Source organism: Phyllobates terribilis, unplaced genomic scaffold (genome assembly GCF_046119375.1).
Source record: "Phyllobates terribilis strain yellow unplaced genomic scaffold, ASM4611937v1 Scaffold_9__5_contigs__length_417890890, whole genome shotgun sequence".
Taxonomy (NCBI): domain Eukaryota; kingdom Metazoa; phylum Chordata; class Amphibia; order Anura; family Dendrobatidae; genus Phyllobates; species Phyllobates terribilis.
Window position 1 is genome coordinate 358,837,986 of NW_027362769.1, and position 144,179 is coordinate 358,982,164.

The window sequence follows — 144,179 nt, forward strand, 5'->3', positions numbered from 1 at the left end:
GACCTTAATCCAATAGAACACTTGTGGGGTAACATCAAAAATGCCGTTTCTGAGGCAAAGCCAGCAAATGCCCAAAAATTGTGGGATGTGTCAAAGCATCCTGGGCTGGAACAACAGCTGACAGGAGCCAGAAGTTGGTTGACTCTATGCAACATAGATGTGAAGCAGTTCTAAATAACTGTGGGTATACAACTAAATATTAGATTAGTGATTCACAGGAATGCTAAATCCTCAAAAAAAAAAAGAAGAGTACATATTGTGAGTTTGTAAACACAAATGCAGACACTGCTATTTTTTAGAACAGCCCAATGTTCATGTTTTGTTATTTTCTGTAAATGTAAAAATTATATACATTTCTCTTCATGTTTTGAATTAGAAAACAGTGTGCAATGTTCCCAGTGCATGGAAATAAAAACTAGTATAAAGATTTTGTGCTTAACTCATGTTTTTGAAGACACTACTGTATTATTTCTCCTACGGCTAGATAAAAAATGTAGACCCTTTTTAGGCTGTGTGCGTTTTTTAAGCTTTGTGCTGCGGAAATTTCCGCTGCGGATTACCATTGCGGAAAAAAACGCAGCACTACCAATTATTTTGCGGAAGTGCTGCGTTTTCGCCGCCATTGACTTGCATTAGACAGCATGGATTGCGCATCACTGCATATGTAGATGCGCATTCCATGCGTTCTAATGTGCGGATGGTACCCAGGTCTAGAGGAGAGGAGACTCTCCTCCGGACCTGGGTTCCATAGAATACTGTAAAAAAGAGAATAAAATAAAAAATAAATATATACTTACCTTCTGGCGGCCCGCGGTGCGCTCCTTCTTGCTTGCCGGCAGTTCGCGATGGAATGAAGGACCTGCGCTGACGTCAGAGTCATGTGATGGGTCACGCGACACTGACGTTGGCAGATCCTTCAGTCTACCGCTGCCAGCAGCCGGGACGGTGAAGCAAGACAGCGCGGGCCATCGGAGGGTAAGTATATATTTATTTTTTTATTTTTTGACATTCTCTCGGGTCACACTATATAAATCCATGCTGTTTTCTTGGATTTATATAGTGTGACCAAGTTGACAAGCACTTTCCAAATGATGCTAAAATCACTTGGAAAGCGCTTGTCAACCTGCATGCGGAAATGCATGTGAAGAACGCTTCACTTTCGCTTGTCCCTGGCAGGAAAACGCATGTACAATCCGCATGTACAATCAGCATGCGTTTTTTTCAGCCAGGGAGATGCAGAAACGCTCAGGAAAAAATCCAGAGCATTTCTGCATCGTGGGCACATAGCCTTATACAAATGTACAGTGTAAGAATTAATAAGCGCCACTTCTAGGAGATTATATACACTGCTCAAAAAAATAAAGGGAACACTTAAACAATAGAATATAACTCCAAGTAAATCAAACTTCTGTGAAATCAAACTGTCCACTTAGGAAGCAACACTGATTGACAATCAATTTCACATGCTGTTGTGCAAATGGAATAGACAATAGATGGAAATTATTGACAATTATCAAGACACCCTCAATAAAGGAGTGGTTCTGCAGGTGGGGACCACAGACCACATCTCAGTACCAATGCTTTCTGGCTGATGTTTTGGTCACTTTTGAATGTTGGTTGTGCTTTCACACTCGTGGTAGCATGAGACGGACTCTACAACCCACAGAAGTTGCTCAGGTAGTGCAGCTCATCCAGGATGGCACATCAATGCGAGCTGTAGCAAGAAGGTTTGCTGTGTCCGTCAGCGTAGTGTTCAGAGGCTGGAGGCGCTACCAGGAGACAGGCCAGTACACCAGGAGACGTGGAGGGGACCATAGGAGGGCAACAACCCAGCAGCGGGACTGCTACCTCTGCCTTTGTGCAAGAAGGAACAGGAGGAGCACTGCCAGAGCCCTGCAAAATTACCTCCAGCAGGCCACAAATGTGCATGTGTCTGCACAAACGGTTAGAAACCGACTCCATGAGGGTGGTATGAGGGCCCGACATCCACAGATGGGGGTTGTGCTCACAGCCCAACACCGTGCAGGACGCTTGGCATTTGCCACAGAACACCAGGATTGGCAAAGTCGCCACTGGCGCCCTGTGCTCTTCACAGATGAAAACAGGTTCACACTGAGCACATGTGACAGAAGAGGAGGAGATCCCACAGGAGACCATCCGCAACCTCATCAGGAGCATGCCTAGGCGTTGTAGGGAGGTCATACAGGCACGTGGAGGCCACACACAATACTGAGCCTCATTTTGACTTGTTTTAAGAACATTACATCAAAGTTGGATCAGCCTGTAGTGTGTTTTTCTATTTTCATTTTGGGGTGACTCTAAATCCAGGCCTCCATTGGTTAATAAATTTGATCTCCATGGATGATTTTTGTGTGATTTTGCTGTCAGCACATTCAACTTTGTACAGAACAAAGTATTCAATGAGAATATTTCATTCATTCAGATCTAGGATGTGTTATTTGAGTGTTCCCTTTATTTTTTTTGAGCAGTGTATATGACATTGCATCTTATCCCCATTTACTTTTGTTGAGAAGGAAGCATCAAATACAAAAGAGGGAGCAACTCAAGGAATAAATGCCCAGCAGCAGGGGGCAAGGTTTTTATCTAGATTAGTGCAAAGAGGTTTTGCAAACAAACTCGATAAAGCCATTATGAGACCGTCGTGGGCTTTCTCTGTCGGAGCAGTTTCCAGTTTTACCTTTATGACCCTTCATATAAAGTTCAGGCCTCCTATTGCCTTTATTGCAGCTTTATTAGACACATCCACATTTATGCATAGCACGTAGTTGGCCGATTAACCAAGCGTTGCCTTCACCACCCCCCAGACCAGGCTGCCTTAGCATTGTGTGAACTGGTTCTTCGTAGACGGCAGCTACAGTCCGAGTGGATGATCCATTCCTTCCATATAACTGGCGTGAGTCCTCTCTATCAGCACTACATTAAAGGCGGTTTGCCACAATGGATTATTACCAGCCCTGTGAGCTTGGGTATTGCCTGAGTGGGAAGCGGTTCCAGCTTTGTCACAAGTAATTCATGCTTGCAGTTGTTAATCAGATTGGTGTTCATGGGACAGTAATTCCTTTCTCAAGAGATTATCCGTCTGATCGGCTGCAGCTTGCAGGGGGAGGCTCAGAGCGGCTAAGAGATTTGTGGTTTTCTAATTTCTTCTAACGTGTTGTGTTTACAGGGATGAGGATGCTCAAGAAGACAAGACCGACCCCAAGAAATCCTCTCTTTCCAGACTATTCCCCAAAGGATCAAGGAGCTGCTAATATGTATGGCGGCTGGAATAAAACGAACGAGCTTACAAAGAGCATTAGGGAGAGTGACATTTACTTAGCCATCATTTATCACAGGGAAATACAGTTTATCGTCTTCTTTCCTTTCGGGAAGTTCTCGGTGGTATCTTTACCGTGTACAAATATGCCATTCAGTAACCAAAGCAGAAACAGCTTATTGTTTGGGTATAAAAGTTATACATTTTAGAGTAAATATTTACAGATGTTACATTGTGACGCTCCTCTGTTATTCCTCCTTGAAATGTGTAACGAAATTAAAGGGAAACTGTCATCTATTCCACTCTGTCTGCACCAAAGGCAGACAGACTCCTTAATTTATAGAAACCACTGATGGCATAGCTGGTAAAATGAGTCCGGGTGCGGAGAAAAGCCAGTTGGTGGCATCCTTCAGTTCCTCCCCGCCCAGTTTCGCTTGATTGACAGGTCTACCGATAAACAAGTAGGGAAAGGTCCATCATTCAAGTGGAGGCAGCGGGAAGAAGCTTCCATTGATCTCTTCACTCCATGCCAGGACTCATCTTTTGTAAGGAGGAAGTATTTTTGATTTTTATGCAGCCAGTCCGGGTTGTCCTAAGTTGGCAAGTTATCACCTATCTACAGAATTGATAACGTGCTGATGGAAGGGGGATATTAACTACTAGGACCCTTACCAGTCCTGAAAACAGGGCTCTGAAGTGAGCATCCCTTCTCATGAGAGGCGAGACTCCGAACCGGGTAATATCCCTTTACAAACTGGGTATTAACATTCCCCTTGACCCCACTGTTATTTCTGATTAGAGAAATATCTCCATGTGTTTATGCAGGGCTGAACGTGATGGACCTAGGTCTTTATTCAACCTACGTTACTATGTGACAGTACGTCCTGCACTGGGGTCCACCACTGTGGAGGGGGCTCAGGAGGGGAGCTAGCTCCGCACACAGTAGATGCCGACTATATTGCACAGCCTTCATCTGTCTCTAACAGGAGGCTGATAACCTGTTAGATGCCGCATTCTATATCGGAATGTGGCACATAAATCACATCATTGCCAGTGCGCATGCACCGCCGCCCGTCCACTACCCGCAAAGCAATCGTGGGGCACAAATAGATGACCATGAGAGCTGGGGGAAAAAAAATTATATTGTCCGGGGATGGACATTCACTTTACACCAGACTATCCATATTGCTTAATATAACATTTACAGTGGCTTGGGTTGTTGAAAAGTCCATTTTACATAATTGTCTATTAAAGCATACATGTTCTTTTACATAACACCTGTAGAAAAGTATGATCTTGGTGCCCTCATCCCCAAGGTAAATTGCTTTTGGTGCACATACTAGTTTAATATGTGCAGGGACACTCATACTGTGGAACTTTTCAGCTACTCTTTTTGAGTGGTTCTTCATTATCAGCATTTTACCAGCACTCTAGGAGCTGGAACTTCCATTTTTAGACTTACCAAGCTCAGCTACTCCCATTTCCCAATAGCTTGCTTTCCCTTAACTAAAAGGTCACCTCTCTGTTATGCCTGCAGAGAGCCCCTCCCCACTTCTTGAAGACAGATAAAGCCCAGCCCCCACTTCCTGTAGAGAAACAAAGCCCCACCCCCACTTCCTGTAGAGAAACAAAGCCACACCCCCACTTCCTGTAGAGAAACAAAGCCTCACCTCCACTTCCTGTAGAAAAAGAAAGACCCACCTCCACTTCCTGTAGAGACAAAGACCTGCCCCCACTTTCTGTGGAGACAGATCCACGCCCACTTCCTGTGGAGGAACAAAGACCCACTTCCTGTAGAGAAAGACCGGCCCCCACTTCCTGTAGAGAGACAAAGATCCACCTCCACTTCCTGTAATCTGTCTCGGTGTCTCTGCTGCTAGAGGTGGATTACGCTTGACAACAGGCAGTGGACAGAACGTTAGACAGAGATTAGACCCAGTGGCCTTCACTTGAGAGATTTTTTTTATGGATGAGACATTTTTAAACCAAGTGATTTGAAAAGTTCAGAGACCATTCCATGAAATTCTCAGTCAAATTCCATTTGAAAACATACATTTCCTGAATGAACTAACCTTGATTGGGTTCACATATTAATATGCAATCCCACAACCAGTCAGTGATGGGAAATTACCCAAGAATTTTGAGTGCTCAGATTATTGTGCGCATTACTGACAAAACTCATAAAGCTTTAATCTCGACTTTCCTTCATTATAAAACTTCATTTAAATCTATCAGTTAATGCGTTTGAGAAAGAAACATAAATAAAAGAGTGCAGCAGTGGGGCGTAATATTGCTTATCTTTACCCGTACGAACGCGAAAGAAAAAGCCTGTGTTTGATTCGTCTCTGGAGCATTAGATTAGGTTAGAAGCAGCACAAAAGGGTAGAGGAAAAAGGCGCACTGCAGTCTATCATATTTCTGGAATTAGTCTGATAAAAGCTTTCAAAAATAATTTTAGGTTATAAAGCACATTCTAAAAATGGAACCCGCGGTGTCAAGATTGAGGACCTTAATGAAAATCAAATAAACTCCATGAAGCAAGGCAACATCTTAAAGGTACGGAAATTAACACGAGATGTAACAGCGTGGCCACAAGACGCTCGGTGTAATTATTTCTACAACCTAGAATGTTGTACAGGGAGTAATGTCACCGGAAGAACCAAGATACGCAGGTAAGACTGAGCTACAAGGTGGATTTGTTCCCACTGAATGGTCCCGTATGCGCCCTTTATGTACCCAAGGGCTCAAAATCTGTGTAGATTTGTTAATTTTTCACCACGGAGATTGACCTGTGGCAATTTCTAATTCTGCAACATATCAATTTTTGTTGTGAATATCCACCAATTTCTTGAATAAGGTCTATAAAATGCTAGTGATTGCCCTCATCACCTCCCACCTAGACTACTGTAACATTTTGCTCTATGACTTCCCATACAAGTCTTGTGCCCCTCCAACCTCAACTCTGCTGTCCAGGTAATCCACCTTTCCCTACTTTGCTCCTCTTCCTTCTCGTACACAAAATAACCTTTTTTTATGCTACTCGCACAATCATTTCAAGATTCCTTCTCTGCATCCCGCATATTCTGGAACTCACTACCCCAATCAGTTACTCTCCACAGGCAGGATTTACATCTTGTGTATATGTGTGCTGAGTGCTGTTTCATGCATCTTCTCCAGTCGGTACATTCTTGTCTTCTGCACCCAACGACGTCATTGCGCCTGCTCATGCAACCTGGCTCAGGTGGCAGGACATTGCCTGAGTTTTCAGGTAGTTGTCATTCCTTGTTTCTTTGTTCCACTGCAGGTTGGCTGTTCAAACTCAGATACAAGTTGACTCCTCTATAACATGGTTGTTCCGACCATGCTACATACAGACAGGTAGCTCAGCTGTCATATACCCTTTACAGACTGGGACTAAAAGCCTGATTCATTTGTGCAGTTGCATGTTTTTCGCCTGTTTCTTTATCTGTGCCTTATTTTTCATTTACCTTGTGCCTTTTTTTAAAGCCTTTTACATAGGTTCGCCTTATTTTTTTTTTTTTAATTTGCCATTGTGGACAGAGTTTTAGATTTTTAGGTGTTTTGGGCCAAATTCAACAGTGACTTTTTAAAATATTGCAAATTTTTTTTTGCATACTGTAGTCAAATTTTTTGGAGTGAATTTATGTACGTCCAAAATTTCTGCACAAATTTAGTGACGTTTTAGCAGAAAATGCCTTTTTGGGTTAAAAAAGGTCGCAAAATGCATGAGACAAAAGATAAAAAGCATTTTTGATTTTGTGCATAACTCATGAATGGAAGTGCGGCATTTTGAAGAATTTGGTGCAAAAAAAAAAAATAAAAAATCAACGAATACAAAAAAAAATTATTTTAACCCCTCAGATGATGAATTGGGCCCTTAATCCTATCCTGGGGTTCTGCATTTAAAAAAAAGCAAACACTGATATAAAAGAAATATCAAGAGATTAATCAGCGGGAGATGGACATACTTTAGATGACATTCTTTCGACTTGGTCTAGGGAGTTTTGCATAAACAGATTTTTAATATTTTTATATCATAAAAAATGAAATTATTTTGTAAGTTGCGATTGATATAGCGCTCTACACTATGAAAGAAAAGGAAAGCAAATGAGGAGGAAGGTGAACACCAGCTACACACTGTACAACAGTGCGACTCATTACCGCCCTCTAGAGGGAAACTGAAGCAGCGCGCAGAGCTCGAAATAAAGACAACTCTCGAGTTTGGGTTATTTTTGTTTATTTCAATGCTTTTAAATACCGCATTATAATATTCTCAACTACAGGTTATCAAACGCGTCTCTCACAAAGAAGCATTCTTGAACGTAAAAAATATAAATTCTGCATATTAAAAGTGCATACACCTGGCATAATAAAACATAAAAATAAATAAAAAGGCATTGTTACACCGTCATGCACCAGGCCCGACATTATTAGAACCAGTGTTCCCAAAGAGCAGAGTAGGAGAGGTATGGGAAGGCGAGCGATAAGTGTCCATCAATCACCCTCTCCCAACCTCACAGGTAGCAATTTTATCATATGTACAACCCAAAACAAAAGAAACATTAAAAAAACACACAAATTATAACATACTGCATCAATGAGAAGGCAAATTGGTAATGACACAGTGAAACAAAGAAAATATAGAAACAAAGCCGGTCACAGCCATTGACGAATCCAGTGTAACCCAGAAGGGTCGTAGATACAAGATGTCCTCGAAAGAAGGTGGAAAGGCGGAGAGAAGTCCAAGAAACCCATAATTGCTCTCGACAGGAGGTATAAGAACTCACATCCCTCCGAGGCCGGTGGTCCTCACCATGGAAGGGGCAATTATGTAGTGTGTCGTAAAGGTTGCAATCTCCGTTTTGTCCCATTTTCCAGACGGGAAGGCAAGGGGTAAAACCATTGAGGAGCCTTGCTCTGGTCATCACCGACGTGTGCATGACGGTCTATCATGGCGGAGAACTAGACCAAAAGGTTGCACTCTAACCGCCATGAGACCAGACTGTGAATGGCCAGCACAAAGTGGTCAGTGACACGCCAGAGCTTGAACAGGAAGACTAAACGGAGGCAGCAAGCCATTTTGCTCATTGGAAGGGAATGTAGATCCATTTTTTAAGCAGCAAAAAAAAAAAAAAAAACCACAACAAAAAATAAAAAAAAATAAACATACATGATATAAATGTTTCCTAATATTTGGCAGCCAGATAAAAGGGGAATAAAGATGACACTACAGACTGCACCACTTCAAATTCATTCAATTTTCATTATTCTAATTTGAGTTTTTGTTTTTTCTCGTTTGCATGAAACAGCGCCACTCTTGTCCAACAGTGGTGTCTGGTATTGCAGCTCAGATCCATTCAAGAGAACAAGGACTGAGCTGGAGTAACTGCACACGGCTTTGTGGTCAAGGGTGGTACAAGAATAGATCTGGGCTGTATATATCTACTCGTTCTAAGTGTATTAAAGCAGAAAGCAAATATGTGGTCTAGAGGAGATCTGGAAAACAAATGTCCTGTGAACAGGTATTGAATCAAATTTGGCATCATTAAACAGGATATTAGATGGTCGGCCAGCCCCTTCCAAAAACCCATCTAATGTGTATGGCCAGCGTAACTGTGGAAAGGATGCCAAGGCCAATGGCCGCTTACTAGGCCTGGCAGCATTTGCCATGGTGGCCATACCCAAATCACACTGGCATGACCGGTCTAGCGACGAGGCCTTATGTAACATCATCCCATTTCAGGTACGAGTTGGAAATCAATTTGCAGGACTCTGTAGTAATCTGTGGCCCTTGGAGTCCTGAGAACCACCTCCTGCTAGACGGCATCCCCCAGCTCCTCTTTCGGTCAGCGGATATGTCGTGATGTGATCACTGTGGCGTTGTGTCAGACCGGCTAATCAAAAGAAGAGCCATGGATGCGTTCCTCAGGACTCCAGTCCAATGGCCACGTATTATAGAGGAGGCTGATGGACGGCGTTCTGCAAATTTATTCGCACAAACTCTATTCTCAGGGAATAACAAGCACAAGAGGTGCAGAGGTGACGTCAGGCTGCCATGGCAGCCTGGACAAAGTGGGACCAGGACAGGGCAAATCAAATTGCTCATCGCTACCTCTTCTTTGAATGTCACATGTTCATAAAATCGTAGTATTCTGGGCCTTTAAAAACATAAAAAAGGGTTTAAAGATAATTCTATAAAATGCACCTCACCAAATAATTTGCAAGCAGCATTCCCATCTTTGTTACAAGGCCAACATGCTTTAAAAGTATACAAAAACATTAAAAAAAAAACCTTTATAAAAGGTTTTCGGCCTAAAGTGAATGTCCATTTTTCAATACCATCATGTTCAGAGCACCAAATCCCAAGCATAGATGTAAGAGGGGTAGATGAAAGGCTTTAAGCCATTTTTTATGGTGTAGAAAAGTCAAAAAGTATGGTGTACACCATACATGTACCTTTTAGGATAGAAAAAAAAGACCTTAGGCCTTAAAAAACAAACAAAAAATAAATAAATAAAAAAAAAGTTGCATTGATGTAATTCCCTTCCTGCAGAGATAATTAGTGAAATTCTGGCTGCATGTATCTGCCACTAGAGGGAGCTCACTGCATATTGTTTTATTATGTGGCTCTATGTATTAACAGTATGGAGTAAGCTCATAAGCTCCCTCTTGTGGTGGCTACAGGGAGCAAAAATAAATATTTTTCTTTGCAGGGAATTTGGAGCTCTGTATGAGAATAATTAACTATTGGCAGCTGTAAATCTAGATTAAGAAATCAGGACAAGATTTTTGACCTAGAAAAAAAAAACGCAATGATAAAAAGGTGGAGATTCACTTTTAAACACATCATTAAAATAAGGGTCAAGTCTGAGATATTAATCCAATGTGAAGTGCGTGGTATAAAACGGCTGGACAATAAAATGACCCAGGGATACAAGAACCGCTACAACCTAAACAGTGGAGAGAATTTCACACTCTGCTTCCCATCCCAAGTTTCTGCCGCCAGTTATTAGATCGATAAGGTCTTGGAAAACGCGACCTTGTACAGCTGGCACGACACACTGACTTTGAAAGCCTGGGGCAGAGCAATGATCGCAAGCCAGAAAAAAAAGAAAAAAAGTCAGACATTACGCTGCCAAAAGTCAAAGGACAATGAAAATGAGACCGCGCTATGCGAAGGAGACTGCGTAACATTTAGAGGAGCCTATTAAAACGTGAAATTCTCTTTAACCTTTCGGGACCGGTCTATAGTGTGGAGGATTTTCGGATTTTTTTTCTTTGCAGATTTGCATAATATTTGCATTTGGCAGCTCAGAGCTTCTCCAGCCTTCCAACCGGGCTCTAATGTATGCGCTGAAGAAATGTGGAGCAACGTAGAGAAAATGGAAAAGCGCGACAGATATTGAGCGAGACCATAAAGTTTCCGGAAAAAGTTGGTTTTTCATTAAAATTGCTATTTTCTGAGCATCTTTATGTCTCTGCTTGCTTTCAGTGAATAAAAATGGAAGATTCTTGGTTAATATACTGCCACCTGGAGGCTTACACTAAGAATACATCTTAGAAAAAAAGTGGAATCCTCCCCACTGGACTACATCTGGGCAGCAAACACCCAGTTATTCAGTTAGTGTAAAAGCAGGAGGGGTGCAGTGTCCCCCAATGAAGGCTACGAGACAGATTTTACGGTTAGTATCAAAGATCTTCATTGCTTCGTTGGGGACCCCGGAACTATAAAGCTGTCCCTGGGGTGGGAAAACTAATGCCAGTACAGCAAAAATTAAAAAGAAAGAACCCAACCAAGGCTAAGACAGGTCTGAAACTCAGACCCATGTCTGCCTCCAAATGACACTAAGCTAAACTGAATAACTGGGTGTCGGTGGCCCCAGGAACATGTCTGCCTCCAAATGACACTACGCTAAACTGAATAATTGCGTGTCAGCTGCTTTGGTCTACGCTGGTGGGAAAGTCAGCTAGATGTAAGCTTAGGTGTCAGCCTCCCGATGGCAGCATATTAACCCATGGTTCCTGTGTCCCCCAATGAAGCAACCGAGAAACATTCTTATTTCATCTGAAAGACTCGCCTTTTAACTAAAAAGCAGATGCATGGCTCATTATATTGCATCAGAACCCTCCGAGTACAGACGTAAGTATTACCATTCACTGCAAGAAAGCAAAGATCTTAAAATGTAAAAGCAGAGCCACTTGGACATGTAGCTAGTATGGCAGAGCACGGAGGCCATCTGGATTTCCTCCCGTTCTGCCATACGAGCTACGAGGAGCCCTTTGTATAAAGTTCATCTCTGCTGTTGGGGATCCAATCGCAGTGACGCAAACAGAGTGGAATACTCAAACATTTTCCCCCGCGTAGTACAACCGTACAACACAAGAACTTACTGCATGATATGAGTTGAGTACCTAACAGAATCTGAGAGCTCAGTTCCCCTTCGTCCTGAAAGATAGGCCAACTATGACAACAACCATGACAAGCAAAAAGACAGACGTTACTAACCAGCCGGAGTGATCAGAGGCAAATTTTTCCTAAGTGTTTTGCAGCGCTTATGTTATGGAAATATAGCAAATTGTAATGCATGCCATATTTGCACTACAATTTGCTACTTTTTTTGGCACTTTTGATAACTGGTGGCTGTGGCCATAGATATGTTAGAAGCTCAAAAAATATAGAAACTGATGCCTGCTGATAGCAAGAGTAGATTTCATTCTCAGGCTGAAAGACCAGCTCAATTTACAAGTGGCGTGCACCTTTTAATAAACGAGGCCTATTTTACTCCAATGCAAATCGACTTAATATGAGCACAGAGAGTTGTGGAGCAGAAACTCCAAGTTTTTGAGATATGGAGAGTTTCTCCTCAAAAAAAAAAAAAAATACCTCTATGTGTCCATAGTGTAAAAACCGACATAAGAAATCGCCCTGTTACGTCCGTAGGGGGAATATAAACGACCTTAGTAGACTTCAGCCTCAAAAATGGCTGCAATAACATCTGTACATAAAAACAAAAAACCAACAATAACCAGTGATGCCAAGCAATAAAACATAAAAGCTACCACCTTGCGGCCATAACGATCCACACACATAAAAGCTACCACCTTGCGGCCATAACGATCCACACACACGGGAAGAGATGTTGGGACACTTGCGGAGAGGTGAGAGCACCGAGTAAATTGCCACTATTTGTTTGCATAGGTTACAAGTGCGTGCACATTCAAACACTGCCATGCAAAAAAAATAAAAAAAAGTGCCTGAGCAAAAGGGACAGAAGACTAAGGAGAGGCCCGGCCGAGGGGACAGAAGACTAAGGAGAGGCCCGGCCGAAGGGACAGAAGACTAAGGAGAGGCCCGGCCGAGGGGACAGAAGACTAAGGAGAGGCCCGGCCGAAGGGACAGAAGACTAAGGAGAGGCCCGGCCGAAGGGACAGAAGACTAAGGAGAGGCCCGGCCGAAGGGACAGAAGACTAAGGAGAGGCCCGGCCGAAGGGACAGAAGACTAAGGAGAGGCCCGGCCGAAGGGACAGAAGACTAAGGAGAGGCCCGGCCGAAGGGACAGAAGACTAAGGAGAGGCCCGGCCGAAGGGACAGAAGACTAAGGAGAGGCCCGGCCGAAGGGACAGAAGACTAAGGAGAGGCCCGGCCGAAGGGACAGAAGACTAAGGAGAGGCCCGGCCGAAGGGACAGAAGACTAAGGAGAGGCCCGGCCGAAGGGACAGAAGACTAAGGAGAGGCCCGGCCGAAGGGACAAAAGACTAAGGAGAGGCCCGGCCGAAGGGACAAAAGACTAAGGAGAGGCCCGGCCGAAGGGACAGAAGACTAAGGAGAGGCCCGGCCGAAGGGACAGAAGACTAAGGAGAGGCCCGGCCGAAGGGACAGAAGACTAAGGAGAGGCCCGGCCGAAGGGACAGAAGACTAAGGAGAGGCCCGGCTGAAGGGACAGAAGACTAAGGAGAGGCCCGGCCGAAGGGACAGAAGACTAAGGAGAGGCCCGGCCGAGGGGACAGAAGACTAAGGAGAGGCCCGGCCGAAGGGACAGAAGACTAAGGAGAGGCCTGGCCGAAGGGACAGAAGACTAAGGAGAGGTCCGGCCGAAGGGACAGAAGACTAAGGAGAGGCCCGGCCGAGGGGACAGAAGACTAAGGAGAGGCCCGGCCGAAGGGACAGAAGACTAAGGAGAGGCCTGGCCGAAGGGACAGAAGACTAAGGAGAGGCCCGGCCGAAGGGACAGAAGACTAAGGAGAGGCCCGGCCGAGGGGACAGAAGACTAAGGAGAGGCCCGGCCGAAGGGACAGAAGACTAAGGAGAGGCCCGGCCGAAGGGACAGAAGACTAAGGAGAGGTCCGGCCATGCGTCCAGTAGTGTGACAGCCTGTGCTGTAAAAACGGGAAAAAGAAAAAAAAGTACACACGTACTATTTCACTATATTTCTTCTTGCCTGAGCAGCAATGAAAACATACAACAAATGAATAAAAAACAAACATAAAACAAAAAACTATTCATCCTTTGTGTCCACTGGGAATTTTTAGTGTTCTACTATATTGTACTCGTCACGTTCATTGCTAAACTAATGAAAGGGGGGAGCACCATGTGATTGGCAAATCAGAAATGGCAGATATGGTGGTCCGCGCTAAAAAGCCAACCTTTTAGGAATGTCAGTTGCTGTACACGAAATGTATCATAAAATCTTCCTCTTTGACGAATGACTGTGGAATATCCAATACTGCTACAAAAGCTGCCCTGGGATATCACAATTCCTTCCTGAGGTCAAACATGTGGTTAGAAAAACAAAAAACACTGGGGATGGTGCAAGAGAGAAGAAGAAATATGTTGTTAATAGGTTATGATAAACCCTCAGCCAATAAAAAAATAAAATAAAACCGTATGTCATATTACCGTAGGCCCAAAGCGTGTTTTGCAGAGAGAGCACAAGCCGTCAGTCTTGCAGGGCAGCATTTATTAAAGCAGCTTCAGAGCTCGTTAATATCGGGTGTATATGGAGCGTGGAATGGCGGTGAGGATTTACAGTCCGACCCCTCCTGTGCTTACCGACGCTTTATAGTAGTAGTATTATACAGTGCAATGGTACTGCATAGGCTGGAGGCATGACGATAACATGAGGGGGCGCAAAGCGGTACGCTATCACACGGGGCAAAAACCACCGCTACTATGGGGGAAAGGTAACACCCGGGCGGTCTAACAGCTGACCAGGCATTAGTTAGCTTACAGAATTAACCTCTATATCTAGACGTAGAGTAACACCACTAATATGATATTATTAAGAGCGGGATATGAGAAGTCAACATGGCGGCAGATTACCTATATGCAGGTGATATAACGAGATAATGAAGAAGAGCTTGATGGAGAGAAAGTGCTCTGCTGACTTCCAGAAAGGGTAAGCAATGTGGAACTTCAAGGAACGTTACCCTCCGTAGCCAGAGAAGTCGCCCAACCATGGTCCTACTCCTCTCTGTGCCAAGAGTCACAGCCGGGCTTTGGTAAGGAAGATAAGGGAGAGATAAAGAGCAGCATTCTGTTGGCAGAAGAGAAATCAAAGTGTTTCCTCCTCTTCCCTTGAGAATTAGGACAAGCGGGCAAAGTTCAGCAGGACTGGCAGAGTCAAACAGTTCAGCTGCTGGTAAGGGGCATGGCTCACTCCAGCAGGGTCGACGCAACAAAAGTCAACTTCCATGCGCAAGCGATGCTGGGAGAATACAAGGACAAGACCCTTATCCCACAAAAGATTAAAAATAAAAAAAGTGCATACATTCCCATACACCAGCGTAGGCAGGGACAGCTTCTCCTGCAGGTATCTGCAGTCAGGGCTTGTGGTGCGGCTGCCCCTGCACCCTGGGTCACTGGGCTTTAGGCAATGGCTTTGTTGAAGAAGGGAATTTTTTAAGGTACTTATCAGAAGTCTTTTTCCCACCAGGCGATGACTGGGCTTGTCTTTCATCAGGGGAAGACTTGGCTTTGTTTTGAGGTAAGGCAGAATGCTTTTTAGGACTTGGGGTGACCTCAGCAGTTGGCGACAATGGCGCAGTTTCCGGTTTCTCCTGACCTACGCTCTTGGTTCCCAACGTTTTTTTAGATAATAGGCTCGTCTTCCCCAAGTCTGCTGACCGCCTGTTCTCCTTCTGCCTTAGAGCAGACTTAAAGAAACTCAGTCCCTTTTCCTCCGACTTGCTGTCCCGCTTTAGACTAGACCGTGCTGCGGTCTGAGGTGTGCGGAGGCTAGCCATGGAGGAACTTCGTACAGTCCGACTATCTGCTGGAGTATCGTTGCTCTTGGGATTTGTAACACGGGTAGTGTTGTTGAGTTTGGTGGCGCAGGCTTTGTCTGAGCCCAGGCTTACTTTAGATGCCTCCCTGCTGAGAGTCTTTTCGGGTGCTCGATGCTTACTGGAGGAGCTGGATATAGAAGAGGTTCTAGAAGAGGGAGCAGGTTTTTTCGGTGCTGGAGACGAGGTGTTTACATGTGCAGGAGTTGAGGATTTAGGCCTCGGCTGAGACACCGGGGTGGAGGGTTCCTGTGGCTTCCCGGCATCTTTCTTCTGCTGTGTGGATGAACGACGTGTAGGAGTTTTGACCTCACTCCTCTTGGTTTTGGAGACCGGTTTCCCACTGCTGCTAGGTGCAGAGGATGTGGTCTTAGTACTCTCTTTTTCTGGGGTCCGTGTTGTCTTCTCCTGCCCGGTTGACACCTTACTGGTCACTGGTCTCTTCGTCTGCACTTCCTCGCTCTGTGGCGACTCGCGGACGGGGGATGAACTCACAGAATCACTCTGATCAACAAAGGCGATGTGGTTATTGTTATCTATAGGATCCAGCGGGTTACTGCTCACCAGCTCTGCCGCAGTCTTTGCGGGGGTCTCTGCAGGCACAATTTTCTTAACCACTGGATCTTTCTGAGCACCGCACTCAGCTACCGCCAATGGTGCCCGGCATGATGCACGATGCTCACGTCGAACCCCCTCAAGGTGATCATGGAGGCTGCCGGACAGATTTCGAAGGCTTCCGAAACAGGATGTTGACACGTGGTCATCGGCCTCACCGATCTTGCCGAGGGAAGACCCGTGTATGGGCGAGTCTGAAGGGTGACGGCAAGAAGTGGCTGCACGCAGGTGGAGTTTTGCTGCTAGGGACCATGATGGCCTAAAACCATTCTCATTGGAGACCAGGGGACTGGTGACAGAAGCTCGGCCAGAGCTTTGACGTTGGACACTGCGGACAAACGGCCGGGAAGAGAAGCCACCTAAGGAAGGAGGAATAGATTACAAGTCCGTGTATGCAAAGTACAAAATCAGCAAATAAAATGCATTCAATATACAAACACTAAAGAAAACTAAGCTACAAATACAGGGGCGGTCACCAGCTCTCCAGTCTTCTGAATGATAAGCTTAACCGTCCGTCACGAAAAGGTGGAGTAGATTGGTAGCAAAAAAAAAAAAGGATCAACTCTCAGAGGTTTAAACCATTACTGGATTATGGCTGCAATAATTGGATTGTCCCACAGTTTTACTACGTCAGACTAACCATACTAAGGTACAATGGAGACCTAAGTTTAGTTAAAGGGGTTTCATGGTCTTTTTTCAAAGGGTTTGTCTCAACATGATAAATGGCTAAAATTGCAAACTGCTTGTAATAACAAGCCACTTTGCAATTTGTTCAGTTTGTTATTAAAAATCCTCTCAGTTCTCGAAAAAGAAATTCCAAAGTTTACTGCTCATTGCCTTGGTTACTGGTCACCAATGCAGTCTTTCAGAGGTGGCCGGTTGCCTAGGCAGGAAGTACAGTGCTTTCAGGCTCTTTGCTGTAGAACTTGCAAGCGCTGATTTCAAGATCGCTGGATCCGGCCCCTGTGCTCTTCCGATGGGGCAAAGCTGCGTCTGCTAGCAGTGTCGGAAACAGCACAGTTTGGACCAGAGGAGAGACCACGTCATTAGTGTAGACAGGCCTCTGTACACATTTGAAGAAAGCTGGCTGAACACTGATTTCGGCAGGACCGGGACAATCATCTGATGTGCATGTGAGCGTCCCGAGAACATCGGGCAGTCGAAATTTCAATGCCTGATCCGTTTGTGTTTAGGGGAAGTAATCTTACAGGGAGGTGACAGCACTCTGCACCTCCAGCAAGAATACCCACCACTGTGGGTCTTTCATTTTTTATTATTCTTTGTTTTTTCTTTTTTGGACACTAGGCACTTTATGAAAACCGAGACACTTTTTGATGTATGTTTGTTGGAGCAATCTGGGCCTTATTTTGTCTGTGCCTTTTCCACTTGACAAGTACACTTCCCTGATGACTTCTCTTTACTGAGAACGAAACGCGTTGTGTGGGATTTTTCATGGGGTATACATCATGAGAGCTACATTTGGGTACTGCCCTTGTTAGGGTGGGAGAAAACAGAAAGGGCACGACAGGGTAGAAAGGTTGGATAAGCTTTTCCACTGCTGATGGAACCCCTTTAAGTTTTACATCCCTACAGCTCAAATGGGTGAGATCTACACTTCTCTCTATCTTTTATGCACAATGACACTTTATACGTGATATGTCCTACTTTATAGATCATAGTTTCAGTGGGACCTCCTATGGGTCTTAATTGTTGACTATTTATGGTTATGTGATTTTACTATTGTTATTAAAAGTTATATTTTAAAGGGATCCTCCTCGATATATATATTGAAGTAATCTGTCGCCAGCAGCTTTCTCCTCTCTTTCCAGCTCGCATTGTGTGCCCTTGTGTATAGGGAAGTCAAAAGAGATCGCTGTCTGCCGACCTGATAGTTATCTCATTTGTAGGAGCAGATTTACAGACATCTGAAAGCCGCCATCACAATATCTCAAATAACAGCAACAAGTTTTATTTCTCACCATCGTCCTCGCTCCTCTCTCCCGTCAGCTCCACGGACTCCGCCAGTGATGCCAGAGATGTTCGCCTGGAAGAGGCTGCAGATGCAATACTGGGTTGTCGGCTGCCGGGTAGTCTTGAGATCCAATGATCACATAAGGAGGAGCTCGTGGATCCTACGTAGAAGAAGCACAATCCTGAATGCATAGAACTTCTACTTTCCTGCATAACAGAAGAGAAACTCTGCTGGATCGTACCTGCCACAGAACTGTTCGCAGACCAGGACGGCACAGCCGCTCTGCGCTGGTAGAAGAGGATGTAGGCCGTTGGTTTGCACACTTCGTCCTCCGCGAGGGCCTGCACATCGCTGTCGTCGAAGCAGTACCACAAGCCGTCCACAGAGTTCTTACAGTACGCTGAGACACAAACAGCTGGTTACTCCAAGAGTCCGGGACAGTTCTCACACCGGAGAATATGGGGGGGGCGTCATATATTCTCAGACTTTTCTGTGCACTCAGTGCCAATTTATATAACTATCTACACATAACTCAGTAAGTGATGGCACATGGCTAGGGTATGGCACCAATGAGGGGGGTATTCCTGCTCTAATCACGAGCACATTGGGGGTGAGAGCGGGGTAGTAATGTCACATCAACTGATATGTAGCAATGTGCCTTTTTAATGAAATCCTGAAAATTCACAAGGACGCTGCCAAACACCCACTCTATTCAAGTAAATGGGGCTGGCTTCACCTCCCTGCACGGCTCAGTGGCTAAGAGCACCGCTGTGCAGGAAAAAAAAAAGTGAAGAGGTAGCACCAAAGCAGTGTGGCACCTCCTTCATTCTCAGGATCTGTGGGTATCCCAAAGATCCTTACAGGGTTAATCTAATTTTCACACGAGTATTATCAGAGAGTGCTTGTAAATACGAGCAATTATGCCATTTTCTGCTTATTAACATTTTCCCGATTACAACACTTTTCTTTTGTTTACAGTTTATTGCCTTGGAGACCGACCACCGCTGCCAGACAGCAGCACATGCGCAGTGCTGACAATCTATCGAGCTTGTAGGATGTGTTTTGAAGCTGGCTGGGTTCGTTGTTACCTTCAATTCCCAACCAACTTCAGCGCAGCACTTACAAGCTAGACAGCAGCGGTGGTCGGTGTCCTAGGCAACAAGCTGTAAACAAAAGAAAAAAAGTGTTTGCATCTCAAGAACGACTGCAAATTATAATAAGCAGAAAATTACAAAAGTGGTTGTATTTACAAGTCCTATCCGACAATACCCATCTATCAAGAAGGAAATAATCCTTTAAGTGATGACATATCGTAGCACTAGGCCATCACTTACTATTCCTTGGCTTACCCCTTTCAGTCCCTTTTCAACACTGCATTATTTCCTTCCTATTGGGTTTCCATTACCTACTGACAAGCACAGCAGTGCAGTATGCTGCAATGGAGGTTATGACAGGCCATGGTACAACATGGCTCCTGCAAGCTCTAAAGCACCTGCGGCATCACTGCTTCCATACTATATACCTGTATAGTGTCCCCCCTGCATGGTCCCATGGTGGTTGCACACGGCATAAAGGTCATATATGAAGTCTTCAGGGTCACGACCCAGGCCGTAGGGTCGTCTCCATGGTGACCAGTGTGATGGGAGGCTCCAGGAACTCTGACTGCGCTTGACTACGTGGGGCGTCATATCCAACCCTACTAATGGGAAGCGGACCATGTTCTGCAACTTCAGCCTCCGATCTCCATCCTGTGCGGGGAGAAGATGGTTACAGACACCAGCGACCACATCCCCCCCCCCCCCTAAGTAAGTCACACATTTATGGGGTATCCTTCCACCAAGACCACAGACACAAGCTATAATCTGTAAAGGAACCTGCAAGCAAGTCTTCAATTCTCCTGCAGCGCCACCATAGGGGAAAAAAATTCAGTATGAAGTCAACTGCTGTGGGTCCTCCAATTTTCGCCACAGCAGATAACGGGTGGAGGTCCCAAATCTGGAACCCGTTACCCTCAATCAATTCAGAAAAATATGGGTTTTCTGAGCTAGAGGAGCCCTTTACGTGAGCATGAACTAGCCGGTTAGTATTTGTACATCAGATTTTCGGTCAGTAGTTGCACCAGCGGAGGATCGGGAGGTTAGTAAAGCTTTTCCAGAGGAACCACATAGGAGGCAAATGGTCTTATGGTGAGCATTAGATAAGCAGAGCGGACGCCATCTTACCTGCCGGAATCGCTTCAGATGTAGTATGAGCACATCGGGCAGGGTCCACAGGCTGAGTTTTATGCTGCCCTGTTGAAGCTGTTTACAGTGAGGACAGCGCCAGGCATTGCCGGGAGCCAGCTGCAAATAGGCGGCACAAGCGGGTCAGGCAGATGTATTTACAGGCACAAAATACACAGCACGGGTGGCAAAAACTGTACAAATGCGCAATGCCACTTTTCAAATACCACCAGAGAACACAAACTTCTAGCAATCAGGCTCTAATGGTGCCATAAGGACCACTAACCTGCTCCTCTTTGGTATACAGCTGAAAACACTGGGACAGGCTGCAGCACTGCGGCTGATAATGGAGCTCCCGCTGCAGGCGAACGCTCTCCGAATCGGGGACGTATTCCTCTTCTGTGTTCCCAAAAAGGCTGCAAGATCAAGCAGAGAGCGGCGGCTGAGACCATCGTGTAATCGCCAATCAATCATCCTTAAATCCACAATCTCCAAAACAATCAGAAAAAGGAGAATGGAACTGGAGTCTACGGCTCACAGCCTTCATATGTTCAGTGGTGCTATAATCGTGTGATCGGACCAAAGCCGATCACGCTTTTCTGTTGATGACTTCTGTGAAGATTTCAGGTGTGTGTGTGTATATGTATGCATGTATGTATGTATGTATGTATACACACACATACATATACATACACACAGGGTTGTCCAAAAGTAGGTGGACAGAAAATAATAACCTTTATTTTGATTTATATATAAAATTATATTTACTAGCACAAGCATAACATTGACAATTAAATTTTATTCTGAACAATAATACAAAAGCCCTTAAATTTTATCAACGCAGGGGCTCAAACTGTTTTCCATTACAATTTGCACAGCTTTGAAGTCGCCTCTTACGCTTCAACAAACTTTTTTGCACAAGTCTCTTTGGGTATTAATTTCTTGAAATGCATCTCTTATGTAATTTTTCAAATCACTGACACTTTTTGGTTTACGACTATAAACTTTGTCCTTGAGTACTCCCCAAAAGAGAAAATCCATTGGGGTCAAGTCTGGTGACCGTGCCGGCCAATCAAGTGGGCCTCTTTGGCCATTTATTAGGAAATGTTTCATCAAGATACTCGCGGACCACTCTTGAATAATGTGGAGGGGCCCCATCTTGCTGGAAATAAAGGTCATTTGAATTAGGCTGTTGCTGTAACTGGTGAACAACTTGATTCACTAGAATTTCGAGATATTTATCTCCTGTGACTGTTCCATCAAAAAATATTGGTCCTAAAACACCAAAACTTGAAATACCACCCCGAACATTGACACCAGGCTCATTCAGTTGTTGCTCTAATGTTAAATGCATGTTCTGATTATACCAGTAAATACAATTATGTCTGTTAATATGACCGGATAATTTTAAACAAGATTCATCACTCCACATAATGTTATCTAAAATTACTGGATTTTGCTTGATAAATCTCCCCCTTCATAATCTTATTACACTTTCAGTCCACCTACTTTTGGACCACCCTGTATATATATATAAGTTTCTTCAGCATGTTAGGTGGTTAGGATGGGAAGTTAATCAGCCATCATGGGTCTGGTTCTTTGTGAATGACTTTAGTGCGGGAGGGATGTCATTCACCATATCTCCACCTCAAGGGTGTGGCTGGGGAAGTTAAATGCTCAGTCACTTTTTTTTTTTCTCTGGCGTGATGTGGAGAAGGAAGTCTCCAGACTGAGAGGAAGCCACAGAGCTCCACAGAAGGTCTTTGCTGAAATGTTTTGTGTTACTGAGAGCGGGCGAAACCCGCTCATCTATGAACTGTGTTATACTTTACTTTTTTGTTTCCCGTTATCCTGGAGAGGCCGTGTTTATTTTGCGGAACCCTAACGTGGTTTATGCCGTATATTAATAAACCTGCAGGAAGTTAACTCAAGAAGTGTTTCCTGTGTCTGCCTCTGTGAGAGCCGAGCCAGTCGAGAATTCAGGTTTTATTTCTGCATATCAAAAGTGCGAAAACTGTTCGCAAACCCGACAGCAGAAGTGTTAAATCATACGGCGACTCAGTGCTTACGAGTGTGACCCTACAGGATATTCATCTGCACGGCACAAACTGCTATTCGGGGAAAAATACACAGTGCGAAGGAATTGCTGCGGTCTAAGCTTTCCCGCCACAGTCACACGTGACGTCTTAAAAAGCAAATGCCTGCAGATTGTCATTGCTGGGCCTGTGAGCACTAGAATTGGTTCTTAGTGAAGGGGATTAGAGCAGCTGATGAGATGCGATTTCCCGCAAGCATGTCATTACTCCGGGTAATGCTGTAAATGAGGAGGGATAAATAGGAAGCGGTGGGCTGATTCGTGCTGCGAGCTGTCAGGCCGCACTCGCGTGGAGTCTAAATGTTTTCTCCTGACTTCTCCCTGTGTGCCGCCAAATCATTCTGCCGCTTGCAGCAAAGTGTGACGGGAACGTGACACATCGTTCATGTGAATGCTCTGCACTCGCAGCATGGAGCGAGAGTGCGTGCATTTAGAGAGAGCTAACAAATATACTGAAGAACCAGCTGTTTAACAACCAATCAGTATTTATGGCGGCGACTCAGATTCGCAGATAATGCAGTAAAGAAAGCTTCCGGCTGGAAAACTAAGCACCCTGACCGCCACACTCTCCTTAAACAGTAGTTGTGCTTGCCGGGTACCGACAACCCCCACTTTGACGCTGGATTATTGCTTTTCTTATACTTTGGAGCTGAATTCACAATTCTTGAAGCTTCAGAGCTGAACTCAGCCAGCATTCCTTGTTTGATCACTTAAAAAGGGTTGTATGGCGCAGCTCATTTACACATTGGGAGGAGAGCGGCGCAGCTCTAGGCTATAATACAGGCTGTATGATAAGCAGTGCAATAAAGATATTTGCATAAGCTGTAAAATGTCGTCGTTTAAATGTATTGTAATAATGTGGTTTTTTTCCAGCACAGCAACTGTAAGCTCAAAATGCAAGAATGTAAAATAAGGACCAATACTACAGAAAGTAGAACGACGAACGAGGATAAGGCTGCAAATTAAAAGGTTGCACAATTTTCCAGAAGACTCGAAAAATCATAATAAAGCTGCTCCGTAAAAGTATCCACTTAATGACAGAGCAATTTTTCGCTTTTGTTCTTTGGTTCTGATTATTCTTCCATCGGCATAGACGTATTAGAATTTGTTCATTGTGGGACAAGTTGTAGCACTGAATAAAACAATTCATTTACACCATATAATGTAGGGAAAAGAGGGGGTAAAAAAAACCTCCAAGTGTGATGAAATGGTGGGAAAAAAAAAAAAAATACAATTCCGCCATTGCTTTAGGAGTTTAATTTTTACAGTGTTCATTATGCCGAATAAATTACCTAACAGCTTTATTCTCCAGGTCAGTACGATTACGGCGATACCAAACTTACATATTTCTTTTTCTATTTTCTTTCAGTGGTAGAAAAAAATTCACTACTTCATAAAATAAAATAGGTTTGTGTCATCATTTTCTGAGATAAGTAAATTTATTTATTTTTTTTCACTCTTCTGTCTATGGAGTTTTGTAGTTTTTGCGTGGCCATTTTTTTTTTTAAACCATTTTAGGGTACAGATGACATATTGATCACTTTTCATTGCATTTTTGGGTACCGCCAACAGAAAAATGGCAATTCTGGCTTTTCAATTTACATCCTTTCATTTTTGTGTGGTGGATTAATTTTGTATATGCAGAGATTAAAATTTTAGGGATGCTGCAATATCGATTTGCAGATTCAAATCTCTTTTAAAAAATGTTTTTTATATAATCACAAAAATGTAAATGAAAACATGGAGTAAAAAAAAAGTTACAAAAATAAAAAAACAATATAATAAAAAAATATAATATATATATATATATTTTACACACACAGTACAGACTGTATATATGTTTATGTGTGTTATATAAAATATATATATATATTTTATACACAGTACAGACCAAAAGTTTGGACACACCTCATTTAAAGATTTTTCTGTATTTTCATGACTATGAAAATTGTACATTCACACTGAAGGCATCAAAACTATGAATTAACACATGTGGAATTATATACTTAACAAAAAAGTGTGAAACAACTGAAAATATGTCTTATATTCTAGGTTCTTCAAAGTAGCCACCTTTTGCTTTGATGACTGCTTTGCACACTCTTGGCATTCTCTTGATGAGCTTCAAGAGGTAGTCACCGGAAATGGTTTTCACTTCACAGGTGTGCCCTGTCAGGTTTAATAAGTGGGATTTCTTGCCTTATAAATGAGGTTGGGACCATCAGTTGTGTTGTGCAGAAGTCAGGTGGATACACAGCTGATAGTCCTACTGAATAGACTGTTAGACTTGTATTATGGTAAGAAAAAAGCAGCTAAGTAAAGAAAAACGAGTGGCCATCATTACTTTAAGAAATGAAGGTCAGTCAGTCCGAAAAATTGGGCAAACTTTGAAAGTGTCCCCAAGTGCAGTTGCAAAAACCATCAAGCGCAACAAAGAAACTGGCTCACATGAGGACCGCCCCAGGAAAGGAAGACCAAGAGTCACCTCTGCTTCTGAGGATAAGTTTATCCGAGTCACCAGCCTCAGAAATCGCAGGTTAACAGCAGCTCAGATTAGAGACCAGGTCAATGCCACACAGAGTTCTAGCAGCAGACACATCTCTACAACAACTGTTAAGAGGAGACTTTGTGTAGCAGGCCTTCATGGTAAAATAGCTGCTAGGAAACCACTGCTAAGGACAGGCAACAAGCAGAAGAGACTTGTTTGGGCTAAAGAACACAAGGAATGGACATTAGACCAGTGGAAATCTGTGCTTTGGTCTGATGAGTCCAAATTTGAGATTTTTGGCTCCAACCACAGTGTCTTTGTGCGACGCAGAAAAGGTGAACAGATGGACTCTACATGCCTGGTTCCCACCGTGAAGCATGGAGGAGGAGGTGTGATGGTGTGGGGGTGCTTTGCTGGTGACACTGTTGGGGATTTATTCAAAACTGAAGGCATACTGAACCAGCACGGCTACCACAGTATCTTGCAGCTGCATGCTATTCCATCCGGTTTGCGTTTAGTTGGACCATCATTTATTTTTCAACAGGACAATGACCCCAAACACACCTCCAGGCTGTGTAAGGGCTATTTGACCAAGGAGGAGAGTGATGGGGTGCTACGCCAGATGACCTGGCCTCCACAGTCACCAGACCGGAACCCAATCGAGATGGTTTGGGGTGAGCTGGACCGCAGAGTGAAGGCAAAAGGGCCAACAAGTGCTAAGCATCTCTGGGAACTCCTTCAAGATTGTTGGAAGACCATTTCCAGTGACTACCTCTTGAAGCTCATCAAGAGAATGCCAAGAGTGTGCAAAGCAGTCATCAAAGCAAAAGGTGGCTACTTTGAAGAACCTAGAATATAAGACATATTTTCAGTTGTTTCACACTTTTTTGTTAAGTATATAATTCCACATGTGTTAATTCATAGTTTTGATGCCTTCAGTGTGAATGTACAATTTTCAAAGTCATGAAAATACAGAAAAATCTTTAAATGAGAAGGTGTGTCCAAACTTTTGGCCTGTACTGTAATTTATATATATATAAAACACACATATACACATAAACTCACACTGCTCAAAAAATAAAGGGAACACTCAAATAACACATCCTAGATCTGAATTAATGAAATATTCTCATTGAATACTTTGTTCTGTACAAAGTTGAATGTGCTGACAACAAAATCACACAAAAATCATCAATGGAAATCAAATTTATTAACCAATGGGGGCCTGGATTTGGAGTCACCCCCAAAATTAAAGTGGAAAAACACACTACAGGCTGATCCAACTCTGATGTAATGTCGTTAAAACAAGTCAAAATGAGTCTCAGTATTGTGTGGCCTCCACGTGCCTGTATGACCTCCCTACAACGCCTGGGCATGCTCCTGATGAGGTTGTGGATGGTCTCCTGTGGGATCTCCTCCCAGACCTGGACTAAAGCATCAGCCAACTCCTGGACAGTCTGTGGTGCAACGTGACGTTGGTGGATGGAGTGAGACATGATGTCCCAGATGTGCTCAATCGGATTCAGGTCTGGGGAACGGGCCGGCCAGTCCATAGCTTCAATGCCTTCATCTTGCAGGAACTGCTGACACACTACAGCCACATGAGGTCTGGCATTATCCTGCATTAGGAGGAACCCAGGGCAAACCACACCAGCATATGGTCTCACAAGGGGTCTGAGGATCTCATCTCGGTACCTAATGGCAGTCAGGCTACCTGTGACGAGCACATGGAGGGCTGTGCGGACCTCCAAAGAAATGCTACCCCACACCATTACTGACCCACTGCCAAACCGGTCATGCTGAAGGATGTTGCAGGCAGCAGATCGCTCTCCACGTCTCCAGACTCTGTCACGTCTGTCACATGTGCTCAGTGTGAACCTGCTTTCATCTGTGAAGAGCACAGGGCGCCAGTGGCGACTTTGCCAATACTGGTGTTCTGTGGCAAATGCCAAGCGTCCTGCACGGTGCTAGGCTGTGAGCACAACCCCCATCTGTGAACGTCGGGCCCTCATACCACCCTCATGGAGTCGGTTTCTAACCGTTTGTGCAGACACATGCACATTTGTGGCCTGCTGGAGGTCATTAGAGTGTTCCCTTTTAATTTTTTGAGCAGTGTATATACACACACACATATTATATACATATACACATATACATAATACACACACACACACACACACACACACATTATTTCTTAACTTATATTATAAGTCTTTATTTTTTTTATTTCAATTTTTGTGATTTAAAAAAATAATATTTAAGGGATTTGAACCTGCGATCAGTTATATATTTTTTCTATAATAAAGCACTATATAGAAAAAATGACAACCTCCTTTAAAGCCAAGCCTGCGATTGCTCCACTTAAGTGCCGTTGTTGGAGATTGACAGTGGCAATTAAGTGGTTAATCAGAAGTGATCGGGAGCTGGTATAACACACATCTGTCACCTGCCGTGTATGGGGCACCTGAATCCTCTCTATACAGCTTATGCTGGGAAGGGGTTAATTGGGCACAGCTCTAGTGACTGATGACGGAGCGCCTTGGTTTTGACGCGCAGATCGGCGCTGAGTGCTGTCTGTGCTCAAAACATGTCTCATTCCAGACAGCAGCAGCTGAGCGCCTCGTGGTGCCTCATAGGGAAGAGCGGAAAGTCGATCCTGCCTCGACAGTGTTCAGACAAGCTTGTCACGGAGGCAATTACAGAGCGGTGCTGAACATCACAGGTTGGTAGACATCCTTCAGACGCAGCGTGATAAAACCAGACAGGTGTAACCCGCAACAGCTGAGCTATCAAACACGACGAGGCGACGTAAGGATCCTGGGTGCAAACGGTTAATCACGATTCCACTCAATTTTCATCTGTTCCATTAGGTTTTGAGCTTTGTGAAGTTGCAGCCATGCAAAAAGATCTGCGCTCTCCTGTTTTCTGTTATCAGCCGCTTAGAAAGACAAATACACTGTTCCAAATTATTATGCAAATAATATTTTCTCAGATTTTCCCAAATTACCTATATGAATTGCAGTCATTTTAATTTTCCAGTCCGTGACTGTCCAGCTGTCCATGCATGAAAATGATCTTGCTGCGGAATGCACGTTCTTCTTCTTGAACCATGGAAGGAAGTGCTGTTTGAGAAACTCAACATACATTATGGCGTTCATCTTTACCCCTTCAGGGATCCTAAAAGGGCCGACAATCTCTCTCCCCATGATTCCAGCCCAAAACATTACTCCACCTCCTCCTTGTTAGCGCCGTAGCCGTGTTTGCATGGGGTGTCCATCAACCAGCCATCCTCCACTCCATCCATCTGGACCATCGAGATCATTTCATGCATGATAATGCCCCGTCTCATGCTGCACATAACACATCTGCATCTCTGGCTGATATGGGCATAAAAGGGGACAAACTTATGGTGTGACCCCCATGCTTCCCTGACCTCTACCCCATTCAGAACCTCTGGAGCATCATCAAAAGGAGTGTCTATGATGGCGGGAGGCAGTTCACATCTAAGCAACAGCTCTGGGAGGGTATTCTGTCCTCATGCAAAACAATTGCAGCAGAAACCATCCAAAACCTGACAAATTCAATGGACGAGAGAGTTCAGAAGCTCCTTTCAAATAAAGGGTCCTATGTGAAAATGTAACATCACCTAGAATAAAGTTTTGAGTTGAAAACTGTTTAATTTCAGTGTGTAATAACCTGCTACTGCTTATAATTTCAAAAATGACCATTTTTTTGTTCTTTATTAAAATGAAAAGGTTGAAAACTCTGCTGTGCATAATAATTTGGGACATGCATTTTGAGTGCAGTTTGAGTGTTTTATTTATTAAAAAATATACTGTTATCATAGGCAGTTTGTACAAAAACCTTTCAATTGTACTCTAATAGTTATTTGACTGGAAAATTACAATGACTGCAATTCATATAGGTAATTTGGGAAAATCTGAGAAAATATTATTTGTATAATAATTTGGAACACAGTGTAATGTGTTCTAATGGGATAATGCCTGACGGAGATCATAGATCATTCTTTTTCTATTTTTTTTCTCCTTTAGTCAAGCATGCTGGCAGCTGTAGTTAAGCAACAGCTGGACAGTCACGGAGCTGCACCAGTGCATTTACCACCATTCTTTACAGGGAGCAAACTGGACTATATGGGATGTGGAAAGGGAGGTTCTACTATCATGCTGGACGTGATTACTTATATCGTGCCCAGAAAAAGGTTCATTTATGGTCAAAACCATAAAAAAAAAAAAAAAAAAAAAAAAAAAAGGAGTAAGGCTGTGTGCCCACGTAGCGTTTTTCAAGCGTTTTTGATGCGGAATTTCCGCAGCGGAAACGCTTGTAAAACGCTTGGTAACCCGCACCCCATGGTCCCCAATGGGATTCCGCAAGTTCTATGCACATGCTGCGGATTTTTCCGCAGCGTTTATGCTGCGTTCAAAAATCCGCAGCATGTCATTTAATTTTGCGTTTCCGCATGCAGAATTGCCTTTGTCCAATGCATAAAAAACGCAAGGCAATTCCGCATGTGGAAAACGCGTGATAAACGCGCGAAAAATGCACGATAAACGCGTGCGGAATTCCGCATGCGTTTTTCCGGGAGAGGACTTGCAGAAATGAAGCAGAAATTTTCTGCTTCATAAATGCAACGTGGGCACATAGCCTAAATGGGGGAAAGAACAGGAGATGCTATAAACAGCGGAAAGAAAATATTTAGGTCCCAATTCATCAAGATGATTGAGTGGGTGGGGTGCGAGGCGCCTGGTTCCTTAAGAAGCAATCACCTCTTAATGAATCATGCGATACACAAAGTGGCGTGCTCCTCGCAACACTTACTCCAGTCATCAGGGACTGGAGTAAGACTTCTGGCATAAAGTTGCTGTTCCTCATGAATTTGACAAGTGGGGGTCCCACTCCTGTGCCGCCCACTGAAACGACTAAAGTCACAACATTTTTGCTCTGCCTCGCGTAAATATTTTGTGATTTCAAATCTTTTTACACCAAAAATGTTGTTGCAAAAGCTTTGGTGAAACGGGATCCATAACTTATTATATATGCTAATATTCATATTGTCATAATCCTACGATATCAAGAAGCTAAAATATTTACAAAAAAGTAGGAGACCGTGCAAACGTACTGTCAATCATGGCGGGGCCAAGCGAGCCAGATATAAACCTTTGTTAGCGGATCTCCACTTTGGATCATATTTAAAGAAAAGCGGTCACCACATCTGACCTATTAACCCCTTTACCCCCGAGGGTGGTTTGCGCGTTAATGACCAGGCCAATTTTTACAATTCTGACCACTGTCACTTTATGAGGTAATTACTCTGAAAAGCTTTTACGTATTCCCCTGTTTCTGAGATTGTTTTTTTCGTGACATATTGTACTTCATGATTGTGGTAACATTTCTTCGATATCTCTTGCGTTTATTTGTGAAAAAAATGGAAATTTGGCGAAAATTTTGAATATTTTGCAATTTTCAAAATTGGAATTTTTATGCCCTTAAATCAGAGCGATATGTCACACAAAAGAGTTAATAAATAACATTTCCCACATGTCTACTTTACATCAGCACAATTTTGGAACCAAAACTTTTTTTTTTTATTGGGGAGCTATAAGGGTTAAAAGTTGACCAGCGATTTCTCATTTTTCCAACAAAATTTACAAAACCATTTTTTTAGGGACCACATCACATTTGAAGTGACTTTGAGGGGTCTTTATGACAGAAAATAGCCAAAAGTGACACCATTCTAAAAACTGCACCCCTCAAGGTGCTCAAAACCACATTCAAGAACTTTATTAACCCTTCAGGTGCTTCACAGGAATTTTTGGAATGTAGAAGAAAAAAATGAACATTTAACTTTTTTGACAAAAATGTTACTTTAGACCCAATTTTTTTTATTTTCGCAGGGGTAACAGGAAAAAATGGACCCCAAAATTTGTTGTGCAATTTCCCCTGGGCACGTAGATACCCAATATTTGGGGAAAAACCACTGTTTGGGCGCACGGAAGGGTTCGGAAAGGAAAGAGCGCCATTTGACTTTTTGATTGTAAAATTTGCTTGAATAATTAGCGGACGCCATGTTGCATTTGGGGAGCCCCGGATGTGCCTAAACAGTGGAAACCCCCCACAAGTGACACCATTTTGGAAACTAGACCCCTCAGGGAACTTCTCTAAATGTGTGGTGAGCACCTTGAACCCCCAGGTGCTTCACAGAAGTTTATAACATTGAGCCGTAAAAATAAAATTTTCACATTTTTCCCACAAAAATGTTTTTTTCAGCCCCCACTTTTGCATTTTCATAAGGGTAACAGGAGAAATTGCACCATGCAATTTGTTGTGCAATTTCTCCTGAGTAAGCAGATACCCCATATGTGGGGGAAAACCACTGTTTGGGCGCACGGCAGGGTTCGAAAGGGAAGGAGCGCCATTTGACTTTTTGATTGTAAAATTTGCTTGAATAATTAGCAGATGTGCCCCTGATGTGCCTAAACAGTGGAAGCCCCCTACAAGTGACACCATTTTGGAAACTAGACTTATCTAGATGTATGTTGAGCACCTTGAACCCCCAAGTCCTTTACAGAAGTTTATAACATGGAGCCGTGAAAATAAAAAAAAATCAAACTTTTCCACAAAAATGATTTTTTAGCCCCAATTTTTTTTTATTTTCACAAGGGTAAGAGGAGAAAATAGACCCCAAAAAATTTTGTGCAATTTCTCCTGAGTACGCCAATACCCCATATGTGGGGAAAATACAGTGTTTGGGCGCATAGCAGAGTTCAGAAGGGAAGGAGCACTGTGTGACTTTTTGAACGCAAAATCGGCTGGAATCTAGAGCGGATGCCATGTCGCGTTTGGAGAGCCCCTGATGTGCCTAAATAGTGGAAACCCCCCCACAAGTGAACCCATTTTGGAAACTGCACCCCTCAAGGATTTTATCAAGGGGTATAGTGAACAGAGGTACGACACAGAATTTGATAACATTAGGTCATCATATTGAATAAGTTCTCATTAGTCTTGAGTGCAAGTGCTCGCTACTTGAGTTTGCATCGGGTACTCAGGTATGCACCATGTATCGCGGGTGCTCGAGTGACATGCTCGAGTCCCCGCTCGCATGTTTCATGGTTATTAGACACCCAAAAAAAAACATGCGGGGATCGCTCGTGCATGGCAGGCAATCCCCGCAAGGTTTTTTTGGCCACGAAGCATATGGGGCGGAGACTCGAGCATGTCACTCGAGCACCCGCGATACTAGTGCATACCTGAGCACCCGATGCAAACTCAAATAACGATCACTTGCGCTCAACACTAGTTGCCATATAGTCATCTTTTTTTTTATTATTATTTTTTTACTTTTGAAAAAAAAAAAAAACAACCCTAACCCTAGCACAACCCTAACCCCAACCTCAGCATTTATTTTTTACGCTGTTCCTAGTGCAGTATAAGTGATTAGACGACTTTATTCTTCGGGTCGGTGCGATTACAGAGATACCAGAATCATATCTGGTTTTTATGACTGACAGCTGTCACACACTAAAAGACGCATTTTTTTGTAAAATCTAGTTTTTGCATCGCCATATTTTGAGAGCTATAAGTTTTCCATATTTTGGCCTACAGAGTCATGTGATGGCTTGTTTTTTGCGGGATGAGTTGACGTTGTTATTGGTGCCATTTTCAGGCACGTGACATTTTTTGATCGCTTTCTATTCCGATTTTTGGGAGGCAGAATAAACAAAAACCAACAATTCAGGAATTGTCTTTTTTTACATTTTTTATTCTGCTCCGCGTGTGATAAAATTGATAAGGCAGCTTTATTCTTCGGGTCAGTACGTTTACAGCGGTACTGCATTTATATTGCTTTTCTATGTTTTGGCGCTTTTACACAATAATAGCCATTTTATAGAAAAAATTATTTTTTTGCATCGCTTTATTCTGAGCTATAACTTTTTGATTTTTCGGATGATAGAGCTGTATGGCGGCTTGTTTTTTTGTGGGACGAGATGACGTTTTCAGCGGTACCATTTTTATTTACTTTCGTCTTTTTGATCGCGTGTTATTCCATTTTTTGTTTGGCGGTATGATGAGAAAGCATTGTTTTTTGCTTCGTTTTTTTTTTTTTTTTACCGTGTTCACTGAAGGGGTTAACTAGTGGGACAATTTTATAGGTCAGGTCGTTCCGGACGCGGCGATACCAAATATGTGTACTTCTATTGTTTGTTTGATTTTTTGCATAATAATATTTATTGATGGGTACATTATATTTTTATTTTGGTGGATTACTATTTTTTTTTTTTATATATATTTTTACAATTTTTTTTTTCTCCACTTTCTGACAGTTTTTTTATTTTTATACTTTGTCCCACTATGGGACTTTCACTTTTTTTATTCTGATCGCCTGCATAGCATAGGGATGGAGCACCATCCCTGTGCCATGCAGGCTGTCAGCGCTGCACAGTGAGAAGATAGTTTGGTCATGCACTGCGCATGACCAAAAAATCCTCCTGTTGTCTGGTGACCCGGATGTTGTCATGACGACATCGGGTCATCATGGCAACATCCGGGAAGCCGCGGCAGACAGCGCTGGAGGCCGGAAGAGGAGGTAAGTATTGCGATCACCTCCCCTTAGCCACCGCAATAATGCGATCGACTTCGATGGCAGCATTGCGGGGGTTAACGTGCTGGGAGCGGTGCGGGACCGCTCCCTGCACGTACACTGTGTTCCAAATTATTATGCAAATAATATTTTCTCAGATTTTCCCAAATTACCTATATGAATTGCAGTCATTGTCATTTTCCAGTCAAATAACTATTAGAGTACAATTGAAAGGTTGTTGTACAAACTGCCTATGATAACAGTATATTTTTAAAAAAAATAAAAAACTCAAACTGCACTCTAAATGCATGTTCCAAATTATTATGCACAGCAGAATTTTCAACCTTTTCATTTTAATAAAGAACAAAAAAATGGTCATTTTTGAAATTATAAGCATTAGCAGGTTATTAGAAACTGAAATCAAACAGTTTTCAACTCAAAACTTTATTCTAGGTGATGTTACATTTGCACATAGGACCGCTTGTTCGAAAGGAGCTTCTGAACTATCTCGTCCATTGAATTTGTCTGGTTTTGGAAGGTTTCTGCTTTAATTGTTTTGCATGAGGACAGAATACCCTCCCAGAGCTGTTGCTTAGATGTGAACTGTCTCCCGCCATCATAGACACTCCTTTTGATGATGCTCCAGAGGTTCTGAATGGGGTTGAGGTCAGGGGAGCATGGGTGCCACACCATAAGTTTGTCCCCTTTTATGCCCATAGCAGCCAGAGATGCAGATGTGTTATGTGCAGCATGAAACGGGGCATTATCATGCATGAAATGATCTCGATGGTCCAGATGGATGGAGTGGAGGATGGCTGGTTGATGGACACCCCATGCAAACACGGCTACAGCGCCAACAAGGAGGAGGTGGAGAAATGTTTTGGGCTGAAATCATGGGGAGAGAGATTGTTGGCCCTTTTAGGATCCCTGAAGGGGTAAAGATGAACGCCATAATGTATGTTGAGTTTCTCAAACAGCACTTCCTTCCATGGTTCAAGAAGAAGAACGTGCATTCCGCAGCAAGATCATTTTCATGCATGGACAGCTGGACAGTCACGGACTGGAAAATTAAAATGACTGCAATTCATATAGGTAATTTGGGAAAATCTGAGAAAATATTATTTGCATAATAATTTGGAACACAGAGTAGTACCGGGTGTCAGCTGTGACAATCAGCTGACACCTGGCGGCGATCACGCCCGCACAGCCTGTGTGGGCGTGCGACCGCCATGACGTATTAATATGGGTCAGGCTCTTAAAGCCCAGTGCACAGACGCGTATTAATACGTCATGGGCATACATGGTATAGACTGCTGAGGAGCGTGATCCCTGTATGCCTCATATCAGATGCCTTGTTGTGGATAAATCACCTTTTATATAAAATAAGCCCATGGATGGGGTGTTATCTTCCAGCAATGCCCGTCCCATAGAAGAGGTCATTTACATACAAGAAAAGCGTGGATTTCTATGGAATAAGACATCAGATCACAGATATAAGGTACCATATTACTCCGCTTCCTATGACCTGCATGCCCATACAAGCAGCTTAGACAAATTCCCTTTAAGTGCAAGGAAGAGTGACCCTCAACCTCTGTGAGGACTGTCCATACAGCCCAGATACAGTTTATGGAAAGTGGCTGTCTTTTTATGGTTATTCCGAATATTTAACCCCTTAAGCCCCGCGGGTGGTTTGCACGTTAATGACCGGGCCAATTTTTACAATTCTGACCACTGTCACTTTATGAGGTAATTACTCTGGAACGCTTCAACGGATCCCCCTGATTCTGAGATTGTTTTTTCGTGACATATTGTACTTCATGATTGTGGAAAAATTTCTTCGATATCACTTGCGTTTATTTGTGAAAAAAAACGGAAATTTGGCGAAAATTTTGCAATTTTCAAAATTTGAATTTTTAAGCCCTGAAATCAGAGCGATATGTCACACAAAAGAGTTAATAAATAACATTTCCCACATGTCTACTTTACATCAGCACAATTTTGGAACCAAAATTTTTTTTTGTTAGGGAGCTATAAGGGTTAAAAGTTGACCAGCGATTTCTCATTTTTCCAACAAAATTTACAAAACCATTTTTTTAGGGACCACATCACATTTGAAGTCACTTTGAGGGGTCTTTATGACAGAAAATACCCAAAAGTAACACCATTCTAAAAACTGCACCCCTCAAGGTGCTCAAAACCACATTCAAGAACTTTATTAACCCTTCAGGTGCTTCACAGGAATTTTTTGAATGTGGAAGAAAAAAATGAACATTTAACTTTTTTCACAAAAATGTTACTTTAGACCCAATTTTTTTTATTTTCACAGGGGTAACAAGAAAAAATGGACGCCAAAATGTGTTGTGCAATTTCCCCTGGGCACGCAGATACCCAATATTTGGGGAAAAAATACTGTTTGGGCGCACGGCAGGGCTCGGAAGGGAAGGAGCGCCATTTGACTTTTTGATTGTAAAATTTGCTTGAATAATTAGCGGATGCCATGTTGTGTTTGGAGAGCCCCTGTGTGCCCAAACTTTGGAGCTCCCCCACAAGTGACCCCATTTTGGAAACTAGACCCCCCAAGGCACCTTTCTAGATGCATAGTGAGCACTTGGAACCCCCAGGTGCTTCACAAATTGATTCGTAAAAATGAAAAAGTGAAAAAAAAAAACACTTTTTCATTTTTACGAATCAATTTGTGAAGCACCTAGGGGTTCCAAGTGCTCACTATGCATCTAGATAGGTGCCTTGGGGGGTCTAGTTTCCAAAATGGGGTCACTTGTGGGGGAGCTCCAATGTTTGGGCACACAGGGACTCTCTAAATGCAACATGGTATCCGCTAACAAATTGAATGGAAAATCGGCTCAAATTGTTAGCGGACACCACATTGCGTTTGGAGAGCCCATCTGTGCCCAAACTTTGGAGCTCCCCCACAAGTGACCCCATTTTGGAAACTAGACCCCCCAAGGCACCTTTCTAGATGCATAGTGAGCACTTGGAACCCCCACGTGCTTCACAAATTGATTCGTAAAAATGAAAAAGTGAAAAAAAAAAAACACTTTTTCATTTTTATGAATCAATTTGAGAAGCACCTGGGGTTCCAAGTGCTCACTATGAATCTAGATAGGTGCCTTGGGGGGTGTAGTTTCCAAAATGGGGTCACTTGTGGGGGAGTTCCAAAGTTTGGGCACAGAGGGGCTCTCCAAACGCAACGTGGTGTCCGCTAACAATTTGAGCCGATTTTCCATTCAATTTGTTAGCGGACACCACATTGCGTTTGGAGAGCCCCTCTGTGCCCAAACTTTGGAGCTCCCCCACAAGTGACCCCATTTTGGAAATTAGACCCCCCAAGGCACCTTTATAGATGCATAGTGAGCACTTGGAACCCCCAGGTGCTTCACAAATTGATTCGTAAAAATGAAAAAGTGAAAAAAAAAAACACTTTTTCATTTTTACGAATCAATTTGTGAAGCACCTAGGGGTTCCAAGTGCTCACTATGCATCTAGATAGGTGCCTTGGGGGGTCTAGTTTCCAAAATGGGGTCACTTGTGGGGGAGCTCCAATGTTTGGGCACACAGGGACTCTCTAAATGCAACATGGTATCCGCTAACAAATTGAATGGAAAATCGGCTCAAATTGTTAGCGGACACCACATTGCGTTTGGAGAGCCCCTCTGTGCCCAAACTTTGGAGCTCCCCCACAAGTGACCCCATTTTGGAAACTAGACCCCCCAAGGCACCTTTATAGATGCATAGTGAGCACTTGGAACCCCCAGGTGCTTCACAAATTGATTCGTAAAAATGAAAAAGTTAAAAAAAAAACACTTTTTCATTTTTACGAATCAATTTGTGAAGCACCTAGGGGTTCCAAGTGCTCACTATGCATCTAGATAGTTGCCTTGGGAGGTCTAGTTTCCAAAATGGGGTCACTTGTGGGGGAGCTCCAATGTTTGGGCACACAGGGGCTCTCCAAACGCAACATGGCGTCCGCTAACAATTTGAGCCGAGTTTCCATTCAATTTGTTAGCGGACACCATGTCGCGTTTGGAGAGCCCGTGATGTGCCTAAACAGTGGAGCTCCCCCACAAGTGTCCCCATTTTGGAAACTATACCCCTCAAGGATTTTATTAAGGTGTATAGTGAACATTTTGAACCCAGAGGTACGGCACAGAATTTGTTTACATTAGGTCATCATATTGAATAAGTTGTCATTATTCTTGAGCGCAAGTGCTCGCTACTTGAGTTTGCATCGGGTACTCAGGTATGCACCATGTACAGCGTGTGCTCGAGTGACATGCTCGAGTCCCTGCTCCGCATGTTTCACGGTTATTAGACACCCAAAAAAAAACATGCGGGGATCGCTCGTGCATGGCAGGCAATCCCCGTAAAGTTTTTTGGCCGCGAAGCATATGGGGCAGAGACTCGAGCATGTCACTCAAATACCCACGATACTCAATGCATACCAGAGCACCCGATGCAAACTCAAGTAGCGAGCACTTGCTCTCAACACTAGTCGCCATATCGTCATCTTTTTTTCTTACTTTTGAAAAAAATCCCAACCCCAGCCCAGCCCTAGCCCCAGCCCAGCCCTAGCCCCAGCCCAGCCCTAGCCCCAGCCCAGCCCTAGCCCCAGCACAGCCCTAGCCCCAGCACAGCCCTAGCCCCAAACCCAGCCCTAACCCCAAACCCAGCCCTAACCCAAGAGTTTATTTTTGACGCTGTTCCTTGTGCGGTATAAGTGATTAGACGACTTTATTCTTCGGGTCGGTGTGATTACAGCAATGCCAGAATCATATGGGGTTTTTATGACTGACAGCTGTCACACACTAAAAGACGCATTTTTTGTAAAATCTAGTTTTTGCATCGCCATATTTTGAGAGCTATAATTTTTCCAGATTTTGGCAGACAGTCATGTGACGGCTCGTTTTTTGCGGGATGACTTGACGTTGTTATTGGTGCCATTTTCAGGCACGTGACATTTTTTGATCGCTTTCTATTCCGATTTTTGGGAGGCAGAATAAACAAAAACCAACAATTCAGGAATTGTTTTTTTTTTTTTTTTTTTTTTTAATTCTGTTCCGCGTGTGGTAAAATTGATGAGGTAGCTTTATTCTTCGGGTCAGTACGTTTACAGCGGTACCACATTTTTATCATTTTTCTATGTTTTGGCGCTTATACACAATAAAAGCTATTTTATAGAAAAAAATATTTTTTAGCATCGCTTTATTCTGAGAGCTATAACTTTTTTATTTTTCGGCTGATAGAGCTGTATGGCGGCTTGTTTTTTGCGGGACGAGATGATGTTTTCAGCGGTATCATTTTTATTTATATGCGTCTTTTTGATCGCGTGTTATTCCACTTTTTGTTTGGCGGTATGGTGATAAAGCATTGTTTTTTGCTTCGTTTTTTTTTTTTTTACCGTGTTCACTGAAGGGGTTAACTAGTGGGACAGTTTTATAGGTCAGGTTGTTCCGGACGCGGCGATACCAAATATGTGTACTTTTATTGTTTTGTTTTTTTTTTTTATAATAATATTTATTGATGGGTACATTATATTTTTATTTTTGGTGGATTATTTTTTTTATTTTTGCAAATTTTTTTTTTTATTTTTTTTCCCACTTTCACACAGTTTATACACTTTATTACTTTGTCCCACTCTGGGACTTTCACTTTTTTTTCTCTGATCGCCTGCATGGCACAGGAATGCAGCACCATCCCTGTGCTATGCAAGCGGTCAGAAATGTGAAGATTGCTTGGAGATGCACTGCGCATGTCCAAGCAATCTTCCTGCTGTCTGGTGACCCGGATGTTGTCATGACGACATCGGGTCGTCATGGCAACACCCGGGAAGCCTTTGCAGACTGCGCTGGAAGCCGGAAGAGGAGGTGAGTATCGGCTATCACCTCCCCTTGCCCCCGCAATGCCGTGATCGACTTCGATCGCAGCATCGCAGGGGTTAATGTGCTGGGAGCGGTGCAGGACCGCTCCCTGCACATAGTACCGGGTGTCAGCTGTAACAATCAACTGACAACCGGCGGCGATCGCGCCCGCACAGCCTGTGTGCGCGCGCGATCGCCATGACGTACTAATACGGGTCTGGCTCTTAAGTCCCAGGGCACAGACGCGTATTAGTACGGCAAATGTTGTTAAGGGGTTAAAGGGGTTTTCCCACAAACAAAAGTTCATTTTACTGAACAGTTCTTGGAATAATAATAAGTTCCACAATTGAATATATTTAAATAAAATGTTCCTGTGCTGAGATAATCTTATAAATGTGTCCCTGTGTAATGTCTGTGTCTGACCGTGCAGGAACATGGTCTGATCATACCACATCTCCTGGGCAGGGGAGGACGCAAAAGAGTATACAGACATTCCAGCTGGTGATTGCAGATTGAAGATAGATGGATTCAGAGGATAGATAACGTGTGGATCGGCGAGCGTCTCATCACTGTGACAACCCCTCCCCCACCTCACACCTATGCCAGGAATAGGTCTCAGAAATGCCCCATCAGAATGGAGTGATGAGCACATCTTCCGCACCACTACTCCCAGCATTCTCAGAGAAAGAATGGTACAGTGGTGCACATGTGAGGACATCGCTCCATCTAGTGGGTATCTAAGAATACTATTCTCTGAATCTGTCACATACCCACTGATGCGAAAGTTTAAGGAAATCCGTCTCCAGGCTTTTGCCATGTAATTTGACAGCAGCCTAATGTAGGGGCAGAGACCCTGATTCCAGGGATGTGTCACTTGCTGGTCTGTGTGCAGTCATTTTCATACAACCACAGTTTTCTCTGATGTAGATCTAGCAGAGCTCGGGAATGCTGAGCTTCATAAAACCCCGCCCACACCACGGATTGGCTGCTTTATGTGTACACTGTGCATAGGCAGAAAGCTGCTTAACAGTTGTGGGAGCGGAGTTTGACCAGGAGGCACGAGACACCTACTTTTGCAGTGATGATCTCCTGCTGATAAAACACTCATTTTATTGAAACAACAGCACACAATCTGGTAAGTTACACATAGCTGGAGTCAGGGTCTCTTTCCCTATATCAGGCGTCTCTCAGATTATATAACAAAACTTGTTGACAGATTCTCTTTAGTGCCTATCCTTTGGATATGAGAAAACAACAAATGTTGGGAATAATGCTTTAATTTACCTAAAAAACATAAAAACAAAGCTCAAATGTGAATCTGTGAACTCACTATTCTTTAGTTTCTCGGTCCCATTCCACCACAAGCTTTACATGAGCTGCCCCACCAATGCCACACGATTTGAGAGCCCTAAAAAACATAAATGAAAAAATTACAATGTATATAGAAACAGAACATCTTTGACAGCAGCATTTAACATCGCCACGCTGGAAGCGCGGAATTAGCCACGCCCATCGGTGACCCCGTCACATGACTGCGGGTCACCGATGCATGGGCATGACAACCCGGGGTCTACAGCAGACCCCTGTGGTTGTCATGTAAAGATTGCTATGAGCGCCACCTAGTGGTCGGCGCTCATAGCACAGGCAGTAAGCAGATCGCCTGTATGCAGTAGAAGCAATCAGACAAGTGTTGCTTCTAGTCCCCTATGGAGACTATTGAAGCATGCAGAAAGTGTAAAAAAAATGTTTTTAAAAATAAAAAAAATATAAAAGTTTAAATCACCCCCCTTTCGCCCTATTCAAAATAAAATAATAAAAAACACCCCCACATACACATATTTGGTATCACCGCGTTCAGAAACGCCTGATCTATCAGTATAAAAAAATAATTAATCCGATCGGTAAATGGAGTAACGAGAAAAAAAAATCTAAACGCCAGAATTATGGTTTTTTTTTGGTCACTGAAACAGTGCAATAAAATGCAATAACGGGCGATCAAAACATCGGATCTACCCCAAAATGGTATCAATAAAAACATCAGCCCGGCACGCAAAAAATAAGCCCTCACCTGGCCCCAGATCCCAAAAAATGGAGACGCTAAGGGTCTCAGAATAAGGCTTTTTTTTTTTTTTTTTTAGCAAACTTTGGATTTTTTTTTCACCACTTAAAAAAGAACCTATACATGACATGTTTGGTGTCCACAAACTCGTAATGACCTGGAGAATAATAATGGCAGGTCAGTTTTAGCATCCAGTGAACGTGGTAAAAAAACAAAAAACAACTGTGGAATTGTACTTTTTTTTTTGCAATTTCACCGCACTTGGAATTTTTTTCCCCGTTTTCCAGTACACAATATGGTAAAACCAGTGATGGCATTTAAAAGTACAACTTGTCCTGCAAAAAATAAGCCCTCAAATGGCCATGTTACTCCCCCCCCCCCCAAAAAAAAACGCTACTCAAATCTTGGTCTGCCATTGAGTTGCTCAGACATTGTTCAATCTCACACCTTGGTTGGCCACAGGCATTGTTCAATCTAACACCTACAGTACAGACCAAAAGTTTGGACACACCTTCTCATTTAAAGAATTTTCTGTATTTTCATGACTATGAAAATTGTACATTCACACTGAAGGCATCAAAACTATGAATTAACACATGTGGAATTATATACTTAACAAAAAAGTGTGAAACAACTGAAAATATGTCTTATATTCTAGGTTCTTCAGAGTAGCCACCTTTTGCTTTGATGACTGCTTTGCACACTCTTGGCATTCTCTTGATGAGCTTCAAGAGGTAGTCACCGGAAATGGTTTTCACTTCACAGGTGTGCCCTATCAGGTTTAATAAGTGGCATTTCTTGCCTTATAAATGGGATTGGGACCATCAGTTGTGTTTTGCGGAAGTCTGGTGGATACACAGCTGATAGTCCTACTGAATAGACTGTTAGAATTTGTATTATGGAAAGAAAAAAGCAGCTAAGTAAAGAAAAACGAGTGGCCATCATTACTTTAAAAAATGAAGGTCAGTCAGTGCAAAAAATTGGGAAAACTTTGAAAGTGTCCCCAAGTGCAGTGGCAAAAACCATCAAGCGCTACAAAGAAACTGGCTCACATGAGGACCGCCCCAGGAAAGGAAGACCAAGAGCCTCCTCTGCTTCTGAGGATAAGTTTATCCGAGTCACCAGCCTCAGAAATCGCAGGTTAACAGCAGCTCAGATTAGAGACCAGGTCAATGCCACACAGAGTTCTAGCAGCAGACACATCTCTACAACAACTGTTAAGAGGAGACTTTGTGCTGCAGGCCTTCATGGTAAAATAGCTGCTAGGAAACCACTGCTAAGGACAGGCAACAAGCAGAAGAGACTTGTTTGGGCTAAAGAACACAAGGAATGGACATTAGACCAGTGGAAATCTGTGCTTTGGTCTGATGAGTCCCAATTTGAGATTTTTGGTTCCAACCACCGTGTCTTTGTGCGACGCAGAAAAGGTGAACGGATGGACTCTACATGCCTGGTTCCCACCGTGAAGCATGGAGGAGGAGGTGTGATGGTGTGGGGGTGCTTTGCTGGTGACACTGTTGGGGATTTATTCAAAATTGAAGGCATACTGAACCAGCATGGCTACCACAGCATCTTGCAGCAGCATGCTATTCCATCCGGTTTGTGTTTAGTTGGACCATCATTTATTTTTCAACAGGACAATGACCCCAAACACACCTCCAGGCTGTGTAAGGGCTATTTGACCAAGAAGGAGAGTGATGGGGTGCTACGCCAGATGACCTGGCCTCCACAGTCACCAGGCCTGAACCCAATCGAGATGGTTTGGGGTGAGCTGGACCGCAGAGTGAAGGCAAAAGGGCCAACAAGTGCTAAGCATCTCTGGGAACTCCTTCAAGATTGTTGGAAGACCATTTCCTCTTGAAGCTCATTAAGAGAATGCCAAGAGTGTGCAAAGCAGTCATCAAAGCAAAAGGTGGCTACTTTGAAGAACCTAGAATATAAGACATATTTTCAGTTGTTTCACACTTTTTTGTTAAGTATATAATTCCACATGTGTTAATTCATAGTTTTGATGCCTTCAGTGTGAATGTACAATTTTCATAGTCATGAAAATACAGAAAAATCTTTAAATGAGAAGGTGTGTCCAAACTTTTGGTCTGTACTGTATGTCAGCCAATGTTTACACTGTACACATCACTAATATAATTAAACTGTACTAATCCTAACTGCCATCTCAGATGACAAAGACGGTAAACTTGGGAAAATCACAAAAATAAATGGGTTTCACATACTGCTGTACTTGCTATTTTCACTAAAAATGCAGCAACACGTTCACACTAGGTGACTAGCTGAAAAAACGCTGAAAGAAGTGACATGCTCTATTGTGCAAAAAAAAACATGCAAAGCACAAAATACTGAGGACAAAAAACAAACAAAAAAAAAACAAAAAACTGTGTGCATGTGATTTCTGGAATCTCATAGACTTTGCTGGTACTGTAAAATGCAGCTGAAAATTTGCATAAAAAAAGCATAAAAAAAAAGCCTTGTGTGAACATAGCCTTAATATATAGTAAGCACTAGACATGTTGAGTCCTCAGAGAAGTGGGGATAACCAATGAGAAGGTCATCGTGATATACTTATGTAACTAATCAAAAGGGGCCAATTTTAATTTTTGCCCTTTATTTTTTTCCTTCTTAGTCGGAGAGCAATGGTATATATGTATGTGCGAGTCTTGCAGACACTCGCTCCCATGTTTTCCAGGCTGCTATAACACACAGTGCTTCTCTATCTTGGGGGTTGGGGAAGTGTCAGGATTTACCTTTCGACTGTGGGGTGGCACAGAGGTTTTTCTTCCTGAGGTAAGAGGTAAGTTATTCCGACAGCCGTAACCACCCGAAGGCTGAATGGACACACCTAGCATTGAAAGCAGACATAAAACATCAGCCGGGCGTGAACGCCGGGTATAACAAGCCCATCAGACATTTTATATGACACTATGTATATATTTAAAACTGCACCCCTCATAAAGGTCTGTAATGGCCTGTAATGTAGTGTGGTGTGTCTCCCTACACTTAAAGAGGTATTCCTATCTCCAAGATCCTATCCCAATATGTAGTAGGTGTAATAATAATATTAGCGAATACCTCCAATAAGAAATGTAGTATAGTTCTTCAGATTAGCCACATCTGCAGGGCATTAAAGTAGCTTAGGTATCCATGGTTACAACTACTCATATAGTGACAGATAGTTCTTAGTGGTCGTAACCATGGATACCTAAGCTACTGTAATGCCCTGCATGTGGGGTAAGAGACATAGCCAATCAGAATAACTATATAACATTTCTAATTGGAGGTATTTGCTAATATTATTACACCTACCACATATTGGGATAGGATCTTGGAGATGGGAATATCCCTTTAAGGCTCTAAAAAGTAATTTATGGGAACCCAAAACCAATTTCCCTAATGAGAGACCACTACCTGCTAAACTGGGATGGGTGCTATCTGAATAGCCCATAATACCATGTGGCATAAAGACCAGTTGGCATTTTCAAAAATTAGAAATAAAAAAAAAAGATATGCTCCACTCCTGTCCACAGGCCATGTTTGGTACTGCGGCTCAGACGCATTTCAATAAAATAGGTCTCAGCTGCAGTATGGCAGATAGACTGACTCCATTTCTGGGGCAAAAAGTTGACTCTTTTTTTTTTAAAATAATCTACCCCCTTTTATAAGGTACTGCTCACCTGAACACAGACTGAGGGCCGCAAGGAATACTGCATTTTCTCCAAGATCTCTTTTTGCAGAATATCCCAGGTGATGTTTCTCTCTAACTGCAGAACAAATGGCTGACCGAACCTATGGGGATGACAAAATAAATGGTAAGGATGTTGTCCTACAGAAGTAGTGGTAATGGGTCCGGCCTGCCCGGCGTGCTTACCTCTTGCCATGCTGCCCGCTGTAGGACCTGTTACACACCAGGATTACAATGCGATCTCCTATTCCCAACCTGTTCATGGTAAGCCGCGTGGAGCTAGAAGAGTAGTGGGACGACCGATGCTGATCAATCCCATTCCTTATATAATTCTGGTTATTGTTCACACAGACTCCTGTAACAGAGGAAAAAGGACTGACTAGCTGCTCCCAGACAGAGAATTTTTTTGTCGAAATGTCTGCAGCCACCATTAGAGGTAGCTCAAGAGCTTAATGCTTACTGTTATCCACTGAGCACAATACAAATGCATACAGAAAGCTCCCTCTAGTGGTGGCTGCAAGCACCAGAATGCTGTCATATATCACTATGTACATGCAGTGGATTTGGAGTTCTGTATCACAAAAACAAAGATCCAAGTAACATAAAAATATATTACCTGACAAGGCGATTGTTGATTTTTTCACTGTTTTTAGCTCTCATATTCAAAGAGTCATAACCTTATTTATTATTGCACGATACCACATTTGTTTATTTTATTACTAATTGGGAAAAGAAGGGCGATTCAAAAATTTCTGGATATTTTTTCCAGATTTTTATAAAAACTTATTTTTTATTACAATTTACTTTTTATTTTCTTTTTTTTAAAGTTCCCTAAGGGACTGTATTTTGGGTTTTATTTTAATGGCATCAATTGTATAATGAAAATGACCAGACAAAGCTATTCTTCAGGTCAGTTTGATTATGGGGATATCCAACACGTTTATTTATTTTTATATATTTTAGTGGCTTAAAAATTGTTGAACGTTGTTAAAAAATAATTGCTTGTTTCATCATTTTCCAAGAACCATAACATTTTTATTTTCCCATCAATGGAGCTGTGAGGGGTCTTTTTTTGTGTGACCACCAGATGTTTTTAGTAATACCCCAATGGGTTAGATTTTTTTTTATTGCTTCTTACTGTATTTGTTTTTAGTTGTGGCAACGACCGGAAAAGAAAAAAAATCAATTCTGGAGTTTAGATTTTTTTTAAATATTTTTATTTACAGCATTTATTAAATCGGTTTCATTTTACATTTTGATAGATCAGTGATGGCAAATAGATAGATCACAATAATCATGGACTCCCATGGCACCCAACTTATGGCTGGAAGTCACACGAGAATTAGTGAATAGAGGCCTATAGAAACATTTGATGTATGCTAGGCGCTTTCTAAACACGTGCGGCCATAGGATGCTGCAAAATGAAGTGTGAATTCGGCCTAAATCATCAAAAAAAAATAAACCCAGGGCACACATCTACACCCAGAACAGAGCAGTCATGATTTACAGTGCTGTGCAAAACTTTTAGGCAGGTGTAGAAAAAAATACTGCAAAGTAAGAATCATTTCAAAGATAGAAATGTTATTAGTTTATTTGTAAAGCTAAAGCCCCAAACTTGCAGGACCCTCCACTGTGCTTCACTGTTCCTGCAAACTCATTATGGGATTGCCCTTCAGCCTGTTGGTGACCAATCTGCCTTCCGTTACAGCCAAATATTTCACATTTTGTCTCATCAGTCGAGATGCTGCAATTTTTCTGCACCCGTTCCTATATTGTCATGCATTATTGAGTTACTTGCTCTTGTTTTCATGTGAAAAGTATGTCTTTTGGCTGCAATTCTTCCATGAAGAACATTTCTGGCCTGACGTCTCCGAACAGTATATGGGTGTAGCTGGGTCCCACTGGGTCCTCCAGTCCTGAGCTGATGTCACTGCTGGAGGTAAACATGACGTGTCTTTCATCTGCTGCCCGCTGTGTCTATGCTCTTCAACATTGTTCAAAAGAGCTTGAACAGCCCATCTCAAAACCCCAGTCTGCTGTGAAATCTTTGCTTGGGAAAGACCTTGCTGATGCAGTATAACTACCTTGTGTATTGTTGCTGTGCTCAGTCTTGCCATAGTGTATAACCTGTGACATGTCTTCCACAACCTCACCTTTGTAGCAGAGTATGGCTATTTCTCACCCAGTTTTAAGCCTCCGTCACAGCTGTTTCTCTTTCAGTTACTGTGTTTCAATCTATATATGAAAATGATGATCATTATCACCTGTTTGATATAATTGGTTTCTCATACACCTGATTATAACCCTACAAAATCTCTGACTTTGTGTAGGTGCCTAGAAGAATTGATGCAGTTTTGAACATAGCAACCCAAATAATTTTGATTTTGTCCCATTCACTTTGCATTTTGTTAATAAATAAAAATATGAAACATTACTATTTTTGAAAGAATTCTTACTTTGCAACAATTTTCCTTAATTGCGAAAATAGTTTACGCAGTACTGTGGGATGTCCTGCCCGAGTCTACACAACCGTTACCTCTCTGGCCTATGATTCCATCAGACGTGAAGATCTCTGGGGTCTCGAATGCAAATATACAGTCGCTCTCCTGGATAGTATCCAAATCATCTGTGTCGGAGAAGGAGCGATGGAAGCCATCAAAATACATTTCAGTTATTACTATCTGGAGTAAGAGACAAAAAAAAAAAAGAAAAGAAACAAAAATGTAAGATGGAGACCGGTAACAACACACAGTAAAGAGACTCAGTGCCCCTTCCCAGCTCCAGTCATTACTGCAGCACATTACATAAGAAAATAGAATCACTTCTATGTTTTTAGCTTTCAAAGTTCTGACATTTGCTTTTGCGAGCTCATTACTTCCTTCCTCCAAGAGCCATAACCTATGAGATTTTTTTTTTTGCAGGCGGAGTTGTAGTTGTGAGATGACACCATTGATTTTACCATGTGGTAGACTGAAAAAAGGGGAGAGAAAAAAGTTTAAAAAAAAAAAAAAATCATAACTTCGTAGACCTTTTTTATTGAGAGTTTTGGGTATATATGTTTTTACTGGATTTTTTGGTGGCTATGTGGTGATGGAAAAACAGCATTGTCGACAATTTCTTTATTTTTTCTTTAGATTGACCGATGGGACTTCGTTATAATACCAAATACATACATAAATATATTACCGGCATATATTATTTATATGCATGTTTAAAATATCTATATCTATCTATCTATATATACAGTACAGACCAAAAGTTTGGACACACATTCTCATTTAAAGATTTCTCTGTATTTTCATGGCTATGAAAATTGTACATTCACACTGAAGGCATCAAAACTATGAATTAACACATGTGGAATTATATACTTAACAAAAAAGTGTGAAACAACTGAAAATATGTCTTATATTCTAGGTTCTTCAAAGTAGCCACCTTTTGCTTTGATGACTGCTTTGCACACTCTTGGCATTCTCTTGATGAGCTTCAAGAGGTAGTCACCGGAAATGGTTTTCACTTCACAGGTGTGCCCTGACAGGTTTAATAAGTGGGATTTCTTGCCTTATAAATGGGGTTGGGACCATCAGTTCTGTTGTGCAGAAGTCAGGTGGATACACAGCTGATAGTCCTACTGAATAGACTGTTAGAATTTGTATTATGGCAAGAAAAAAACAGCTAAGAAAAGAAAAACGAGTGGCCATCATTATTTTAAGAAATGAAGGTCAGTCAGTCCGAAAAATTGGGCAAACTTTCAATGTGTCTCCAAGTACAGTTGCAAAAACCATCAAGCGCTACAAAGAAACTGGCTCACATGAGGACCACCCCAGGAAAGGAAGACCAAGAGTCACCTCTGCTTCTGAGGATAAGTTTATCCGAGTCACCAGCCTCAGAAATCGCAGGTTAACAGCAGCTCAGATTAGAGACCAGGTCAATGCCACACAGAGTTCTAGCAGCAGACACATCTCTACAACAACTGTTAAGAGGAGACTTTGTGCAGCAGGCCTTCATGGTAAAATAGCTGCTAGGAAACCACTCCTAAGGACAAGCAACAGGCAGAAGAGACTTGTTTGGGCTAAAGAACACAAGGAATGGACATTAGACCAGTGGAAATCTGTGCTTTGGTCTGCTGAATCCAAATTTGAGATCTTTGGTTCCAACCACCGTGTCTTTGTGCGACGCAGAAAAGGTGAACGGATGGACTCTACATGCCTGGTTCCCACCGTGAAGCATGGAGGAGGAGGTGTGATGGTGTGGGGGTGCTTTGCTGGTGACACTGTTGGGGATTTATTAAAAATTGAAGGCATACTGAACCAGCATGGCTACCACAGCATCTTGCAGCGGCATGCTATTCCATCCGGTTTGCGTTTAGTTGGACCATCATTTAGTTTTCAACAGGACAATGACCCCCAAACACACCTCCAGGCTGTGTAAGGGCTATTTACCAAGAAGGAGAGTGATGGGGTGCTACGCCAGATGACCTGGCGTCCACAATCACCAGACCTGAACCCAATCGAGATGGTTTGGGGTGAGCTGGACCACAGAGTGAAGGCAAAAGGGCCAACAAGTGCTAAGCATCTCTGGGAACTCCTTCAAGATTGTTGGAAGACCATTTCCAGTGACTACCTCTTGAAGCTCATCAAGAGAATGCCAAGAGTGTGCAAAGCAGTCATCAAAGCAAAAGGTGGCTACTTTGAAGAACCTAGAATATAAGACATATTTTCAGTTGTTTCACACTTTTTTGTTAAGTATATAATTCCACATGTGTTAATTCATAGTTTTGATGCAGTCAGTGTGAATGTACAATTTTCATAGTCATGAAAATACAGAAAAATCTTTAAATGAGAGAAGGTGTGTCCAAACTTTTGGTCTGTACTGTATATATTTCGATAAAAAAAATGAAACAGCACAAAAAATATTTTTGGTGCAAAAGCCCCCCAGGTACATACCAGTCCTTTAGATATCCATGCAAAAATGGAGGCAGCACACAGAATAGAAAAAAGTGATAAGATTTAATAGCCCATATGGCGTGCTGCCTCCATTTTTGCATGGATAGATAGATAGATATCGAAAAAATAGTAGAGACAGCACTCCAAAAATAGAGGATTTATTTTCTCAGCAGGAGCTGTGGCAACGTTTCTGCTGAACATGTCAATATAATATATATACACACATTTATTAAGTATATAGTAAAATATATATATATATATATAATATATTCAATATAATCTATTTAAAATATTATATATTTATAAATTGGAAAAAGATGGCAATTCAAATTTTCATGTGTTTTTTTTTTTTCCACATTGGACACACAGACAGTACTAAACTATTTAAATGCTGCTGTCAGTGACTGACAGTGACATCTAAATGGTGAAACAGCAGCGATCAGAGCCCCTTCCGGTTGCTGCTGTTAGAGGCGTATAATACAGCCCACACCTGCCCAATATGGAGTGGGCTTCGTTTTTTGAGCCTGCTCCATACACTGCTCAAAGAAGTAATGTATTAGTATGGGGGTCATGTATTGACATGTAAAAGTACAAATAATAAAAGAAGGGTACCTGAAATACGACGTAGTAGTACGACATATGTTGGGAAAGGGTTGATCAGGCCATAAACCATTTACCTGATCTGTTGGAATCTTTGTCTCCATCGATATGGCTTCCCGTAAACGTGCCACATTTCCGGACAAGGGAACGGCGACACCAATGCGCATGCAGTGCGAGCACTTCCCCTGATAGACCACAGTCACGTAGAGAGGCCTATGAATGAGCAGAGGGGGGAAAGGCAAAATTTACTAACACATTATGGAAAGATAATACCAACAGAATGGCATCTCTAAGTTGTATGCTTTTGCAGGAGGAGCAACAGCACAATGCAAAGAAAAGGTGTGAGCATTTAGTAAAACAGGATCTGCACATTCGGTTTGATCACACTCACACACATTCAGTACTGAGTGGCTGACCCACAAGTGCAAACTGTCTGCAAAAGAATCAGCCGGGGAAAATAAAAGCCTGCTGCTGAATCAGATGACATATCCCTGCCTGATGTGGGGCAGCCGGCCGTATGGTGCTTCCATCCTATACGGTGCGGAGCTCAATACTAGAGACATGGGGGCGGCACAGAGGAGAGCGCGGCTGCTAGATCCATACCAGGTGGAAGCAGGAAGAATAGATGTAATCGGCTTAAATCAGCGATATAGCAAGAAAATACAATGTCTCGACCTCAGCCATTAGGTTAATACCAGAATTACAGACGTCTTTAACGCTGATCTAATCTTTGAAACTGAGCTCCAAAATATCGAGTGATTCCGGGAATTATTCCAGGACTGATCCAACGACGACTCCAGGGGAGTTTACACTTGTACGCACGTTTACAGAATATGGCGAGGGGCAGAATATATGGGGTTTTATTAGTTACGTGTCCTCCAATAGTTAAGGGGAACTCGTCAGGTCTCCCCAAGCATCCAACACTACAACTATCGCACCGTAGCCCTCCTTCTGCATACTAGTGATGTCCTTTTTACCACCGGCCAACCATTTATACATATGCCAAAACCACTTTTTCCTTGCCAATCACCTAGGACCAGTCTAGCTTCAGTGGTTGTAATGATGTCCCCTGGTGTGATTGACCTCCTTCCCAGCTGTCCAAGTCATTCCATGTGGGGCTATAAATAGGGGAGCTGAGAGGAGTGATATACTGCAAGATGGAGCTATAAATAGGGGAGCTGAGAGGAGTGATATACTGCAGGATGGGTCTATATATAGGGGAGTTGAGAGGAGTGATATACTGCAAAATGGGGTTATAAATAGGGAAGCTGAGAGGAGTGATATACTGCACTATGGGGCTGTATATTGAGAGGCTGAGAGGAGTGATATTCTGCAGGATGGGAAAGCATATAGGGGGCTGAGAGGAGTGATATACTGCAGGATGGGGCTATATATAGGGGAGTTGAGAGGAGTGATATACTGCACGATGGGGCTGTATATTGAGAGGCTAAGAGGGCTGATATACTGCAGGATGGGAAAGTATATAGGGGGCTGAGAGGAGTGATCTACTGTAGGATGTGTCTATAGAGGAGTTGAGAGGAGAGATATACAGCAGAATGGGGCTACATATAGAAGGACTGAAAGTAATGATACATTGCAGAATGGGGCTGTATATAGAGGGGCTGAGAGGCGTGATATACTGCAGGATGGGAATGTATATAGGGGCCTGAGAGGAGTGATACTGCAGGATGGGGCTGTATAGGGGGACTGAAAGGAATGATACACTGTAGGATGGGGCTGGATATAAAGGGGCTGTGAGGAGTGATATGCTGCAGGATGGGTCTATTTATGGTGGGGCTGAAGGAAGGAATATACTGTAAGATGGGGCTGTATAAAGAGGGGCTGAGCAAAGTCGCACTGTTTGATGACTGCCAATGAGAGAACAGTGATGTGAAACTGCAATGCCGCATTAGGCAGATTATTTTCCATCATATCCATCAACAGAGCGGCATTTGCAGTGTCACAAATCAGATCTGTCAGCAGCGGACAGCAAGCAAAGCTCTGCATTGCCTAACAGTTAGATGCTCCATTGTGAAGGAGCACCAGAGATGACCTCTGCTACAACCACCTAATGATATAAAGCCCCCTGCTGCTGCACTAATGTAGATGGCAGAGGAGCAGACCATGCACATGAGCAGAAGGTGAATGCTACACTTGGATTAGCTTATAGATTACTCAGAGAATGGGGCTAGTCAGGGGCATTGAGGAGAAACAAGGGCTGCTGGGAAATATAGTATTGGCAGATAAGAATAGGATGGCCTGTTCAATAATGTTTAATTTATTTTACTCACTTATATAGCGCCATTAATTCCACAGCATCTTACAGACACAGTCCCCATTGGGGATCACACTCTACATTCCCTATCAGTATGTCTTTGAAGTGTGGGAGGAAAACGGAGAACCCGGAGGAAACCCACGCAAACACGGGGAGAACATACAAACTCCTTGCAGATGTTGTCCTTAGTGGAACCCAAGGACTCCAGTGCTGCAGGGTTACAGTGCTAACCACTGAGCCACAGCGCTGCTAATGTAAAGCTGGATGGAGCAGAGGCATAATAAAAAAAAACAAAAAAAAAAAACACTTTATTCTTGGCTTAGTCTGTATATCACCAGTAAGTATGCATTTATTTTGTAAAACCTATTGCAACCCTTTAAAGTTGGATTAGTCTGGGGATAAGCTGAGCCCAACTGACGTCATCCTAGGTCATTTGCACATGGCAATTTACGAGATAAAAGTGGTTTAGGCAAGAATATTAAGGTTGCATTGGGACAATAAAGAGGGATCCTAAAGTGATAATTAGGATGGAGATTATGGAGGCTTGAGGGACCTCTTTAAACTGCAGAGAGGCAAACAAGAAGCCTATACAGTGTATATGCCCATAAAGCAATACCTCTGTAATTTACTATGATGTGATGTGATGAAGACACAAAGTGGCACAGAATGGTTCCCTACGGCCCACCCTACAGATATATATGCCGGCAATATAGGATAACAACAATACAAGGAGGGCAAGTGGGGACCAGTCCTGCCCCTAGTGATGTAGTGCCAGCACCCGGGCATACATTATAAGCTTATTCTTACCGTGTATGAGGCAAGGGGATGGGTAGAGAGATGCAGAGGAAAGGGTCAAAAGTGTTACTCTGTTTCTGACAATGTGGGCACGTCAAGGAGGACCTACAAGGAAAGAGTTAACAGTGAAAGCAATAGACGATGCATTAAAAGGAGGAGATAGGAGTATAACATATTACACACATAGGAGGTTATAACATATAGAAACACTTGTTATAGGGAGGAAACTGGAGAGACTCTGCGCTGTCCAATACCTATACTGCGCCTGGAAGAGCTCCTGGACAAAGGTCCCGCTGGTTGGGAAAGGAGGCCCCTCTCCGGTCAGATCTTCTTCCAGGGGTGGCTGCAAAAAAATAAATGCATTTAAATCAGCATGAAGATTTACTTTAATCATTCTAATCGGGTGTCATCCCAATCTCTAACATTGTACAATCCCATGCACACACAGGAGCAGTGTGTATGGAGACTATACGGCCTGTATGGTAGCAGTTGCAATGACACTACATGCACTCCTTGTGATGTTGCATGGCATCTCCATGTGATTTTATATTACAGCATCGTTTTTTCCTCTCCCAGAAGCAGTATTTCTATAGAATCTACACGTAGCGTAAATGGGATAGAAAATCTGCTTCAAAATGCAGTTCAGAAATTGCAGGGAAATCCACAGGAATATCTTTATTAACCCCTTCATGACCTTGGGATTTTCCATGTTTGCTTTTTTTTTTTTTGCTTCTCTTCTTCCCAGAGCCATAACTATTTTATTTTTCGGTCAATATGGCTGTGTGAGGGTTTATTATTTGCAGGACAAGTTGTACTTTTAAATGCCATCACTGGTCTTACCATATCGTGTACTGGAAAACGGGGAAAAAATTCAAAGTGGGGTGAAATTGCAAAGAAAGTGCAATTCCACAATTTTTTTTTACCATGTTCACTAAATGTTAAAAATGACCTGCCATTATGATTCCCCAGGTCATTACGAGTTCATCGGTACCAAACATGTATAGGTTCTTTTTTATTTGAGTGGTGAAAAAAAATCCAAAGATTGTTAAAAGAAAAAAAAATAGCACCATTTTCTGAGACCCGTAGAGTCTCCATTTTTCAGGAACAGGAGCCGGGTGATGGCTTATTTTTTACGCACCAAGCTGACATTTTTATTGATACCATTTTGGGATAGATACATTGTTTTGATCACTCGTTATTGCATTTTATTGACAGGTTGTGGCGACCAAGAAAACGTAATTCTGCTGTTTTGATTTTTTTTCTCGTTATGCAGTTTACCGACCAGAATAATTCTTTTTATATTTTAACAGATTGAGGGATTCTGAAAGCAGCGATACCAAATATGTGTATTTTTGACTTATTTTAAAATTGCTTTGATTGGTTCAAATAGGTGGAGATTTGAACACACACACACATATATATATATATATATATATATATATATATATATATATATATATATATATATATATATATATATATATATATATATATATATATATATATATATATATATATATATATATATATACATATATATACATATATATACACACACACACACACACACATATGCAAGTCTCCTATGGAGACTATTAAAGCAAGTAGAATTAAATATATATATATATATATATATATATATATATATATATATATATATCTATAATTCTACTTTCTACTTGCTTTAATAGTCTCCATAGGAGACTTGCAGCTGCAATCATCTGATCGCCTGTGCTACACATAGCAGGGCTGCAGCCTGCTACGTGTAGCAGAAATGCTCATATGCTATGAGTGCTGGCCACTGGGTGGCGCTCAAAGCAGATCGGCTATGACAACCACAGGGGTCTCCTGTAGACCCCGGGTTGTCATGCCAACAAATTGGCGCCCTGCGATCATGTGACGGGTGCGCTGATGAGTGGGTCTTATGACACGTTTCCGGCGTGGCCATGTTAAATGCGGCTGTCGGAGATGGACAGGAGCATTTAACATGTTAACAGCCGGGGATGGATCATGATTCTACCAGCGGCTGTTAAGGGCACATGATCAGATCAGCAGTCATGTGCACAAAACATGTGGACTCATCATCGGAGGCCGCATGTGGGATGCACGGATTTGGCATATGTAGGTACAGGACAGTCTCACAGATGTCAATCATTGGAATTTTGTACTTATGGTAAAATTCCTTTCTCGTTGAGTTCATTGGGGGACAGAGGACTGTGGTATATGTCCTGCCACTGAGCAGATAAAAAAATTAAATGAAAACAAAAAAAAGAGGGATTTTTGGTACTCACCGTACAATCTCTTTCTGGGAGCCTTCATTGGGGGACACAGGACCATGGGTGTATGCTGCTGTCGCTAGGAGGTTGACACTATGCAAAAAAAAGGAAAAATAGCTCCTCCTCCACAGTATGCACCCGCCTACAGGCACCAAGCTCACCAGTTAGTGGCTAGAGCAGTAGGAGAAGCACAAAATAACCAACTATGTAATGCCCAACGGGGCACAACCGTGAAAAACTAAATGAGATGCCCAACAGGGCCAACAGGACATAGGTCCAAACACAGGGAGGGTGCTGTGTCCCCCCAATGAAGGATCCAAGAAAGATTTTACGGTGAGTACCCAAAAATCCCTCTTTCTTTATCGCTTCATTGGGGGACACAGGACCATGGGACGTCCCAAAGCAGTCCCTTGAGTGGGAGAACAGAAGATACTCACAGACTAGGTCAGACTTCGGCAACTGCCGCCTGCAGGACCTTCAGTCCAAGACTGGCATCAGCCGAAGAATAAGTGTGGACCTTGTAAAACCTTGAAAAGGTGTGAAGAGAAGACCACGCTGCGGCTTTGCAGATTTGAGAGGCCGAAGCCTGATGGCGAACTGCCCAAGAGGCCCCCACGGCCCTGGTGGAGTGAGCCCTTACTCCAGGAGGGGGAGGTTTGCCCGAGATGCGATGTGGCTCCAAGATGGTCGAATGTATCAAACGGGCGATGGTTGACTTGGAAGCAGGGAGACCCTTGCGATGCCCCTCAGGGATCACAAAAAGGCATCCGAGCGCCGAAGGGTGGCCGTTCTGGAAAGGTACACACGTAGAGCTCTGACCAGGTCCAGTTTGTGCAGAGAACTCTCCCGTGGATGCACTGGAGCAGGGCAAAAGGAAGGCAAGACGATGTCCTCAATGTGAAAAGCGGAAACCACTTTTGGCAAAAAAGAAGGCACCGGCCTGAGCACTACCTTGTCTTGATGGAATACTAGAAAAGGCGACCGACAAGAGAGGGCTGAGAGTTCTGCGACCCTTCTAATAGAGGTAACAGCCACCAGAAAAGCCACCTTCCAGGAAAGAAGAGAGGCTGGAATGTCCTGAATGGGTTCAAAAAGAGGCTGTTGTAGGACGCATAGGACCATATTAAGGTCCCATGGTTCCACTGGAGGGCGATAGGGGGGCGCCAGGTGGGCCACCCATTGTAGAAAGGTCCTGATGTGAGGACGGCTAGATAAGCTACGTTGGAATAGAATGGACAAGGCCGAAACTTGGCCCTTGAGAGTGCTGAGAGATAGTCCCGCCTCTAGGCCAGACTGAAGAAAAGCCAAAATGACTGGCAAAGAAAAGGACATAGGAGTCAGTTGATCTTGTTGCCAGTGACGAAAAAAGGCTCTCCAAGTTCTGTGGTATATGCGCGAGGTAGCGGGTTTTCTGGCGTTAATTAGGGTCTGTATGACATTGTCAGTAAAGCCCGCCGTCTTCAACACCGCGGCCTCAACGGCCATACCATTAAATTCAGAGAACGAGAACTCTGATGAAGAATAGGACCCTGAGAGAGGAGGTCCGGACGGTCTGGTAGTCTCCAGGGGGAGTCGACAAGCAGATTTACCAGATCTGCATACCAGAAGCGTCTGGGCCAATCTGGGGCTACTAGGAGAACCGGTACTCCCTCTATCTTGACCTTTTTGATGACTCGAGGGATCAAAGGTAGAGGGGGAAAGAGATAGGGCAGTTGGAACTGTGACCATGATATGACTAGCGCGTCCTGAGCGATTGCTAGTGGATCGCGGGACCGAGCTACAAAGGACGGGACCTTGTGGTTTAACCGTGATGCCATGAGGTCGACGTCCGGCAAGCCCCACCGCAAGCAGATTTGGTGAAACACCTCGGGATGGAGAGACCATTCTCCTGAGGCGAGGCCCTGCCGACTGAGGAAGTCGGCCGCCCAATTGTCGACCCCTGGAATGTGGACTGCTGAGATTGCCGGGACCATTTTCTCGGCCCAAAGTAGCACTCTTGCCACGCGTTCCTCCCTGATGGTTTATGTATGCCACGGCTGTGGCATTGTCCGATTGTACCCGGACTGGGGACCCTGCCAGGATCTTCTGCCAGTGACGCAACGCAAGGTAAATCGCCCTTATCTCCAGAATGTTGATTGGAAGGGAGACTTCGTGGGGACTCCACCGGCCCTGGACCGTGTGTTGTAGGAAAACTGCCCCCCAACCGATGAGGCTGGCATCGGTCGTGACCACCTGCCAGCGAAGCGGAAGAAATGATCTCCCGGGTCTGAAGGAAGAAGGGCGGGACCACCAGGTTAGAGACCGTCTTACTTGAGGAGGTAACTTGATGCGTCGATCTAGAGATGACGGATTCTTGTCCCAAGCTGAGAGAAGGGCTAGTTGAAGGGACCGGGTATGGAACTGGGCAAAAGGAACTGCCTCCATGGCCGCTACCATCTTTCCCAGGACACTCATGCATAGGCGAAGGGAGTGTGGACCTGGGTCGGAGAGGATGTGGATTGCTTATCGTAGGGAGTTTATCTTTTCCCTCGGAAGGAGGACCCGAGCACGGGTCGTGTCGAACTGCATCCCTAGGAAGGTTAGGCGTTGGCATGGGACCAGGGAGGATTTGTCCGAGTTGATCAGCCAGCCTAACTGGGAGAGTGTTCAAGGTGATCTGTAGGCTGTGGAGACAGTCCTTGAACGTGGGGCCTTTGATTAACAGGTCGTCGAGGTAGTGGATGATTACAATTCCCCTTGTTCGAAGAATGGCCATAACGGTCGCCATCACCTTCGTGAAAACCCTCGGGGCTGTGGCGAGGCCGAAGGGGAGGGCAGTGAACTGGTAATGCGCGTTCTTGAAGGAAAAGGAAAGGGAACTTCTGATGTGACGCGCAGATTGGGATGTGAAGGTATGCATCCTGAATGTCCACTGAACATAGATATTCCCCGGCCTCCATCGAGGCGATTACCGACCTGAGGGACTCCATCCTGAACTGTCGGATGCTTACATGTCGGTTTAGCTGTTTGAGGTCCAGAATCGGACGTAGTGAGCCGTCCTTTTTTGGGACGACGAAGAGATTTGAGTAAAAACCAGAAAACCTTTCCTGAACGGGAACCGGGACTATGACTCCTGAGCGCAGAAGAGAGGTGATGGCTTGGAGGAAACCGGGAAGCAGAGATGGTTGTGGGGGGCGGGACCTGAGAAAGCGTGATCGTGGGCGGGAATCGAACTCTATTTTGTAGCCGGAAGTCACAATTTCTTTTACTCAGGCATCTTCTATTGCCGGGAGCCAAGAATCTGTGAACAGAAGGAGACGGCCGCTCACCCTGAGAGAAGTCCCAGGTGGGAGTGACCCGTCATGTTGAGGAAAACCTGTTGGATCGTGATCGTGATCCAGAGGACTTTGAGGAGCGACTCTTTGGGCGCCAGTTAGGCGTGGGCCTAAAGGAAGGTCTACGACTGTCCCGCTGTGCTGGAGTACGGTCCTGTTGAGAGGAGGGGTTCGGTTGAGCGAACTGACGAAAGGACCGGAATTGAAGGGGGCGTCTCCTAGGAAAAGGGCATTTGGGTCTGGGCCGGGGGAGAGAGGTGCTCTCACCCCCAGTAGCATCGGAGATGATCTGATCTAGCTTGGAACCAAACAGCCTGGAACCTTGAAAAGGAAGATTAGTTCGAGATCTTTTGGAAGCCGGGTCGGCGTTCCAGGCTTTAAGCCAAAGAATTTTACGTAAGGAAACGAGATTACTGGAAACCCGGGCTGAGCATGCAGCGGAGTCGAGGGACGCCGTAAGTAGATATTTTCCGGCATGGCCGATCTGATCAGCTAAGTCAGCCAGATCGTCCGGGGAGGCGCCTGCTAGGATGCCCTGTCTGAGCTGTTTGGCCCAGGCGGACACCGCTTTTTATACCCAGGTTGAGGCGAAGGAAGGGCAGAGGGAGGTGCCCGCAGCCTCAAAGGCTGACTTAGTGAGGGCCTCAACCTGTCTATCCGTGGTATCCTTAAGGGAGGAACCATCCAGAAGAGACAGTACCGTCTTGGCGGAAAGGCGAGAGACGGGAGGATCCACAGATGGGGACTCCGTCCATTTGCTGACAAGGTCATGGTTAAAGGGGTATAGGATGTTTAACTGCTTCTTTCCTGTAAAGCGCTTTCCTGGATGCTCCCACTGCTTTTGTAAAACGTTGTCAAATTCTGCATTGTTAGAAAAAGTGCGTGCAAGACACTTAATCTTTTTGAAGGAAACTGAGTAGTCCTGGGAAGGGCTCTCGTCTTCTGTAACAAGCAGAGTCTGATTGACAGCGGTTATAAGGCTGTCTATCATGTCCTGAACCTTGGAATACTGGTCTGAGTCAGAACCAGAGTCTGAATCTGAAGCAGAGTTAGATCCCTGGGCAACCTCTGGGGAAGAGGTGTGAGACGCAGGGAGCATCTTGGAGTCCGGAGAGCTGGAGGATGAGCTTGCGTGGGTCCGTTTCTGAGAACGTGCCGTCAGTCTGCCCCTGTGAGGAGGGGGCAGGGGTGCCTGCGAATCGTCTGTGGGGACGTTCGGAGCGCTGGTGGCCGTGGATAACATAGGCAAACGTTCTGGCAAGCGTTCTAAGACCTGCACCAGAGATTGAGAAACCTTGGTGAGGTCAGAGACAGACTATGACACAGCAACAGCCCACTCCGGAGGGGAGGGGGTTACCACGTCCTGAGCGGCGGGGGGATCTTGGGGTGCCAGCATGGCGGGAGGTTTGCAGGTCGAGTAGAAGGCTGTAGCGAGACCCGCGGGCCACTTAGTACCGCAAAGAGTACAGGTGTAGTATGTGACGATGTGAGAGAGACGGACTGAGGGCTCCCTGGGTTTGGGCATATGTGCCTGACCAGGGATACTGCAGAGGGGACCGCTGTGAGCGGGGGGGGGGGGGGTCGGTGTCAGGGCAGAGCCTACGCGATCCTGTAGAGAAGCGGTCCCGTGTCCCCCTGAAGGCTCCGAAGGTGAGGCTGTAGCGGGTCGATAGGTACCGACGGAGCGGGGAGCTGCGTGCGGCAGAGAGATGGCGTCGGTGCAGAGGACGCAGAGTTGATGACGGAGCGCGACGAGGCTCTGATAGGTAGATGGGAAGGGGGGCGGGCTTGAGAGGCCCGCCGTGATAGGTCCGCAGAAGGCACGGGGGCGTGACGGAAGCGTCACTATGCTCCTCGGCCCTGGTTGGTCAAAAAGGAGGGGGAATATAGCCATCGGAGCGGGACCGCCCCCCCCCCCCCCCCCGACAGAGAAAGCGCGGCAGATTTGTCGCGCATTATTAGGGAGAAGGAGGAAGTGGCCCAGGGAAGCGCTATTGTTTGGTGAGAGGGGGAGGGAGGCGGGTAACGCCGGGGGAGTGGGACCTGCAGCTAGAAGGCAGGGAAGTACCTGTCTTAGCGGCTCCGGGAACCGTCCCTTCCTTTCTCCTTCTGAGTATGGTCTCAGGATGCCTTCTTGGATAGGGGGGGATCCTGGCTTTTCCTCCTTCCCGCACGGTCCGGTCCTGGACAGTGTAGGAGATGGTGTCAACCCCAGAAAACTGGGGGAAGGTCCCCCGCAGGGACCACCGTCTCCCTCCCAGGCCGCTCCGAGGAGAGGAACAGGCTAGGACTGGCCACCGATATCACCCTGAGACACCCTAAGGTGACAGGGGATAAGTCCTGCCCAGCGGGTCCGAGAGTGGGCGATGTGGGGGTAGCCACATTGCTCTCTCGGTCGCTAGTGGGTTAACAGGGGACGAAATGTGCCCTGTTAGCCTGTAAGAGCAGTATCTGAAAAAGAAAAAAGAAAGGTTAATAAACACAACAGGGTTGGATCTGTAAAGATCCAGGTCTACCTCCTACAGACACTAAGCTTAAACTGGTGAGCTTGGTGCCTGTAGGCGGGTGCATACTGCGGAGGAGGAGCTATTTTCCCTTTTTTTTGCATAGTGTCAACCTCCTAGCGACTGCAGCATGCACCCATGGTCCTGTGTCCCCCAATGAAGCGATAAAGAAAAACGCTGAGCTTCCTACTGGTAGGGGCAATATCCCACAGTGTTGTGTCCCCCTAAGCTATTAACGAGAAAAGTGCTTTAGGATATCTGCAGCCTCTCGTACAGTACATGTAATCGGCCATTACACATCTCCTGGGGATCTAGACCTTCAAAGCTGATGATTTTCTATATCTTGTAGCAGATATAATTATTATATACAGCACATTTGCTAAAGATGGCAGAAATTACACACCCGAGGCTTGTGCTTCACGAGGATGTTCAGGTCTTCATGCACCCTATCCAGAAGCCACAGCAGAAACTCCTGGGCATCGTGCTGGGAGGTGCCCCGATACTGCAGGGCGTTCCTGGATACCACCGTCTGAGGGCAAAGGAAAACAGTCAATGAATGAAGCATTGGAGGTTGAGAGGGCGCGGGGGGTCAAGACGGCGCAGGGGAGGGTCAAGAGGGCGCACGAGAAAGAGCAAGAAAAAGGAAATAAGCATAAGAGCAAGCAAGCAACAAAGAGGTCTGCTACATAAAGCGGTGATCTCTAACCTGTTATTATTATTATTTATTATTATAGCACCATTTATTCCATGGCGCTTTCCATGTGAAAAAGGGGTATACAAACAAGAACAATTACAATAATCTTGTTACACGCCATATCTTAATGTAACTAACTGTAGCCGGAAAGCATCTGGTTATTCATTAATATTCTGGGCACTCCTTCCCATTTAATAGCAGACTAATAGCGCACCTCGGTCTGATGGGGAGAGCACTTTACACTTGATGATGTGGATACAGAAGGCTTCGCCCCTATTCGCACACACAGCCCGGCCTGGCACAAGCAAAGTAGCAAAACCACATTAAATAAACATAAATAAATGACAAACATACAAAGTGGCTGCATCGCTCTCCAAGAGCTTGAGAATGGGAATGATTAGCTGGAGATAGAAGTGTAGAGGACCCATGAGAATCTTAAATGAGTCTTATCCCCGTTTCCATGGCAACGAAGCTCTGCCCGGCAGTGTTCACACTGGCATCAGAAAGGAAGGGCCCTTCTGAGACGGTAATTGTGGGTTGTCAGTGTGGTGTCCGACTGCCATGTCCTTTGCAGCCAAATGCTTTTAACAGCAAACATCCCACGGCCTGCGTTGCCGGCGGCACTTAACGGCTCAATTGCTGCGCGATCACAGATTCCCGCGTCAGGGGCAATCGCCGTGGTCAAGTTTTACATTTCCCCTGATCCAATACAGCAAAGGACTCCACATGACCCGCAAGGGACAACTGAAGGTAGCGATTGACTGCAACAGTCCCGAAAAAGCCATATAATGACCTCCACATATATGATTGTCACTGCTATATGTGCAAAGATCTCCATCCTTGGATATGTTCGCACGTGGAGTATTTGCAATGGAAGCTTCTGCACTAATAATGTGTAACTTGGCAGAAAAACGGCAGCTTACAACATGCGCTTTTTTTTTCCTTTCAATAGATGTAAATGCCCTTCGTGTTGTAAGAAGTGGTAGTGGGTGCGGGGGGGGGGCTCGCGTTCCCGTAGACATTGCTGCTGGGTCCTGTGGATCTCTTTCTCCTCGGAGGTCGCGGCTTTAATTAGAGCAATCAGAGGTGATTACTGGACAATCAGTTTCTGAACAAAGTAATCAGGGAAAGTCAAGAGATCGACCTCTACCGTAGGAATGTTCTCAAGACGTCCAGGAACGTCATAAAAGGCAGCGTCACATGAAGCGTAGAGATGAGGGGGTCTATCCCCAGAGACATGGTAATAGCACTGAAGTAGAGAATATAGGAAAGACCTTCTCTAAGCAGTTTTAATAAATAGCAATTCCGGAGAATCTTTACTTATAAATCTATTTAGTTATATACCCTTCCTAGATATGTCATGAATGAGTTGACAATTGGGCACTTCCATTAGCGGTGTGTCCCCTACCATCCAATTCGTTCTAACGGTATCAGCCTATGCAAGGGCAAGCCCCTTTATCAAGAACGGGCGAAGCCCAGTTGTGGGTTTATTCACACAATCCTACAACAGAGTTTTTTGAATCGTTAAGATTACTGGGATTGTGCACATTTACTAAAACAGACACGTCAGGATCAGTGACAGCTGCAAGCAGCGGATTGTCCTGAGCAGGGAGGTACCGCAGCCAGACTTCCCATATCCAGATGAATATTCAGGGGACTGTCTTACAGGGGCAACTCTTCCCATAGGAGTCGTCAGAGCTAGCCAGATATTCCGCTGGTACATAAAATAATGGACATCCTTTGTTAAATCACATTCCCCGTAGTCAGAGCGACTGCTAATTAAAGGGAATCTGTCAGCAAGTTTTTGCAGCATGCTGCAGGGGTTAAAACACAGATTTCAGCAATGCCTCTTCTATCAAGCTCTGTGCTGTGGTTTACTTGCAATGGAGGAGCTCATCATTGCGCCTGGCAGTCCAACTCCGCCCCTCCTGTGATAAGCAGCTCGCTGTCTATAGAAATTGTATACAGGTGCTTCTCACTAAATTAGAATATCATCAAAAAGTTAATTTATTTCAGTTCTTCAATACAAAAAGTGAAACTCATTATATAGAGTCATTACAAGCAGAGTGATCTATTTCAAGTGTCTATTTCTGTTAATGTTGATGATTATGGCTTACAGCCAATGAAAACACAAGACTCATTATCTCAGTAAATTAGAATACTTTATAACAACAGCTTGAGCAATGTTTTTAAAATCCAAAATGTTGTCCTACTGAAATGCATGCTCAGTAAATGCCCTCAATTCTTGGTCCGGCTCCTTTTTCATCAATTACTGCATCAATGCGGCAATGTGGCATGGAGGCGATCAGCCTGTGGCACTGCTGAGGTGTTATGGAAGCCCAGGTGGCTTTGATAGCAGCCTCCAGCTCGTCTGCATTGTTGGGTCTGGGGTCTCTCATCTTCCTCTTGACAATACTCCATAGATTCTCTATGGGGTTAAGGTCAGGCGAGTTTGCTGCCAATCAAGCACAGTGACACCGTTGTTTTTAAACCAGGTATTGGTACTTTTGGCAGTGTGGACAGGGGCCAAGTCCTGCTGGAGAATGACATTTCCATCTCCAAAAAGCTTGTCGGCAGAGGGAAGCATGAAGTGCTCTAAAATTTCCTGGTAGACGGCTGCGTTGACTTTGGTCTTGATAAAACACAGTGGACCTACACCAGCAGATGACATGGCTCCCCAAACCATCACCGATTGTGGAAACTTCACACTAGACCTCCAGCAGCTTGGATTGTGGCCTCTCCACTCTTCCTCCAGACTCTGGGACCTTGATTTCCAAATGAAATGCAAAATTTACTTTCATCTGAAAACAACACCTTGGACCACTGAGCAACAGTCCAGGTCTTTTTCTCCTTGGCCCAGGTAAGACGCTTCTGGCGTTGTCTATTGGTCATGAGTGGCTTGACACAAGGAATGTGACACTTGTAGCCCATGTCCTGGATACGTCTGTGTGTGGTGGCTCTTGAAGCAATGACTCCAGCAGCAGTCCACTCCTTGTGAATCTCCCCCAAATTTTTGAATGGCCTTTTCTTAACAATCCTTTCAAGGCTGCGGTTATCCCGGTTGCTTGTGCACCTTTTCCTATCACACTTTTTCCTTCCACTCAACTTTCCATTAATATGCTGGGATACAGCACTCTGTGAACAGCCAGCTTCTTTAGCAATCAAGAAAGAAGGAATTGTGCGGTGTTAGTGAAGAGCTAGAACAGCTAGACAGGGGATTAGGTTATAACACACAAACCTTTTATTGTTTAGTACGCTCTCTAACGCCACGACGCGTTTCGATAGCAGACGCTATCTTCCTCAGGTAGATTCTACCTGAGGAAATTCCTTCTTTCTTGATTGCTAATCTCCCCTGTGGAGAGCGGTGGAAGCTGCTCTGTTTACAACTAGCCTACTACAGGACCTGCCGTGATGTCATTGTGGAAAGCCCACTTCGGTCACACGGTCCTGGTCATGTGACCGCTGAAGCAGACAGAAGCTCCCTACAGCAGTTCCTGCTAAGTTGTGGTCATCTTACAGACTCCCACCTGGAAGCGTTTTCCCTTGTTGTGCGGGGCTCCTTTGCACAACAGGACCAGGTGAGTGGTCACAACATCCTCCCCCTTCATTCCCCCCCCCCCCCCCAAACCTCAGGCTCTTCACCATTGGCGCTCCTACTGTTTTTGTTTTCCAGCTTCTTTAGCAATGACCTTTTCTGGCTTACCCTCCTTGTGGAGTGTGTCAATGACTGCCTTCTGGACATCTGTCAAGTCAGCAGTCATTCCCATGATTGTGAAGACTACTGAAACAGACTATGAGACCTTTATAAACGCTTAGGAAGCCATTGTAGGTGTTTTTTGGTAATTATTTTAATTTACTGAGATAATGACTTTTGTGTTTTCATTGGCTGTAAGCCATAATCATCAACATTAACAGAAATAAACACTTGAAATAGATCACTCTATTTGTAATGACTCTATATAATATAGGAGTTTCACTTCTTGTATTGAAGAACTGAAATAAATTAACTTTTTGATGATATTCTAATTTAGTGAGAAGCACTTGTCTATAGAGCCTGGTGTGGGTGGGATTAGCTTTCTCAGCTCTGCTTTAAGCTAAACCTAAAAACTCTGTCAGAACTGCTGCACTCAATAATCTAAGTGATACATCGCTGGATGCAGGGTCACTTTTCCTACATTATGATGCTCTCAGACGAGCTAGCAAAAGCCTGCTGACAAATTCCCTTTAACCTCATACTTTACAAGTCCAGTCCGGAGGAGGGATGCCCTCTCCATGGTCACCTTCTCCATTACGACATGGATTGGGTCAGTCTTTGTAAAGATAGGAAGATTCAGATATGGACCGCTCTAAGTAGCCATAATGGTTCTTATTCAAAGAAAACAAACCACCATGTCTTCTATTATGCGTTCGCAATAACTCTATGCCGCAAACTTCTACCAAGATGTTGCGGTTTAACGAGTCCGTCAGCCATCCCTTAAAGGGGTCGTCCAGTCCGAACCGATAAGTCTGCAGTCATAGTGTGCGACTGCAGACTTATGAATCCCCCCAGCGCACGCACTGTGGGTATTTGCCGGTTTCAGACCCGGGAACGGAGGGTACGTACGAGTTATACATACTCACAGCCAGTGCATGTGGCCTCACTCCATACACTGGCCGAGAGTATGTATAACTCATACATACCCTCCGTTCCCGGTCTGAAACCGGCAAATACCCACAGTGCGTGCGCTGGGGGGTGGGGGGGGTTCATAAGTCTGCAGACTTACACACAGTGACTGTAAACTTATCGGTTCGGACCGGACGAACCATTTAATAGCAACCCTCATGATGTATCCATTAAACAAATACCTGCAACTTATGTTTGGTTTTGAACTTTTTTCTTTTACATTTTTCAGAGTGGAATCTACTGCGTTATTTCATACTTCTTTTTTTTATGGTATACAAATATATCCCGGGCAGACAGACTAAAAGACCTCCATCTACTATATAATCGTCTTATCCCGTCCGCCCGTCTTGGAAATCCCGCATCGCTCATTGGTCCGGCAGCGGCCAATCAGCGCCGCGGGATTTCTGAAAAAAGATGGCGGCCGTTAGCGGCTCATCTGCAGGACGGAGCTCAGCGGCGATGCAGCCGGGAGATGAGCGCCACGAGTTGCTCATCTCCCAGCCGGTAACAGCAGAAGGACCTCGACCGCCGGACCCATCTGCGGGACGGAGATGCAGTCGGGAGATGACCGGCGCGAGGCTTCTCATCTCCCGGCCAGTAGCAGCGGAAGGACCGCCGGCGTCGCTGACCTCCATGCGGAAGGGAGGACCGGCGCTGCGGGTCGGGATACTTCTGCTGCGAGAACCGCTCATGTCCCGGGTTCTCGCTGCGGAAGTACCCGCACAGGCAGCGCCGCTCCCCGGTCCTCACCAAGACAATTCGATGATTGGTCGGGTCCGAAGACCGCGACCAATCACTGATCTTACCGCAAAAGTTAAACACTACTGTGCTGATTGGTCGCGGACGCTGCCCGCGACCAATCACCGATTTGGGCGCCAAATTTAAATATCGGCCGCGACCAATCACCGATTTTGTCGCCACATTTAAATAGCGTCCGCGACCAATCAGCACAGCGGTGTTTAAATGTGGAGCCAAGATCGGCGATTGGTCGCGGCCGATATTTAAATTTGGCGCCCAAATCGGTGATTGGTCGCGGGCAGCGTCCGCGACCAATCAGCACAGTAGTGTTTAACTTTTGCGGCAAGATCAGTGATTGGTTGCGGGCCAAGACCGCGACCAATCACCGATTTGTGCGGCACATTTAAATAGCGGCCGCGACCAATTGGATGTCAGCGCCGCTCCCCGGTCTTCCCTTCACACCCTAGGCGCATGGATGTCAGCGGCGCTGCCTGTGCGGATACTTCCGCTGCGAGAACCCGGGACATGAGCTGGCGCTCTTAGCAGAAGTATCCCGACCCGCAGAGCCGCTCCCCGGTCCTCCCTTGACACCCTAGCCGCTGATGTCCCCACAGTATCCGCATGGGGTTACAAAGGTCTGGACATTTGTGTTAAAAATCGCTGATTGGTCGCCGACGCTATTTAAATGTGCCGCACAAATCGGTGATTGGTCGCGGTCTTGGCCCGCGACCAATCACTGATCTTGCCGCAAAAGTTAAACACTACTGTGCTGATTGGTCGCGGGCAGCGTCCGCGACCAATCACCGATTTGGGCGCCAAATTTAAATAGCGGCCGCGACCAGTCACCGATCTTGCCGCCACATTTAAACACTGCTGTGCTGATTGGATGCGTCTGGCGTCCGCGACCAATCAGCGAGATTGGCGCCAAATTTAAACACCGCTCTGCTGATTGGTCGAGGCCGGCGATTGCGACCAATCAGCATTATTGGCGCCAAATTGCCGGCCGCGACTAATCAGCATTATTGGCGCAAAATTTAAACACAGCTCTGCTGAATGGTCACGGCCGCTGGCCGTGACCAATCAGCGATATAGTCGCCAAATTTCAACACAGCTCTGCTGATTGCGCCCGGTCGGCCGCATACATATTCTAGAATACCCGATGCGTTAGAATCGGGCCACCATCTAGTCTAACATAAGAGCCCTATGGAAATGTTAAGCGTGTACATAAGGAGCTTCCCCGACGTATATGCTAAATGCAAGCCCTGATCATGGCACATTTTGCAGAGAAAGACTCCTGAAATACGCGCTGAGCGTGTCCATTTCGGACGTATGCTAGAAATGACCTTTAGCTTCGCTCTCTCACCAGTCTCATCGTGGGCTTCTCAATAGGTTTTTTATGTTACCATTAAAAGGATGTGACTATAAGCTGTGGGTGCCTGATAGTGGCAATAAAATATATGTCATATAGGTAACTTAATCCGATGGGACGAGGAAGAAGAACCGGATTGTGACAGACACGCACCTACATTTTCAGGTGTATCGTGTGGATAATACAAATGTCTAGTGTCACACCCGGCACCGCAGGACCTCACATGCAACCCTCACCCAGGGGATTATTAATGGTGCCTGTACCGTGAGATGACAGCAGAACGATGCAAATAAATTGTTCGCTCAGCACCTGTCCAATGTATTACAGCAGGGAAAGTCTGACAGCCAAGACGTCACAATCGTTGCTTCGTCATCTGTTATGACTTTTCAGGAATGAACTAGATGCATTACAAGAAGGTTTCACCATAGTAACTCACTGGAGTAGTAGTCTCCAACCTGTGCTCTCCAGCTGTCGCTAAATTACAACCCCCAGCATCCTCTTACCATCCTGAGGATTTCTATAAAACTGATCTAATAATGAATAGATCCTCTCCATCCCACCAAAACAGCTCTGACCCACTGAGGCCCGGACTCCACAAGACCCGGGAAGGAGTCCTCTGGCATCAGGACTATAAGTTCCAGGATGAAGTCTCCGTGGATTGGCTCGCCCAAGGGCCACCTGAAGCCGGGAATGGCGCGCCCAAGGGCCGCCGGGAACGGTGCGCCCAAGGGCCGCCGGATGGCGGGATCGGTGCGCCCAAGTGCCGCCGGATGGCAGGAACGGCGCGCCCAAGTGCCGCCGGATGGCAGGAACGGCGCGCCCAAGTGCTGCCGGATGGCAGGAACGGCGCGCCCAAGTGCTGCCGGATGGCAGGAACGGCGCGCCCAAGTGCTGCCGGATGGCAGGAACGGCGCGCCGAAGAGCCACCAGATGCTGGAAATGGCGCGCCCAAGAGCCTCAAGATGCTGGGAATGGCGCACAATAGCTGCAAGTTTCCGGGAACCACGCCTAAGGGACGTATGCCTGGAAACGCACACAAGAACTGCTCAGTGGTTAAGGCTATGTTCACACACATTGTGCTTTTTTCTGCTGCAAATCCGCTACTAATTTTTCTCTGGCAGGAAAACAGCTACGTAAAAAATGTGCCTATTTGCTGTGTATTTGTTGTGTTTTTTGCTGTGTATTTTTGACCACCATTACTTCTTAGAAGTGAAAAAACGCAGAAAATACGAAGCAAAGACGCAGGTGCGTTTTCTGCTGCAGAAACGCTAAAAGAAGTGACATGCTCTATTTTCCAAATACAAAAGCAAAGCAGAAGACACGCAGCAAATAAAAAGCAACATGTGTGAACAGAGAATTCTGGTTTCTCGGACTTTGCAGGTACTGCTAGACGCAGCTGAAAATTTGCATAAAAATCTGCTGCAAAATAAGCAGCAAAACACAATGTGTGTGAACATAGCCTTGCACTGTTGCTTTGCAGCGCTGGGGTCCTGAGTTCAAATCCCATCAAGGACAACATCTGCAAGGGGTTTGTGTGGGTTTCTTCCAGATTCTCCGGTTCCCTCCCCCACTCTAAACACATACTGATAGGGAGCTTAGATTGTAATGATAAAGTCAGTAAACCTCTGTGGGATATGTTGGCGCTATATAAGCATGATAAATAAAAATAGACGCTCTGGTCCAATCATCACAATTTTGTCCTTGTCAGTCACTCAAATCCTTATGCTTGCTCCAACGCAAGATCTTGACTGTTCATGTGCTTTTAATACATCCCCACCTATTTACATCACATCCCCACCTATTTACATGTGCAATTTTCACTACAAAATAATAATTACTTCAACCGTCAGCGTTTGTAAAGTTACAGCAGATCAACATCTGTTAAACCCTTGCTGCAGGGAAGCCGTGACCGGCAACAATTGCAGGAGCGAGTTCTTTACAGAAAATAATATCCAGTGTCATACTATAATCCCTCTGTGCAGAGCCTGGATGGACATTGCTCCACTCAGCTGATGCTCTGCACACAATGCACAGAATCACCGTCTATGAATACGTATGCGGTGATATGTATGCGATCTGTATCAGGCCACATTCCTGCTGCCTCCATCACTAGAACTTCTCGGTAATAATCACATGCTAGGTTACACCCAGTATACAAGTAGCCCGAGGCGACAGTCAGCAAGCTGGAGCATGAGCCCCGCTGGCTCCCAGACTCACTACACTGTACGATTATGGTTTCTGCAGGAAGCGGCAGCAGGCAGGGCGCAGGTTTTGTTTCTTCCTCCGCACAGAGCACATTCCTCATTAATTCACAGGAACCGACATCAGGTCAGGACAAATCCCCCGAGCAGGATGGGCACAGCGCAGTGCCAGCTGTATAAAGGGGATGAGCCACACGCATTTCGGGAGTAGCGTTAGCTGATACTGCATCTGCAGGATTCTGGGATATTTCTACACCTTGTGCCGCTCAGTGCAGTACCTGTTAGTCTTGCCCTGAATATTCCATCAGTAATCTGTCAAACTTTTCACTGATATTTTTCTTAACTTTGCTCCCAAAATACCCTTGTTTAGGACATGAGCAAGCCCAAGGTGTCATGACGCTCAATAAATGTTAAATATAATAAACATATACAAAGCAATGTCAAAACAACTTGTGCATACGGTATGTTCAGTCTTTTCAAGCTGCCTGAAGAATAAATGTTACTTCTTTTAACCACTTCACGATTTTCGAACCCTTAAAAGACACAAGCAAACAATGAACATGTGCGCAGCAATGTCGTTTTGTACACTGCTGTGCATTATGTTCATTTTTAGCGGCACTTTGTCAGACAGAATAAGTGTGCACATATCCCAAGGGTCACTGTAAGTGCTGCACCAACATAGATCCGACAGATCACGGCTCAGGGTTTTGACTGCTCGCTCTTCTCCCCCCTTTCTCAGTGTCAGACTATATTCATGCAAGAGTTTAAAGCATTAAAAAAGGACACATTTTTCAAACAAAAAACACTTTAAGAAATTCATATTTCGGAAAGTTTTTGGAGGAGTTTTTCTTTTCTGACTGGACAGTACCTAGTTTGGAGTGGATTCCATCTGGATCCGCTTCAAACAAATAATATACACTCTATATTTTCTTGCACTAGGTATTTATCTTCAGGAAAAAAAATACACTAGAAAAAAAACTCCTAAGAACAGCAAAGTGGATTTCTCAAAGAAGTTAAAAGGAAGTTCTCCAATCAGTTTTGTAAATTCATTTCAAAAGATTTTGGTGCAGATCCACTCCAAAAAAACATCCCAAAAAAACCTCTTGAGTGCCCATAACCTCAGAGATACCAGAAGGGAGCGGGACAGGTTGTACATGGCCGATCGGAGTGGGAGAAACATTCAAGTGTTCAGAGAAGGCTGTAGAGGGGAAGAATGGATCACACAGGGTGTATATCAGTGAGCAGACAGAGGGGCGAACCCATCGAAGACTTCAGGGTGAGGAAACACACACACACCGCACCATCACTGTGTCAGCACAAGGGAGAGGAGATCTCTCAACGGCTGTAGAGGTGGGGAAATCCGTGCAGACATGAAGCTGTGCTGACAGATGTGAGCTAGTGAAGGCAACAGCATCCAGGACACACATACCTCATATCCAGCACGTATTACTGAATGGGACATGGAGCAAGTTACATATCAGGGGGGGCTGAAAACGAATGAAGGAATTCAGATTGTTGTAAGATTACTAACATTATTTACACATCATTACTCCCATTTATAAGGCATCCATAGCCTGTAACAGGCTGAAGTAACACAGGGCATTCCTGCTTCACAGAGAGATCACTAGAAAGTGCCATCACTTTAGGTCTGAAATTGAAGCGGCCGTATCACACATTCAGCACTTTATCCACTTCATAGCTCTGCCCTGACCACCCCGAGGACAGACGGCAGAGGCCGCACCACTAACTTTTAAACCTCAGAGGTTTATGATGTTGGGGCTTGCAGTGGTGACGTTGGGTGGCGACGACTGGTTGCGACGACATATGGGCTCGCAGTGGCAATGATGGGGTTTGTAGTGACATTGGTTGGAAATGATGGGGATCGCAGTGGTGGTGATGGTGATGAGGTCGGTGATCGCAGTGGTGCTGGCGGTGATCGCAGTGGCGCTGGCGGGGATGGCGGGGATCGCAGTGGCGCTGGCGGGGATGTCGGGGATCGCAGTGGCGCTGGCGGGGATGTCGGGGATCGCAGTGGCGCTGGCGGGGATGTCGGGGATCGCAGTGGCGCTGGCGGGGATGTCGGGGATCGCAGTGGCGCTGGCGGTGATGTCGGGGATCGCAGTGGCGCTGGCGGTGATGTCGGGGATCGCAGTGGCGCTGGCGGTGATCGCCATGGTACTGATGCTGGGCTTGCACTCAGTGTCTGCAGCAGCAGGAGTGGCCATGCTAGGAGCAGTAGTGGCCATGCTGGGAGCAGTAGTCCCCGCAGCAGCAGGGGTGGCCATGCTGGGAGCAGTAGTCCCCGCAGCAGCAGGGGTGGCCATGCTGGGAGCAGTAGTCCCCGCAGCAGCAGGGGTGGCCATGCTGGGAGCAGTAGTCCCCGCAACAGCAGGGGTGGCCATGCTGGGAGCAGTAGTCCCCGCAACAGCAGGGGTGGCCATGCTGGGAGCAGTAGTCCCCGCAACAGCAGGGGTGGCCATGCTGGGAGCAGTAGTCCCCGCAACAGCAGGGGTGGCCATGCTGGGAACAATAGTCCCCGCAACAGCAGGGGTGGCCATGCTGGGAGCAATAGTCCCCGCAACAGCAGGGGTGGCCATGCTGGGAACAATAGTCCCCGCAACAGCAGGGGTGGCCATGCTGGGAGCAATAGTCCCCGCAACAGCAGGGGTGGCCATGCTGGGAGCAATAGTCCCCGCAACAGCAGGGGTGGCCATGCTGGGAGCAGTAGTCCCCGCAACAGCAGGGGCGGCCATGCTGGGAGCAGTAGTCCCCGCAGCACCTGTAGCCTCTTACCTTGAACTCCCGGCTGTGCTGCGGGGTGTACTCCATGGTCCACAGGGAGCGCAGCAGTTTGGCCAGCTGCTCAGTCACCTCCCCGCGGTCCGGGGTCCCCGGGCTGGGCAGGGGGCTCCCCGAGGCCTCGCTCTCCTTGTACTGCTCCAGCCCCAGGAACTCGGCGAACAGGTCGGTGTTGCTGAGACACTGCAGCACGGCGTTCATGAAGCAGGTGTTCCCGTGGTTCTTGAGGCCGGACAGGCCGGGCATGCGGCTGGGGCTCGGGCAGGGGAGCGGCGGCGGAGGCTGCAGGTGCGGGGACTCGGGGGTCTGCGGCTGGGGGCGGGCGGGGGAGCCGCTCTTGTCCCGGGCGGCGGTGGCTGTGGTGGCGGCGGCGGCATCCTCTTGTTCATTGCTGAGGTGGGACAAGGCGCTGAGCGTCCGCAGGAAGCGGCTCACTAACCCGCCGCGCCGCCAGAACAGCTTCTTCCCCAAGGAGACCTTCTTCTCCTTCCCGCCACCGGCCGCCGCCGGGGCTGCACCCGCCACCTGCGACATGGGAGCATTCCCCTCCGGGCCCCGGGGCTGCCAGTCACAGGGAGGTGCAGCGCTCACTTCCGGTCGGGGGGCACCCTGCAAAACTGTCCCCCCAGAGCGGCCGGGACCAGATCTCAGATGCTCCTGGAAAGGCTGATGACGTAGGTGTCACATGGGCACAGACCGGTCACATGACCTGTGTGTTGTCTTCCTCTTCAGTGGAACGCATGTGTGTTGTGTGCTCCTCCGTGTGTGTGGCAGCGGGGGCTCGTGTGTGTGTGAGTCTGAAGGGGTTTCTCCATATGTGTCTATCTATCCGCAGGGGCTCCTCCGTGTGTGTGTGTGTGTGTGTGTGTGGCTGCGGGGGCCCCTCCGTGTGCGTGCTTGGCTGCGGGGGCCCCTCCGTGTGCGTGCTTGGCTGCGGGGGCCCCTCCGTGTGCGTGCTTGGCTGCGGGGGCCCCTCCGTGTGCGTGCGTGGCTGCAGGGGCCCCTCCGTGTGCGTGCGTGGCTGCAGGGGCTCCTCCGTGTGCGTGCGTGGCTGCAGGGGCTCCTCCGTGTGCGTGCGTGGCTGCAGGGGCTCCTCCGTGTGCGTGCGTGGCTGCAGGGGCTCCTCCGTGTGCGTGCGTGGCTGCAGGGGCTCCTTCGTGTGCGTGCTTGGCTGCAGGGGCCCCTCCGTGTGCGTGCTTGGCTGCAGGGGCTCCTCCGTGTGTGTGCGTGGCTGCAGGGGCTCCTCCGTATGTGTGCGTGGCGGCAGGGGCTCCTCCGTTTGTGTGCGTGGCTGCAGGGGCTCGTGTGTGTGTGTGTGTGTGTGTGTGTGTGTGTGTGGCGCTGCAGGGGCTCCTCCGTGCGTGCGTGCGTGCGTGCGTGGCTGCAGGGGATCCTTCGTGAGTGCGTGTGTGGCTGCAGGGGCTCCTCCGTGCGTGCGTGTGTGGCTGCAGGGGCTCCTCCGTGCGTGCGTGTGTGGCTGCAGGGGATCCTTCGTGAGTGCGTGTGTGGCTGCAGGGGATCCTCCGTGTGTGCGTAAGTGTGGCTGCAGGGGCTCCTCAGTGCGTGTGCGTAAGTGTGGCTGCAGGGGCTCCTCAGTGCGTGTGCGTAAGTGGCTGCAAGGGCTTTACAGGATTTGGGGAGCGGGCCCTTATCTACAGGATTTGGGGGCGTGGCTTTACAGGAAGTGTGGAATATGTCTCTATCTACATTAATTGGGGGCAGTGCTTTATCTACAGGAATTGGGGAGCTGGGCTTTAGCTGCAGGAAGTGGGGAGCAGGGCTTTATCTACAGGAAGTGGGGTCGGGTCTTTATCTACAGGAAGTGGGGTCGGGTCTTTATCTACAGGAAGTGGGGTTGGGTCTTTATCTACAGGAAGTGGGTGCGGGACTTTATCTGCAGGAAGTAAGGAGTGGGTCTTTATCTACAAGAAGTGGGGGAGGGTCTTTATCTACAAGAAGTGGGGGAGGGTCTTTATCTACAAGAAGTGGGGGAGGGTCTTTATCTACAGGAAGTGGGGGAGGGTCTTTATCTACAGGAAGTGGGGAGCGGGCTTAATCTACAGGAAGTGGGAGTGGGTCTTTATCTACAGGAATTGGGGGCGTGGCTTTACAGGTAGTGGGGAATGGGGCTTTATCTAAAGGAATTAGGAGTGGGTCTTTACAGGAAGTGGGGAGCTGGTCTTTATCTACAGGAAGTGAAGGCAGGTCTTTACAGAAATTGGTGAGTGGGGCTTTATCTGCAGGAAGTGGGGAGTGGGTCTTTATCTACCGGAAGTGGGGGCGGGTTTTTACAAGAATAGGGGAGCGGGTCTTTATCTGCAAGAAGTGGGGGCTGGTCTTTATCTGCAGGAATTGGGGAGCGGGGCTTTATCTACAGGAAATAGGGAGTGGGGCTTTACAGGAATTGGGGGCGGGGCTTTATCCCAGGATTGGGGAACGGAGATTTACAGGAATTGGGGTTGGGTCTTTACAGGAAGTGGAGATCGGGGCACTACAAGAATTGGGGCGGGTCTTTATCTAGAGGAATTTGGGGTGGTTCTTTATATGCAGGAAGTGGGGAGCGGGGCTTTATCTACATGAAGTGGGGATGGGTCTTTTTATACAGGAAATGGAAGAAGTGGGGAGCTGGGCTTTAGCTACAGGAATTTGGGAGCGGGTCTCTACAGGAAGTGTGGGGGAGGTCCTTATCTACAGGAAGTGGGGCTGGGTCTTTACAGGAAGTGGGGGAGGGTCTTTATCTACAAGACGTGGGGGAGGGTCTTTATCTACAGGAAGTGGGGGAGGGTCTTTATCTACAGGAAGTGGGGAGCGGGGCTTAATCTACAGGAAGTGGGGAGCTGGGCTGTAGCTACAGAAATTAGAGGCGTGGCTTTAAAAAAAATGGGAAATGGGGCTTTATCTAAAGGAATTGAGGGTGAGTCTATCTACAGGAATTGGGGCGGGTCTTTATCTGCAGAAAGTGGGGGCTGGGCTTTATCTACAGGAAGTGTGGGCGAGTTTACGGGAATTGGGAAGCGGGGCTTTATCTACAGGATTTGTGGGCATGGCTTTACAGGAAGTGAGGCGCGGGGCTTTAGATACAGGAATTTGGGAGCGGGGCTTTACAGGAATTGGGGGCAGTGCTTTAGCTACAGGAATTGGGGAGCGGGGCTTTAGCTGCCGGAATTGGGGAGCAGGGCTTTATCTACAGGAATTGGGGGTGGGACTTTGTCTAAATGAATTGAGGGCGGGTCTTTATCTACAGGAAGTAGGGGCAGGTTTAAACAGGAAGTGGGTCGGGTCTTTAGCTACAGGAAGTGGAGGCGGGGCTTTATCTGCAGGAAGTAGGGAGTAGGTCTTTATCTACAGGAAGTGGGTCTTTATCTACAGGAAGTGGGGAGCAGGGCTTTATCTACAGGAATTGAGGAGCGGTGCTTTACATGAATTGGGGGTGGGTCTTTATCTGCTGGAATTGGGGGCGGGTCTTTACAGGAATAGGGGAGTGAGGCTTTATCTACAGGAATTGGGAAGCCGGGCTTTATCTACAGGAAGTGGAGAGTAGGTCTTTATCTACAGGAAGTGGGGGCAGTTCTTTATCTACAGGAAGTGGGGGCAGTTCTTTATCTACAGGAAGTGGGGGCAGTTCTTTATCTACAGGAAGTGGGGGCAGTTCTTTATCTACAGGAATTGGGGGCGGGTCTTTACAGAAAGTGGGGAGCGGGGCTTTATCTGCAGGAATTGGGAAGCGGAGCTTTACAGGAAGTGGGGGCAGGGCTTTATCTACAGGAAGTGAAGAAATTGGTGAGCTGAGATTTATCTACAGGAATTGGGGGCGTGACTTTACAGATAGTGGGGAATGGGGCTTTATCTAAAGTAATTAGGAGTGGGTCTTTACAGGAATTGGGGGCGGGTCTTTACAGGAAATGGGGAGCGAGTCTTTATCTACAGGAAGTGGAGGCAGGTCTTTACAGAAATTGGGGGGTGGGTCTTTATCTGCAGAAAACAGGGAGCAGGTCTTTATCTACAGGAAGTGGGGATGGGTCTTTATCTACAGGAAGTGGAAGATGTAGCATCGGCATCTCTGCCTCCAGCCGGGCAAAGATGCCGTTCCCCTCACCGCCGCGGTCCTGGTCCTGCGTCCTCCCGCTCCCTTGCTGCTGTGGCATGCTCTACGCGCAGCTTCCCGGGCTCTTTGCTTAGGGCGCGCGTGCTCCCTCCCTCTTAAAGGGGCTGCGCGCGCCGCCCTATAGAGTCCCCGGCGTATGGCCGGAGGACTTCCCCTATATTAGGCACCTCCAATATGGAGGTGCCTGTGCAAGGTTGTTCTTCCGTGTGCTAAACATTTGCTCCAGCCCTCAGGTCCCGCTGCCTGTCAGTCAAGCCCGCCAGCCTGTCTAACAGTTCTGTTCTCCAGTCTGTCTACAGTTGTGCCCGCTAGCCTGCTTACCTGGAGCACCTGTCTGTAACCTGCCATGCCCGCCAGTCTGCCTACCTGGAGCATCTGCCTGTTACCTGTCGTGCCCGCCAGCCAGTCTACCCGAAGCACCTGCCGTGCCCACCTGCTCGCCTACCCGGAGCACCCATCTGGCTATCTGCCGAACCAGCCTGCTTGTCTACCCGGTCCACCGTCAGCCTTCCTGCCATGCTTATCCGCTGTACTGGTCTGTTCCTGCCATCTGACTCGTGGGAATAGTAGAGTTAATACATCGCACTCTCGTATAGATGCAAATTGTGGTTTATTAAAACAGCATAAGTAGAAATACCGGCGACAATACAAAGAATATAGCGAACGGTGAAGACGTTTCGGCCCACTCGGGCTTATTCAATTCAATTCAGCTGATCCACAGAGCAAGGTGCTGGCAGCACCGCTATCCAGCATTACCTGACAGCCTATAACCGGATGTTTTACCAGTCCCTACATGCTTACCTGGACTAAGAGTCTAGCTTCTAAAGAACCCTACCTACCTGAATACACAGCTATCATTTCTATACATATACTAACCAGTAGAAATAGCGACTGAATTGAATAAGGCCGAGTGGGCCGAAACATCTTCACTGTTCGCTATATTCTTTGTATTGTCGCCTTCTACCACTGGTCTGGTTTAAGTATTTCTACTTATGCTGTTTTAATAAACCACACTTTGCATCTATACGAGAGTGCGATGTATTAACTCTACTATACTCAACTTGGGCTTACTGGCCCATTACATCTGCACCTCAACCTGTGACAGAGTGCACGCCAATGTTACCCCCCTATCTGACCCGTGGGAGTCACCTGTTCTCACACAAGGTCGGTCCCAGAGTGGCACCTTGTCCACCTGCCCGGTTCCTCCCTGGTTCACGGAGTCGACTAAGCCGCCGTGTGACCTTGGTCTTGCCGTGTAGGCACTTAGTCATGCCCCTCTGGTCCCTCCTTGCACCTAAGCACAGAGGTTCCACCACCCGGACCCGTAACAGAAGAAGTGGGGGACTGGGCTTTATCTACAGGAATTGGGGAGCGGGGCTCTACAGGAAGTGGGGGAGGGTCTTTATCTACAAGAAGTGGGGGAGGGTCTTTATCTACAAGAAGTGGGGGAGGGTCTTTATCTACAGGAAGTGGGGGAGGGTCTTTATCTACAGGAAGTGGGGAGCGGGGCTTAATCTACAGGATTTGCGGAGCTGGGCTTTATCTACAGGAATTGGGGGCATGGCTTTAAAAAAAAGTGGGGAATGGGGCTTTATCTAAAGGAATTGTGGGTGAGCATATCTACAGGAATTGGAGGCGGGTCTTTATCTACAGAAAGTGAGGAGCGGGGCTTTATCTGTGGGGAGCGGGTCTTTATCTTCAGGAAGTGGGGGCAGGTCTTTGCAGGAAGTGGGGAGCGGGGCTTTATGTACAAGAATGGGACGAGTCTTTAGAGGAATTGGGGGTGGGTCTTTATCTACAGGAAGTTGGGAGCCGGCAACCGCGACCAATCAGCAAAGCGGTGTTAAAATTTGGCGCCTATATCGCAGATTGGTCACGGCCGAAGGTCGCGACTAATCAGAGCTGGGTTTAAATTTGGCGCCAATAATGCTGATTGGTCGCGGCCAGCGAACGCGACCCATCAGCAGAACGGGGTTTAAATTTGGCAGCAATAATGCTGATTGTTTGCGGCTGGCGGTCGCGACCAATCAGCAGAGCGGTATTTAAATTTGTCGCCAATAATGCTGGTTATTCGTGACCGATCAGCAGAGCGGTGTTTAAATTTGGCACCAAAATTGCTGATTGGTCGCGGCCGGCGACCGCGACCAATCAGCAGAGCGTTGTTTAAATTTTGCGCCAAAATCGCTGATTGGTCGCGGCTGGCGGTAGCGACCAATCAGCAGAGCGGTGTTTCAATTTGCCACCAAAATCGCTGATTGGTCGGGGCCGGCCACCGCGACCAATCAGCAGAGCGGGGTTTAAATTTGCCGCCCATATCGATGATTGTTCGGGGCCGGCGGCCGCAACCAATCAGCGTCGTATTAGTGAGGACCGGGGAGCAGTGCTGCCTGTGCGGGTACTTCCGCTGCGAGCAGCTGGGAGATGAGCGGCTGCTCGCAGCAGAAGCATCCCGACCGGCGGCGCCGCTCCTCGGTCCTCCGTTCACACTTGCCGTCGGGAGATCATAGCGCTGTTTAAATTAGGCGCGAATCTCGCTGATTGGTCGCGGTTTGCTGGCGGCCGCGACCAATCAATAGAGCGTTGTTTAAATTTTGCGCTAATCTTGCTGATTGGTCGCGGTCGGCTGCCATCTGCGACCAATCAGCAGAGTGTTGTTTAAATTGGCGCCAATCTCGCTGATTGGTCGCGTCTGGCGTCCGCGACCAATCAGCAGAGCGTTGTTTAAATTTGGCGCCAATCTCGCTGATTGGTCGCGTCTGGCGTCCGCGACCAATCAGCACAGCAGTGTTTAAATGTGGCGGCAAGATCGGTGATTGGTCGCGGCCGCTATTTAAATGTGGCGCCCAAATCGGTGATTGGTCGCAGGCAGCGGCCGCGACCAATCAGCAGAGCGGTGTTTAACTTTAGCGCCAAGATCACTGATTGGTCGTGGGCGGAGAGCGCAACCACTCAGCTAATCGTATTGGTGAGGACTGGGGAGCGGAATCGTATTGGTGAGGATCGGGGAGTGCCACTGCCTGTGCGGATACTTCCGCTGCGAGAAGCCGGGACATGAGCGACTGCTCGCAGCAGAAGTATCCCGACCCGCAGCGCCACTCCCCGGTCCTCCCTTGACACGCTAGCCACTGATGTCCCCACAGTACCCGCATGGTGTTACAAAGGTCCGGACATTTGTGTTAAAAATCAGCACAGCGGTGTTTAACTTTTGCGGTAAGATCAGTGATTGGTCGGGTCCGAAGACCGCGACCAATCATCGAATCGTCTTGGTGAGGACCGGGGAGCGGCGCTGCCTGTGCGGGTACTTCCGCTGCGAGAACCCGGGACATGAGCGGGCGCTCGCAGCAGAAGTATCCCGACCCTCAGCGCCGCTCCTCGGTCCTCCCTTCCGCATGGAGGTCAGCGGCGCCGGCGGTCCTTCCGCTGCTACCGGCCGGGAGATGAGCGCCTCGTTCCGCTCATCTCCTGGCTGCATCTCCGTCCCGCAGATGGGTCCGGCGGTCGAGGTCCTTCTGCTGGTACCGGCCGGGAGATGAGCGCCTTGCGCCGGTCATCTCCCGGCTGCATCGCCGCTGAGCTCCGTCCCGCAGATGAGCCGCTAACGGCCGCCATCTTTTTTCAGAAATCCCGCGGCGCTGATTGGCCGCTGCAGGACCAATGAGCGACTTGGGATTTCCAGGACAGACAGAAAGACAGACGGGGTAAGACGATTATATATGTAGATTATTCATGGTCATACAATACAAAAAGGAATAAAAAGAGAACAAAATGCCATATGGATCTCAAAATGGTACCCGTAAAAACAAAACGAGCCCTGATACAACTACATTGACCGAAAAATTAAAAGGTTCTGATTCTTAATATTTGGCAATTGAAGCCAAATTGTTGTTTTTTTGTTGTTTTTTTTAAGTGGTAAAAAAAAATCTAGTTATGTTTGATACCACCATAGTTGTACTGTCCCATGGAACAAAGAGTTACCAGACCGTTTTTACAACAACGTGAAGATTGTAAAAAGCACCCCAATAAAACAATGGCAGAATTGCTGTTTTCTCCAATAACCCCCCATGACAACACCACAGGAGGATGTCACCCCACCCTAATAGGAACAGGAAACACAAAGAGGTCAAATAGCCCCTCCCTCCAGTGTTTTTTTTTCTGTCCCTATTAGGATGAAGAGGTCATTCTGTGGTGCTCTGTGTCGGCGGCAGACACTACACAATACCTCAAAGCCGGGCAACTGGGACCGATTGCATGCCTCTCCTCCCTGATGCTGCTCCTGTCTCCTCCGGGACTCAGGACTCCCCATCTAGTCCGCGCCCGCGGGTAAGGTCTGGTGGGTATTAGGCTGGAGGCCTCCTAGAGCTCTACAGCCTGACTCCTTCCCCTCCTCATGCGGACAACGGAAGCTGCGGTATCCTCGCTTCCGGGTCCTCTCAGCATGGGAGACGCGCTCCCCGGGCACCGGAAGTGACGTCTGACGCCGGAACGCAGACCGGTGACCTCATTTCCGGTCTGCGTTCCACCCTGGAACGCAAGATCAATTCAAAGGCCGAGAGATAACGTGGGACGCCAAGGACAGGTCCTTTACGTCACTTCCGGCCTGCATTCCACACTGGAGCACATAATAAAGAAAAAAGGCCGGGAAATGAAAAATGGTGGGGATATGACCGCCAGTGACCGCAGATTTACCCTGCCTCACACCTGGACAAAGGGGGAGGAGTTTCCTCCAGAAAGAGGAAGGCGCTGGGTCCAGCCGCCAATATAAAGGCCGTAGACAGAAGACGCCCTAAGGTAAGACCAAACCTTTTTTGTGATTTGCACATGGAGGGTTTAGATTCTTCCCGCTCCACTTCTGCAGAGCCCAGACCTGTTCCAGTCCCAGTAAGTATCTGGCATTGGGGGTCCTTTCCTAGGTGCAGGTAGATTATATACTATTAGTTTTCCTTCTCCCTCTCTTTCAGGGGGGCAAGGAGCAAAATTTGCCACAAGTGCGCAAAAAAGCTATCATCATCAAGCAAAAAATATGTGCCAGAAATGTACTGAGAGAATCATCAGAGAAGAACAACCATCTCTAATAGATGAAATGAAGGTAATAGTCCGCCAGGAAGTTCAATCCTCCATGGCCTCCTTTTCCCTATCCACCTCCAGTTCACCTCTAAGGGCTAAGAAAAGGGTAATTTCCCATGAAGAAGGGAAAGAATCAGATTCTCAGGTTGAGATGTGCCTTCAAGAAAACTTCCTAGAGGAAGGTGAAGAAGGCCAAGAAAATAAAAATACTATTTCTCTTCTGAGTTTATGGAGGAACTCCTCACGGCTGTAAGGAGGACGATGGAGGTGGAGGAAGAAAAAAACACTAAAGCAGTCCAAGAAGAAATGTTTGGTGGTATCTGGTCGAAGAAAAAGATTGTCTTCCCTATACATAAGAATATTCAAGATTTGATCTTGGACGAATGGGAAACCCCGGAGAGACTGCTGTAATGCACACGCCCGGGCTGAGTGGCGTGTGCGTGTATATGTAGTGATTCCACTGGACCGTGCCGGAGAGTGAATGCCTGGAGGGGCGTAACTAAGTATCCTCCCGATCCGACCAGGGTCGCACGACGGCATACGACGCCAGTGCACCAAGGAGGAACCGAGCAGAGGGACCAGGTGCTACTCCAGGACAGACCCCGGACACGGCTGTTGACCCACACAGGGGAATACAGGAACAGGCAGGTTAGGCTGGCACACAGACTGCTGGGTATAGGCAGACACGGCTGGTATGCAGACTGGCGGATGCTGGTAAGCACGACTGGTATGCAGGCAGGGAGGTACTGGCAGGTACGACAGGTTGGAGCACCGAGTGGATAGGACCCAGTACTGGGACTCAGGAACAGAACTGCAGATGCGGTGGACAAACAGCAGAGTGAGGCCGCCCAGAGCGGCGAGCAAGAGCAGAACAAGACGAGACCACCTGGAGCGGTGAGCGAGAGAAGAGCAGGACAAGGCCGCCTGGAGCGGTGAGCGAGAGAGGAGCAGGACGAGACTGCCGAAGCAGCAAGCAAAGGGTGAGAGCAGAGCGAGACTGCCGGAGCAGTGAGCAAAGGATCAGAGCAGAGCGAGACTGCCGGGGCAGCGAGCAAAGGGTCAGGGCAGAGCGAGACTGCCAGAGCAGCGAGCAAAGGGTCAGAGCAGAGCGAGACTGCCGGAGCAGCGAGCAAAGGGTCAGAGCAGAGCGAGACTGCCGGAGCAGCGAGCAAAGGGTCAGAGCAGAGCGAGACTGCCGGAGCAGCGAACAAAGGGTCAGAGCAGAGCAAGACTGCCGGAGCAGCGAGCAAAGGGTCAGAGCAGAGCGAGACTGCCGGAGCAGCGAGCAAAGGGTCAGAGCAGAGCGAGACTGCCGGAGCAGCGAGCAAAGGGTCAGAGCAGAGCGAGACTGCCGGAGCAGCGAGCAAAAGGTCAGAGCAGAGCGAGACTGCCGGAGCAGCGAGCAAGGCAGAGCAGGCAAGAACCGCCGGAGCGGTGAGCAAGGCAGAGTAGAGGGGACAGGGCTCTGTTCACACGGAACAGACTGGAAGGGAAAGGCAGAACCAGGTACACACAGGATACTTGCAATGAAGTAGCGAGTGGACTCTAAACTCACAAACTGGAGTACAGGGACAACGAGTAGGAGTTAGGTACGGGATCAGATTCTGCAGGAAAAGGGAAGGTACGGACATAGAGAAAAACAGGTAACAGGCTAGGAGAGTATTCAGACAGGAACAGGAAAGATACAGGAACGGGTCTAGGTATGCGGCCCCTAGAAGGCGGAAAGAACAAGCTAGGAGCGTGTTCACACTGGCCTGGAAATACAGCCTCCAGGATAGGCAGAAGACAACAGGCTAGAAGATAGTTCAGACAGGACACAGTTCAGACACGGGAACTGATACCGCAAGGCAGGAAGCATAGACAAGACCTGGCACATCAGTGACTGGAAGCCAACTGACAGAACACAATGCTCAGGCATGGATTCCAGGGAGGAGCTGGGTTAAATACCAGGTGACAGACAGCAATAGGCTGAGGACGCACAAGGGGTGTGCCTGCAGCAGCTACAAGCAGCAGGAAGTGATCGGGCGCCGCCCTTAAGCAGCAGAAACAGGCAAGCAGACAGCATGGAGGGAAGCCAGGCTAGCAGACTGGACTGGAGATCAAGTGCGCACTCTTGCACAGTGGGAGATGGACCACTATGCAAGGACGCCGCCAGGTATGTTACAACTGCTAAATATACCTGCAGAACAGGTTCCTGGTGGAAGAGGAGACTTCATAATGTTGGACCGAAGTACCCAAGGTTGACATCCAGGTAGCAAGAGTTGCCAAGAAAACAAAGTGACCTTTTGAAGACTCCTCACAGCTGAAAAAACCCCTGGACCGTAAAATGGACAGTCTTCTAAAAAAAATCCTTGGAAACGTCAGCGGCTCTACTGAAAACAAATGTGGTTTCAACATGCGTGGCACTCTCTATGTCCAGATGGCTTAACCAACTTGAAGAACATCTTAGCATGGGCACTCCTAGAGAAGATATACTGGCATCCTTGCTCATACTCCAGAAAGCCACAGACTTTCTGTGGGACGCATCAGCAGAATCCGTGAGGGTAGCAGCTAGATCATCAATCCTGTCCAATTCTACCAGAATTGCACTTTGGCTGAAATCCTGGAGTGGTGATGTAGCCTCAAAGATAAAACTCTGCTCTATTCCCTTCCAGGGAGAATATATGTTTGGTCCAGCCCATGATGATGATGATGATCTTCTGGAGAAAGTTGCAGACCAAAAGAAATCTGCCGGAACTCAAAAACTACAGAAAAAGGCCTTTTCGTCCCCCTGAGGAACAAAACCCTCAGTACAAAGGGAAAAGGAAGTCCGGTCGGTGGAGTTACCCCAAAGGGGGAAGAGGCAGAAATATTTTTTTCTCCCAAAGCCAGCAACGGCACAAGCCATGACGCAAAGACAGTAGGGGGACACATCGTAAAGTACCTCCCCCAGTGGCAAAAGATTTGCTCCAACCAATGGATCCTAAAATCGGTCCAGGAAAGCATAAGAATCGAATTCTCGTCCTATCCTCCTCGACAAGTAAGACTTACACACCTATCCTCACTAAGACTAAGAACCGCTCTGATGTCTGGTCTAAGGGACTTATGATCCGCGGGAATAATCTCACCAGTTCCGGACACGGAAAAAAACAGAGGCCACTATTCCCATCTTTTTCTAATAAAAAAAACTAACGGCGTCCACTGGATTATAATAAATCGGAAGCCTCTAAATCAATATATTGTCTACAGGAAATTCAAAATGGAGTCCATCAAATCAACGGTCCCCTTGATAGGGCAAGGATTTGTGATGGCGACCATCGACTTACAGGACCACGTCCCTATTCATCCGAAATACCAGAAATTCTTGAGATTCGCTGTAATCCAAGGAAGACAAACACTACATTATCAGTTCAATGTCTTACCGTTCGGAATATCTTCAGCGCCACAAATCTCCACAAAGATTATGACGCATATCATAGCCTCCATCAGGAAGGAAAATATTTGCGTTATCCCTTACCTCGATGACTTCCTACTAGTGGGTCCCTCGATATCATCTCTTCTGGAAGACCTACAAAAAACAATCCAGATCCTGACATCACTGGGATGGTTGGTGAATCATCAAAAATCAGACCTGATTCTCTCTACAGAAAAGACGTTCCTAGGCGTCCTGTTAAACTCCCAGTAACAAACCTCTTTTTTGCCAGAAGACAAACGGATACTATTAAGATCCAAGATAGCTATCCTAAGGTCTCAGAACAAAGTGTCCCTAAGATTCGCAATGTCTGTCTTCGGCTCCATGACAGCATGCATACAATCGGTAGCTTGGGCCCAAGCACACACCAGAGTGCTGCAGACCTATAACCTCACACAGTGGGACGGATCCCCAAACTCCTTAAACAATAAGATTCTAATTCCCCCTCAGGTAAAGACATGGTTAACCTGGTGGCTCAATCCAAAAAAAAATAAAGACCGCAGTTCCTTGGATCCAAAATCCTTTAATAACAGTAACCGTGGATGCCAGCAAAAGAGGATGGGGAGCCATAGTCGCCCAGACTTCATTCTAAGGACTCTAGACGGAAAAAATCAGCAAACAATCCTCCAACTTCAGGGAACTAAAAGCAGTGGAGGAGGCACTCAGGGCATCAACAGAATCAGGGACAGACATGTAAAAGTCTACTCAGACAACATGACTACAATTGCCCACCTCTGCCGTCAAGGAAGCACAAGGTGCGAGAACCTAAAAGACATCTCGGCGAGAATATTCTCCTGGGCCGAAAAACGTCTTCTCTCTCTATCAGGTCTACGTATAAAAGGCTCAGCCAACATCCAGGCCGATTTCCTGACCAGGAGAAACATTCATTCAGGCTAATGGGAACTAAACTCAGACATTTTTCAGATGCTAGTCAGTGTATGGGGTCATCCAGAAATAGACCTTTTTACAAAATGCCAAGGTGAATCAATACTTCTCCCTAAATCGAGAAGATACCTGCTTAGGCGTAGATGCATTCGCCCATCCGTGGAGATTCAAACTAGCATATGCTTTTTCCCCCCATTCCGGTGCTATCCAAAACGCTACAAAAGATAAGAACCGAGAATATCAAAATAATTCTGGTTGTTCCATTATGGCCAAAGAAGAGCTGGTTTGGCGCACTAAACAGCCTAGGCATAGGGGACCCCCTGATTCTGCCAACAATCAGAAACCTTCTCTACCAAGGTCCAATACTCCATCCAGATCCGGAGAGTCTAGCGGCCTGACTTCTGAATTCACGATTTTAAAAGCCAAAGGACTCTCAGACCGAGTCATTCATACCCTACAAAAAAGTAGGAAACAAGTGACAAATTCCATATACTGCAAAATATGGAAAACTTTCCTGACATGTTGTAAGCCAGGGTCACCAGACCTTCATCATCCTCATGTGGCTCAAATTTTGGACTTTTTGCAAGAAGGGCTGCAAAAAGGCCTTAAACCCTGCACCCTCAAAGTTCAGATTGCAGCCTTAAGTTCATACTTTGACCAGATCCTGGCCAAGCATCACTGGATAAAAAGGTTCATGACAGCAGCTACCCGCCTTCGTCCCAGCCTAATCAACCACGTTTCCACCTGGGACCTTGATATCGTCCTTAAAGGCCTGACATTACCACCATTCGAACCTTTGTCTTCAATATATCTGGCTAAATTATCCTGGTAGACAGACTTCCTAATAGCAATCACTACGGCCAGGAGAGTGGGAGAAATCCAGGCCTTTCAATAAACGAACCATATTTGAGAGTTCTGGATGACAAAATTGTTCTTCAACTGGACCCATCTTTTCTACCAAAGGTTGTACCAGACTTCCATAGATCGCAAGAAATAATCCTACCTTCCTTCTGCCAAAATCCAACAAATAAAAAAGAGGAAGAGTTCCATTCTTTGGATGTAAGACAAGTTGTCCTTCACTACCTCCAGAAAACAGAACCATGGAGGATGGATCAAAATCTGTTTATTCAACTGTACAGTCAAAATAAAGGCAAGAAGATCTCAAAAGGTACTATTGCCAGTTGGATCAGAAAAGCAATTATAAAAACATATCAGATCCAGAATCTCTCATCTCCGGAAAAACTTGAGGTGAGAGGTGAGGTGAGAGCCATATCCATCTACTGGGCAGAGAAAGCCAGCGCTTCCATCAAGCAGATCTGCAAAGCAGCCCCCTGGTCTTCGTCCATACCTTCACCAAACATTATAAGCTGAATTTGATGGCCATTAAAGACTTAGCATTTGGGGGAAAAGTTCTCCAGGCAATTGTCCCTCCCTAACATTATTCTCTGGTACTCCTCCTGTGGTGCTGTCGTGGAGGGTTATTGGAGAAAATGAAATTAGACTTACCGGTAGATCAGTTTCTAATAACCCACCACGACAGCACGGGTAATTCCCTCCCTGGTTTCTCTAGCCAAAAATCACTTTAATTTGAATAAGAATAAATATAATTTGAAGCATCCATACTTGTGTGGTCCTTTACAAAACACTGGTGGGAGGATGAGGGAGGGGCTATTTGACCTCTTTGTGTTTCCTGTCCCCATTAGGGTGGGGTGACATCCTCCTGTGGTGCTGTCCTGGAGGGTTATTAGAAACCGAATTACCGGGAAGTCTAATTCTATTTTTTGTTTTCAATATACCTGGAATTTTTTTAACACCTTTTTCAGTAGATTAAATGGTTAAATGAATGTTGCTCATTAAAAACCACGATTTGTCCAGCCAAAAAATAAATCTACAGTGAAAAAATAAGTTATTGCGTTTAGTATGCAAGGAGGAAAAGTTAAAGGGAAAAAAAACAAAAAATGGATGAGTCTCCAAGGGGATAATTGAAAAAAACATATATTTAGTATTTCCCGAATATGTATATAATAGTTATTGTGTCAGTGACGGTAATAGTTCTACTTTTTATAATTCTGGATTATCCCTTTAAGTAACTCATGGATGGCCAGGGCGGATGGGGGGGCCCTAAAATAGGGGAGACCTCAGGGCAATTGCTCTATATTATGGTGCCAATTCTGGAACTAATTCTTCTTTGTTGAAGCTATTGTCTCGTATATCTCTGGGTGTCCTTAGTTTTGTGATAAAGCAGATTTTCCACCACTAAAAGAAGAAAAATGTCAATTCCATAGTTCAGCCATTAGGAGGAGCTGCAGGGCTGACATCAGCACAGCACCCTGCTTCTGAGTGATGTTGGAGATCCTGTACTGAGGGATACCAGAGGCAGGCAGTGAACCCAGGGATGGAGTCAGCAGGTAGACAGTGCTAGCACCTGGAGCTGCCGGGGAAGAAGCCAGTGATGCCCAGCCTGCGCCTGCACATGGAAAATCCCCAGCACTGAAGGAGTAAATAATCCCAGCAGCGACCTCCCTGTACAACTCCAGATCACCAGTGTCCTCCACTAGTACTGGGACCCCGGACTAGACAGGTGAGATCCAGATCATCTATATACTATATACCACTGATACCAAGACCCTGGATTATACAGATCATGTATATACTATATACCACTAATACTGAGACCCCGGACTATACAGATCATGTATATACTATAGACCACTAGTACTGAGACCCCAGATTATACAGATCATGTATATACCACTAATACTGAGACCCTGGACTATACAGATCATGTATATACTATAGACCACTAGTACTGAGACCCCGGATTATACAGATCATGTATATACTATAGACCACTAGTACTGAGACCCCAGATTATACAGATCATGTATATACTATATACCACTGATGCTGAGACCCCGGACTATACAGATCATGTACATACTATATACCACTAATACTGAGACCCCGGATTATACAGATCATGTATATACTATATACCATTAATACCGAGACCCCGGATTATACAGATCATGTATATACTATAGACCACTAGTACTGAGACACCGGATTATACAGATCATGTATATACTATATACCACTGATGCTGAGACCCCGGATTATACAGATCATGTATATACTGTATACCACTAATACTAAGACCCCGTTCTATACAGATCATGTATATACTATATACCACTAATACTGAGACCCCGGATTATACAGATCATGTATATACTATATACCACTAATACTGAGACACCGGATTATACAGATCATGTATATACTATATACCACTAATACTGAGACCCCGTTCTATACAGATCATGTATATACTATATACCACTAATACTGAGACCCCGGTCTATACAGATCATGTATATACTATATACCACTGATGCTGAGACCCCGGATTATACAGATCATGTATGTACTATATACCACTAATACCGAGACCCCGGTCTATACAGATCATGTATATACTATATACCACTAATACTGAGACACCGGATTATACAGATTATGTATCTACTATATACCACTGATGCTGAGACCCCGGATTATACAGATCATGTATATACTATATACCTCTAATACTGAGACCCCATTCTATACAGATCATGTATATACTATATACCACTAATACCGAGACCCCGGATTATACAGATCATGTATATACTATATACCACTGATGCTGAGACCCCGGATTATACAGATCATGTATATACTATATACCACTAATACTGAGACCCCATTCTATACAGATCATGTATATACTATATACCACTAATACCGAGACCCCGGATTATACAGATCATGTATATACTATAGACCACTAGTACTGAGACACAGGATTATACAGATCATGTATATACTATATACCACTGATGCTGAGACCCTGGATTATACAGATCATGTATATACTATATACCACTAATACTGAGACCCCGTTCTATACAGATCTTGTATATACTATATACCACTAATACCGAGACCCCAGATTATACAGATCATGTACAGTACAGACCAAAAGTTTGGAAACACCTTCTCATTTAAAGATTTTTATGTACTTTCATAACTATGAAAATTGTCCATTCACACTGAAGGCATCAAAACGATGAATTAACACATGTGGAATTATATACTTAACAAAAAAGTGTGAAACAACTGAAAATATGTCTTATATTCCAGGTTCTTCAAAGTAGCCACCTTTTGCTTTGATGACTGCTTTGCACACTCTGGGCATTCTCTTGATGAGCTTCAAGAGATAGTCACCGGAAATGGTTTTCACTTCACAGGTGTGCCCTGTCAGGTTTAATAAGTGGGATTTCTTGCCTTATGATTGTGGTTGGGACCATCAGTTATGTTGTGCAGAAGTCAGGTGGATACACAGCTGATAGTCCTACTGAATAGACTGTTAGAATTTGTATTATGGCAAGAAAAAAGCACCTAAGTAAAGAAAAACGAGTGGCCATCATTACTTTAAGAAATAAAGGTCAGTCAGTGCGAAAAATTGGGAAAACTTTGAAAATGTCCCCAAGTGCAGTTGCAAAAACCATCAAGCGCTACAAAGAAACTGGCTCACATGAGGACCGCCCCAGGAAAGGAAGACCAAGAGTCACCTCTGCTTTTGAGGATAAGTTTATCCGAGTCACCAGCCTCAGAAATCGCAGGTTAACAGCAGCTCAGATTAGAGACCAGGTCAATGTCACACAGAGTTCTAGCAGCAGACACATCTCTACAACAACTGTTAAGAGGAGACTTTGTGCTGCAGGCCTTCATGGTAAAATAGCTGCTAGGAAACCACTGCTAAGGACAAGCAACAAGCAGAAGAGACTTGTTTAGGCTAAAGAACACAAGGAATGGACATTAGATCAGTGGAAATCTGTGCTTTGCTCTGATGAGTCCAAATTTGAGATCTTTGGTTCCAACCACCGTGTCTTTGTGAGACGCAGAAAAGGTGAACGGATGGACTCTACATGCCTGGTTCCCACCGTGAAGCATGGAGGAAGATGTGTGATGGTGTGGGGGTGCTTTGCTGATGACACTGTTGGGGATTTATTCAAAATTGAAAGCATGCTGAACCAGCATGGCTACCACAGCATCTTGCAGCGGCATGCTATTCCATCCGGTTTGCGTTTAGTTGGACCATCACTTATTTTTCAACAGGACAATGACCCCAAACACACCTCCAGGCAGTGTAACGGCTATTTGACCAAGATGGAGAGTGATGGGGTGCTACGCCAGATGATCTAGCCGCCACAGTCACCAGACCTGAACCCAATCGAGATGGTTTGGGGTGAGCTGGACCGCAGAGTGAAGGCAAAAGGACCAACAAGTGCTAAGCATCTCTGGGAACTACTTCAAGATTGTTGGAAGACCATTTCCAGTGTCTACCTCTTGAAGCTCATCAAGAGAATGCCAAGAGTGTGCAAAGCAGTCATCAAAGCAAAAGGTGGCTACTTTGAAGAACCTAGAATATAAGACATATTTTCAGTTGTTTCACACTTTTTTGTTAAGTATATAATTCCATATCTGTTAATTCATAGTTTTGATGCCTTCAGTGTGAATGTACAATTTTCATAGTCATGAAAATACAGAAAAATCTTTAAATGAGAAGGTGTGTCCAAACTTTTGGTCTGTACTGTATATACTATATACCACTAATACTGAGACCCCAGTCTATACAGATCATGTATGTATACTATATACCACTAATACGAGACCCCGGATTATACAGATCATGTATATACTATACCACTAATACTGAGACCCCAGATTATACAGATCATGTACAGTGGGTAAGAAGTATTCAGACCCCTTTAAGTTTTTCACTCTTTGTTTAATTGCAGACATTTGGTAAATTCTAAAAAAAAGTTCATTTTTTTCTCATAAAAGTACACTCTGCACCCCATCTTGACTGGAAAAAAAAATAGAAATGTAGAAATTTTTGCAAATTTATTAAAAAAGAAAAACTGAAATATCACATGGCCATAAGTATTCAGACCCTTTGCTCAGTATTGAGTAGAAGCCCCCTTTTGAGCTAGTACAGCCATGAGTCTTCTTGGGAATGATGCAACAAGTTTTTCACACCTGGATTTGGGGATCCTCTGCCATTCTTCCTTGCAGATCCTCTCCAGTTCCGTCAGGTTGGATGGTGAACGTTGGTGGACAGCCATTCTCAGGTCTCTTCAGAGATGCTCAATAGGGTTTAGGTCAGGGCTCTGGCTGGGCCAGTCAAGAATGGTCACAGAGTTGTTCTGAAGCCACTCCTTTGTTATTTTAGCTGTGTGCTTAGGGTCATTGTCTTGTTGGAAGGTGAACCTTCGGCCAAGTCTGAGGTCCAGAGCACTCTGGAAGAGGTTTTCATCCAGTATATCTCTGTACTTAGCTGCATTCATGTTTCCTTCAGTTGCAACCAGTCGTCCTGTCCCTGCAGCTGAAAAATACCCCCATAGCATGATGCTGCCACCACCATGTTTCACTGTTGGGATTGTATTGGGCAGGTGACGAGCAGTGCCTGGTTTTCTCCACACATACCACTTAGAATTATCACCAAAAAGTTCTATCTTCGTCTCATCAGACCAGAGAATCTTATTTTTCATAGTCTGGGAGTCCTTCATGTGTTTTTGAGCAAACTCTATGCGGGCTTTCATATGTCTTGCAGTCTTGCACTGAGGAGAGGCTTCCGTCGGGCCACTCTGCCATAAAGGCCCGACTGGTGGAGGGCTGCAGTGATAGTTGACTTTGTGGAACTTTCTCCCATCTCCCTACTGCATCTCTGGAGCTCAGCCACAGTGATCTAGGGGTTCTTCTTTACCTCTCTCATCAAAGCTCTTCTCCCACGATTGCTCAGTTTGGCTGGACGGCCAGGTCTAGGAAGACTTATGGTGTTCCCAAACTTCTTCCAATTAAGGATTATGGAGGTCACTGTGCTCTTAGGAACCAGGAGTAATGCAGAAATTCTTTTGTAACCTTTGCCAGATCTGTGCCTTGCCACAATTCTGTCTCTGAGCTTCTTGGGCAGTTCCTTTGAGCTCATGATTCTCATTTGGTCTGACGTGCACTGTGAGCTGTGATGTCTTATATAGACAGCTGTGTACCTTTCCAAATCAAGTCCTATCAGTTTAATTAAACACAGCTGGACTCCAATGAAGGAGTAGAACCATCTCAAGGAGGATCACAAGGAAATGGACAGCATGTGACTTAAATATGAGTGTCTGAGCAAAGGGTCTGAATACTTATGACCATGTGATATTTCAGTTTTTCTTTTTTAATAAATTTGCAAAAATTTCTACATTTGTTTTTTTTCAGTCAAGATGGGGTGCAGAGTGTACTTTAATGAGAAAAAAAAAGAACTTTTTAGAATTTACCAAATGGCTGGAATGAAACAAAGAGTGAAAAATTTAAAGGGGTCTGAATACTTTCCATACCCACTGTATATACTATATACCACTGAAACTGAGACCCCGGATTATACCGATCATGTATACAGCATATACCACTAATACCGAGACCCCGGACTATACAGATCATGTATATACTATAGACCACTGATACCGAGACCCCGGATTATACAGATCATGTATATACCACTGATATCGAGACCCTGGATTATACAGATTATGTATATACTATAGACCCCTAGTACTGAGACCCCGGATTATACAGATCCACAGTAGAGTATGTTCCAATCCACAGATATGGTGCCAACCACCAGACCACAACCAAGGAAATGAGGCCACACTCCAAAATAATGTAAAAATCTAGAGGTTTATTCACTTCATGTACAGTAATGTTTTAGTCCCTGGCAGTGAGAAGGTCCTAATGCCTGGAACTCCAACATAACTTTTCATATTTGTGCACATAATATGATATGCTCCAAAAGTGTTGCTTCATATCCTGAGCTATCTATCTATTATCTATCTATTATCCTTTTATATATTATCTATCTATTATCCTTTTATATATTATCTATCTATACCATATCTATCTATCTATCCTTCTATCTATCTATCCTTCTATCTATCTATCTATCTATCCTTCTATCTATCTATCCTTCTATCTATTTATCCCTCTATCTATCCTTCTATCTATCTATCCTTCTATCTATCTATCCTTCTATCTATTTATCCCTCTATCTATCTATCCTTCTATCTATTTATCCCTCTATCTATCCTTCTATCTATCTATCCTTCTATCTATCTATCCTTCTATCTATTTATCCCTCTATCTATCCTTCTATCTATCTATCCTTCTATCTATTTATCCCTCTATCTATCCTTCTATCATCTATCTATCTATCTATCTATCTATCTATCTATCTATCTATCTGTCCATCCATCCATTCATCCAGTATACGGAATACTTTGTGGATATAATGGCTGTACTGGTTTTCTTGGGTAGATGTATATTCCTGGGGTCAGTGGTGGACTCAGACAGGGGAGGACCCCTTTGCAATGGGCTTTGTATGTGGGCCCCTCTTATAGCTGTATTATTTCTCTCTAACAACCCCCCAGTTAGTAGGAACCTGCTTTTGGGATGACAGTGGCCCCCTTCCCTCTCGGACCCCTGAGCAGTGGCAGCGGTGCTTGTGGTGTAATGGACCGTGGATAGCTGTGTACACTGCTCATGTGCCGCACACGCTGCTCCTATACTGATCTTCCACCAGGAGAACAGTGGGGACATCCCAGGTCCTCCCTAATGTTCCCTCCTGCCCCATCCCATCACCGCCCTGGAATCTGGAGCCTCATGCTGCCGGGATATGAATAGCTCAGGTGACTTTATGGAGTTCACATCTGGATGACTCCCATCGGCCAGACTGGCTCTACCTGTCAGGGGATCTAGTCTTTTCTGCTTCAGACCAGACCCGGCCAGGAGCATAGACAAGAACATTCAGTTCAGAGCTGCAGAATCTTTATGAGATCAGAGGGTGAGATAGAGATCCTGCTCACACTCCGCACCAGATCCCTCCAGGTGAGGACTAGCTAGTGGCTTGGTGGTCGCATCATATCCCCCTCCTTTGTACCCTAATATTGCAAGTCTAAATGATTGCATATTACAGAATAGATGATTTATTGATGTGTCACATATTTTCTGTAGATGTATTCTTTATGTCTCTTATGCACTTATTTAATTTAGTTTTCTATGTTGCAATTTTGCATGTGCTGAGATATGTGCTGCTATACTGCAAGGCTTCCAGGCTGGTGGCCACATGTGCTTCATGGTCCGCAAACATCTAGCGTCAATTTATTCTCTACTTTTACTCATCAATGTCGAGATCTTCATTGTGAGGTCAGCAAACCTTATAGGAGCTTATAGGACCCATGTTTAGGGAGATTGGGGGTTTTCTACTGCAAGTTGCTTTTTTAATGTGCAACTAGTTTTCTGATGGATAGATAGATAGAGGGATAGATATAGATATGGGATAGATATATATAGATAATTTAGAAGGATATAGATAGATGATAGATGGATTAATAGATAGATGGATAGATAATATAGATAGATGAATGGATGGATGGATAGATATAGATAGATGAATGGATGGATAGATAATATAGATAGATGAATGGATGGATGGATAGATATAGATAGATGAATGGATGGATAGATAATATAGATAGATGAATGGATGGATAGATAGATAATAGTCTAGATAGATAATAGATAATATAGATAGATAATAGCAGGTAAATCAGACTTTAATCCCAGATATAGACCGGAGCTCCTGACTGCTAGGACTGAGCCTCGTGCTCCTGCTTTCAGCTTGACTTGAATGATTTTCTGTTCTTATTATTAAGTTTTGTACATTTTTTACCTTTCTATTAGGAATCAATACAACCCTGTGCCCAATACTAGGTTGTTCTATAATTTTATTGTGATAGTTCCTCGCCCTTTCCATCATATTATCCGGCAGGTCCTTCTGTACTGCACAATACAGAACGTTCCTCGAACACATGGAACTATCTAATATCAGATCTGGTTACAATTAGATGGTTGTTTGTATTGAGCAAGAATATAGGACAATAATGTTCTGTGTGAGACGTCCTAAACGCTGGTTCATCCTGTTGTTGCCTGCAGTCCTATGTAAGATAACATCCCACTGTTAGGAATTGACCCACTGGCAAATTTCGCTCTGCTTCATCAGCCATCGTTGCTGCCAGGCTTGATGATTGAAGAAAGGGAACTATGTGTGTCTACTAGGTGTGCGCTTAGAAAAGCGAAAATGGCTAAAGATCTGCCAGGTCTCACATATTAGGAGTCCTGGCTGCCAAGAAGGGTTATCTCTGTACAGCACTATACTGAAGTATCTTGTATCTCTCATGTTCCAGATTCATCATGTCTAACGGTCCTAAGAAGAAACTTACCCAGAAGCTGAAGAAGACCCTGCCCGTGACGGGTCCTCAAGCTCCAACTCTGTATGAGCTGATGCAATGGTATTGCCTGACCACCAACACTCACGGCTGCCGGAGGATAGTGGTGTCCAAGGGTCGTCTACGGAGATGGATCTGGATTGTCCTCACTTTGATAGCGGTGGCTCTGATTTTTTGGCAGTGCTCCTTATTGCTTATGTCCTATTACTCCGTTAGTGTGTCCATCACTGTGAACTTCCAGAAATTGACATTTCCAGCCGTCACTGTCTGCAACATGAACCCCTACAAGTAAGAAAATTGGGGTCAATTTCATTGTGGGGGTGGGTAGATTTTAGTACCCACTACTTTTTTATCTTATTATTATTATTATTATTATTATTATTATTATTATTATTATTATTATATTCTCTTCCAGGTATTGCAAAGTAATGAATATTTATAATACACATCATTACCTTATTTTTATTTTGTCTCTCCTATGCTGCAGTGTTGTTTCGTTGCTCAGTTCATGCTCCTTTAGAAGCTTCTTTTAACTGCTGCTCAGAAAAGATCTGTCCACTATATTCCAACCATCAGAGTACAGGAATGACTCTGTTTCATCATCTCTGCTCCTAACCCAAGTATTAAGAGGCAAATTCCCATACGCAAACTGGCTATAGTATATAGATCTTTGTTGAGCAGCAGTTGAAAGCAGCTTCTAAAGGAGAGAAGCAAATAAAACAAGGTAATAAAATGTGTTACAGAAATGTATAACTTTACAATGTCTTGAGAATAATTAAATAAAAAAATAGTTTCTACTAGTATCAATAAGCTTGAAAATGTAGTGGTGACCATCATTGATGGCCCAATCAGTGGCATACATAGAAATGAGGATCCCATGAAAAAAAAGCAGTTCTTCTTAAAAGGGGAGTCCTTCAGGGTTTGTTGCAAAGATCTGCACCCCCTCTTTACAAGGGACACATGAGCACTACATGGTTTGCGTCTATGATAAGTGCACCCTTTGTTTCACCCTTACAATAGTCCAGGAAGCTAAGATATGAGGAGCTGTTTGATGGAGCCCTCACAGATTTGGCTCTCCCTCTGGCATTTTCCATAGAACAAAGTGTTTAGTGATGATCGGACTTCTTTGAAAACCTTCAAGGGGTTAATCCTTCTTATCTGTTATCCAGAATCGAGAGTGACTACCAGAGTCATTTCCCACTCTGGAGGACATGGCGTGTCAGTGTATTACACAAATAATCCATAGAGTCCAAGTAGAAATCTGTAGTACTGCATACCCCCTGCGGGGGCGCTGCAGTAGAAGATAACGCTTACTAATAGTTTCTTTAGCTGATTACAGGTAATCACTGGTGGGGTCTCCGCAGTATGACACCACGTGATTAGCTTCTATTCAGGCAATCGTCCTAGAAAGAACGGATCGTCCCCTTTTAAATGACTACTTTTGCCTTTTAATATATATATGCGCTATGCTATATTTTATATTTTTTTAGAATTGTTATATCTTGTAGCAAGCAGTGATTTTATGCTGAATGTACAGCTTTATATGTAGGGCGGTGGCTCAGGATAATACGCTATTTATTCCCTACGTGGATTTGGGATTTTTTTCGGATCGTCTGGAACATAAATTCATGATGTATCCTCTGTACTGCCGAGTGTACAACAGTGACAGGAACAGAAGGAGACGATTTCAGACGAGTAAGGTCACAAGGATGTGAGTTTGGACGGGATCCCAGACTTTAGCAGGGTCCTGAATGTCAGCACCCGATATAGTGGGATTATCATTGTTCTTTATAGGGTTTTTTTTTGTCCCTATAACAATTTACTTTTAATAAAAATCCTCATTGTTCTCAAGAACAGAAGGATTTGTAACTCTATAGTTTCCTGCTGATTGCCACTGCTGCAGTCTACCAGAGGTGGCCGGTCTCCTAAGTAAGGAGCGACCTTGCGAGCACAGCTCTGAAGCTGCCTGGTCTGCTGGATCCGGCCACCTTTAATCCCCCTGTGCTCCTCCAATCCTGCAGAAGAAATCCCACCAGCAGATCAAGCATGCCAAGCTGTCAATCATCAGGAGCGCACCGCCCCCTGGCAAGCAGAAAGCCAGAAGGCTGAGGAGCGATGTGCTCTTGAAGATTGATCTTAAGAAACCCTATTAGGATTTCTGCACGTTGAGTATTTGCAGCATATTTTTTTCCAACATTTTCCCTCATTTTACATACAGTTTTAATGAGTTTTTAATTGCATTTTTCCCCCATTCATGTGAATGGGTGAAAAACGCTGCAAAAATACTGAAGGAATTGACACTGATCTGAAAAAAACGCGTTGAAGATTCAAATTTCCGAGGAAAAATTAATCGGTGTATGTTTGGGATGTCAGAAAGCTCATTCATTTTTCTAGGAAAAAAAAAAACGCTGTGTGTGAATAGGCCCTTAATGTCACGATTTTGCTCCCCTTTTCTTATGGAGCCCTTGTAGAGAGCCCAGCTTGGCCATATAACACTTCCACATTTGGAGGGTGAACTTGTCTTGGCCGTTTTCTCCTAAGTAGCCGCAGGATACTGGTGTGATGGTGTGAATAAGCCCCATAGGGGAACCTCTCCGCTATAGATCTGGAATCAGGGGTGTGACTATGGTGGGTGCAGAGGTTGCAGTCGCACTCGGACCGTAGGGACTAGGATAACCCTAAAGATCTCCTTGACTTATATGGGAAAAGTCCATGATAATTGGTGGCTTTTTTGTAGATTTTGCATTGGGGGCTTCGAGTTACGCCACCATCTAGAATTCTATCTTCTTTTTTTCCTTCCCTTTTGCTCAAAGGATCTGAGAGCCCACCAGTCCGGGCCTCTGGAGTGAAATATGTGTTTATCCTTTCCACACAATGTAATGCATTCTTCTACCGAACACTTAAAGAAATACAAGAGAGCAGGTTTTATAGTATGTTACGTCAATATGTGCACATAGAAGGCCAGCGCTCGTAGCCAGAGGACAACCGATCGGCCATGACTGCATCACAAATGCCAACCTGGTGCCATACTAGAGTAGTGGGTAGGTGCAAAACAGGAGTCACGATTAAGGGGTAGATTTATTTTGACCCCAATTATTATCAGCTACCAGACTAAACCCCAGATGTATTCACACCCAAGATCCCTCATACTAATATTTTTTTTATATTTTTCTGGCAACAATTAAAGGGGTTGTCACAAATTTAAAATTGCAAAGTGTTTGTAAAAAAATAAGTAACTTTGCAATTTTACCTCTTATTAAATATTATCTCTGATCTCAAGATGGGATGGATTTTTAATTCTATTCTGCTCGTTGTCTAGGTTACCGGCCACCGCTGCAGTTTCAGAGTGGCCGGTTACCTAGGTGAGGAGTGCTGCAAGCGCCGCTTTGAAGCCGGCTGGATTGCACAGCTCGGACTTGCAGTGGTCAAAACTATCAGTCTTCACGAGCGTACTGTCAGCATCCAGGATGCCGGGAGGGAGAGGAGCAGTGCGCTCCCGAATAACGATCATGAGCACCATCCTTTAATCATCAAGGCTAAAAATGGGACAACTCCTGGTAAAATCATTTAATTTGACATGTCTACAGCACAGTAAGAAGAGGGGAGGAGAAACCTTTAGAAAGAGCTATAGAAATGTTTGGGTGACCCTGTGACAAGCTAGTATGGCTGAGAGGAAGTAGAAAGCTACTTCCTGTTTCAGGAACTGAAGGCTGCAGACAGTGACTACTTTTTTGGCTGGTCTCAGTTTTGGCTGCTGATGTGCTTAGACGATTCTTATAGTATAAATATAGATATAGAAGAAAGAAAAGAAAAAATAATTTTCTGCTTTAAATAAATAATTGTTATCTTATGCAGTGATTATGACTTCGGAGCATAATTGTTCGCTTGTGAAAGCGATGAATCACCACCACATTGTGATTCCACGTGGTATCCAGACATGTTTGCTGATCTCACTTTTCCAGAAGCAACTTCAGTAATTAAAGAGACGTCATACACCTGGTTAGTTATCTGCCCAAAAACTGAAATTAGCAGCATAGTAATTAAAAGTGTCGATGTGAACAAGGGCGTAAATACTATGGAGACAGATGATACTGCTGAGCTGGGCCTTATCAGAGCAGGGGACTTAATGCTAGACTCCCATCACATCAGGGAAGAGTCTCAAGCAGCAGAATAGTGAGTGCATCTCTGCAGTATAATACAGGATGTAACTCAGGATCAATAATGTAATGTATGTACACAGTGACTGCACCAGCAGAATAGTGAGTGCAGCTCTGGAGTATAATACAGGATGTGACTCAGGATCAGTAATGTAATGTATGTACACAGTGACACCACCAGCAGAATAGTGAGTACAGCTCTGGAGTATAATACTGGATGTAACTCAGGATCAGTACAGGATCAGTAATGTAATGTATGTACACAGTGACTGCACCAGCAGAATAGTGAGTGCAGCTCTGGAGTATAATACAGGATATAACTCAGAATCAGTACAGGATCAGTAATGTAATGTATGTACACAGTGACTGCACCAGCAGAATAGTGAGTGCAGCTCTGGAGTATAATACAGGATGTAACTTAGGATCAGTACAGGATCAGTAATGTAATGTATGTACACAGTGACTCCACCAGCAGAATAGTGAGTGCAGCTCTGGAGTATAATACAGGATGTAACTCAGGATCAGTACAGGATCAGTAATGTAATGTATGTACACAGTGACTGCACCTGCAGAATAGTGAGTACAGCTCTGGAGTATAATACAGGATGTAACTTAGGATCAGTACAGGATCAGTAATGTAATGTATGTACACAGTGACTCCGCCAGCAGAATAGTGAGTGCAGCTCTGGAGTATAATACAGGATGTAACTCAGGATCAGTACAGGATCAGTAATGTAATGTATGTACACAGTGACTGCACCTGCAGAATAGTGAGTACAGCTCTGGAGTATAATACAGGATGTAACTTAGGATCAGTACAGGATCAGTAATGTAATGTATGTACACAGTGACTACACCAGCAGAATAGTGAGTGCAGCTCTGGAGTATAATACAGGATGTAACTCAGGATCAGTACAGGATCAGTAATGTAATGTATGTACACAGTGACTGCACCAGCAGAATAGTGAGTGCAGCTCTGGAGTATAATACAGGATGTATTCAGGATCAGTACAGGATCAGTAATGTAATGTATGTACACAGTGACCGCACCAGCAGAATAGTGAGTGCAGCTCTGGAGTATAATACAGGATGTGACTCAGAATCAGTACAGGATCAGTAATGTAATGTATGTACACAGTGACTGCACCAGCAGAATAGTGAGTGCAGCTCTGGTGTAAATGTAATATCAGTAGATGAACTATAGAGATGGATATACCCTTTAAAAGTTAGGAGGTACACGGATGTTATGGACCTGTGTGACCATGAGTACGAGCACATTGAGTTTCATACTTATTACCCCTAATCTGGTATTGATTTGTTTCTCTCTTCCTACTTTCTACATCCCAGATATAACATGAGCACACACTGGATATTACAGAACTATAACATGAGCACACACTGGACATTACAGAACTGTAACATGAGCACACACTGGACATTACAGAACTATAACATGAGCACACACTGGACATTACAGAACTATAACATGAGCGCACACTGGACATTACAGAACTATAACATGAGCGCACACTGGACATTACAGAACTATAACATGAGCACACACTGGACATTACAGAACTATAAAAATGAGCACACACTGGACATTACAGAACTATAACATGAGCACACACTGGACATTACAGAACTATAACATGAGCACACACTGGACATTACAGAACTATAACATGAGCACACACTGGACATTACAGAACTATAACATGAGCACACACTGGACATTACAGAACTATAACATGAGCACACACTGGACATTACAGAACTATAACATGAGCACACACTTGACATTACAGAACTATAACATGAGCGCACACTGGACATTACAGAACTATAACATGAGCGCACACTGGACATTACAGAACTATAACATGAGCGCACACTGGACATTACAGAACTATAACATGAGCACACACTGGACATTACAGAACTATAACATGAGCACACACTGGACATTACAGAACTATAACATGAGCACACACTGGACATTACAGAACTATAACATGAGCACACACTGGACATTACAGAACTATAACATGAGCACACACTGGACATTACAGAACTATAACATGAGCGCACACTGGACATTACAGAACTATAACATGAGCACACACTGGACATTACAGAACTATAACATGAGCACACACTGGACATTACAGAACTATAACATGAGCACACACTGGACATTACAGAACTATAACATGAGCACACACTGGACATTACAGAACTATAACATGAGCACACACTGGACATTACAGAACTATAACATGAGCACACACTGGACATTACAGAACTATAACATGAGCACACACTGGACATTACAGAACTATTGCTGGCTCTATGCTTTGCTTCCAGCACAGCTCACATAAGAATCTGCATTGTATCATCTGTTGTTGATGTCTCTTCCTCGCAGATACATTAGAATCACATCAGATTATTGTAACTGTTGTATGTAATCCACAGTTATAGAGGAGAAGAAGTGCATTGTTCATGTTTCTACAGCCTCAGGCTATTGTATAACATAATACACTGAACAACTTCTTCTGTCCTTCAGCCTGTGATGTGTTTTACCCAATGATCATATGAAGTTAGAGAGGTAAATCCTACACAATGTCTATTTTTTTCAATTTTAATTTTAAGGGGATCTCTGTGAAATTGCCTGCTCTTGGCCTGTTCATTGACATTAATAGTGCAACGTCATCCACAGGCTGCATGGAATCTAGAGCTTGAAAAGTAGAGATGAAAAACGGCGCTTGTGAAAAGTGTTAGCCATTGTGTAGGGAAAGTAAGCCATTTTGGTCTGTGTATATACTGGACCTGAAGACCTGGAAGTGATCTGGAGTCTGTATGACATGTTTCAGGTCACCATCAGTCAGCCCACCCAGGTGATGGCATGTCGTGTACAGGACAATATATGCTGCGTTCATCACTTGCCAACAGTGCAAACAACAACATCCCCAGGCAGCGCAAAATCCAGTGCTTGCATGATAGATCTGAAAACTGGCGCATGCGCCAAGTGTCTGACTGTGTGGGTAGGTAAGACAATCAATATTCATCTGCGGATGCGCCTGTTCCGGAAGTTAGCTGAGGATCAGCAAATGCGGGCCGACACTTTTTGTATGTGTCAGTTTTCAGCTCTGTGACAAAGGGAGGGGCGTATCATGTCTGGGTCAATTAATGCCACATCCGCCACTAGACTGTAATTTGACATGAATGGTGCAAACAGCATCATCCATGCGCTACACCCAATCAAGCAATTGTGTGGGAGAGCTGAAGCCGGCGCGTGGGAGAGCGGAAGCTGGCGCGTGGGAGAATGGAAACCGGCACGTGGGAGAGCGGAAACCGGTGCATGCGCAATGTGTTTGCAAACAAATTAATTCTCTGTCCGTGCATGCGTCGCTCCCGATAAGTTTAGGATTAGGACATGCATACTAACACTTTGCATAGATGATGGTTTTCAACTCCTTGTCAATCAACAGACCAGAGAAGGACATATCGTGTCCATTTCAATTAATGTAACGTAAGTCCACCACTGGCCTGTAGATTGATATGAATGGTGCACACAGTGTCACCCATGGGCTGCACCAAATCAAGCACTTGCGTGGGAGAGCTGAAAGATGGCGCATGCGCAATGTGTTTGCAGAAAAATCCATTTTTGGTCTGCCCATGCGCCAACGCCGATAAGTTCTGGATTAGGACATATGTAATAAGACTGTCTAGATGATGCAAAAAAGAAGACTGAGAGGAGACTTAATAGCTGTCTACAAATATGTCAAGGGCTGTCACATTGTAGAAGGATCATCTTTATTCTCATTTGCACAAGGAAAGACTAGAAGCAATGGGATGAAACTAAATGGGAGGAGACACAGATTAGATATTAGAAAAAACTTTTTGACAGTTAGGGTGATTAATGAGTGGAACAGGCTGCCACGAGAGGTGGTGAGTTCCCCTTCAATGGACGTCTTCAAACAGAGGCTGGACAGACATCTGTCGGAGATGATCTAGTGAATCCTGCTTTGAGCAGGGGGTTGGACCAGATGACCCAGGAGGTCCCTTCCAACTCTACCATTCTATGATTCTATGGTTTTTAGCTACTTGTCAATCAACAGACCAGAGGATAACATATTGTGACTGGGTCAATTAATGTCAAGTCCACCACTGGCCTGTAGATTGACATGAATGATGCAAACAGTGTAATCCATGGGCTACACCAAATCAAGGACCAGTGCATGCGCAATGTGTCTGCAGAGAGATCAATCCTTGGTCTGCGCATGTGCCGCTCCCGATAAATTCAAGATTTGGATATGTGTACTAACATTTTGCCTAGATGATGGTTTTCAGCTCCTTGTCGATCAACAGACCAGAGAAGGACACATGTTCAGGTCAATTAACCAGTCCACCATTGGCCTGTAGATTGGCATGAATGGTGCAAACAGTGTAATCCATTGGCTACACCAAATCAAGCATCAGCGCATGTGCAATGCGTTTGCAGAGAGATCAGTTCTTGGTCTGCACATGCGCCAACCCTGGTAGGTTCTTGATTAGGATATGTGTACTAACACTCTGCCTAGATGATGGTTTTCAGCGCTCAGTCAATCAATGGACTAATAGTGGTAGGGCAGCACGGTGGTTCAGTGGTTAGCACTGCAGCCTTGCATCGCAGGGGTCCTGGGTTCAAATCACACCAAGGACAACATCGGCCAAGAGTTTGTATGTTCTCTCTGTGTTTGTGTGGGTTTCCTCCGGGTTCTCCGGTTTCCTCCCACACTCCAAAGACATACTGATAGGGAATTTAGATTGTGAGCCCCAATGGGGACAGTGATGATAATGTCTGTAAAGCGCTGTAGAATTAATGGCGCTATATAAGTGAGTAAAATAAATAGTGGTCTACATGTAGATTAATGAGGACACTTAGATGATCTGGATACACCCAGTGGACATTTTAGCATTTGTTTATGGCGCCGGATTGGGTATCACACAGCTGTAGATTTAAGAATTCTGCAGCTGTCAAGTCTTGCTGGGAGTTGTACATGAACAACATTGCCGAAGACTGATTGCACTAGACTTGAACGCAATACATGCCTTATTTTGCAGGTATAGTACGATCAAACCTTATGTGGCCGGTTTGGAAGCGGACACTATCAAAGCGCTCAAGGACATCTATGGATACACAGAACCCACAAGTCGCCGGCGCAGAGATGTAGAAACTCAACAAGAAGTCCCTGAAGTGGAGAATGATTATCTCAAAAAGATCCAGTTGTTTGAGGTGAAAAGCGTAAATGGCAACGAGATCGATGCTGAGGAGATTCCCACACGGAAAAGGAGCAGAATGGCCGCCAGAATGGTGGAAAGGAACACGGATACCGCTATTGAAAACATTGTGGGCTACAAGTTGGTGAGTAACACAGACCCTTTTGGCTTATTCTTAGGCTATATGCACACAGAGTTTTTCACTAAGGTTTTGGACTAGAAACTGAGGTTTGTGTTTTGAGGAGGATTTGGAGAGTTTCAGCTGAGTTCCTTCTCCTAAAAAAACTCAGTGGGCAAGAACCAATTTCACACATATGAAATTTTTGGCCTGAAGATGGACTCGTATATGTCTACGAGGCTGCTGAGATTGGGTCCAGTGACCCATAGCCGGTCCATACTCCAACGGTGAATGGCATATGAGTGACACCAGCCTAAGGCTATGTGCACACTAAGCTTTTTCAACTGACTTTTTCCCCTCCAAAATCCTCCTCAAAAACTGTTTCAACACCTATTGGAAAACCCTTCCATTTCATTTCTAACCATTTTGCTGTCCACATGAGGAATTTTTTAATCTATTGTTTTTTACTATTGTTTTTGGAGCAGAAACTGAGTGGAAACTCTCCAAATCTAAAAACTCCTCAAAAACGGTGAGTTTCTGCTCAGTTTCTGATCTGAAAACTCAGTAAAAAAACTTTGAGTGCACATAGCCTTTGGAAACTCTTTAAGAAAAGAGAAATTCCTCCAAAAACTTCCCCCTTTTCCCAAAAGGAGAGTTTCCTAAAGAAGTTCTCCATGAAACTGAACATGAACTTCTCAAAAAACTCCACGCGTCCACAGCCTTTGAAGTCTGACTAATGGCCCAAATGTATGGCTGAATCATGGACTATACTGATCTATAATAATACACTCATATAATTGACTGATCAATGGATATCTTTAATGATCTGATATTGAGGATTTATAATAAGTAGGGCCATCAATAGTAAAGTCTCAGGAAATCTATTCAATGCCGTACCCAAGTCCTTATGGTACAATAGTAGGTGTAAAACCTACAAATCGGAAAAGTAGGCTACAAATGTGAGCTCACAGCTAAGTCATAGTTTTTGCATGAAGATCATCACCCAGAATAATTGATAACGTAGATATAGGTAATAAATATAGTTAATGATACAATGGTTCTCAGAGATGATGGTTTCACCTTACTCCAATCTTTGATCGTTCTTTATATTTTCGGTTCTTGATTTCCAATATATTACTATCTGACATTTTCACTTTCTTTTCTTCTAACAGTGCGACCCAAACAACAACACAGACTGCACCATATTTACTTTTAGTTCTGCCATCAGCGCCATCCAGGAGTGGTACCGGCTACACTATATGAACATCCTGGCAACAATACCCATGGACGAGAAGATTAAGATGAGTTACTCCGCCAATGAGCTACTCATCAACTGCTTTTTTGATGGCAAACCATGTGACGCTCAGTAAGTTCTGGTTTATTATACTATATTACATTCCTAACTTCCTTAGGACATATGGGCTGTCATAGGAACATTCCCATCCCGAGCTTGATCACGTTATTTCATTATGCATTACTCCATGTATGCAAAGAAGCCATAGCTTGGAAGTTGGAAATGGTGGAATGTCCTATATTAACCTTGACATAGATGCTGGTCCTCCAGAGGGTGAGATGCTCTTTGTATAGCCAATCTTCAATTTGATTGATCGAGGATTGAAATTGAGGAGGCTTCATCCCACTAATGATATTTACTGCTGGCGTTTCTAAACAGGAAAGCCCCTTTAAGAACATATGGTCCAACCACGTACCGTAGAGCAACCGTGATGAAAGGGAAAATAATCTTTTTTGCTGTCTGCCCAGACATTAGTCATTCACCAGCTCAGCATTAAGATATTTCATATAACAGCATTATGTAAATTTCCAGATAATTCCGTGTATTGTCATGTAAGCAATGCCGGATATGATTTATCTGTAGGCACGAGCCACTTATTCTAACCCTACTCGTGGACAGAAGTGAAATGTCAATATGTTATACAATGAGTCCACAATGATGACAGCCATCTCCTAGTGTCCATGAAGGCCTAAGGCTACATTCTGTTCACAGCTTCAGGAAATGCTCTTTCTTGGGGGGAGTTTTTGGAGGAGTTTTTTTTTTTTCCCAGTTTTGGAATAGTTTTTTTTTTTTCCTGGAGCTTTGTTTGTCGGCTTTTGATTGGACAGTGACTAATTTGGAGAGTTTTCCACCAGACTTTTTTCAAAGTCTCTTCAAGAGGTTCTAGTAGAGGAACACTGTGTGATTTGCTTATTGTAAAGCCAATCTCTACATTCTAATATGTAGGGATTTCCAAAGTAGACAAGACCCTTACCCTTCCATGTATTCTCAGGGAGACCGATCATGCATGTATTTTCGAAAGTGAGAGGGGAGGAAGCTTCTGCCAGGCTCTTCTTAATTCTACTTTATTAAAAAAAAATGGTCGGTATTGAAATTCAGCAAGTCTGTTCCTCCTTTCCTCCAACATCATCTGTTGGGGAAGAGTCCTGGAGGCCCCCATACAGATCAGATAAGGTTTGGTCAATATATCTTCAATGTGTCCATAAGACCATATTCTTTCCCATTGCAGGAACTTCACCCTATTCCACCATTCTCTATACGGCAACTGCTACACCTTCAATGATGCCAAACAGGAGCCGTTGCTGGAGTCCTCCATGGGTGGTGCCGAGGCTGGTAAGATGTCTTTAGTTGTTGCATGTTTTCTACTCTACAGTTGTGACCAAAAGTTTCAAGACTGACCCAAATTTTGGGTTTCGCCAAAGTTTATAAGCATTTAATAAATTTTAAACTTTTACAAATTAATCACGTTTATGTAAAGACTCAATGTTCTTAGTTTTGACCTTTGTTTTTCAAGACTTCTGTCCTCCCCCCTGGCAGCTTGATGTCAGCTTCTGGTGCCCAATCTGGACTGATGACAAAACATTTTTGCCTAATATGGTTAAAAGATTGAAAAACAGAGACAGAAAACATAGTGGAAATCAAAATGTATGCCAGTCTCCAAACTTTTGGCCATGATTTTATCTACAGCTTATTATATATTTGTGTATAATAAAACTTTTGGCGCTTTTTGTCCTTAGGACTGAAGTTGGTCATCTACATTGATGAAGAAGAGTACAACCCATTCTTGGTCACCGCAGCCGGTGCTAAGATTCTAGTGCATGATCAAAATGACTTTCCTTTTATCGAAGAATCGGGGACGGAACTCGAGACGGCGATGGAAGCTTCTATTGGGATGCAACTGGTAAGTGATAAAAGACTGTTTTTAGTAATCATGGAATTCAAGAAAGGAGTGATGAAATGGAGGTGAAGGACAAAATGTCAAAATACTACGTCCTCTGCCATACTTCTCAACAGTCCCAGATTTGTCAGAATATCTCAGACAAATTTAGTATTGTCTCAGGCAAAAAGGGATAATTTCTCACAAACCGTTAGTTCCGGGTGGTGTTGGAGGTAGAGTTGATTCACAGGACCCAGTCCATCAGCCATATTAGTAATTTGTCGCCATTGGATGGGAGCCCTGAGAACCACCCCTTGTAGTTAATGAGACTGGTGAGGTGACTTCACGCCGGTCCGGCTAATCAAAGGAGGAGCCGCGGATGCTGTCAGGTTCTCGAGGCTCTCATACAATGGCCACAAATTAGTGATGTGTCCGATGGACCTGGTCCTGTGAATCGATTCACAACATCTCTAGCTGGAGGTTTTCATGGCCAAGGTGGGGGTAAAAATTCCTGACATTACCAACATAAATGTTGGAAATGATCCCTTTACTTTTGCCCACAGTACAGAAAGTTACTTGGTCTACCCTCAGTGGCATTGGTGACCACTGGAAAAAAGCTGCTTTGGGGAGTTGACATGGCAGAAAGATATGGAAATATTCCAAGGCTTCTAGGCACAGGCAGAGCATACGAGATATTTCTCCCCATGGAAATTCCTTTTCCCAAGATATGCTCTGTTTAAAGGGGTCGTCTCACCCCACTTGTTCTGGTCTCCTCAATTTCATGGTACAACAAGTTCCGCTAGCTCTGGGGGGCAGTAAACATTCACCCAAGAAACAGATACGACCAGCATCTATTTCTAACCCATGACTGGATTATATAGACAAGAAAATTATAAATGATTTGGAGAAAATATCGTCGAGTAATAAATTAATGTAATTTGATATAATTTTATTGTTATCCCAGACGGAATCTTCAAAGTTATCCAGTCCGTACAGCGACTGCACCATCGATGGAAGCGACGTGCCTGTGGACAACCTGTACAACAAGAAATATACCTTTCAGGTAAAAGAGAGATAGACATAGTTTATATAACTGTATTAAAATATAGATCACTGTCCGTGTCCAAGACTTAACATTGCCTTTGTCCTTCCTTTTTGCAGATCTGCCTGTATTCGTGTTTCCAAAAAGAGATGGTGAAGACCTGTGGATGCGCCCACTATGACCAGCCATTGCCCGAAGGAGCAAAATACTGCAATTATGATGAATTCCCAAGTTGGAGTAAGTTCCAATATTAACATTTAAAGTAATTTTTATTATTTCGGATATTTTTGTAAATCATGATGCTCGTTTTCTAAAACTGACTGATTTATTTATTTTTTGTATTCTTTTCCTGTTTTTTTCCCAGTTTATTGTTACTTCAAGCTGCATAGACAATTTGTCCAGGAAGATCTGGGCTGTCAGAAAATTTGTCGTGAGTCTTGCAGGTGAGATTAAAGGAAAAGTTAACCACGTATCAGTTCTATCTACATCAGTGCCATCTCCGACTGCCATTCCCATAGAGGTGGCTGACGAGCTTTCTTAAGTTTCTGTTTTTTTTAAAGGAACACGTTAAGAAAAACTGGTGCACTATGTTTTAAATATATTGGAACCTAGAGGGCGGAACATGGAACAGAGATTCACCAATGAGAGAGTCTTTGTGTTATGCTCCACCCCTCAGGATCTTTATGAGGCATAACATGGTGTTTTAGGTGTTTCCACAGGGCTCTTTTAATCAGCCATAAGTTTAAATTGGTATGAGGAACTACATCTTGACTTTGAGATGTCTTAACTCTTGGCAATTATCAAGAACAATCGCAAGGCTCCATCTGACCTTGCCAGTTTCCTTCTTGATCTCTTTCAGCTCCCCCAGGACTTCTCTAGTTACTGTTCCTCTTTTGTTCTTCTCAAGCCACATCTTGCATGGGACTTTAGTAAATTGTTTTTTAGATACTCTTATAAGCAACACATATATATATATTTTTTTTTTCTAGTTTTAAAGAATGGACATTTACAAGAAGTGTGGCTAGGTGGCCCTCATTAAGTGCTGAGGTAAGACGATCATGGCTCCTTGAGAATCGATGACGTTCTTCTGAGAGCTAAACATACTGTAGATACTTACCATTATTATTCCTTAAAGAACCGGTCAACTCTTCTAAAATATTTATTTTAGTATTCAAGTATTTACTAGAACAGCCAAATTACAGTGATAACCAACCCCCTTTCAGTAAACCACCGGATCCTAGAGACCATTATTATGTGTACAGCCCTTGTGTGGCACATGGCGTCACTACGTTCTTTTTTTATGGCCCCATAGGCATTTTATGTGCTGCCATATGGTAACTCTTTGAAGCATTATTTCTAAAGGGATGATATCTCCATAATGCAACAGTATATTCTGTAGGCTTTTGTGTAATATCCATGGCACACGGAGGTACTGTATGGGCCTTATATACAGTTACACAGATCTATAATACAAAATAAGTAAGGAAGTCGATATTTACAGAAAAAGTAGTCTTAATGTAGAAAAATCACCCTTACTATTCTCACTTCTTTATTTTTGTCTTTTCCATCAGGAGTGGACACTGCGAGTTTTGTCTTGGGAACTGGGGAACAAAATAAATAAAAACCTGACTAAGTAAGTTGTTCCAGAAACCTGAGGAACCAGAAAATGAAATCTAAGTTCAATAGATCTTACTAGGGTTAGAACGATCATTTCTTATTTTGGAGGACCTCAACCTGCAGAGCTTCATTTCTCCTGTGGAGGCGCTGCAGAGAAATTAAACATTTGCTGTCACATTGTTGGCTTCATATATAATAACTGTTCTAATGTTGTGGTTGCAATAATTACTCATTAATTGCCCAGAAATAAAATTATTGGATTAATAATCCATCTTTATTCAGAAGGCTAGAATAAAAACTATTGACATAAACAGGGAAGTACCTGGTATATGTGTGATCTAGGTGCATGTATGTGGTAGGGTAGATATGTGGAACCTTAAGATGATTTCCTTCTTAGTTTTCCTTGGACACACTGGCCCCCAATGATCAGCTGCAATCTCTGCTAATATCAAGATATGAGAGTTCAATTTTCCTGCAGCACCTCCCCGGGGAAGATGAAGTATTACACAGTGGACATTCAAGTCAATAAGCTGAAGGACAAGGCTGGTCCTCCAGAGTGATTCCTTAAACCCAGAATTCCCATTTGTATTTATATACAATAGATAGCAACTGAGCAAAAACATTTGCAGGACCCTAGTCCAACGGCCACATCGGTAGTCCACAGTCACCAGGCCAGAACCTTGTAAAAGTCCTTCTACCTGCCAGCATCCCTGGCATCTCTTTTGATTAATAGGCTAATCTAATTACTGGACCAAGATCCTGCAAAACTTTTTGCTCAACTCTAGGACCAGTATTAAATAATATTAGGTTGATAGTTCCTGGTTATAAATGTTCAAATACTAAACATTCCTCTTCTGTCTAGGAACGATCTAGCACTTCTGGACATTTTCTACCAAGACTTAAACCTCAGAACTATTGCTGAAAGTCCTGCCTCCAGTGTAAGTTTTCTCTGTTCTTTTATCTTTGACCAAAGATGTAACTTGAAGCTCTTAGGTCCCAATGCAAAATTGATAACAGGTCCCTCAGGCACCTTGTGTCATTCTTAACAGTTGAGTATTCTAAAGTGGCGGAGGAACTTTTGGGCCTCTTAAGCACCAGTTGTTGCTTCTCAAGCTCTGTTACTTTTGAAATATGACATATAACTAGAAATCACAAGATCTCCAGTTTTAAAAGGGAATGTACTAACTGTCCTTCTTTTTTTATGTATAGATTCCAAATCTTCTTGCAAACTTCGGAGGTCAACTGGGCCTTTGGATGAGCTGTTCTATGGTCTGCGTTCTTGAGATCGTAGAGATATTCCTTATTGACTCTTTTTGGGTGGTCTTACGTCTGAAGGGACAGAAGTTTGTGAAATGGTGGAAAAATCGTAAAGAAGAAGAAGACATGGAACAGCAACCTGACACCATGGTTGGCCATGACAATCCTTGCCTATCGGATGAAGATCCACCAACATTTAATACTGCTCTACAGCTACCTCACGCGGACCACTGCCAAGTGCCAAGAACACCGCCTCCCTTGTACAAGACTCTTCACATACAATCCGATTTCACAGAGCATCCTACAGACTTATGCGATGAAATAGAAGAAGAACAAATGTGAAGCCAACTTTCTCCTTGTAGACTCCTCCAGACTTTTGTTGAGAAGCCATTGTTCAAAAGAGAAAAAAAACATTTAAAAAGTTGACCAAGCTAGAGACATTTAACGCCTTGGAAGACTCCAGACCTGTTTAAAGAAAATTCCCAGTAGCTAAAGTTTTATATATGGTGCTAGATTGGTATTTACTATGTTCTCTTAGAAGGTCTTCTATCCCTCACAATGTGCCAGCACTGTGTTGACGAGAAAGTCAACATTTGTTATTGTAGCTTGGTCGACTGACCACATGTTCTCAAATGATTGTACATTACTATGATTATCTTTGCACATCTTGGTCCTTGGAAGGGATTTCCAATCAGCAGTCGTTGCCTTTAAGGTATAAAGTAAGCTATTACTAAGTCCCGCCGTGGCCAACTAGAGCTAATATCTAAATTCTGAAAATAGTCATAGAATTGTAAAAAAAACATATATATAAACCTGTATGGTAGGAGTTAGTATTGGACATACTGGAATTTTTCAAGCATTGTCTATTTTGTAAATTGAAGTGTTTTCTATTCTAGCATCACTTTCATCCTGATAGAAGCTTTTTTCCAAAGGTCCATCAAGGTCTTAGGAATGGCATTTACGATCTTCCAATTTGAATTAATCTGACTTTTCCCAGGGTCTCATGGCGGCTTAATGCTTTTTGTACAGTCAAGATCACCCCGGTATAGATGATGGAAAAAAACAAACAAAAGTCTACTGCCAATTTGAGAAGGAAAACCATGTTGATTTCATGAATGTATGAAGCTTCTTCAGGCTTAGAATGAGAATCAAAAGTCAACACCTCCTCGCCCTGTTTTCATGTTGAGCCACCTACCTGTAGGATGGACTGGTATTGCCACAACATGTACCAATGAAAAAAAAACTTAATTTTGGATGGTAACCGAAGATCATCTTACACCTCTTTCACCATTTTCTATCTACCTGCCTCTAGAGTTTCAAATAACCCTGACAACTTTGAGCGACCACCGAATAATTCTTGTTTTATATTTTACGGTTGTCGATATTCTATAGGACAATTGTGCTGTGCACAAAATGCTGCTATGTACTAAAATTATTGGCCTGTTCTATGGCCACAGAAGAAGGGGTCAATCAATATGTTGTGTAATAATGTACTATGTACCTTTCAGGTTAACGAAAAATGAATGTATTCCATGTTTCAATCAATGCGTGGTTCAACTTGGGCATAAGAGTTGGTATACGCACAGAGTTATGGTGGAGCTCATACACATGTATGGGATATATATGTTTATGATGCTGTATTTAACATAGATTGATGTGAATATTTTTTTAAATAAAATGTTGTGAACAAATGTGAGTGCTTTATTAAGAATTAACCATTTCGGAAACTGGACAATTGGCAAACTGTCTTGGTTGACTTGGGTGGAAACATGGTAGCCAATGACAAATTAATTGAATGTGTCCTGTGTTAATGATGTCTATGCTTTTGGCATTGAACCTGGTTAAAGACCATATTTGAGGCCATCAAAACATGGCAAGTTGATCTCCAAAAACAAAGGCTTTGGGTACATCAAAATCATCATCAAAACATAACCAGTTGGGGTTTCCGTCGGACTGGAAGAGACTGATGTAAGACAATAGAGGAGGATTTTACCTTATATCACTCACTTCCAATTCTAAGGTAATCCCAGCTGGTCATATTTTGATGATGCCCTCACATTGTATGTCTAGGTTGTCAACTTACCACTTCTTGAAGGCATTGAGTGTGGTCCTTAACTCTGAATTCCACACATAATGTTCAGTCAGGCCAGAGCAATGGCTAAACATTGACCGTTGTGGAGCTAATATACATCTTTTGCCAATATATGAAGACGAAAAAAAGGATTCTACATTTTTTTAGGTGCCATATAGCCTTTGTAAGTTACTTCCAAAGTGACACTTTTGCTTTACAGCTATGGATATCTAAGCTACTGCAATGCCCTGCACATGGAGTAAGCGACATAGCGAATCAGAAGAACTATACTACATTTCTAATTGGAGATATTTGCTAATATTATTATTATTATTATTACACCTACTGCACACTGGGATAGGATCTTGGAGATGGGAATAGCTCTTTAAGTGTGATCATCTACTGTGAAGAGATTTGTGGCTGATACAGAGCACAGCCAAGTTTATGCAGATAAAGGCATAATGAGGAAGGTTTCTACCAGACAAATTCATCGGATTAAGATAGCAGCTGCTAAAATACCATTACAAAACAGCAAACAGGTATTTGAAGTCTTGCGAACCTCAAGGTATAGGATCCTTCAAGGCTTGCATTTGTGCTTAAATCTACTGTACAGAAACCCCTAAACAGTGCTCACAAGCAGAAATGGTTGCAGTAAGCCCAGACATACATTAAGACTAATTTTAAAACAGTCTTGATGCGTGCCGTGCAGCCATGGATGGTCCAGATGGATGGAGTAGTGGATGGCCACCATGTCTCAATAAGGTCAGGGCTTCATCAGCAAGAGGGAGCCCTGACCTGTGTCCCATTTAGTATGGTTGTCACTTGTAGGAAGTTATTGGAGAAGCGTCTACACATCGGCATGGTTGTCTCGGCCCATTATGGAAGGAGTCAAGCAAGGGCCTATTAGACATTTATGGATATGCCTTTAATGTCTAGGGGGAAATGACTAATCAGCCCTTCTCCCCAGGTACACCCCTAACCTATGAATGAGGTGTAGGTGACCCAACCACGCTGCTGTAGTAGTGATCCTGGAGCTCAGCATTTAGGAGGTTCCCATCTAACAACAAGAGATGACGCATCTAAGTAATAAGATATCCTTTTGGCATATGATAGGCATGAGTCTGTGCACCTTTTTATTTGCTATAAGAAAGAATAATCTCCAGTATTTTCCTATACAAAAGGATACAGAAGAAAAGCTTTATCTTCACAATTGCCCCCTGTAGGTCACAGCCTTCATTCGGATGGAAAATCTTATGCGTGCTTCCAATAAAAAGAATAAATGACATGAGAACAAAGTTATTTATATATATATATATATATATATATATATATAAATATCACATAGCTGGGACAGATTATCCTACATCTGAGTCCTGTATAGAACCTGCTCTAAAAATACCACAAATAACTGGAGACGTAATGGGGCCAGTGAGAAGTGCTGGGGGATTTAAGTGTGGCTAGGTGGCCCTCATTAAGTGCTGAGGTAAGACGATCATGGCTCCTTGAGAATCGATGACGTTCTTCTGAGAGCTAAACATACTGTAGATACTTACCATTATTATACCTTAAAGAACCGGTCAACTCTTCTAAAATATTTATTTTAGTATTCAAGTATTTACTAGAACAGCCAAATTTACAGTGATAACCAACCCCCTTTCAGTAAACCACCGGATCCTAGAGACCATTATTATGTGTACAGCCCTTGTGTGGCACATGGCGTCACTACGTTCTTTTTTTATGGCCCCATAGGCATTTTATGTGCTGCCATATGGTAACTCTTTGAAGCATTATTTCTAAAGGGATGATATCTCCATAATGCAACAGTATATTCTGTAGGCTTTCGTGTAATATCCATGGCACACGGAGGTACTGTATGGGCCTTATATACAGTTACACAGATCTATAATACAAAATAAGTAAGGAAGTCGATATTTACAGAAAAAGTAGTCTTAATGTAGAAAAATCACCCTTACTATTCTCACTTCTTTATTTTTGTCTTTTCCATCAGGAGTGGACACTGCGAGTTTTGTCTTGGGAACTGGGGAACAAAATAAATAAAAACCTGACTAAGTAAATTGTTCCAGAAACCTGAGGAACCAGAAAATGAAATCTAAGTTCAATAGATCTTACTAGGGTTAGAACGATCATTTCTTATTTTGGAGGACCTCAACCTGCAGAGCTTCATTTCTCCTGTGGAGGCGCTGCAGAGAAATTAAACATTTGCTGTCACATTGTTGGCTTCATATATAATAACTGTTCTAATGTTGTGGTTGCAATAATTGCTCATTAATTGCCCAGAAATAAAATTATTGGATTAATAATCCATCTTTATTCAGAAGGCTAGAATAAAAACTATTGACATAAACAGGGAAGTACCTGGTATATGTGTGATCTAGGTGCATGTATGTGGTAGGGTAGATATGTGGAACCTTAAGATGATTTCCTTCTTAGTTTTCCTTGGACACACTGGCCCCCAATGATCAGCTGCAATCTCTGCTAATATCAAGATATGAGAGTTCAATTTTCCTGCAGCACCTCCCCGGGGAAGATGAAGTATTACACAGTGGACATTCAAGTCAATAAGCTGAAGGACAAGGCTGGTCCTCCAGAGTGATTCCTTAAACCCAGAATTCCCATTTGTATTTATATACAATAGATAGCAACTGAGCAAAAACATTTGCAGGACCCTAGTCCAACGGCCACATCGGTAGTCCACAGTCACCAGGCCAGAACCTTGTAAAAGTCCTTCTACCTGCCAGCATCCCTGGCATCTCTTCTGATTAATAGGCTAATCTAATTACTGGACCAAGATCCTGCAAAACTTTTTGCTCAACTCTAGGACCAGTATTAAATAATATTAGGTTGATAGTTCCTGGTTATAAATGTTCAAATACTAAACATTCCTCTTCTGTCTAGGAACGATCTAGCACTTCTGGACATTTTCTACCAAGACTTAAACCTCAGAACTATTGCTGAAAGTCCTGCCTCCAGTGTAAGTTTTCTCTGTTCTTTTATCTTTGACCAAAGATGTAACTTGAAGCTCTTAGGTCCCAATGCAAAATTGATAACAGGTCCCTCAGGCACCTTGTGTCATTCTTAACAGTTGAGTATTCTAAAGTGGCGGAGGAACTTTTGGGCCTCTTAAGCACCAGTTGTTGCTTCTCAAGCTCTGTTACTTTTGAAATATGACATATAACTAGAAATCACAAGATCTCCAGTTTTAAAAGGGAATGTACTAACTGTCCTTCTTTTTTTATGTATAGATTCCAAATCTTCTTGCAAACTTCGGAGGTCAACTGGGCCTTTGGATGAGCTGTTCTATGGTCTGCGTTCTTGAGATCGTAGAGATATTCCTTATTGACTCTTTTTGGGTGGTCTTACGTCTGAAGGGACAGAAGTTTGTGAAATGGTGGAAAAATCGTAAAGAAGAAGAAGACATGGAACAGCAACCTGACACCATGGTTGGCCATGACAATCCTTGCCTATCGGATGAAGATCCACCAACATTTAATACTGCTCTACAGCTACCTCACGCGGACCACTGCCAAGTGCCAAGAACACCGCCTCCCTTGTACAAGACTCTTCACATACAATCCGATTTCACAGAGCATCCTACAGACTTATGCGATGAAATAGAAGAAGAACAAATGTGAAGCCAACTTTCTCCTTGTAGACTCCTCCAGACTTTTGTTGAGAAGCCATTGTTCAAAAGAGAAAAAAAACATTTAAAAAGTTGACCAAGCTAGAGACATTTAACGCCTTGGAAGACTCCAGACCTGTTTAAAGAAAATTCCCAGTAGCTAAAGTTTTATATATGGTGCTAGATTGGTATTTACTATGTTCTCTTAGAAGGTCTTCTATCCCTCACAATGTGCCAGCACTGTGTTGACGAGAAAGTCAACATTTGTTATTGTAGCTTGGTCGACTGACCACATGTTCTCAAATGATTGTACATTACTATGATTATCTTTGCACATCTTGGTCCTTGGAAGGGATTTCCAATCAGCAGTCGTTGCCTTTAAGGTATAAAGTAAGCTATTACTAAGTCCCGCCGTGGCCAACTAGAGCTAATATCTAAATTCTGAAAATAGTCATAGAATTGTAAAAAAAACATATATATAAACCTGTATGGTAGGAGTTAGTATTGGACATACTGGAATTTTTCAAGCATTGTCTATTTTGTAAATTGAAGTGTTTTCTATTCTAGCATCACTTTCATCCTGATAGAAGCTTTTTTCCAAAGGTCCATCAAGGTCTTAGGAATGGCATTTACGATCTTCCAATTTGAATTAATCTGACTTTTCCCAGGGTCTCATGGCGGCTTAATGCTTTTTGTACAGTCAAGATCACCCCGGTATAGATGATGGAAAAAAACAAACAAAAGTCTACTGCCAATTTGAGAAGGAAAACCATGTTGATTTCATGAATGTATGAAGCTTCTTCAGGCTTAGAATGAGAATCAAAAGTCAACACCTCCTCGCCCTGTTTTCATGTTGAGCCACCTCTTTCACCATTTTCTATCTACCTGCCTCTAGAGTTTCAAATAACCCTGACAACTTTGAGCGACCACCGAATAATTCTTGTTTTATATTTTACGGTTGTCGATATTCTATAGGACAATTGTGCTGTGCACAAAATGCTGCTATGTACTAAAATTATTGGCCTGTTCTATGGCCACAGAAGAAGGGGTCAATCAATATGTTGTGTAATAATGTACTATGTACCTTTCAGGTTAACGAAAAATGAATGTATTCCATGTTTCAATCAATGCGTGGTTCAACTTGGGCATAAGAGTTGGTATACGCACAGAGTTATGGTGGAGCTCATACACATGTATGGGATATATATGTTTATGATGCTGTATTTAACATAGATTGATGTGAATATTTTTTAAATAAAATGTTGTGAACAAATGTGAGTGCTTTATTAAGAATTAACCATTTCGGAAACTGGACAATTGGCAAACTGTCTTGGTTGACTTGGGTGGAAACATGGTAGCCAATGACAAATTAATTGAATGTGTCCTGTGTTAATGATGTCTATGCTTTTGGCATTGAACCTGGTTAAAGACCATATTTGAGGCCATCAAAACATGGCAAGTTGATCTCCAAAAACAAAGGCTTTGGGTACATCAAAATCATCATCAAAACATAACCAGTTGGGGTTTCCGTCGGACTGGAAGAGACTGATGTAAGACAATAGAGGAGGATTTTACCTTATATCACTCACTTCCAATTCTAAGGTAATCCCAGCTGGTCATATTTTGATGATGCCCTCACATTGTATGTCTAAGTTGTCAACTTACCACCTCTTGAAGGCATTGAGTGTGGTCCTTAACTCTGAATTCCACACATAATGTTCAGCCAGGCCAGAGCAATGGCTAAACATTGACCGTTGTGGAGCTAATATACATCTTTTGCCAATATATGAAGACGAAAAAAAGGATTCCACATTTTTTTAGGTGCCATATAGCCTTTGTAAGTTACTTCCAAAGTGACACTTTTGCTTTACAGCTATGGATATCTAAGCTACTGCAATGCCCTGCACATGGAGTAAGCGACATAGCGAATCAGAAGAACTATACTACATTTCTAATTGGAGGTATTTGCTAATATTATTATTATTATTATTACACCTACTGCACACTGGGATAGGATCTTGGAGATGGGAATAGCTCTTTAAGTGTGATCATCTACTGTGAAGAGATTTGTGGCTGATACAGAGCACAGCCAAGTTTATGCAGATAAAGGCATAATGAGGAATTTCTACCAGACAAATTCATCGGATTAAGATAGCAGCTGCTAAAATACCATTACAAAACAGCAAACAGGTATTTGAAGTCTTGCGAACCTCAAGGTATAGGATCCTTCAAGGCTTGCATTTGTGCTTAAATCTACTGTATAGAAACCCCTAAACAGTGCTCACAAGCAGAAATGGTTGCAGTAAGCCCAGACATACATTAAGACTAATTTTAAAACAGTCTTGATGCGTGCCGTGCAGCCATGGATGGTCCAGATGGATGGAGTAGTGGATGGCCACCATGTCTCAATAAGGTCAGGGCTTCATCAGCAAGAGGGAGCCCTGACCTGTGTCCCATTTAGTATGGTTGTCACTTGTAGGAAGTTATTGGAGAAGCGTCTACACATCGGCATGGTTGTCTCGGCCCATTATGGAAGGAGTCAAGCAAGGGCCTATTAGACATTTATGGATATGCCTTTAATGTCTAGGGGGAAATGACTAATCAGCCCTTCTCCCCAGGTACACCCCTAACCTATGAATGAGGTGTAGGTGACCCAACCACGCTGCTGTAGTAGTGATCCTGGAGCTCAGCATTTAGGAGGTTCCCATCTAACAACAAGAGATGACGCATCTAAGTAATAAGATATCCTTTTGGCATATGATAGGCATGAGTCTGTGCACCTTTTTATTTGCTATAAGAAAGAATAATCTCCAGTATTTTCCTATACAAAAGGATACAGAAGAAAAGCTTTATCTTCACAATTGCCCCCTGTAGGTCACAGCCTTAATTCGGATGGAAAATCTTATGCATGCTTCTAATAAAAAGAATAAATGACATGAGAACAAAGTTATTTATATATATATATATATATATATATATATATAAATATCACATAGCTGGGACAGATTATCCTACATCTGAGTCCTGTATAGAACCTGCTCTAAAAATACCACAAATAACTGGAGACGTAATGGGGCCAGTGAGAAGTGCTGGGGGATTTAATCCCTAAAGCGTGCAAAAGTGTGAATGATGTCATCAGAGGTGTATCTAGGTTTTATGGCACGTGGGGCAAGAATTCTGTTTGTTGCCCTCTCCCCAAGCACATATGCAATTTGCCCACTTAAAGTCATGTGCTGACGAGCTGCTCTCCCTAATTCTCTCAATGTTCAGTGAAAAACTGGGAGAAGAAGGAAGAGAAGCTCGTTGTCACTTGATCGTAAGTATGAAAATCACATATGAGTGAAGTGGCCATGTGATGACTGCTGGAACCAGCAAAAAAAGCTGAATCCAGACAGTAAGTATATTACACGCTGTTAGGATTGGCTACAGGGCTCATTGTATAATCAAAGGGCTTGTTTAAGTTTGACATGAAAGTCTGCAGTCCCTCTATGTGACTGGAGGCTTCTGAATTCTCACAGCGCATGCACTGCACACTTATTATTCTCCCTTTCCGGTGGCAAGAGTGGATGGTCATGTCAGCTTAAGTATGCGAATTGTATACTTCCGACCACATTCTAACTAGACGTGTCAAGCCTCGTTCAATTCATTTTCATTGAGTGAGGCCACGCATGTCTAGTCGGCACGTGACCGTATGTATGCAAATCGCCGGCAACAGAGAATCCTGACAGCGTGCAGTGCGCTCTGTGAGAAGTCAGAAGTCTGCAGTCTCCGAGTCTCCACAAACTTGGACAACCCCTTTAATGCTCCTACCATAAATAAAAATATGAGAATTAGTCAGTATCACAAAAAACATTTGCATCCAGGTACCTGATAGATGATGTTGTCTCTGGAGTCATTCTCTTTCTTTTCTTCATCTTGTCCAGACTCAATGATAGTTTTTTCATCCACAGCTCGTCTCTGCAGAATTCCATCTTCTCTGATGTTGTGCAGCACATCACCACACGATGCTCTTAAAAATACTAAGTCTCTAGTCTGTGCCCACTCATACTTTTCTTCCTCCATACTGTATCCTCACACTATTCCCCTCATTAATCATCTCACACATTTCTCCCTACCTCCTCATACTGTCTCCTCTCACATCCCTCCTGCTAACCATACTGTCTCCTCATCTATTTAACCCATCACTCTCAATACTGCCTCCTCACACATCCCATCAACCTCACTCCGCATACTTTGTCCACACACATTCTATCACCCTCACTCCCCATACTGTGTCTGCACACATCCCACCACTCTCACTCCCCATACTGTGGCTGCACACATCCCATCACCCTCGCTCCCCATACTGTGTCTGCACACATCCCATCACCCTCGCTCCCCATACTGTGTCCACACACATCCTATTACCCTCGCTCTTCATACTGTGTCTGCACACATCCAAACACCCTCGCTCCCCATACTGTGTGTAGTGTCGGCGTCCCTGCCTCCTGCTAGGCAGGGACGCTGTTCCCCTCACCTCTCTGCTCCGTGCCCGGCGGCTTCCTCCCACTCTGCTTGCAGCGCCCGCTCTCCCACGGTCACTGTGCTTAGGGCGCGCGCGCGTGCGCTCCCCCTCTCTTAAAGGGGCCGCGCGCGTCGCCCTAAGGAGTCCCCGGCCAATGACCGGAGGATCCCTCCATATATAAGGCACCTCCTCCAAAATGGAGGTGCCCGAGCAATGTTGTTGCACTGTTCACTACTCTGCTTCAGCCCTCAGGTCCCATTTCCAGTTACCTGCCAGTTTCCTGCCAGTTTGCTGTCTGATTCCTGCCTGTTATCTGCTTACCTGTTTGCTAGCCTGAGGTCCGACGGTCTGCCTTCCGACTCCTGTCAGTCTGTCTATGGACCAGCTAACCCGCTCACCTGGGAGCGCTCATCTGCTACCTGCCTGTTAGCCTACCTGGAGGCTCCGCCGTCACGTGCTGTGACCACCTGCCAGTCCAGAGACTCTTGCCCGCTCACCTGGGAGCGCTCATCTGCTACCTGCCTGTTAGCCTACCTGGAGGCTCCGCCGTCACGTGCTGTGACCATCTGCCAGTCCAGAGACTCTTGCCCGCTCACCTGGGAGCGCTCTTCTGCTACCTGCCTGTTAGCCTACCTGGAGGCTCCGCAGTCACGTGCCGTGACCACCTGCCAGTCCAGAGACTCTTGCCCGCTCACCTGGGAGCGCTCATCTGCTACCTGCCTGTTAGCCTACCTGGAGGCTCCGCGGTCACTTGCTGTGACCTCCTGCCCGTTCACCCAGAGACTGTCCCGGTCACTTGCCGTGACCTCCTGCCCGTTCACCCAGAGACTGTCCCGGTCACTTGCCGTGACCTCCTGCCCGTTCACCCAGAGACTGTCCCGGTCACTTGCTGTGACCTCCTGCCCGTTTACCCAGAGACTGTCCCGGTCATTTGCCGTGACCTCCTGCCCGTTTACCCAGAGACTGACCCGGTCACCTGCTGTGACTACCTGCCTGTCTTCCCTGGTCGCCACCCGCTTCCTTACAAGGACCGCCCCCTTGTATAAGTTGCTCAGAGGTTCCGCCTCCCAGACCCGTTACAGTTTGCTCGGGCCATGGAACCCGGTGGCACCCAAGCTCCCTCGCTCTCGGACCTTTGTCATGAACTGTACCGACAGAGGTCCCAACAGGAGTCCATCCTGGGTCACCTGCGGAATGTCAATACTCGCCTGGACAATTTGACTGCCCCACCAGCAACCACCGCTAGTGTCATGACTCGCAGCCCGGCTGCTCCGCTGCCCACCAATACCATAGTATCCTGCTCTGGAATCCGGCTTTCTGCACCTCCTCGCTTCGGAGGCGACTCCGCTCAAGCTCCGGGCTTCATTAACCAGTGCACCCTGCACTTTGAACACCAGTCCCACCAGTTTAATTCCGACCGGGCCAAAGTAGCCTTCATCATGTCCCATCTCACGGGGGAGGCACTGGCTTGGCTAAATCCTCTATGGGAGAGAGGAGACCCTCTGGTGTCCGACCTGCCAGCCTTTCTCACGGCTTTCCGGAAGGTCTTCGACGAACCCGGACGGAAGACCTCATCCGCCTCATCTCTGCTACGCCTCCGTCAAGGGAGTCTCACCGTGGGCCAATATGCAATACGGTTCCGTACCCTTGCTTCGGAGCTGGCCTGGGATAACGACACCCTGGTGTACGTCTTCTGGGAGGGTCTGTCCGGCCGTATTAAAGATGAACTCGCCGGTCGGGACATTCCTACCACTCTCGACGACTTGATTACACTTGCCACCCGGATTGACATCCGGTTCCAGGAGCGCGCTAGGGAGGTCACCCGTGAGAGGAGGATTCCACGTCTAGTCCCTACCTTCCAGAGACCCGTCACTCCCTCTGTTACTCCCCAGGCACACTCACCTGAGCCTATGCAGGTCGACCAGACCAAGATGGTCAAGACCCGTCAAGACTTACGACGTGCCGAGGGGAGCTGTTTCTACTGTGGCAGTAAGGAGCACCGGATCCGTTCCTGCCCTGAGAGGTCGGGAAACGCCTGTGTCTAGGATCGCTCAGAGAGGTCGCCCTAGACAAAAGTAAACCCTCTCCATCCCTGATGCTGTCTGTTTCTATCTTCTGCGGAGAGAACCGCTATTTTGAACTGGCTCAACTTGACTCTGGAGCTGCTGGAAATCTCATCTCTCAATCCCTGGTAGAAAAATACCGCATTCCCACCAAACCTCTGGCCGTACCTTTATCTGTCGCCGCCGTGGATGGGGGTCTCTTACCACATCCCATCCAACTCATCACCGAATCTCTGACTCTACAGGTGGGAATGCTGCATTCTGAGAGCATCTCCTTTCATGTTCTGCCTGGACTCTCTCACGCACTATTGCTTGGCCTGCCTTGGCTCCAGAAACATGCACCCGTGCTTGACTGGCAGACCGGAGAGGTCCTTCGCTGGGGACAGGACTGCCATAAGACTTGTCTAGTTCCCGTTCGTCCTGCCCGTCCTTCTCCTACCCCAGCCAATCTGCCCGGTCTTCCGGTTCCCTATTGGTCTTATGCGGATGTCTTCAATAAAAAAGAGGCAGAGACTTTACCTCCTCATAGACCATACGACTGCCCAATCGACCTGATGCCCGGCTCTACTCCTCCCCGTGGGCGAATCTACCCTTTGTCCGCTGCTGAAACCCGGTCCATGTCTGAATATATTGAGGAGAACCTGGCCCGGGGATTTATCCGGAAATCTACCTCCCCGGCGGGAGCAGGCTTCTTCTTTGTCAAAAAGAAGGATGGCTCACTCCGTCCATGTATAGACTATAGAGGCCTAAACCAGATTACTGTGAAGAATAAATACCCCCTTCCACTTATTCCTGAATTATTTGACCGTCTGAGGGGGGCTAGAATCTTCACCAAACTGGATCTCCGTGTGGCGTATAACCTGGTCCGTATCCGTGAGGGGGATGAGTGGAAGACGGCATTCAATACCCGGGACGGCCACTATGAGTACCTTGTGATGCCCTTCGGTCTCTGTAACGCTTCTGCCGTCTTTCAAGAGTTGGTCAATGACATCTTCCGTGATCTTCTCTACTCCTGCGTGGTGGTGTACCTGGACGATATCTTGGTCTTCTCTCCGGATCTTCCTACTCACCGGAGGGACGTTCGTCAGGTCCTGCTCAGGCTCAGGCAGAACCACCTCTACGCTAAATATGAGAAGTGCATCTTTGAGCAGACCTCTCTTCCATTTCTGGGCTACATAATCTCTCAGACAGGTCTACAAATGGATCCTGAGAAACTGTCTGCCATCCAGAAGTGGCCCCGACCAGAGGGGTAGAAGGCTATTCAGCGGTTCCTGGGCTTCGCCAACTATTACCGCCTGTTCATACCGCACTTCTCTTCCCGGACCGCCCTATCTCTGCTCTCACCCGTAAAGGTACGAACCCCAGAGAATGGCCGCCCGAAGCAGAGGAGGCATTTCTTTCCTTAAAACAGGCCTTCCTCTCCGCCTCGGTGCTGCATCGTCCGGACGGCAACAAACAATTCTTCCTAGAAGTTGACGCCTCCTCCTCCGGAGCTGGGGCGGTACTTACCCAAAAATCTTCTTCCGGAAGAAAGGTAACCTGCGGCTTTTTCTCCAAACTTTTCTCCTCTTCTGAGCGCAACTATTCTATAGGAGACCGAGAATTGTTGGCCATTAAGATGGCACTGGAGGAGTGGCGTTACCTGCTCGAGGGGGCTCTCCACCCGGTAATAATTTACACTGATCACAAGAACTTGGCATATCTCCAGAGCGCCCAGAGACTTAACCCGCGCCAAGCCCGGTGGTCTTTGTTTTTTGCCCGCTTTGATTTCATTCTTCATTTTCGTCCGGCTGACAAAAACATCAAAGCTGACGCCCTGTCCCGATCCTTTCTGGTGTCTGATCTTGAGGAGGAACCTAAACACATCATCGATCCCGCCAGAGTAATGCAGGTAGCCCCCGTGGGCCTAAATCGTCTCCCTTCCGGTAAGACGTTCGTAACGGAGTCCGATCGGGAGAAGATTCTACACTGGGGTCACTCGTCTAAGCTAGCTGGGCACGCCGGTCAGAAAAAGACCCTCCAGCTTATTACCCGGCACTACTGGTGGCCTACCCTGCACAAGGATGTAATTGACTTTGTTTCTGCCTGTGTGTCCTGCGCCCGCAACAAAATTCCGAGGCACCTGCCTGCCGGCCGCCTTCTTCTTCTGCCAGTGCCTGCTGCCCCGTGGCAACATATAGCTATGGACTTCATAACAGATCTCCCCGTCTCTGCCGGTTGTACGGTCATTTGGGTGGTCGCTGACCGCTTTTCCAAAATGGCTCATTTTATTCCCCTGCCAGGCCTCCCGTCTGCTCCCGAGCTAGCTAAAGACTTTATCCGCCACATCTTCCGTCTCCATGGTCTGCCTCTCCACATCGTGTCGGATCGTGGGGTTCAGTTCACCTCACGCTTCTGGAGAGCCACATGTAAACTGCTCGACGTCACCCTGGACTTCTCCTCGGCTTACCACCCACAGTCCAATGGTCAAGTGGAGCGGATCAATCAGAATTTGACCAGTTACCTCCGGCACTTCGTTAATGCCCACCATTCAGACTGGGTGGATCTCCTACCATGGGCCGAGTTCTCTTACAACAATCACGAGAGCGAATCTTCTTCTAGTCTTCGGTCAGCATCCTCGGATCCCTTTTCCTGTCTCCACCTCTGTGGACAACCCGGCCGCGGAATCTCTCGTTAGCAAATTTTCCTCCATTTGGGAGAGTACCCGATCCGCACTCCTTCAGTCGTCCGAGCGGATGAAGAGACACGCCGACAATAAACGCCTGGATTCCCCACAATTTCGTCCCGGAGATAAAGTCTGGCTCTCATCCAAATATGTCCGGCTCAAGATTCCTTCCTATAAGTTAGGGCCTCGGTTCATCGGCCCACTGGAGGTTATCAAACAGATCAACCCGGTGGCCTATAAATTGAAACTCCCGGCCAACTTACGGATCCCTAACTCCTTCCATGTATCTCTTCTCAAACCCGTGGTACTTAACTCCTTTTCCAAGTCTACAGGTACGCCTCCTGCTCCGGTTTCTGCTGAAGACGAGTTTGAGGTAGAGAACATTCTGGCCACCAAAAGGGTAAGAGGAAAGACCTTTTTTCTAGTGGATTGGAAGGGGTTTGGTCCTGAGGAGAGAACATGGGAGCCCCGGGAGAACATCCATGCCCCTCTCATCCTTGCTAAATTTCTGTCTGGCCTAAAAAAGGGGGGGCCTAAAGGGGGGGTACTGTAGCGTCGGCGTCCCTGCCTCCTGCTAGGCAGGGACGCTGTTCCCCTCACCTCTCTGCTCCGTGCCCGGCGGCTTCCTCCCGCTCTGCTTGCAGCGCCCGCTCTCCCCCGGGCACTGTACTTAGGGCGCGCGCGCGCTCCCCCTCTCTTAAAGGGGCCGCGCACGTCGCCCTAAGGAGTCCCCGGCCAATGGCCGGAGGATCCCTCCATCTATAAGGCACCTCCTCCAAAATGGAGGTGCCCGAGCAATGTTGTTGCACTGTTCACTACTCTGCTTCAGCCCTCAGGTCCCGTTTCCAGTTACCTGCCAGTTTCCTGCCAGTTTTCTGCCAGTTTGCTGTCTGATTCCTGCCTGTTATCCGCTTACCTGTTTGCTAGCCTGAGGTCCGACGGTCTGTCTTCTGACTCCTGTCAGTCTGTCTATGGACCAGCTAACCCGCTCACCTGGGAGCGCTCATCTGCTACCTGCCTGTTAGCCTACCTGGAGGCTCCGCCGTCACGTGCTGTGACCACCTGCCAGTCCAGAGACTCTTGCCCGCTCACCTGGGAGCGCTCATCTGCTACCTGCCTGTTAGCCTACCTGGAGGCTCCGCCGTCACGTGCTGTGACCACCTGCCAGTCCAGAGACTCTTGCCCGCTCACCTGGGAGCGCTCTTCTGCTACCTGCCTGTTAGCCTACCTGGAGGCTCCGCCGTCACGTGCCGTGACCACCTGCCAGTCCAGAGACTCTTGCCCGCTCACCTGGGAGCGCTCATCTGCTACCTGCCTGTTAGCCTACCTGGAGGCTCCGCGGTCACTTGCTGTGACCTCCTGCCCATTCACCCAGAAACTGTCCCGGTCACTTGCCGTGACCTCCTGCCCGTTCACCCAGAGACTGTCCCGGTCACTTGCTGTGACCGCCTGCCCATTTACCCAGAGACTGTCCCGGTCACTTGCTGTGACCTCCTGCCCGTTTACCCAGAGACTGTCCCGGTCACTTGCCGTGACCTCCTGCCCGTTTACCCAGAGACTGTCCCGGTCACCTGCTGTGACTGCCTGCCTGTCTTCCCTGGTCGCCACCCGCTTCCTTACAAGGACCGCCCCCTTGTATAAGTTGCTCAGAGGTTCCGCCTCCCAGACCCGTTACACTGTGTCTGCACACATCCCATCATCCTCGCTCTTCATACTGTGTCTGCACACATCCCATCATCCTCGCTCCCCATACTGTGTCTGCACACATCCCATCAACCTCGCTCCCAATATTTTTTTTGCACACATCTCATCACACTCGCTCTCCATACTGTGTCTGCTCACATCCCATCACCCTCGCTCCCAATACTGTGTCCGCACACATCCCATCACTCTCGCTCCCCATATTGTGTCTGCACACATCCCATCACCCTCGCTCCCCATATTGTGTCTGCACACATTCCATCACCCTCGCTCCCCATACTGTGTCTGCACACATGACATCACCCTCGCTCCCCATACTGTGTCCGCACACATCCCATCATTCTCACTCCCCATAGTGTCCACACACATCCCATCACCCTCGCTCTCCATATTGTGTTTGCACACATCTCATCACCCTCGCTCCCCATACTGTGTCCGCACACATCCCATCACCTTCGCTCCCCTTACTGTGTCTGCTCACATCCCATTGCCCTCACTTCTCATACTGTGTCCGCACACATCCCATCACCTTCACTCCCCATATTGTGTTTGCACACATCTCATCACCCTCACTCCCCATACTGTGTCTGCTCACATCCCATCACCCTCACTCCCTATCTTGTGTCTGCACACATCCCATCACCCTCGCTCCCCATCTTGTGTCCGCACACATTCCATCTCTCTCGCTCCCCAAACTGTGTCCGCACACATCCCATCACCCTTGCTCCCCATACTGTGTCCGCACACATCCCATCACCCTAGCTCCCTGTACTGTGTCCGCACATATCCCATCATTTTCGCTCCCCATAGTGTGTCTGCACACATCCCATCACCCTCGCTCCCCATACTGTGTCCACACAAATCCCATCACCCTCGCTCCCCATACTGTGTCCGCACACATCCCATCACCCTCGCTCCCCATACTGTGTCTTCTCACATCCCATCACCCTCACTCCTCATATTGTGTTTGCACACATCTCATCACCCTCGCTCCCCATACTGTGTCCGCACACATCCCATCACCCTCGCTTCCCATACTGTGTCTTCTCACATCCCATCACCCTCACTCTGCATACTGTGTCCGCACACATCCCATCACCCTCGCTCCCCATATTGTGTTTGCACACATCTCATCACCCTCGCTCCCCATACTGTATCCACACACATCCTATCACCCTTGCTCCTCATACTGTGTCTGCACACATCCCATCACCCTCGCTCCCCATATTGTGTTTGCACACATCTCATCACCCTCGCTCCCCATATTGTCTGCTCACATCCCATCACCCTTGCTGTCCATACTGTGTCTGCACACATTCCATCACCCTCGCTCCCCATACTGTGTCTGCTCATATCCCATCACCCTTGCTGTCCATACTGTGTCCGCACACATCCCATCACCCTCGCTCCCCATATTGTGTTTGCACACATCTCATCACCCTCGCTCCCCATACTGTGTCTGCACACATCCCATCACCCTCACTCCCCATCTTGTGTCCGCACACATCCCATCACTCTTGCTCCCCATACTGTGTCCGCACACATCCCATCACCCTCGCTCCCCATACTGTGTCCGCACACATCCCATCACCCTAGCTCCCTGTACTGTGTCGGCACATATCCCATCATTTTCGCTCCCCATAGTGTGTCTGCACACATCCCATCACCCTCGCTCCCCATACTGTGTCCACACAAATCCCATCACCCTCGCTCCCCATACTGTGTCCGCACACATCCCATCACCCTCGCTCCCCATACTGTGTCTTCTCGCATCCCATCACCCTCGCTCCTCATATTGTGTTTGCACACATCTCATCACCCTCACTCCCCATACTGTGTCCGCACACATCCCATCACCCTCGCTCCCCATACTGTGTCCACACACATCCTATCACCCTCGCTCCTCATACTGTGTCTGCACACATCGCACCACTCTCACTCCCCATACTGTGTCTGCACACATCCCATCACCCTCGCTCCCCATACTGTGTCCACACACATCCTATCACCCTCGCTCCTCATACTGTGTCTGCACACATCCCATCACCCTTCCTCCCCATACTGTGTCTGCACACATCCCAACACCCTCACTCCCCATACTGTGTCTGCACACATCCCATCATCCTCGCTCCCCATACTGTGTCTGCTCACATCCCATCACCCTTGCTCCCCATACTGTGTCTACACACATCCCATCACCCTCGCTCCCCATACTGTTTCTGCTCACATCCCATCACCCTCGCTCCCTATACTGTGTTGGCACACATCCCATCACCCTCGCTCCCCATATTGTGTCTGCACACATCCCATCAGCCTTGCTCCCCATACTGTGTCTGCACACATCCCATCACCCTCACTCCTCATACGGTGTCCGCACACATCCCATCATCCTCGCTCCCCATACTGTGTCCGCATACATTTTTCCCCTGGTTACTTATACTGTGTGCGCACCTACTGTCCCACTCATCATACTGTGTCTGCACCCATCCCCCCACTTACTCCCCATACTGTACAGCCTAAAAAATAAATTTGGAGTACTTTTTTTAATAAATTGCAATTGTTATTGAAATGTTATTATAATACAATTTGCTAAAATATACATTAACATAAAATGCGAGGTGAGATCAGGAAAAGACCACAACGCAGTCCCAAGAGATATGCAGACAGAATAATTGTGTTTAATAAATATGTAAGGAGTATTTGTGGGGTTTTGCTGTACATACAAAACTAACTAATAGGCTGTCTGCTCACGATGCAGATTGAAAGCGTTTCCGCGGCTGCATTTCTGCCGCAAAAATGCCTTAAAAACACATGTTAAGTTGTCTGCCATGTTTCCCAATGATAATCCGCATGTGCTGTGCACATGCTGCGGAAATTTCTGCTGCGGATTATCATTGCGGAAAAATCCGCAGCACAACCATTTCTTGTGCGTAATCGCAGCGAAATCGCCGCCATTGACTTGCATTGAACTGTATAACATCCGCATGTATACATGTATGCATGCGGATGTTATACGGGTCAATGCGCGGATCGTACCCGGGTCTGGAGAAGAGGAGACTCTCATCCGACCCGGGTACCATTAGTAAAAAAAGAATAAAACGTAAAAAATAAAAAAAAAACCATTATACTTACCTCTCCGGCGGCCCCCGGTCTCCTCTCCGGTGGCGTCCTCTGTCCTCGGCGTCTCGCAGTGTTCTGAAAGGACCTGCGGTGACGTCATTTAGTCGTGATGGTCACGCAACCGCTGACATGGGCGGTCGCATGACCTGTCAGCTGACTTAATGATGGCAGCGCAGGTCCCTTCAGAATACTGCGGGACACCGAGGACAGAGGATGCCACCGGAGAAGGACACCGGGGGCCACCAGAGAGGTAAGTATAATGTTTTTTTTATTTTTTACGTTTTAATTATTTTTTTTTTTACTATTGATGCTGCATTTAAAGCAGCATAAGTTGGTCACACACTATAAATCCATGCCAGTTGCATGGATTTATATTGTGTGACCAACTTGTCAAGCACTTTTCCAAGTGATGCTCAAAATCACTTGGAAACGCGCTTGAAAAATGCACGAGGAAATGCATGCAAAAACGCTCCAAAAACGCTTAAAGCGCTTCTCCCTGGCAGAAAAAACTCATGTAAATCTGCATGCATTTTTTCTGCCAAGGAGATGCAGAAATGCTCAGGAAAACTTCTGCATATTTTCTGCATCGTGGGCACATAGCCATAGTCTATTAGGGATACAATTCAGTTGACCCACTGATGGTGAATCGCGGAGGATGTAAATCACTTGGTGATTTGTATGGAATACTTTGACTAGTTTATTTAATAGACTAAATTAAATCACTAATATTGTGTGAGGTTGGAACACACATAATCCAAATAAATCTTGATGAACGTAACCAATCTTATTAGTATCATATGGGAATATCTTTGCATTCGCTACAACACACCCTAAGTGATATTTCAAAGTGAAATATCAAACCAGCTTACCCATAATGATTTGTTGCTGCAGGGACGAAGGAAGGAACCCTTGTCATGTGTGTTTCAAAACAGGCACCTCACCTTTGCATAAAATTTATGACTGCGATCTTTTTAGTTTTCAGTATGCGGAAATGAACATGATTTACAATCTAATTTTTACATAATATTTCTCAAGGCAAATAATTAGGAAAAACAATGGTGGATGATATTTTAGACAAATTCATCAGAATAATTTAATTGTGATAAATGAGTCACTGAGACATAATGAGGCAATATTCTTATGTGGAATAAAGGCCAAAGCTATATGTTCTTAAAAGCAGGTCAAGTATTAATGTGAAGGTTGGGTCATGGGAAGGGTGAACAAAGAATTGAATGTAACCAGTTTGTTGAGATCAGACCTGATTCAGTAACACTGAATTTGTCGTTCTCGGGGAATGTTGTGCAATTGTCAGAGTATCAATAATCTAAAATGTCTATTGTGATATCTGATATGAAATGGTAATGAAAGGCATTAATCTCCAAGTGGTTAAAGAGCTGATGATAGCAGGATAAGCCATAAATCACCCAAATGGAATTATTTCTATAGGCAAATTGGTTGAAGTAAACATTGGACTCGTGGTGACCTCAGACATTTTCTACATAAGTTCATGCTGGTGCTTGTGGTTCTGTAATAGCAGCAAATATGCAACTTGGTGATAATTAGTGTCATGGTTCCACCACTCATTGTGACTGGGGTTCAGTTTAATTGACAGCTCAGTGTCCAGTCTGGTGCAGGGGGCATGCTGAGCTGTTGGTGTTTTGATTGGCAGATCAGCCATCCAATTTGAGACTGGGAGGTGCTGGGCTGTCTCCAGGTGTTTATTGTCCCAGGTGATTGCCCGGCTACTTGGCTGGGATGTTAGTCCCAGACCTCTGCCAGACATAGCTTCAGCTAAGTGTGGTTGTTGTTTTTCTGTGCCTAGTGTATAGCTTGATGATCTTTTGATGCCTCACCTTGGACCTCATTCTGACCTTCTGTCTTTTTAACCCCTTTGCTCCGATCTGCTATCCTCCTGGTTCATTGACCTCGAACCATTACCTGACTACACCTTTTTCTCTTCCCTCTGTTTATGATGTACCCTCCTGGATTTTGACCTCGGACTCCTTGACTATCCTGACTCACGGCTTGTCCGTGAGAAGTGACTCAGCATCACATTTAGTCTATACCATGACCAAAACCTGGTTGGGGTCTTTCTTAAAAGGGTATTCCCTTCTCAGTGAGTGATGGCATAGATTTTGGCGGGTGATAGTTAGGGGCCAATATTTGAGATTCAGAGAATTATGAGGCAACAGTGTCCAAAAATCAGTGAAATTCCCAGCAGACATAACTTGAAGCCATGGCAATTTTTAGACTTTTTACATAAGCAGGCCAAATGAAGGTTGTAGGACCATGCTTGCAGTTGTAGTTTTGTCACAGTCGTACAGCTACAAGGGAAATCATAGGTCTAACCATTGCAAAAAAACTGGTTGTCCCAGGAGAATAAATTGTGGGATTTGTTAATTACAACAATTAAGCCAATAGTCAAGCAGTAATGGGTGTTTATTCCATTTTTTTTACACATTTTTCAACACCGGGTCAACAAGATCTTGGATAGGTCATCGATATAATATGTCAGTTCCAGACAACCCTTTATTATTTCATGAAAGACCAAATGCTTGTACCCCCCATACAGTATTCTCTGGAAAAAAAGGACATGGTGAACTTTAAACTAGTTCTTCTTTGCTTGCTAGCAAAGTCAATGTCGAACTCTCCGATTTTGATGGAACCTATCTGCACTCTTATTTGTATAGGGACCTCCTGACTGTCTACATCAGATAATGTTGTGGGAAAGAAGGTTCGGGTTTGTTGGCTTTCAACACCCTATATTTTCGTTCGCCCAGGATATAAAAGTGTCTGGCAACATATAAAAGGGTTGAAAATGGGTTCGCTACCCTCTTACAAATATCACAGACTGTAGCCATGTGAGAACCCATTGCTACCTGTTCAAGCCTGTTTTCTAAAAAATAGACTTTGTAACCATCAAGTGAGTTGCCTCCAGTGAGTAAAATCCTCTTGATCTTTTACAGGTGTCCATCTGTACTACTTTCACCCACCCTGAGTGGAGTATCTAATGAGTATACTGCTTAAAGGGGCACACCACATGCATGTGGAGGTTGAGAGGAAGAGCCAACAGCTATTGAAGGTGTTCTCCATAGATCTTTATGCAACTGCCTGTTTACCCTCTAAGGGGGTATGTATGCCCTTGAGATTATTAGATAAAGGAATTATTCAATGGAAATTAAACCCCAGAATTTCAAGTTCTGACCCCCCCAATGTGATGACTTAGTGCTTCAGAATGAGACAAGTTCAAGTCCAATGGTAACAACAGGATCCAATGTATAATATATGACGAAAGGTAGAGTGAGAAAAACACTAGGAGTGTGCCAGTGAAATACGACTGAATGCTAAGGAATGTCATTAGAAGGGAGTATATGAATGTAGCAGAAGTTCAGTCTGATTGACATGAGGCATCATGTCCTCATATCAGAATGTGAATATTGCACCGATTCTGATTGGAATAGAAATGTATCTGCACTTTCAGGTGTTATGACATCTACAGTGGTCTTTCTTTTCTGGAAACATATTATTTCCTTACATGTCTTGAGTTGCTCATCCAATATGGATTACAGAAAATAGAAATGGGTGTTTGTCTCTCCATAGAAAAAGAGTATGGTTCTTTGTCCATCTACAGGAAGTGGGGGCAGATCTTTATCCCTCTCCAGGAAGTGGGAGCATTCTTTATTTATTTACAGGAAGTGAGGACAAGTCTTTATCACTCTACAGATAATGAGGGCGGGTCTTTGTCTTTCTTCAGGAAGTGGGGGTGGGACTTTGTCTCTCTACAGGAATTGGGGCTGGTCTTTGTCCTTCTACAGGAAGTGGGGGCAGGTCTTTTTCTCTCTACAGGAAGTGGGAGCAGGTCTTCTTCTCTCTACAGGAAGTGGGAGCAGTCTTATTGTCCCTACAGAAAGTGGGGGTGGGACTTTGTCTCTCTACAGGAAGTGCAGCTGGTCTTTGTCCTTCTACAGGAAGTGGGGGCAGGTCTTTTTCTCTCTACAGGAAGTGGGAGCCGGTCTTTTTCTCTCTACAGGAAGTGGGAGCAGTCTTATTCTCCCTACAGAAAGTGGGGGTGGGACTTTGTCTCTCTAAAGGAAGTGCAGCTGGTCTTTGTCCTTCTACAGGAAGTGGGGGCAGGTCTTTTTCTCTCTACAGGAAGTGGGAGCAGGTATTTTTCTCTCTACAGGAAGTGGGAGCAGTCTTATTCTCTCCACAGGAAGTGGGGGTGGGAGTTTATCTCTCTACAGGAATTGGGGCTGGTCTTTGTCCTTCTACAGGAAGTGGGGGCAGGTCTTTTTCTCTCTACAGGAAGTGGGAGCAGGTCTTTTTCTCTCTACAGGAAGTGGGAGCAGTCTTATTCTCTCTACAGGAAGTGGGGGTGGGAGTTTGTCTCTCTACAGGAATTGGGGCTGGTCTTTGTCCTTCTACAGGAAGTGGGAGCAGGTCTTTTTCTCTCTACAGGAAGTGGGAGCAGTCTTATTCTCCCTACAGAAAGTGGGGGTGGGACTTTGTCTCTCTACAGGAAGTGCAGCTGGTCTTTGTCCTTCTACAGGAAGTGGGGGCAGGTCTTTTTCTCTCTACAGGAAGTGGGAGCAGGTCTTCTTCTCTCTACAGGAAGTGGGAGCAGTCTTATTGTCCATACAGAAAGTGGGGGTGGGACTTTGTCTCTCTACAGGAAGTGCAGCTGGTCTTTGTCCTTCTACAGGAAGTGGGGCAGGTCTTTTTCTCTCTACAGGAAGTGGGAGCAGGTCTTTTTCTCTCTACAGGAAGTGGGAGCAGTCTTATTCTCTCCACAGGAAGTGGGGGTGGGAGTTTGTCTCTCTACAGGAATTGGGGCTGGTCTTTGTCCTTCTACAGGAAGTGGGGGCAGGTCTTTTTCTCTCTACAGGAAGGGAAGTGGGAGCAGGTCTTTTTCTCTCTACGGGAAGTGGGAGCAGTCTTATTCTCTCTACAGGAAGTGGGAGTGGGAGTTTGTCTCTCTACAGGAATTGGGGCTGGTCTTTGTCCTTCTACAGGAAGTGGCAGCAGGTCTTTTTCTCTCTACAGGAAGTGGGAGCAGTCTTATTCTCCCTACAGAAAGTGGGGGTGGGACTTTGTCTCTCTACAGGAAGTGCAGCTGGTCTTTGTCCTTCTACAGGAAGTGGGGGCAGGTCTTTTTCTCTCTACAGGAAGTGGGAGCAGGTCTTTTTCTCTCTACAGGAAGTGGGAGCAGTCTTATTCTCTCTACAAGAAGTGGGGGTGGGAGTTTGTCTCTCTACAGGAATTGGGGCTGGTCTTTGTCCTTATACAGGAAGTTGGGGCAGGTCTTTTTCTCTCTATAGGAAGTGGGAGCAGGTCTTTTTCTCTCTACAGGAAGTGGGAGCAGTCTTATTCTCTCTACAGGAAGTGGGGGTGGGACTTTGTCTCTCTACAGGAAGTGCGGCTGGTCTTTGTCCTTCTACAGTAAGTGGGGGCAGGTCTTTTTCTCTCTACAGGAAGTGGGAGCAGGTCTTCTCTCTACAGGAAGTGGGAGCAGGTCTTTTTCTCTCTACAGGAAGTGGGAGCAGGTCTTTTTCTCTCTACAGGAAGTGGGAGCAGTCTTATTCTCCCTACAGAAAGTGGGGGTGGGACTTTGTCTCTCTACAGGAAGTGCAGCTGGTCTTTGTCCTTCTACAGGAATTGGGGGCAGGTCTTTTTCCCTCTACAGGAAGTAGGAGCAGGTCTTTTTCTCTCTACAGGAAGTGGGAGCAGTCTTATTCTCTCTACAGGAAGTGGCGGTGGGAGTTTGTCTCTCTACAGGATTTGGGACTGGTCTTTGTCCTTCTGCAGGAAGTGGGGGCAGGTCTTTTTCTCTCTACAGGAAGTGGGAGCAGGTATTTTTCTCTCTACAGGAAGTGGGAGCAGTCTTATTCTCTCTACAGTAAGTGGGGGTGGGACTTTGTCTCTCTACAGGAAGTGCGGCTAGTCTTTGTCCTTCTACAGGAAGTGGGGGCAGGTCTTTTTCTCTCTACAGAAAGTAAGAGCAGATTTTTTTCTCTCTACAGGAAGTGGGGGAAGGTCTTTGTCTCTCTTCCGGAAGTGGGGGTGGATATTTGTCTCTCTCCAGGAAGTGGTGGCAGGACTTTTTCTCATTTCAGGAAGTGGGAGCAGGTCTTTGTCATAGAAAGCAGGTCTTTGTCTCTCTGTTGGAGGGTGCAAGTCTTTGGCTCTACTGGAAATGGGGGCTATATTTTATCTATTTGCTCTTGCTCTTTTCTCTGTAAAACTAGATACAGTCATAACGGAGAGGCAGGTAGGCCCAATATATGAGGGGAAGTTAAGGAAAGGCAGCGTCATCTCCTGTAGTGCTGGCCAAATGCTGATAGATTATCCGCTCAAGAAGAGTGGATGGCAAGTTGCAGAGTAGGGGAATCGGGGCAGTTGCAGTACCTATGAGACTGCTATCCACACTAAAAGCACCTTTCACTTATTTGGGGTATGAGGGCAGCAAGACTATGCATTTTTATAAGCATGGAGTAAAAATATAGTGACAATTTAGGAAGCATTGACAATGTTGAAACAAGCTGTTCACAAGAAAGATACATCTGACCATAGTCGCATACACTTCAGCAGTGGCGGGTGAAGAGGAGATGGACATCATCTTTCAAGGGTTATCATGCAGACATAAATTGTGCATGTGGTAGACTTCCCAACCATTACAATTGGTTTTGCCTCAAGCTCCAGCAATCAGCTGTAATCTTCAGAGAAACATGGCTAGATGTCCTTAATTTCCCTGTAGCGCCACTGTGGCATTGCCTCCCTCACAAGGGGGTGATGCCATGCCTGGAAGCAAGGAGGGGTCCCCTAATCAGGTTTTGCTAGCATGCAACACTTTCCTGGCACCAGACCAGCAAGTGGAGCTCCTCCCCTTAGCAACTGGGATCTGGAGGCGGGGTTAGTTAGTGTGAGGAGAGCAGAGAGGAGTTGAAGTCAGGAGGTCGACGAGGAAAGACCTGGGGAGTGGAGCTGCACGGCAGTTCACCCCAGAGAGAAGCGCAGAAGAACCGGACACCAGAGTCCGAGGTTGTGGGGCACCGAAAGCCCAGCAGCAGAAACCGGAGGGCAGGAGACTGCAGGTCTCCTGGCCCCATCGGACGCCCGGAGGCTCAGCAACACGATAGGGCCCAGCACCGCCACGTGGGAGCGACACTCCAGGAAGGCCCGAGCTGCCTGCCATACGGGTGAGAACAAAGACGTTTTACGCCGGGACGAGGGCCACAGCATAGCTATACGCAGCAGGGCCAAAGAGGTAGCGCAAAGGGAAGGCCTACAACTCCACCTGGCTAGGTGGATCCCCCAACTTGCTTCCAGGCCGCCCGGACCTCTACTACCCGCTAGTACCCGTGTCCCGGTCTGCCTAACCACCGCAAGTAAAGATAAGAGGAAAGCGGCATTAAGTTGTGGACTGATTATTAACTGCGCCATCCCCCGCACTACACCATAACAGCAACGTCTTTAACATCTACACTGCCCTGGAGCTAAGCTCTACCTGTGGAGAGCTAAACCAACCCTGCTGCACTAACATCAGCTCCAGAGGACCTGCTCCGAAGCGGCGGCTCTCTCTAGCCGCATACCACAGGTGGCGTCACGAACTCTATATAAGAACTATAAATCCCCTGTAATATTCCCCTTTTTATTGACCGCCCTGGGTTATGGACCGGGTCACCGCCACAGTGACATCTCCCCAGCAACGACCGGCCCGGCACCGAGTACCCCACTGCCCAGGGGGCGCGTCACCACCACAGGTGAAATATAGCGTTATACAGTGCCTTACAAATCAATGGGATGTCCGATTGGAGTTGTACTGGCTGTCAGCACTGGGATCAAACTGTAGCACCGATTCATCAAGACAGATGTTTTGTTGAATCGGGCACGCTCATGTATCGGGAACGCTCATGTATCGGAAACGCTCGCCCATGCACCCTCTATCCAAGGTCTACACACTTTTCAAAAGTTGTTGGAGTTAAACTTGACTGATATAAAAATGCCAAAAGTCACAATATTTTTGCGTTACTTGTAGTTGTGCAAAAGCTTGGTGACTTTCCAAAGTAGTTTCACGTCAGAAAACTGGCGAAAACTGCTTTGTGAATCAGCCTTTATTTGTCTACAACTATTTTAAAACTGAGATTACAATCAAGTCATATGGTGAAGGAAGGAGCAAGCAACTTTGAATTTTTTTTATGAACTCTATAAACTTCAGGCATTTGACTTTTGTTTGTTCTTGCTTGATAGATTTTTTTTGAACAAATATATTAGAATTGTCATTTATGACATTCATGGCCTTATTTTTCAACTCTTGATGGCCCTAAAAATTGTAACGGTCCAGAGACATTTTGGGCAAATTCAAATATGAGAACTATAAAAATTACCAATAAACATTATGCTGGGTTATTAGTATATTTTAACTCCCTTTATTTAAAGGGAATGTTCACTTTTAAAAATGCATTTTATTAAAAAGCTAAGTCATTGATTAAGTTATTTTCCATTTTCACTATTCAGAATTCCATTGATAGAGATAAACATTAAATAATTAGAGGTGTTTTGCCCTTTACAAGTTATCAGGACACATGTATTCACAGAACATGGCTTAAGTGCATCACCTCATTACTCATGTTCTTGAGTATGTCGAGTTCTGTTGGACTACTTAAAGAAGACCTATCATTTGTGATAAATATATACATATATTTTTACCTTATTTAAATACCGCTGTTCTCATGAATCCGGCATTGGTTTTATTTTGTTTCTGTACCTCTCCATTCCTGAGATATGGCTCCTTCTTCCCTGTATGTAAATCTCATCTTTTTAACTAACTGAGTGGGATAATAATAACAATAATAATATTTTTTATTTTTATAGCGCCAACATATTCTGCAGCACTTTACAATTTTAGGGGGGGACTTGTAGAGATAATAAAGACATTACAGAATAAGCATAACTCCGATTTCAAAAGGAGTGAGGGCGCTGCTCTCAAGCTTACAATCTATGAGGAAATAGGGGAGATACAAAAAGTAAAATGTACAGTACTTATATTGTACAATACAGCCATAAAATACTTAATAGGGTATGCACATAACGCTGTATGAACTTGTCGCCAGACAGTATGTGTACAGTACAGACACAGGGGGCTATTAAATGCATGGAGGGTATGAACATGATTTTGAAGACAATTTTGTATGGGCCAAACAAAGATAGTTAGATAAGTGAGGTGGAGTGATACGCCAGTCTAAAGAAATGCATTTTTAGGCCACACTTAAAACTGTGGGGTATTGGGAATTAATTGAATTGTCCTGGGTAGTGCATTCCAAAGAATTGGCCCAGCACAAAAGAAGTCTTGGAGACGGGAATGGGAGGTTAGGATTATTGAGGATTTTAGTTTTAAGTTATTAGCAGAACAGAGACCACGGGAAGGGTGGTAGACTGAGACAAGGGAGGAGATGTATGGGGGTGCTGAAGCATGGAGCGCTTTGTGGGTAAGAGTGATAAGTTTATATTGAACTCTGTATCAGATGGGCAACTAGTGCAATGACTGGC

At 45.1% G+C, this 144,179-nt stretch overlaps 3 protein-coding genes across 4 annotated transcripts; 2 read left to right on the plus strand and 1 right to left on the minus strand.

Moving 5' to 3' along the window:
- Positions 1-13,469: 13,469 nt before the first annotated feature.
- On the minus strand, positions 13,470-75,073 carry USP31 (ubiquitin specific peptidase 31). The gene is made up of 16 exons (XM_073648156.1): positions 74,363-75,073; positions 62,308-62,433; positions 54,065-54,153; positions 53,823-53,915; positions 50,818-50,953; positions 47,731-47,875; positions 45,381-45,549; positions 45,187-45,298; positions 44,260-44,354; positions 40,772-40,849; positions 20,676-20,805; positions 20,390-20,509; positions 19,690-19,915; positions 18,409-18,567; positions 18,175-18,327; positions 13,470-16,554 (listed from the first exon to the last, which is right to left on the minus strand). The coding sequence occupies exons 1-16, from the start codon at positions 74,900-74,902 to the stop codon at positions 15,155-15,157; spliced, it is 3,771 nt and encodes a 1,256-aa protein (XP_073504257.1). The 5' UTR covers positions 74,903-75,073; the 3' UTR covers positions 13,470-15,154.
- Positions 75,074-90,214: 15,141 nt separating this feature from the next.
- On the plus strand, positions 90,215-116,560 carry SCNN1G (sodium channel epithelial 1 subunit gamma). Of its 2 annotated transcripts, none has more exons than XM_073648158.1 (13): positions 90,215-90,454; positions 98,205-98,534; positions 107,510-107,810; positions 108,956-109,149; positions 110,306-110,409; positions 110,814-110,977; positions 111,918-112,016; positions 112,115-112,232; positions 112,360-112,438; positions 112,985-113,042; positions 113,567-113,628; positions 114,475-114,550; positions 114,822-116,560. In XM_073648158.1, the coding sequence occupies exons 2-13, from the start codon at positions 98,212-98,214 to the stop codon at positions 115,209-115,211; spliced, it is 1,968 nt and encodes a 655-aa protein (XP_073504259.1). In that variant the 5' UTR covers positions 90,215-90,454; positions 98,205-98,211; the 3' UTR covers positions 115,212-116,560. The 2 variants fall into 2 exon arrangements, with proteins under 2 accessions (XP_073504259.1, XP_073504258.1); XM_073648157.1 differs by lacking the exon at positions 90,215-90,454 and adding an exon at positions 96,614-96,846.
- Positions 116,561-118,386: 1,826 nt separating this feature from the next.
- On the plus strand, positions 118,387-121,438 carry LOC141161009 (epithelial sodium channel subunit gamma-2-like). The gene is made up of 4 exons (XM_073645803.1): positions 118,387-118,423; positions 118,949-119,010; positions 119,857-119,932; positions 120,204-121,438. Exon 4 carries the CDS (start codon positions 120,249-120,251, stop codon positions 120,591-120,593), a length of 345 nt encoding a protein of 114 aa, XP_073501904.1. The 5' UTR covers positions 118,387-118,423; positions 118,949-119,010; positions 119,857-119,932; positions 120,204-120,248; the 3' UTR covers positions 120,594-121,438.
- The last annotated feature ends 22,741 nt before the right edge of the window (positions 121,439-144,179 follow it).

Excerpts from the sequence above, each read along its gene's own strand:
- USP31 (XM_073648156.1), bottom strand. The coding sequence starts at position 74,902 with ATGTCGCAGGTGGCGGGTGCAGCCCCGGCGGCGGCCGGTGGCGGGAAG. Across the intron at positions 62,434-74,362 it reads AGCACAGCCGGGAGTTCAAG|ACGGTGGTATCCAGGAACGC; the intron begins GTAAGAGGCTAC and ends CTTTGCCCTCAG. Across the intron at positions 54,154-62,307 it reads TCGTGAAGCACAAGCCTCGG|CCACCCCTGGAAGAAGATCT; the intron begins GTGTGTAATTTC and ends ATTTTTTTGCAG.
- SCNN1G (XM_073648158.1), top strand. The coding sequence starts at position 98,212 with ATGTCTAACGGTCCTAAGAAGAAACTTACCCAGAAGCTGAAGAAGACC. Across the intron at positions 112,017-112,114 it reads ACAAGAAATATACCTTTCAG|ATCTGCCTGTATTCGTGTTT; the intron begins GTAAAAGAGAGA and ends TCCTTTTTGCAG. Across the intron at positions 114,551-114,821 it reads CTGAAAGTCCTGCCTCCAGT|ATTCCAAATCTTCTTGCAAA; the intron begins GTAAGTTTTCTC and ends TTTTATGTATAG.
- LOC141161009 (XM_073645803.1), top strand. The coding sequence starts at position 120,249 with ATGAGCTGTTCTATGGTCTGCGTTCTTGAGATCGTAGAGATATTCCTT.